Genomic DNA, 116,113 nt, shown 5'->3' with positions numbered 1-116,113 from the left:
GTCCTGACCCAAAAGGAAGTTGCGGGGGAGGTTGCAAGGTTATTTTAGGGGGGTTGGGGTATTGCCACACTCGCTTTTGCACTGCCTTCAGAGCTGGGCAGCTGGAGAGCAGCGGCTGTTGGATGGGCCCCAGCTCTGAAGGCAGCACCCCGCCAGCAGCAGCACAGAAGTAAGGGTGGCAATATCATATCATGCCACCCTTACTTCTGCGCTGCTGCTGGTGGTGGCTCTGCTTTCAGAGCTGGGATCCCGGCCAGCAGCTACCACTCTCCAGTTGCCCAGCTCTGAAGGCGGTGCCGCTGCCAACAGCAGCATAGAAGTAAGGGTAGCAGTACCGCAGCCCATAAGAACGGCCATACTGGGTCAGACCAAAAGTCCATCTAGCCCAGTATCCTGTCTTCCGACAGTGGCCAATGCCAGGTGCCCCAGAGGGAATGAACAGAACAGGTCATCATCAAGTGATCCACCCCTGTCGCCCATTCCCAGCTTCTGGCAAACAGAGGCTAGGGACACCATCCCTGCCCATCCTGGCTAATAGCCATTGATGGACCTATGCTCCATGAACTTATCTAGTTCTACAATAACCTTACAATAACCCTACAATAACCTTGCAGCCTCTTCACAACTCCCTTTTGGGTCAGGACCCCTACAATTATAACACTGTGAAATTTCAGATTTAATAACTAAAATCATGAAATTTATGATTTTTAAAGTCCTATGACCATGAAATTGACTAAAATGGACCATGAATTTGGTAGGGCCTTATCCATTTGCCTTCCTTGGACTTAAGTTGGTTTTTAAATGGATTCCTTTAGATAGGTACAAATGGCAGTGTGGACGTGCTGAGTTTGGTTTAAGGCCTGGTCCATGCACAAGTTTTTCACTGGTTTCATTACGTGTGTGTGTGGGGGGGATGTTATTTTCTAGCAAGAGTTACATTGCAGTTATGCTGGTTTGAAGGTGCCTTACACAAGTATAGCTTATTCCCGGGAGGAAATACACAAACAGATCTGTTGTCTATTACCTGTACAGTGCTCATAATCTTTCAGAGTAGACTGGACATAATGCACAATGTGACCCCTCGCACCCAGAAACCCATCACATAACGATAACACCTAGCTCTTATGTAGTGCTTTTCAAACAAAGTGCTTTACAAAGGAGGTTGGTATCATCATCCCCATTTTACAGATGGGAAAATTGAGGCATAGAGAGGGAAGTGATTTGTCCAAGGTCACCCAGCAGGCCAGTGGAAGAGCCAGGAATTGAACCTAGGTCTCCTGAGTCCTGTGGTATATTCATTAGGCCAGACTGCCTCATGGAGATATATTGTACTTAGGTACCCAACAAGGTGTTAGTAAAAGGCCTCATGAATAAAAATAATCCATTTTTATGCTATTAAAAATATTGTCCAAGAGAATATAAACTGTATGCTTTAGTGCCTACACCTACTAATACAATGGATTGTCAGCTAGTGATTTGTTTCATGTATTGTGTGCTTGGTAATGACATGTAATGAGTTCATATTTCAAAAACTAAACCAGCTCTTGATTAAGAGAACTACTTACAGATGCTCTGACTTTAGCAAAATCTCCAGCCATGTAGACAGGCACTGAATTCTTGGTGTCCCATCCAAACTCTTCCCTCTTGCAACCTGTGACCCTCCCTCCAAGTTCCATGCAAGTAGTAGTTCAAACAGAAGACTGAGTGTTGGGGCTGGAGCCTGTTCCCAGGCTGTACCTGACTCACTATGTGAGAGCTAGAGCAGGCAACTTCTCTGCTCCACGTCTCAGTTCCCCATCTAAGAAATAAGGTTAGTAATATCAAAGAAAGCAGTGTAAAATAAAGAGAAAAAAAGCTCTGTACTGCTTCATCTAACCTTCATGTGGTATATTATATTTATATTGCCTATCAAATTTTCTAATCTAGAAGGTCAAACTATATTGCCATTCTAGTCTGATTTCAATGGAGTCACTCCTGTTAAAGTTAAATGTTCATAAAAGCTTGCAGGATGGGGTTCTTTAGATTCTCAGCTCCTTGGAACAGGGGGCCCATCTGCTTTTCGTAGAATCATAGAATATCCGGGTTGGAAGGGACCTCAGGAGGTCATCTAGTCCAACCACCTGCTCAAAGCAGGACCAATCCCCAACTAAATCATCCCAGCCAGGGCTTTGTCAAGGTGGGCCTTAAAAACCTCTAAGGAAGGAGATTCCATCACCTCCCTAGGTAACCCATTCCAGTGCTTCACCACCCTCCTAGTGAAAAAGTTTTCCTAATATGCAACCTAAACCTCCCCCACTGCAAATTGAGACCATTGCTCCTTGTTCTGTCATCTACCACCACTGAGAACAGTCTAGATCAGTGGTTCCCAAACTGGGGTTCGCAAAATGTTACAGGGGGTTCTCGGGGAAAAAACTCCCTAATGGCAGACAGAGCTGTCCCTAGGGACCCCAGGCAGCACAGGGCCAGCAGCCCGAAGCCCCTGAATGTCCAAGAGCTAAGAAGATCAAAGCAAGCATTTCTATCACACTGAGGAGATTTAAACTTCAGGATTCCTTATAAGAAATGGAAAGTGAGGTGGATATTTTTTGCTGTTTTTAAAATTAAATAGACAGCTAGTATTGTTTTTAAAATTATTATGAAGAACGAGTTTAAGCTTTGTTGTAACGAGCGTTGTTTGCCTGGACTGCTCAAGACCTGAATGCTTGTGTAGGAGGAACTCTTTGTGTAGGAGTTGTCTTCTTAAATACCTTCCTGCTGTTTCACATCTGATACTCCTTGATGAAACATAAGAGCCTTGTCTTATAACAGGCTTATACAAAGTGATACAAGCTACGAAAGTGAGATCTTGGAGGAGTGTTGGCATTTTCATAATGTAATACAAATTCAGTAATGATTAATAATTAATAATAAATAGTGTGTAATAAGCATGTCATAAAAACACATTTTATATTTCCAAGATCACTGCTTTTATAATTTATACTCAGGTAAAGGAGAAAATCCCTGGAAATATTCATTTTTAGGAGGGGGTTCGCAAGACTTGACATTTTATTGAAAGGGGTTCACAAGTTGTTAAAGTTTGGGAACCACTGGTCTAGATCCATCCATTCTCGTAGCGCACTGAGCAGACTGATGCTGCTTGCAAAACAATACAAGTGTCATTGTAGCCGTGTCGGTCCCAGGATATTAGAGAGAACAAGGTGAGCCCAACTTAGTGGGATAAAAGATATTCCCTCGCCTCTCTGAGGCGATAACAACACACTTTCCTCACAGGAGGATCATGAGGCTTTAAGGTGCATTCGGAACAGGGGAGGCTGCAGAGGCGCAGTAGGAGAGCACCGAGGGTGCCAGTCCGCTGAAGCTTGTTTTGGGCAAAGCTGGGCATCGGGCAGATCAGGCGCTGGCAGGGCGTTGCATTGCAGGGCTGCCGCTGGCTGCCTTGGGGAGGCAGTGCTGTCCAGTGGCTAGGGCAGCCGGCTGCTGAGGTTGTGGGGCTGCCTGTGCTGTGGGTAGGGTGACCAGATAGCAAGTATGAAAGATCTGGACAGAGTGTGGGGGGTAATAGGCGCCTTATATAAGAAAAAGCCGCAAATATCAGGACTGTCCCTATAAAATCAGGACATCTGGTCACCCTAGCTGTGGGGCTGGCTGCTGTGGGGCAGGCCAGGCCAGGTTTGCAAAGGGGGGGGCTGGTTTACTCTGGGGCACTTGGGGGAGCTGCTGGTTGCGTTACTCTGGGGGTCACCCACGTGGCTCAGGAGCCCCTCTTTTCCCCGCGGACGGAGGCAGCCTCCGCCCGGAGGCCCGCCCATGCTGTTGCCATGGGAACACCGTGCTGCCTTCTGATTGGCGGCAGCAGAGTTAAGCCCCACCCTTCTCCCCGCCCTTTAGAGAGGTGATTAAATGACCCGGATGTGGGGAAGTACCAGCCGCTGGAAAAAGACGGCTTCTGGTCCTTCACCCAACAGCAACCGCTCTACTGTTGACCAATGAGAACTCGGCTCGCTCGTGACGTTCGAAACACCCGCCCGCCAATCAGCAGGAGGAGCCTGGCCGGGGGCGGGACCTGCCTCGCTTTCAAACGGCGGCAGCCAATAGACTGACGGAGCCGGGGCGAGGCGGGCCAATGGGGCTCGCGGGGAGGCGGCGCGCAGCGGGCGGTAGGAGCGCGAGCGGAGTGTGACGCAGTTTCCCCTCCTGTGAGGCGACGGCGGGCGTCGTGGCGGTGCCGCTTCGTCTCGGCGCGGTCGAGTCGCTCTCTCAGCGGGGCCCGGGTCCTCGGTAAGGCGCGGGCGGGACGGGCTCCGGCGCCGCGGAGTAGGGGAGGGTGTCGAGCGGAGCCTGGCGCCCTTCTCCCGGCTCCGGCTCGGACCAGGCCGCCGCGCCCCTGACTCGCCGGCCGAGCGCGGGCCTCGGGCCTCTTCCTCCTGCCCGGGGCTGGTCTCCCTGGGGGACGCGGGTTCTGAAGGCCTCGCGGGTGCTCTGCCTCTGCCGCGTGGGGCGCTTCTCCCCGCAGGGGCGGCCGAGGCTGCTCCGTCCCCAAGGCGGCGGGGGGGCTGCTGAGCCTCGGAGGGTGGGAGCGACCTGAGGCGGGTCGTGCCTCCCCAGGGGGAGGGGAGAGCTGGGGGTAACGGGTGTGTGTCTCCCCCAGAACGGGGTGGGGGCTTGGAGGGTATATCGCGGGGGGTCCTCAAAGGGTGGCGTTGGCGGGTGTCTCCTGGGGTGATGGTGGTGGCTTTCCTCAGAAGGGGGTGGTGATGCGGTGTGTCGCCAGAGTGTGAGGTGTATAGCTTGGGGGGGGCGGTGGGGTGTCTCGTCGGCCTGGAGGGGAGGTGTATAGCTTGGGGGAGGGCGGTGGGGTGTCTCGTCGGCCTGGAGGGGAGGTGTATAGCTTGGGGGAGGGCGGTGGGGTGTCTCGTCGGCGTGGAGGGGAGGTGTATAGCTTGGGGGGGCGGTGGGGTGTCTCGTCGGCCTGGAGGGGAGGTGTATAGCTTGGGGGGGCGGTGGGGTGTCTCCTCAATGTGGAGGGGAGGTGTATAGCTTGGGGGGGCGGTGGGGTGTCTCGTCAGCGTGGAGGGGAAGTGTATAGCTTGGGGGGCCGGTGGGGTGTCTCGTCAGCGTGGAGGGGAGGTGTATAGCTTGGGGGGGCGGTGGGGTGTCTCGTCAGCGTGGAGGGGAGGTGTATAGCTTGGGGGGGCGGTGGGGTGTCTCGTCAGCGTGGAGGGGAGGTGTATAGCTTGGGGGGCGGTGGGGTGTCTCGTCAGCGTGGAGGGGAGGTGTATAGCTTGGGGGGCGGTGGGGTGTCTCGTCAGCGTGGAGGGGAGGTGTATAGCTTGGGGGGCGGTGGGGTGTCTCGTCAGCGTGGAGGGGAGGTGTATAGCTTGGGGGGGCGGTGGGGTGTCTCGTCAGCGTGGAGGGGAGGTGTATAGCTTGGGGGGGCGGTGGGGTGTCTCGTCAGCGTGGAGGGGAGGTGTATAGCTTGGGGGGCGGTGGGGTGTCTCGTCAGCGTGGAGGGGAGGTGTATAGCTTGGGGGAGGGTGGTGGGGTGTCTCCTCAGAAGGTATCTGAGTTATTGTGCTGTGGTTATTACAAGTTTTGTAGCATGCAACTTGTCTGGTGAAAGCAGCTTGAGTTCCCCAATCCTGGCCGCTGAAATGGTAATGGGATGGTAGCTATAGGGCTCCTCTCTGAACTTGTTGATGTTTTTTTTCAAGTCAATGAGGCTGGTTTAGCGGATACTAAGATCTGTTTGTGGGAGTGTTTGGCTCTGGTGAGGGAACTGGTCTCATATTTCAGATGCTACAATGATTATCGATGTTCTAGAGATGAGTAACCGTAATTACATGTAGCCTTCAGGGGGAGTCCTGGTAATCACTTACGCTTTGATTTGCTTGGTGCTGTACAAGGTACAAAAATTAAAATTTTTAGCGCATAGTAATTTGCAGTGTAAAGCTACAGATGGGATGCAGTGGGAGATATATCCCTTCTCTAACTTTTTCTTCACATTAGCTACTCACTGCTTATGAATGGCACCAGTTTTTAAATTAGAGAGAATGGTTACCTGGATGGGGTGGATTAATCTTGTGCATATAAGAGAGGATTTGGTTAAGTTTGGGCACCAGAGTACTTTTAGAGGTGGATGGGAGACTGTCATCTCCAGCTCATCCAGAAGGGAGCCTGGTTTAAAAATTAAAATAGAGGTTGGTTGTATGTTACACCAGTTGTGGGGGAAAGGAGCTGAGAGAAGTCTAATCTAATCTAAGATAAACTCTAGGGATATCAGTAGTAGAGGAAGTTGCTCAACTGTATGTGAGTTAGGGGCAAGGGAGAATTGGAAAGGCAAGTGTCGAGACCTCAAATGTCAATGGTTTACTGTAGGAAAGAGAAGCTAGGTTATAGAAGTGGATGCAGCGCTATTGATTGTCAATGTCTGGGTGGCAGGAACTATGGTAAAAATATAAATCTCAGGTCAATGGAATGTAAGCATATTTTTATCACTATACATAGAAAATAATATAGTGTGGGTGTACTACTAGCCTTTGGATCTAGACCTCGATGGATAAGTTGGAACGGGCAAAAATCTGTTAACATTGATTGACTTCAACTAAGTTTGGAGAAATTGGTTGACTGTCACTTAGAAACATGGTTGGAAGCCACACAGGGTGGTTTTTTTTGTTTTTTTGTTTTTTAAAGCTGTAAAAGATGATTGGTACATATCGTTCTGGAGCAAAGGAATGGCTGTTACTCACTTAGATCTTGGTTTGAGGGCCTTGTCTATGCAAGGAGAACTTTTTGAAACAGCCCCCCTCCCCCAATATCAATTCAGCTCCGTCAGTGTTTTATTGGTAACACCCTAGTGTAGATTGGCTGCTGCCACACTCAAGTACTTTGGCATCAAGCTACTCAGTAGGTAAGTTTGGGACAGTGCTTAAAACAGTGGCAGAAGCCAGTGGGCTATCTTCTATACTGAGCTGCTGATGCAGGAGTTAGCCATATTAAGAGTTTTCCTAGTGGAGACACGGCCTTGATAACCCTAATTATCATTCTTGTGGCATCATACCAAGCAATACTACTGGCACGCTAAGCTTCAGGAAGAGCTGTTTCAGGGAAGTGACGAAGCTACAAGTCTAAAGGGAAAAGTTAGGAGGTTAAAATTGAATTGTCATTTAGGCTGCTTAGGAGCAATTTAATCGAAGAAGGAATCTCGAACTTCAGAACTAGAAAGTAAAGGTGATACAGAAATTAGTATATACAGGAAGGTATAAAAGTTTGGCCTAAATAAATAAAAATCCTTTGAAATGAAGAAAAATCAACTTTTGAAGTAAATTAAGCTAAACAAGAAAAAAGACACTCTTATTCCGGAATCAGAGGGTCCACACATGGAGTTACTCTGGAATAGCTGTTCTGGTTTAAATAAACACTCTGCCTTATTCTTGAATAACTTTCATTTGTAGACAAGCCCTAAGAAGCCTGCCAAACTCAGTGAATCATTCCTTGTCTACACTAGAGTTTGAACTTTCAGTCTGCACCAGTTTTGGATAACTTTCCCACTACTCTCCTAAAGTGTACTGGTGGCTGTCTGAAATCTAGAATGCATTGCTTCTGGAAACTCTTGGTTAGGTACTCATAAAGCACTGCAGTTGAGACAGTTTAAAATGGCAGTAGTAGGCGTATGTAACAATTGAATTGCTTCTGAACATGAAGTCAGCATGGCTAGAGTGGACACACTGAACTGTTTAAACTGGTACCATTATAGAATCAGAATAATAGAAATGTAGGATTGGAAGTGACCTCGAGAGGTTATGAAGTCCATCTATCTGCTCTGAGGTGGGACCAAGTATGCCTAGACCATCCCTGATAGGTGTTAGTCCAGTCTGTTCCTTAAAAACCTCCAATGATGGGGATTCCACAACCTCCATTAGAAACCTATTCAGCAACTTAATTATTCTTATAGTTAGCTTTTTCTAATATATAACCTAAATCTCCTTTCCTGTACATTAAGCCCATTATTACTTGTCCTTCCTTCAGTGGCATGGAAAATGATTGCTAGTCCTAAAATATGTTAAGGATGGCTGTTATCAGGTCCCCCCTCTTCTTTTCTCAATACCAAACATGCCCAGTTTTTAAGCCTTTCCTCATTGGTCAGGTTTCTCTAAACCTTTTATCATTTTTATTGCTCTCCTCTGCACTCTCTCCAGTTTATCCACACCTTTCTTAAAGTGTGGTGCTTGGAACTGGACACAGTACTCCAGCTGAGGCCTCACCAGTGTTGAATAGAGTTGGACAGTTACTTCCTGTAGTCTGTTTGGTGTGTGTGTGTGCGCTTTGTGTGTGCCATGCTGGCTCTGCACAGATAGCTGTCCCAACAGACCTCGATCGACCTTCCCAAAAAGACCACAGACGTGGTTCTGCAGTGAAGGCACTTGGCCAAGTTTATTGTCAATGAAGCATGGTCCTAGCTCCCTGGATCATTGCCTACATTTGCACTAGCACATGTGTGCCTATGACAGTGTACGTGTCTTAGTGAATGGTAGGACTTTCCAGTCTCCCTTCGGTTGGACAAAGACACACTCTGTGCGACCCCTTTTTTCATACACTGATACAGATAAGTTACGTATTGCCCCTCTGACGTGGTTAGTTACCACCCATTACCTTGTACATGTTGATTTGATCAAAACATCTCTATCCATCACCCTGTCATCCTAACCTTATCTTTAAGAGGGGCCAATGTGTCCCTGTATCATCTTCAGGGAGTGTGTTTACACCATAACTTTGTTTCAAGATGTTCTGGTCCTACTCTTCTGGAATGTGTTTACTTGAACACTTGGTGCCTAAGAGTGCTTGTGTTTTTTTGCAACGCCAGACCTATTGTTGCCAAGTTCATGTATTGGACAGTGAACCTTCAAGCAAGCATCTGCTTTGTGACTGGGCAGGGCCTGACTTGGCCTGACTCTTGTTCACTCTTTTTCTCTCAGCAAGGCTTGACTTTAGTTCAGGCCTCAGGCCTAGCTGCCTTTTTTTTTTTTTGGTATCAGCATCATAGCTGTGTAAGAACAGTTCAGTTCTTTAGTGTAGGTATGGCCTTTCATCACAAGGGTGTAAAGGAGACAAGCAGAGGATAAGGAGACTACAGAGAAGCTAATATTGCTATGTATGTCTTCATCATGCAGGATAATAGGAGGAGTGGGGGAAAACATGTCATCTGCAAAGAGTAACCAGGGGATAGGCAAAGGTGAGACTTTCAGAGTGTGTTTTTGTTTGTTTGTTTGTTTTTAAATGTTGGGGAACAACTTAAGAACTTGGCTGGCAATAAATTGCTGTGACTGGATGTTCCTCATGGGAGAACTTTGAAGAAACTAAAGAAGGAAAAAATTGTTGAGCTGCTAACAGTTTATCATTAAATTATACCATACATTTGGCACTCTATCAACATGCTGACTCTGAATTGTTCTTTAGAAGACACCTGAGATAATAGGCATCTTTGAGGTGTGTCTTCACTTGGAAACAAGGTAGGTGAAGTAATATCTTTTATTGGACCAACTTTTGTTGGAGTGAGAAACAAGCTTTTGAGCTTACACAGAACTCTTCTTCAAGTTAAGCTTTGTGTAAGCTCAAAAGCTTGTTTTTCTCGCTAACAGAAGTTGGTCCAATAAAAGATATATTGCCTCGCTCACCTTGTCTCTCCTGATATCCTGGGACCAACATGGATACAGTAACATTGCATACAGACTAGGAAAGATGATCAGTCTTCTGCACCATTGTACACTTACTTACCAGTGTTGGAAGTCGTAGCACAAACAGGACATAAGCATTTTTTATGACAGTGGTAAAAACACCTGCACCCTGTCTATGCAGCAGCCTCTCCAGTTGGTAGCGCTGGTGCAGAAAAATTATGTAATTTCTTATTGTGGATAAAGACCTTGACTGGTGAATCTGCCATGTCTTTTTTTAATCAAAAGGTTAAGGTTATGCTTAGAATAATCTGCTAAACATTATCTTGGTATTTGGGGTGCATCTGGGATTGGAGTAGCATTACCCAGCATCTCAGTAAATAAAATACTAGGGATGACAAAAAAAAATCAGGCCTGTACCTGTTAGTCTTTAGAGAACCAACTATGGTTGCAATTGTTAGGCTTTCCAAAGGCCCTTTCCATAATTCTTCAAAAGTAGTTAAGGAAATTCTGTAACAATGGGGTGAGTAGTAAATTCAAAAAGGTATCACAAAAGGAAGTCTGTCATGAACGTAATGTCTGTACACTGCTTTTCCATTTCCTGTGTCTTGTTTGAGGTAGTCAACAAATAGAATACTTGGAGTAAGAATAGAGAGAGTGTCAGTTCTCATTATAGAAAGCTTTTTTATTGGTTTGTTTAAGATGCCCACTTCAGTTAAGTTATGTATATCACCACAAAGAAGTGTATTTGAATGTTGCGAGTTCTGGACCTTGCACCTGGGGAAATGGGGTGGAATAGGTGGTGGTCAAAATGTTGGATGAAGTACTGGTGGAAATAGACTGTATGCCAGTATTCAGGTGAAGTTGTCAGAAGAGGTGAAAAAATATAGCTTACTCCTTGGTTATCACGGTGTACAGAACGTAAAAAAAAAGAAAACTTAGCGGACATCTACCAATCCTAAGTAAGAAATTTATGAATGGGGCCAGGCACCACCATTGAAGTCCAAGGACTGCAATGTCCTGGTAAAGTTCTGCCCTCTGCTGTCCTCAGATGCTAGGAAGGTGGGGATGGGGGTACTTCTGGAATTTCTGCCATAGTGCTTGGAGGGCTTTGGTTGATTGTATCAGCTTCTAGCTAGTAAGGGTCTGAAATTTGAACATCCCCTTCTCCTCCCAACTGCTTGAAAGGAGAATGAGGTCCCTCCTCATTCCCAAAGCCTCCTGGAAGCTCTAAGGAGAGTGATCTTTGTTCTTTTCCTTCCATAGCCTCTCTTTTTTTTTTTTTTTTTTTTTTTTTGGGGGGGGGGGGTGTCCTCCTACCTTGTGAATAATTACAGTGCATGCCTCTGTTTCTGATGATTTGCCCAAGAAAGTCTGAAATTGTCATGATTTTACAGTTACTGCTGCCCATAGCGATCTAAATAGCACCAGCAAAACTCCCTATGGTGTCATTAATTCAGCAACTGAGGCACTAGAGATTTTTGTCTTTGGACCAAGGAGAATGATGTATTGGCTATTCTTGTTTCACATGTAGGGGGTTCTTGGTAACCATAATTAGACTAAAACTCTTTTGATGAAAGCTTAAATTCTATAGAAACTGATATCTTAGACTCATGGATGAAGCTACTTGGCTCATTGCAGGTTGCAAGTATAATGGACAGGAGCAGGGTCTATAAAGGTTTTAAGTGGAACTTTATATCGGTCTTGCATGACAATCTGGTAACATTTTAACCCAATCAGCTTCTTCACTGACTTTTCAAAGACTGAAAGTTCCCGTGATGTTGCTCAGGTTATGTGAGCGTTCTCCGATTCCTACCTCTTAATTTAATTCTGATTGTCCTGAAGAATGATTTTCGCATGAAGGTAATGCAGGATTTCATCTTGAGTACCCAAGTCAAAATACATCAACCCAAGTGTTCTGAACTTTAGTGCCACTGACTGTGGATGTAAAGAAGCTGAGAAGTTACATCCCAAAATTGGGTTTCGACGAATCACTGAATTATCTGATTTCTTTCCAGGTTTATGAAAACCTGATACATCTTGAAAATGTTTAACAAATCATTTGGAACTCCGTTTGGAGGCAGCGCTGGTGGCTTTGGGACTACTACAACATTTGGGCAAAGTAAGTAATAGAGCTACCATTGGTTTTTTTAAATGAAGAAAAACTACTGGTAGTGGAAATGGTAGTTGGAAGTAATCTGCAAATTGGAACTGTAAACTGCAGATAAAGAGAAATGAATGGGGGTGGGAATTAGTTGGACATGATAGAATTTTGTATTTTTTAACTGACACATTAAACTGGACTGGATTCAAAAGTTGGTTTTCATGCACTAGCAAACAAATTAAGTGGATGATATAATAGTTCTGTAATTACATGTGTACTCAGCAAAGTGATCACTGGGTAGCTACAGTAGTGATTCTAATGGTGGGGTAAGTCCAATCTTCAAAGGCAGTTCCTTCATGTTGGGGTTGAGGTACATTAGAAAGACAGTGAAGGAGAAGGGCACACTGTTGCTGCCCATGGTGAAGAATCTTTGGAATCTGCTGAGCCTACCAACCAGGATGCAAAATAGTGCTATTATAAGCAGGACATGCTTATCCCTTATGGATTTCTAATGTTCTTGTACTGGCTTAATGGCTGATAAAATGCATTGCAGTGTTTCTAAATTTACATTAATAAGCTATATGTAGTGCTGCCTGTCAGATCTAGCTATTCAGTTAAGGAGTGAAAGTAATGCCAAATGTTAAAGTAAACAATGGAAATCTCTACAGTATGGAACAGGAATCTTTGTATTCCAACATAGATGACTGACACTAACCACTCTTGTAATACTTCATTTTTTCCAGAGTGCTGTAAAAATATTAAATTGCATCATTCAGGTAGAAAACTGAGACTGTGATTTGTTCATAGTCATGGAGTAGGGAAAGCTGGGAGTACAGCAGGAGTTCCTGTGTGTATGTGCCCTTCTCATTATACATGTTGTTGTTGTATAGATGCAGGCTTTGGTACTACCAGTGGAGGAGCATTTGGAACATCAGCCTTTGGGTCAAACAATAACACAGGAAGCCTCTTTGGGAACACACAGACTAAACCAGGTATAGCTGAAGTTGCTCAGTAACCAGAATTCATCACTCTAACTTATTCACACAGTGTTGCTGAAAATAGCTGTTTTAACTTTAATCCTGTTATGTATTCTGGTTTCAGGAGGATTGTTTGGTTCAAGTACATTTAGCCAACCAGCCACCTCCTCCACAAGCACTGGCTTTGGGTTTGGAACATCAACTGGAACTTCCAACAGCTTGTTTGGGACTGCCAGCACTGGTGGAGGTCTCTTTTCATCCCAGAATAATGCCTTTGCTCAGAATAAACCAGCTGGGTTTGGAAGTGAGTAGAAACTACTGCATGTTTTCCAGCTCTGGTTTCTTGCTTTAAGTAAACATTGAAGGACAATGGTGAACAGGGGCTGCTAACAGGGAGTTTCGCAAGGGAGTTCTCCAGGTGAAGGAGGAGCTAATACAGCATCTGTGGGGGACCGTGTGCTCTGGCTGGCAGTTGGAGGCAGGTTTGAAAGCTCGAAGCCTCTGGTAATTGGCTGAGCCTTACTCAGTGGGCGGGGCATTCACTCAGGCCTGGGCTTTATAAAGCCGCGCACAAGCGACCAGGGGCTGCTAACAGGGAGTTTCGCAAGGGAGTTCTCCAGGTGAAGGAGGAGCTAATACAGCATCTGTGGGGTAAGTGACTGTCTGTAGTGTGTGTTTGTTTGTGTTTGGGGGTTACTTGCTGTGTGCTGAGCTTGTGTTTGTTTGTTTGGTTGTTTGAGGGACCGTGTGCTCTGGCTGGCAGTTGGAGGCAGGTTTGAAAGCTCGAAGCCTCTGGTAATTGGCTGAGCCTTACTCAGTGGGCGGGGCATTCACTCAGGCCAGGGCTTTATAAAGCCGCGCACAAGCGACCAGGGAGCTTTGTGAACAGGGGCTGCTAACAGGGAGTTTCGCAAGGGAGTTTAGAAGGGGAGTGGGAAGGGAGTGGGAGTCCCTCGCCAGCCGTAACCCCATCCCCGTGGCCCCCCCCTAAAACCTATAAACCAAACCACATTCCAAAACTTCCTTCTGTAAACCACCCTTTCACTAACTAGGATACAATGCAGGCAGAAGCCCAGCAGCAGAGTGGGGGCTATCCAGTTTATTGCACCGACTGTTGCATGTATGATTACCTGCCCTGTGGGCGGGTGGCGTATGTGTGCAGTCGGTGCAAGGAGCTCCTGGCCCTCAGAGACCATGTACGGACTTTGGAGGCCAGGGTGGCGGAACTGGAGGAGCTGAGAGAGGCAGAGAGGTATGTTGATGAGGCTTTCCGGGACACTGTAGAATTGTCCCACCTCCGCTTAGACAGCACCTGTGCTGTTAAGGAGGAAGAAGGGCCCAGAGAAGTAGAGCAGTCAATGGGAGCAGAGGGAAACTTTCCCGTAGTTGGGACCCTCCTTCCAGATGGTTCTGGGGTTGCCTCTCGCACTGAGGTTGCCTCTCCGGGGGAGGGAACTCCAGTTTCTAGGAAAAGGCAGGTGTTAGTAATGGGAGATTCGATTATTAGAAATGTAGATAGCTGGGTCTGTGATGACCGGGAGAACCGTATGGTGACTTGCCTGCCTGGTGCGAAGGTTGCGGATCTCTCGAGGCATCTAGATAGACTTATGTGTAGTGCTGGGGAGGAGCCGGTGGTCGTGGTACATGTAGGTACCAATGACATAGGGAAGGGTAGGAGAGATGTCCTGGAAGCCAAATTTAGGCTGCTAGGGAAGAGACTGAAATCCAGGACCTCTATGGTGGCATTTTCAGAAATGCTCCCAGTTCCACGCGCAGGGCCAGGTAGGCAGGCAGAGCTTCAGAGTCTCAATGCGTGGATGAGACGATGGTGTAGAGAGGAGGGGTTCACGTTCATTAGGAACTGGGGAAACTTCTGGGATGGGAGGAGCCTATACAGGAGAGATGGGCTCCACCTAAACCAAAGTGGAACCAGACTGCTGGCACTAAACATTAAAAAGGTTGTAGAGCAGTTTTTAAACTAAGAGATGGGGGAAAGCCGACTGCTGCAGAGGAGCGTGTGGATCGGACACAGACTTCCCTTAGGGGAGAGTCTGATGATAGAGAATCTCCAGGTTATAGTCAGGAGCAGAGGACTGAAAAGTATAATGTAAGGGCCGGATCAGATGATAAACAGCCACATAAAAAAGAATCTGGCACATCAGAAAAAGGCAGGCTAATAAACAGGGACAAGTTTTTTAAAGTGCTTGTACACAAATGCCAGAAGTCTAAATAATAAGATGGGTGAACTAGAGTGCCTTGTGATAAAGGAGGATATAGATATAATAGGCATCACAGAAACCTGGTGGACTGAGAGCAATCAATGGGACACAATCATTCCGGGGTACAAAATATATCGGAAGGACAGAACAGGCCGTGCAGGGGGAGGAGTGGCACTATATGTTAAAGAAAGTGTAGATTCAAATGAAGTAAAAATCTTAAGCGAATCCACAGGTTCCATAGAGTCTCTATGGATAGAAATTTCATGCGCTAGTAAAAATATAACATTAGGGATCTATTATCGACCACCTGACCAGGACAGTAATAGTGATGATGAAATGCTAAGGGAAATTAGAGAGGCTATCAAAATTAAGAACCCAATAATAGTGGGGGATTTCAATTATCCCCATATTGACTGGGAACATTTCACTTCAGGACAAAATGCAGAGATAAAATTTCTCGATACTTTAAATGACTGCTTCATGGAGCAGCTGGTACGGGAACCCACAAGGGGAGAGGTGACTCTAGATTTAATCCTGAGTGGAGCGCAGGAGCTGGTCCAAGAGGTAACTATAGCGGGACCGCTTGGAAATAGTGACCATAATACAATAGCATTCAACATCCCTGTGGTGGGAAGAACACCTCAACTGCCCAACACTGTGGCCTTTAATTTCAAAAGGGGGAACTATACAAAAATGAGGGGGTTAGTTAGACAAAAGTTAAAAGGTTCAGTGACTAAAGTGAAATCCCTGCAAGTTGCGTGGGCCCTTTTTAAAGACACCATAATAGAGGCTCAACTTCAATGTATACCCCAAATTAAGAAAAACAGTAAAAGAACTAAAAAAGAGCCACCGTGGCTTAACAACCATGTAAAAGAAGCAGTGAGAGATAAAAAGACTTCCTTTAAAAAGTGGAAGTCAAATCCTAGTGAGGCAAATAGAAAGGAGCACAAACACTGCCAACTTAAGTGCAAGAGTGTAATAAGAAAAGCCAAAGAGGAGTTTGAAGAACGGCTAGCCAAAAACTCCAAAGGTAATAACAAAATGTTTTTTAAGTACATCAGAAGCAGGAAGCCTGCTAAACAACCAGTGGGGCCCCTTGACGATGAAAACACAAAAGGAGCGCTTAAAGATGATAAAGTCATTGCGGAGAAACTAAATGGATTCTTTGCTTCAGTCTTCACGGCTGAGGATGTTAGGGAGATTCCCAAACCTGAGCTGGCTTTTGTAGGTGACAAATCTGAGCAACTGTCACAGATTGAAGTATCACTAGAGGAGGTTTTGGAATTAATTGATAAACTCAACATTAACAAGTCACCGGGACCAGATGGCATTCACCCAAGAGTTCTGAAAGAACTCAAATGTGAAGTTGCGGAACTATTAACTAAGGTTTGTAACCTGTCCTTTAAATCGGCTTCGGTACCCAATGACTGGAAGTTAGCTAATGTAACGCCAATATTTAAAAAGGGCTCTAGGGGTGATCCCGGCAATTACAGACCGGTAAGTCTAACGTCGGTACCGGGCAAATTAGTTGAAACAATAGTAAAGAACAAAATTGTCAGACACATAGAAAAACATAAACTCTTGAGCAATAGTCAACATGGTTTCTGTAAAGGGAAATCGTGTCTTACTAATCTATTAGAGTTCTTTGAAGGGGTCAACAAACATGTGGACAAGGGGGATCCGGTGGACATAGTGTACTTAGATTTCCAGAAAGCCTTTGACAAGGTCCCTCACCAAAGGCTCTTACGTAAATTAAGCTGTCATGGGATAAAAGGGAAGGTCCTTTCATGGATTGAGAACTGGTTAAAGGACAGGGAACAAAGGGTAGGAATTAATGGTAAATTCTCAGAATGGAGAGGGGTAACTAGTGGTGTTCCCCAAGGGTCAGTCCTAGGACCTATCCTATTCAATTTATTCATAAATGATCTGGAGAAAGGGGTAAACAGTGAGGTGGCAAAGTTTGCAGATGATACTAAACTACTCAAGATAGTTAAGACCAAAGCAGATTGTGAAGAACTTCAAAAAGATCTCACAAAACTAAGTGATTGGGCAACAAAATGGCAAATGAAATTTAATGTGGATAAATGTAAAGTAATGCACATTGGAAAAAATAACCCCAACTATACATACAACATGATGGGGGCTAATTTAGCTACAACGAGTCAGGAAAAAGATCTTGGCGTCATCGTGGATAGTTCTCTAAAGATGTCCACGCAGTGTGCAGAGGCGGTCAAAAAAGCAAACAGGATGTTAGGAATCATTAAAAAGGGGATAGAGAATAAGACTGAGAATATATTATTGCCCTTATATAAATCCATGGTTCGCCCACATCTCGAATACTGTGTACAGATGTGGTCTCCTCACCTCAAAAAAGATATTCTAGCACTAGAAAAGGTTCAGAAAAGAGCAACTAAAATGATTAAGGGTTTAGAGAGGGTCCCATATGAGGAAAGATTAAAGAGGCTAGGACTCTTCAGTTTGGAAAAGAGAAGACTAAGGGGGGACATGATAGAGGTATATAAAATCATGAGTGATGTTGAGAAAGTGGATAAGGAAAAGTTATTTACTTATTCCCATAATACAAGAACTAGGGGTCACCAAAAGAAATTAATAGGCAGCAGGTTTAAAACAAATAAAAGGAAGTTCTTCTTCACGCAGCGCACAGTCAACTTGTGGAACTCCTTACCTGAGGAGGTTGTGAAGGCTAGGACTATAACAATGTTTAAAAGGGGACTGGATAAATTCATGGTGGCTAAGTCCATAAATGGCTATTAGCCAGGATGGGTAAGAATGGTGTCCCTAGCCTCTGTTCGTCAGAGGATGGAGATGGATGGCAGGAGAGAGATCACTTGATCATTGCCTGTTAGGTTCACTCCCTCTGGGGCACCTGGCATTGGCCACTGTCGGTAGACAGATACTGGGCTAGATGGACCTTTGGTCTGACCCAGTACGGCCTTTCTTATGTTCTTATGTTCTTATGGTTAAACTAGCATGAAACACATGGTTGAACCAATGGTGCAGATTCATTATGACAACTGTGCCTTCACTACCTTTTCCCTGAAGCTTTGCCAACAATAGCATTTACTGAGATCCACAGTACTCGGAGGTGAACTGCTCTGCTGTTTATATAATCTGGAGCTAGGACTCTGGGACATGGATCTCAAATACATTGGCTGATGTAACTGGACAAGCTGCAAACAGTAATAAGACTCGATCTTCCTATTGGATTCGTTTCATTTTAGTTTTTAATCCCTGCAACAGTGTTCTTTCTAGTACCGGAATAAAATCACTATTCAATCCTCTGGCACTAGCATGTTAGAAACTCCTGTTATGAAACATATAGCAAAAGGCTTCCTTTACAGCACAACACAGCTCCTGCAGTTGCTGCCACAAACTCTTCTGAGCCAGAGGAGTTACTCCTCGCCCCTGCTTCCCCAAGGGACCAAGCTAATTCCTGAACTGCATGAGAGTCACTTCCATTGCCTCTTGAATTAATCTTCTAGCGCATGAGCCGTGCACATAGCGCACAACTTCCCTAGTTGTGGTGCCAGGAGCAGAGTGAAACTGGCTAGGATTGTTACTCTTACGTTCTCCATTGCTTGGCAGTAGAATGTACTGAGCACAGGCTTGATCTTCTGCTATAGAGTACTGCTTCAGGGGAATGTAAATGTAGGGTTCCTGCATTGGTATGAATCCCCAGTAGCAATGTTTTTACTTATTCCACTGATGCTCCTTTAGTGCCTTATGAAAAGCTTTCACAGAATCTCTTGAAAGGTTCTAGAGCAGGGGTGGGCAACCTTTCAGAAGTGGTGTGCCGAGTCTTCTTTATTCATTCTAATTTAAGGTTTCGCGTGCCAGTAATACATTTTAACGTTTTTAGAAGGTCTCTTTCTATAAGTCTATAATATATAACTAAACTGTTGTTGTTTGTAAAGTAAATAAGGTTTTTAAAATGTTTAAGAAGCTTCATTTAAAATTAAATTAAAATGCAGAGCCCCCCGGACTGGTGGCCGGTGGCCAGGACCCGGGCAGTGTGAGTGCCACTGAAAATCAGCTTGCGTGCTGCCTTCGGCACGCATGCCATTGGTTGCCTACCCCTGTTCTAGAGGATCAAGAAGCTTGTAGGTAATACAGGGAGTGTTAAATCAGGAACTTGGGGAGTTTTCCAAGCAGGAGATGGTCATCAGAGAAGCAGGATGAAATCTGTGCCAGACAAGATTAAACTTGAGACCTGTTTTCTTAATATCATGGTAGTAGGTAGTTCTACATTATCTTGGATTAGTTTGTGACAGATACTTGATCCCACCTGTATTCATTGAGTCTAGCTGGTCTTTGCCACTGCAAGAGCATTGTTTGCATTATAACTTAAGGCAGCTGTATCACGGTCTCCCACAAATATGCATTCTGTTTGACAGACAATATAGTCTCTTCCCCAAAGAGGTTAACCTAAGTTAGGATCTAATGTGAAGAAATAGTAGCACAGTAATGGTTGGGGGTGCAATCTAAATAGCTAGACAAGGTCATATGGATATCTTGGTCTGTTTTTACATCCTTAACCACCGTTGATCTATAGGCTATATACATGACTGTCTCATGAAATCTATCCCAAGTTTTGTCCTCAACCAATGAAGTTGTGAGCTATTTCAAAGACATCTAAGCGGTATATGAAAGGAGGAGACAGAAGAAAAGCCTTTAAGCTTAAATGCATGGTTCTGAAACTTAACTCTGTCTCTCAAATCTCAGTACTCTAGTGTGGTTTGAATAAAATAATTGGGTTGTAGTTCTTAAAAAAACACACTTGGAAAATCTCAGATGACTTTCATTTTAGTATGGATTCTTTTTCTTATTTACAGACTTTGGAACAAGTACCAGCAGTGGAGGTCTCTTTGGAACCACTAACACTGCCTCCAACCCTTTTGGGGGTACATCTGGCTCTCTCTTTGGGCCAACTAGCTTTACTGCGGCTCCAACTGGGACTACCATTAAATTTAATGTACGTGCTGTTTATTTTCTTAAGGTCTAACTTCTGCTTACTGTAGGGAACTGTACATTCTGCTATTCTTTACTTTAAAATGTTGGCTTGCTAGGACCTGTGGAATAAAATAACTGATTCATAGGCAGTTGTAGAAGGCATGTGCGCTTCAGTAGAACTATTGCAGTGGAGGCAGCTTGTGCAAGCAGTTGTCCAGAAATAATTCACCAGCTTGCTTTGGTATGGAAAAGTCTTGAATTATTGTATGGGAAACATAGATTAACTTCTCATCTAGACTTGTTAGAGCTGCATAGACCTAGAGCTTGTGTCTGAATTCTTGCCAAACAGACTTTATTACTAGCTGTCATTTAAAATAGAATTTTCAGAGTGCTGATACATGTTAAAATTCTATTGTAATTCTTTTATAATCAAGACTAAATTCTTACTAATAGCAGTGGAGACTAAGCTTTGTTGGTATGTTAGTGGTATGTTGTCCCCTTTGGAGTCAGTGCAGCTCTAGAAAGATTAATTGAAACACCAAGAATCTTTCTAGATTACTCTTTAGGTTGAGGCCCCTTTAAGAGATGTCTGGAATAAATGACCCTGAAGATTCTATGGCAGTTGAGAAGTGAATGATGGTCCGAAAGAGGAGAAACTGCAAAAATGGGGTAATAGTGAAAGGTTTCAACCTCTGTCTGCCCTGGAGGGCAGCTGAGGACGCGGAGCATCCTGCCAAACACCCCTGTGACTGATCTTTGCAAACTTAGAGGGCTGAGAGTGCACCCAACATACTGCAGCAGCCTAATAGAAATGGAGTCTTTTCACTGAAACCATCTCTCAGGAAATGATGAACTTCAAAGGAATGGACAGAATAGTGAAAACAAACTTGAGCCTATGTGATCCTCCCTAGGATAGGGAGAAAGGTTGTTGGGGATAACTCTCAAAGGCTTTAGAGAACTATATCAGAAGTCTGGGGACATGTTGCCTTTAAAAATTACAAACTAAAAAGGCAAATTGCACTGAATTCTGAGAATTATTGGGGGGAATTTACTGTGCTGATTGATGTTGAAGGCCACAGCTACACATAGCACTGTGCTGCACTATTCCAGTGTCTGTACTAAATTTAGGCTTTGTATTTAGGCAGGATGTATCTGGACAGTAGACATTTACACTTATAAAAACATAGGTGGATGTGAAACAAATTGAGTATCTAACTCTTTTCTTGCAGCCACCAACCGGCACAGATACTATGGTAAAATCTGGAGTTAGCACTAACATCAGCACTAAGCACCAGTGTATTACTGCTATGAAGGAGTATGAAAGCAAATCCCTAGAGGTCAGTCAAATCAAAGATTTAAACTTTTTTGCTGCCTCCCTCACTAAGCTTTGGTCTTATGACTTGTATGGTATATGAGCATCCTGACATTAGGTCCATACAGTACATTAAAATATTTAATCTTCGGTACCTGCATCATTTTAATGATGTTGTTCTTTGAAGGCTGTTAACTTTCTAAAGTGATATACCTGTGGCAGGCTGACGTGTCATCCAGTAGAGCAGTTCGCTTTTCATTTGCATCAGCTGGGCTTTTAAATGCTTAACATGGCATCCTCTACAGATCTGAAAATAACTCTTAGACTATCTTGGGATGAAAGGGAGAAACATACTGTAAAGAACAATTCTTCCTCGTAGAGGGAATGAGAGGATGATTAGCATTTAGGGACTGTGGAGCTCTCTAGTAGTAGTCTCTTCGGGGTCTTCACTCTGAAAGCTCTTCACTTGAAAGGCAAATTGTTTGTAAAACTTAAACAAGTCTCCTAGTCAAAAGGCCCTGTTAACTTTACAAGGTGGGTCATTATTTATTTAAAAAAAAACAAACACTTTCACAAGCTTAACATGAACTAGTGGGTGCACTTAAGGAAACCTACCGTTAGAACTGGAATTAACTTAAGCATAGAATATTATCGAAACATGTAACCTCTCTAAAGTGGCAATAAACTTTGAATGTACCCTCTGTATATGTTGGGATTTTTTTTTTTTTTTGAGGGGGCGGCGGGTGTCCAATTTCTGAGCTTAGTGCATCTAAGAGCTACAACGCAATTGCTCAAACTTGGTTTGTCCCACATGTAATGACGGTGTAAAGAAAACTAGTGTGTTTTTTGGTTAGGAACTCCGTTTGGAAGATTACCAGGCAAACAGGAAAGGGCCCTCAAATCCAGCGGTAGCAGCTGCGGGGTTATTTGGATCCTCCACAGCTACATCCAGCGCAGCTACTGGACTGTTTGGCTCCTCCACCACTAATGCAGGTTTTTCATACGGACAGAATAAAACGGCTTTTGGAACCAGTAAGTGTTGACATACCTGCTAGCTTTACTGTCACCATAGACCTTGGTACTTAAGAATTCAAGGCTACTTACCTTTGTCCCACTTTGCTCTTAGGACAATTTACATTAGTAAACTCACTTTATACAACTAGATTATGACTATTATCAAACTTTGGTTGTTAAACACTTGTTATACAAACCTTGCATCAGTTCCTGCACCAATGTAATGTCTTTCGACAAATATTGAGAGGGGATCTGACATTACAAGAAAGCTTACAGTCCTTGTGTGCTATTAACAAAAAAATCATTGATAAATAGAACTCATTCATGATACTGGTAGTGTAATCAATCAAACACATGGGAGTGAAGTCTAGCCCAGTTCTGCCAACTAAATCAGGACAAAACCCCAATAGAAAATGTACTTAATGCTTGCAGGAACTTGCTTCCTTCATTAGAGCAAAATCAGGATAACTTCTGCTTCGTTAGATGAAAAAACCTAGCCTCCTGCTGCCCTCTTGGCACAAGCAGCATGTGTGTACCTCCATTGCAGGGGTCTATTGACCAAAGAAAATAACTGAAAACCAAGTGGAGTGAACAATCTTGTTCAAAAATCAGTGCTAGCCCAAAACTGAAATGTGTTAGTGGGAAGAACAGCTCAAAAATAGATTAGACTGGTAACTAAGTTGCAATACAGAACTTCTGGTAACATTTCCTTACGTTCAGATGTGCAATATTAGGGCAGACTTGTACAGGAACTTGTCACTTTACGTTGTAGTTCTGTTCCTGAAAAATGCGACTTTAAGCGAAGCGATGTTAAGCGAATCCAGTTTCCCCGTAAGAATTAATGTAAATGAGTGGGTTAGGTTCCAGGGAAATTTTTTTCACCAGACAAAACGCGCGCACTATACGTTTTAAACAATTTAATACTGGTACACAGTGATGATTGTGAAGCTTGGTTGAGGTGGAGGAGTCAGAGGGTGGGATATTTCCCAGGGAATGCCTTACTGCTAAATGAACTAGCAATTGACTGAGCCTCAAGGGTTAACTCTCACAACACTCTACAAGGCAGCAGGAAAGGAGGGAGGGCTGACATAGAGACACATCCTGTGTGTGAGAGAAAAAAATGCGCATTTCCTCTTTAAGTAGCTGACCCCAGGCTTAAGTACACTGCCTTGTTAATTAAATCAGCTTGCTGAGACCTGAGATGGCAGCTACTGCGGAGCTTGTGTGTGTGTCCCCTGCTGTATGGAAGATGGAGTAAGCAGGGTGCAGGAGCAGGGGGGAGGGGAAGACACCCTTACATTAGCCCCCTTCTTCCCCGTACAGCAAGCAGGAGTCTCTGGGAGCAGCTCCAAGGCAGAGAGCAAGAGTAGCACATGGGAGTGGGGAGCTGATAGGGGGCTGCTGGTCCACCCTGATTCCAACCACCCACCTAATTGATCAGCAACTTAACCTCGAAACAACGTTAACCGGGATGACTTTAAGTGAGGAGTTCCTGTATAACTATGAAATCAGTTACCATAAACTGAAGACGGAAACTACTGCGCAAACTTTGTTTAAACACCAGTGAATGCCTACCCCATCAAGGAGTAAGATCTTGCCCTTGGGCACATTTTAAGGTTCTTGTGGATTGGGTTAAGTCAGCCATCTTAGGGTATGGTTTTCATACACAGTTCAAAGCCTCCAGTGAGATTGGCCATACATTATTTTCTCTGTGTCCATGATGTCCCATGACTGGTTGGTCCAGAGGAACATAGCAGGAAAGGTCGGGTTGTGAGCACAAGAGACAAACTTTTATATGAGCTGGAGCTAGACTATCGAAATTATTGAAGAGATAACAATGACCGTGAACTTTATCACTTTCCAAACAAATTGCAAAACTCATTTCTTTGGATGTGGCTTGATAAGTTTTTGTTTGTGTGTACTTTCAGCACTTCCTGTCAGTCACACGCAAGCAGAACTAGTCAAGTTGTTTCTCCTAGAGGCTGAAAAACAATAAAAAATTAATATTTGGGAGACGTTTAGACAGTCCTATGTATTGGCAGCTATAGAAGTTGCTAGCTAATAGTAGACTTTGAACTTTGATATTGGGTGTCATCTGTAAGAATTGTTCCTTTTGCTAACCTTTTTTGGTTGCCTTTCCTCCCCCTATGCAATCAGGCTAGTCAGATGTTGGCACCACAATCCAATTGGTACAATACAGGTCCAGCTAACCATGTAAAACGTGTCATTGGTCAGTTAGATCTATGAGAGAATATTTATCACACTTGCAAGCTGTCCCTCGAGAATAAATCCCAGTATTTGTTTAATACTAGCACTGATGATCATAGGCAGGTTTAAAAAAAAAAATCACATCTAACAGGGTACATGAACCATTAATTTTTTAAATTTTGGATACAGTATTCATGACTTTCCACATGACACTGTTACTTGATTTTGAATTACTGGTTTGTGCATTTATCTTACTCGACTCCAGTGCATCAATTTGACTCCGGGCTCTAAGTCTGTAATCTGTACTCTCATTTCCTTGCCAATCATAGGTACAACTGGCTTTGGAACAGGAACAGCAGGGAGCCTTTTTGGTCAGCAGCCTCAGCAGACTACCAGTCTGTTCAGCAAACCATTTGGCCAGGCCACCACAACGCAGAACACTGGCTTTTCTTTTGGGAACACCAGCACTCTTGGACAACCAAATACAAACACAATGGTAAGAGAGTGAGAGCTAGTTGTATTTAAAGCTGTAAATCTTCTGTAATATAGGTTGGTGAAAATATATTCCATTCAGTATCAAAGGGTTTATCATGGCTTCTGATTATTAACTCTGATCTTCAGAGCTACTTATCTTGGCAATAGTCCAACAAAAGTGCTATAACTGTTCTTTGGTGGAGTAGATACTGGTCCTTTTTCAAACAAGATTTATGTTTGCAGGGTTTATTTGGGGCAACCCAAGCCTCGCAGTCTGGAAGCCTTTTTGGAACAGCTGCCAACACAAATGCTGCCACTGGATTTGGAACGGGAACTGGAACTGGGCTCTTTGGACAAGCCAACACAGGATTTGGTGTTGGCGGTTCGGTATGTCTGTACCTTAGTAATGAAATGGACTAAAGTTGTAAAAACTTCATTATTTTTAGAGGCCTGCAGCAGGTTTCTGTGCATTAATGTCCCCCTGCAAAGTAGTATGGTCTGAACCGTCAAGGTATTTCTAGTGACTTCATAAAATCACATTGCTTTTATAATTTCACTATAATCTCGGGGAACTAGAGCCTTAACTGTTATACTAAGGGTATAATATAAAATATATAGAATGAACACCGGTCCCATGGAGGTGCTGAGAATGTTATCGGAGCTGACAGGCAAATGGCTGGTATTGTCTAGACATGCTCAAGATCTGGAGTATAGTGTCAAAAGCACAAAGGTGCCCGAGTAATTGACCTATAAAATAATTGGTAGTGAGTCTTCACTACTGGGGAGATCAATGCTGCTGCAATCAATGCAGCAGGTGTCAATTTAGCGGGTCTTCCCTAGACTCGCTAAATCGATGGCAGAGCACTCTCCAGTCGACTCTGGTACTCCAGCTCCCCGAGAAGAGTAAGGTAAGTTGACCAGAGAGCATCTCCCATCAACGCAGTGCAGTGAAGTCAACCTAAGCTTCGTCAACTCCAGCTAAATTATTCATATAGCTGGAGTACCGTAAATTAGGTTGATTTACCCCGGTAGTGAAGACACGCCCTTAGACAAGACTAAAGTTGTTAGCAGAGCCAAACCACTTCACGTCTGAGTATCTTTGTACTACATATGACACAAGGAATAAAAACCCTATACATGTGTGGAAAAACTATTCTTATAAAATATCCTTAACTTCTAAAATCACTAGTTCACATATGAATTTAATTTTACATACTTTAATATATTGGTAATGAACTTTGCTCTAGCATTTACGTGCTAACACTTGACTTCAGGCCCTTGGGTTGCTAAATGAACCAAACTGTAGCAGGAGTAATAAAGAATCTTGAGTGCCTTAGCTCTACGCTTCTTCAGAGCATTTGTAGGTGCTCATAGTACTGTGATGGGCACATTATTTAAAATAAAAACTAATTCGACAGAATGCCAAATTCTGTTGGTGAGTTGGATATTGAACACATTGATGCTGACTTTTTTGTAATAGACTTGTTAAATTAGTTCAGCAATAGAATTCTTTTAATTCCATCTCACTGTAGCTGTTTCAGTGTTTTCCTGACAGCCAGCTAAACCAATGCCCAAGTTTTATACACACTAGATAATGGGCCACTGCTAATTTTGTATCAGGAGATTTTCCTTGGCAGCCTTAAATCTACCTTGTACATAGGTGCATTACAACTTCATTTCATAGTAAGTGTAACATGGATGTCAGAGTTTTAAAAGCATGTTGCTCTCCTTTCAGACCCTGTTTGGTAAACCTGCTGGATTTGGAACCACCACGACCAGTGCTCCTTCGTTTGGTACAACTACTGGCAGCGGGCTCTTTGGTAACAAACCAACCCTGAATTTAGGAACCAATACAAACACTTCCAATTTTGGTACATATAAGAAAGTGGGATTCAATCTCTTAAAGTTACACTGAATATACCACACACCAGGCTACTGAATCTTATACTAAATGATTGTGAATCTTAAAATTCTCAGGTAAGCTGTGCTTGATGCATATTGCTGAAGGGGAAAGCTTGAGGTCTTGGACATTGACTTGTTCCTCTTTTGCTTGTAAACTGATTTTGCATTCTATTTGTATGGGAATTTCAGGTTCAGTACGCTACTGTCTTCTTGCAGACTTCGTAGACAGTACTCTCTGAACCAGTTAAGAGGTAGATGGTTGAGTTTTAAAAAAATGCACCATTACTTAATAGCAAATACCACGTGGTGCATGTTGATTCAAACAATATAAAATTTATAGGCATGAATGAGAATACAATATACAAATTCTCCAAGAGGTTGTAAGGGTCAGGGTAAAACTTATTTTTTGTTGCAGTATCTAACTACTTCATTTATAGCTGAACTAGTAACTTGTTAAATACTGGGCATTTCATTAATGTTGGCTCCAAAAGTAGGTAAAGTTGAGTGAATAAGAGGGTTATTGTGTAAGATACCAAGTCAGTGATGTTCTCTTTTTAATAAGTCCCATGAAATCTGTTATCTTTTGGTTTTACAGAGCTGAGACCAAAGAAGCTGCATGCTAAAATTGAGAGAAATAGTTGCTTTAGAACTACTGAAATGCTGATTTATGTTGGCATAAAATCAGTGTGTGAAATGTAATCCTCTAAATAAATAAATTAATGGAGATATCCCATCTCCTAGAACTGGAAGGGACCTTGAAAGGTCATCGAGTCCAGCCCCCTGCCTTCACTAGCAGGACCAAGTACTGATTTTGCCCCAGATCCCTAAGTGGCCCCCTCAAGGATTGAACTCACAACCCTGGGTTTAGCAGGCCAATGCTCAAACCACTGAGCTATCCCTCCCCCCATCTCTCCCAAAAGATAGGTTCAGGCCACTGTCAAATGAGCTTTGACTGGACAGTCCAGCAGGCATGGGATGGATTTGTGCTGGTCAGGCTTAAAGGAGGGTTCTTTGTTTTGAGAAAAGGTCAATTTTAAGTCCTGTGTTCCAGCTTTTGTAGAAGAGTAATTGGCTATCATTCTGTTTCTGGGCTGCTGCTAATCTTGGTGTTGAAGCACTTGTGTTTTCTGAAGTGTATACTTTCAGTAGCAAACAATGTTGGCTGTAGCAAGCTTCATTCTTAACTAATCTGTGATACTTGCATTGATGCAGTTTGTAAGAGGATCGTACACCTCTATCCCGATATAACACTGTCCTCGGGAGCCAAAAAATCTTACCGCGTTATAGGTGAAACCGTGTTATATCGAACTTGCTTTGATCCACCAGAGTGCGCAGCCCTGCCCCCCTGGAGCGCTGCTTTGCCACCTTATATCCTAATTCGTGTTCTATTGGGTCGTGTTATATCAGGGTAGAGGTGTAGTTTGGTATTTTATTTCTGATGTTAGTGCTGTTACTCTCTCTGTTGCCCTTGCATGGACTAACCACCGCCTTTTTAATTGGATGGCTTCACAATCTTCAGTTTAACCGCTAATCTGCCTATTGTTAGATTTGGATTGCATTTGACTTAAATTAAAGAAATGGCATTGAACTGTGCACTCCTATGTACTTGAGTTGTGAACTGCTTCCTCAGTAAGAATCAGAGGTGTGTGTGTGTGGTATAAACAGTGTAAAATGGGACTTGTTTTGTCCAGTGGGGTTGAAGAAACTTAAAAACCATCTTGTTCTGCTACCACATCTAGATCCTTTCTGGTTTTCAGTAAAATCTGAAATCTTGATATCTGTAATTGAAACGTATCTTGGAAGGCAATACTGTTCTGTAATAGTGTTTTTTTGTTGTGCTTGAGTGGTGAATATCTATTACATTACTGTTAAAATCCTTTGCCATAGTTATCCTCTTTTGAGGAAATCTTAAGTGGCAAATGCCAAGCCTGCTCACTCTAAATATATTTTCTGAAACAAGACAACATAGATTTCACAGTCTTTCAAGTTTTTTCTCATGTATTCATTTGTGTTCAATATTATATATATAGACAACAGGATCTTTTCACGGAAGTTAATTTGCAGCTGCATATTCCCTACCTGATGATGTATGAACAACTACTGTCAATCTGTGGGGCTGATTATCATCTTAGACTATGGGTGGAAAATAAGCAAATGGAATTGCTTACAAACTTTTATGCAGTTGCTGTTTTTTAGAGGGGTGGGAGGGGGGTGCAGGATGCTGCAGCAAGGGAAATACAAACACCTATGTGCAGAACTCTAAATACTCAAATGGCTGAGTCATCAGTTGGTTTATAAATCCTAGATTTACCTCTCCTCTTCAGGTAGGCAGGATTTTGTGCAGTGTTTGGTTAGTCTTCAACCATCCCATCTTTTGTAGAGAGGAGTACTAATACAGAAAAGTCACCTTGTTGTGGAGCTCTTCCAGATTACCCATTAGCTTTTGGCTATTTGTCCCTATTTACTTACGCTTCAGTAAGAACTCAATTTTTTTTTTTAATGGCTGCTTGAAGGTATCTAATTGTGAAGACATGCTCTCACTTGGAGCACACTTGTCTTCCTACTGTGTCCTAGTTTGATTCTTTGCTCAGTGATGTCTGTCTTGCTGATGTACTGTCAAGGCTGCTTTTTCATTGGTGGTCTGTAATGATAATCCAGCCACTCTTCTCTCAGCCCAAACTTAGACCCTATCTAGATGTCACAGAAATGCTTTTTAAAACTCTAATGTGGCTTTAAAACACCGTTTCACCATCTGAAGGCCTTAAATTCTATTTGAGCTCCAGAAACATCATGTGAAGTTTATTGGGTGTACTAATGTTGGCAAAGTTGTCCTTAGCCAGGTAATGCTTGTTGGCTTAGAATCCTTTGCAGAGGAAGTTGAATGTTAACTTAAAAGTGGTGCACTAATTCTTTTGTACTCCTAGGTTTTGGTGCGAGCACTGCTGGGAATAGTATCTTCGGAAATAAGCCTGCAGCTGGAACTCTCGGCGCTGGACTTGGAACAGGATTTGGAACAGGTTAAAAAAAAAAAAAGCCTCCAGGGGATGGTGTGTAATACTGTGGCATCCATAATTGGGATTTCTTTCTAACTGTAGTAACAGTTCAGGATCTGTAGTGGCAGGTATTAGGAAAACCCAGAGACTGGACTGCCCCAGAGCAGAAAGAATGAAATTGAGTCTGCACTCTTTGAAACGTCTTTTTAGCACTCTGAGAGACATCTCTTCCTCCCCCTCCCCCCTTTCCCAGTTCATACAATACCTTGTGCAATAGAAGATATTAATAGGTATTGAGGGTTCACACAAGAATGTTATGCTGTCTAGTTAGCTACAAGTTTAAGAAATTTCCAGTACATTGTGGCATCTAGTCCTGTAACAACTTTCAACTCTCTGGTTAGTGAGCGTTTATTTATTCTGCTTAAACCCGATCTGTGTTGGAATTGGGCTTTCCTAATGTAAAGTGTTAGAATGGTAGGAGCTTACCAAGGGTTAATAGTTAACTGTGGTTCAGAGACTGTATAGGATTAGATTAATAATGTGATCAGAACAGGAAAGTATTCCCTTGACTTGTAAGAATCCACAGATATACTTACAATGGGTGCGGTAAGACTTCTTTTTGCAGTTCAACAGATGATAGTTGAGGGAATTCTTAAATGTGTGGACTAAACTTAATTTGTCTGCAAGCGCGTAATGGAACCTTCTGTAAACTGCTGCTGTCCTCTGTGTAGCTCTTAGTGCAGGGCAGACTTCACTATTCGGAAACACCCAGCCTAAATTAGGTGGAACACTGGGAACAGGAGCATTTGGAGCACCTGGATTCAATACATCAACAGCCACCCTGGGCTTTGGAGCTCCCCAGCCTGCTGTGGGTAAGAGTGCAATTTACCAAGTTTAGTTACTTGAATCCAAGGTAGTGGAACAGTATCTGTTGCAGATCCTGGGCAAGATAATGGAGTGGCTGATACAGGACTCTATTTAGTAAAAAATTCAAAGAGCATAATATAATTAATGCCAAATCAACATGGGTTTAGGGAAGATAGATCCTGTCAAATTAACTTCCTTTTTTAATGAGATGGCAGGTTTGGTTGATAAAAGTAATAGTGTTTGGAATATACTTACCCTACAAAAGTCTATTTGATTTCATATTGCATGACATTTAAAAAACAAACAAAACCTAGAACAATAGGAAATTAACATGGCAGACATAAGTGGATTAAAAACTGGCCACCTGATAGGTCTCAAAATGTAATTGTAAATGGGGAATCACTGAGTGGGTGTATTTTTAGTGGGGTTCTGCAGCGATTGGTCCTTGGCCCTATGCTGTTTAACTTTTATCAGAGGCCTGGAAAATCATCACTGATAAAGTTTGCAGATGGCCCAGCAAACTGCACGTTCTAATGTGGCTGAATGTGTACATCTAGGAACAAAGAATGTAGGTCATACTTAGGGTGACTCTATCCCAGGAAGCAGTGACTCTGAAAAATTTGGGGGTCATGGTGGATAATCAACTGAACAAGTGAATTTCAAGATGGTTGAACCTTCAGAAAAAGGTCTTGCACCAACATTAATTAGACTTTGAAGGGACACAGCATGCTGGTGTTGAAACTAACAAGTGCAGATAACCATTAAAAGGTTCTGCCAGGCCAAATTAGGCTCCTGGCTGATCTGCACAACTCCCTTCATTTTAGCTTTACACAGGTGAAACGGATTTGAACTTGGTAAATAATTCTGATATACAAGAAGGAATAGAATTCAGCTGGCTTTACAGGGCTGACAGTGGTAAAAAGTACTGTCACTGAAGTCAGCAGATACAACTGTGAATACCCACAGGGAACAGATCTGATAAAGAAGGGGCCACTTCTGGTTCCCTGAGATGAGTCTGAGTGCTAAATACATGGTTAGAAAAGATTAATCTCTCCAACTTTATCTAGCATTGACAGACCCAAATGTTTCAGCTGCCCAACAAGCAGCCCTCCAGCAGCACTTCAACAGCTTGACATACTCACCCTTTGGAGATTCTCCTCTCTTCAGAAACCCTATGTCAGACCCAAAGAAGAAAGAAGAGGTGAGAACTCAAATACTTCAGAACACATTTTTTGGATAAGATTGTGTTTATTGTAACTTCTATATATGGATTAGTTTTAAAAAATGAAGATACGAACATTTAGGGGCCCATTTTCCTAATATCTTAGTCTTTAGCCTGGGGTGTTGAGAAACTAAATGGTATATAACTAAGGCTCCATGTTTGTCACAGATACCATGACTTTCCGTGACCACCATGACTTCTGCAGTAGCCCCATGCGGCTGTCCCAGGAGCTGCCTGAGTAGCTCGGGTAGTCCCCGGGTCAGTCGCACTGGCTGCTGCTGGGGCAATCTCAGGGTCCCCAACCAGAGCAGCAGGAGTTTGGGTGTGGGGGAGCTTGGGGTTGGGGCTGCTGCTTACCTGCGGGGGGGGCTCAGCTCCCGTAGCTCCACATGCTGCTTCTGCTGCAGCCAGGCACCGCCCTCAGAACTGGGGCTTGGGGCAGAGCAGAGGCAGTGTGTGGAGCTCTAGGGAGCTGGGGCCGCCGCTTCCCAGGAGCTGGGTAAGGAGCCTGCCCCAGCACCCATGGTGCTTCCCTGGGTCGTGACCTCCTCCACAGCACTCCCTCTCCCCCCGGGCTGTGCCTCCCTCCCCAGCACCTGCGGTGCTCCACTCCGACCCCCATGGACAGGTCATGGGCCCGTGAATTTTTGTTTACTGCCCGTGACATGTCCATGACTTACTAAACATACCCGTGACTAAAATGTAGCCTTATATATAACACATACATTCTCACTATTTTATCTGCAACAGATAGCCGCTTGGGATACCTAACTGCATATATTGTGGTCATATATTACAGACTTCTGTCTTCAGAGATGCCAAGCATCTGGCATTTCCAATGAGCTCTGTGGGTGTAGTAGATGCTCAGAATTTCTAAAAATCAGGCACTTAGATAATTCACAGTTATAGATTATAAATCCATGTGTGTGATCTCATTGCAATTTTTTCCCAAATGTTATCATGTAAGATTCTGGCACTTACTTTACCAGTGTGGGGAAAACTCACTCTAAAGGAGCAGCAGTATTGCTGACATAGCTTACTAAGTAGGTCTGATTTTATTTCTTAAACAAGTGGTGGTAGTTTAAGCAAGCCACCTGCCAAAAGCACTAATCAGACCTCAAATTGAGCTAGCACTGTTGCTGCCAAATCAGTAGCCAAACAGAGAATACAGGGTGAATGTCTATAGTTAACTTGTCTTACAATGTCACTTCTGAATTCTTGTTTTTTAGTTTGTTCAGGGCAGAGGTTTTTTGTCCTGACAACAATACTGGTCTAACTTCTGTGAAAATAAACAAGAAAACGTTAATCCTGTTTAGACTTAAGTAGTTTGAAAATCTATTTTTTCGGCTACATGAGTTTTTCTTTGTCTCAGAGACTGAAACCAACTAATCCAGCAGCCCAGAAGGCCTTGACTACGCCAACCCATTACAAACTGACCCCGCGACCAGCAACCAGAGTGCGACCGAAAGCTTTGCAGACAGCAGGATCTTCCAAATCTCACCTCTTTGATGGGCTGGATGATGATGAGCCATCTCTATCCAATGGTGCATTCATGCCCAAGTTAGTTTTCTTTTCTCCTTTAGAAATGGCCTGTGTTCAGTAATAAAACATAGGCTTTAGAAAGCTTCCTGTTGTATGAGGTTGGCCTTTCTATTTAATATTAGCCCTGGAAGTCACTTCATCTCTCCTCTGAAGTGGTGTGGTGGTAAGGCGGACTCAGTGTTTTTAAAAAACATCCCCCCTCCCCCAACCCCCCCATCAATTGGAATAACAAACTGACACCTCATACCCCTCTTGCTACCATCTGCTGGCAAAGACCAACAGGACTTGGCAGTAGTTATGGCATTGTCATGACAGAATGCTAGCTAATGTGGCTTAAAGTTGGCTTAAATATTCTCCCACCCCTGGAACTCTTAGGTCAAAAGTATGGCTCTCATGTGCTACAGATCACGGAGAACTGTTGCTTTGGTACATTTTAGGAAGAGCATCAAGAAGCTGGTTTTGAAAAACCTCAACAGCAGCAACTTGTTTTCTCCTGTCAGTCGTGAAGCTGAAGATCTGGAACCTCCATCTGAGTATCCAGAGAATGGAGAGCGGTATGTTTATATGTGACACAGCTGATTATGCCGCTATGAAACGGTATTTAATTAATACTTTCTCCTAAACAAATCTATGAAAAAAGCTCTCTAGAATCTAAATCTCTACAGTGCATAACCCTCTTGCTTAGAAATAAGCTCATAGCTATTTGTGGGATCCACTAAGTTTTCAGTAGCTTAACAGTACTATGAGAGCTGTTTATAGACCTCTTTGCAATGCTGATGTCATGGCAGTAGGTATGTTTTAACTATCCGAATAAGAATATGGACTGATAACAAATAGATTTTTGTATGACTGATTTTTTCCATCTAGTTGAGACTAAAATTCTTAATTGTAAAACAAGCTGTTTATAGAGGGACTTCAGGTTCTAGGAGGTTAACAGAGATGTTTAAGCAACAAAGATAATCAAGTTGTGGAACAGCTTCTGTACTAGAGAGGTCTATAAAATCATGAATGGTGTGGAAAAAGTGAATAAAATGTTGTTGTTTACCCTTTCCCTCAGTACAAAAACCAGTGGTCGCCCATTGGAATTAATAGGCAGCATGTTTAATACAGGAAATACTTTTTCACACTGGAGTATATTGCCACAGGATGATGTGATGGCCAAAAGTATAACTGGATTTAAAAAAAACTAGATAAGTTCACAAAGGATAGGTCTATCAATGGCTATTAGCCAAGATCAGGGATATTACCCCATGCTCTGGGCAACCCAAAACTTCTGACCGCCAGAAGCCGTGAGAGGAAGACGGGTGGATCTCTGTAAATTTATTCTTTTCTGTATGCTCTCTCTGAAGCTCTGGGTCTGGCCATTGTTGGAAGACAGGATGCTGGGCTAGATGGACCACTCCTCTTACACAGTATGACCTTTCTTATGAACAGTACAGGCTTCCTCACCAGTATATCAATTAGAGCTGGGCAGGAAACTGTTTCCCATCCCTGGAAAACTTCCAAGCTTTTGGGGGGAGGGGGGGGGGGAATTCCCATCCAGACCTGCAAATAGACAATCAAAAATGTTTGGTTCAGGTCAGGTCTAAATATCCCATTTCAACAATTTCAAAACACTTTTTTCCAAATCTTTTGAAACAAACTTGTCATAACTGACCCATTTCCACAAATAGTTTCAGGTTCAACAAATTATTCATTAGAAAATGCCAAACATCTTGTTAAATTCCTGATCAGCTCTAGTCTCCGTTCTCACCTGGAGTCACCACCTAGTAAGGATTAGGGAAATACACTAGCCATGTGCCCACTCAATCTATATTGCTGAGGCTGCCAGTTGTGAACTAGGCATCCCCACCCTAAGGTTAGCTTGATCCTTTGGGCAGCAAGACGTAATCAACTCTAAACCCATTTTCCCAAAACAATATAATATATGTTCCAGGCACTAATGTCTAGTGTTACATGTGGAGGTACACTGCCACACAACAGGAAGAATCTGGTGTGCCCTGTTATGAGATGAGAAACAAATGTGTTGTAACACGGACACAAGATTTCTTCAGAAATGAATGTGTTTGAATGGCTTCATTCTTTCTTTAGGTTCAACTTCCTATCCAGATCGGTTGATGAGAACCACAGACCAGAGGGTGAGCGAGAGGAAGAGGACGATCACCATGAAGTGACTAGATTTTACACTAACCCCATTGCCAAGCCCATCCCACAGACCCCAGAGAATGCAGTGCACAAACACCAGAATAATGTGGACGATACCATTGTGGCTCTGAATATGCGGGTTGCCTTGCGGAATGGCCTGGAAGGCAGCAGTGAAGATGCTTCATTTCATGATGAGTCACTGCAGGATGACCGAGAAGAGGAGAATGAGAATGTATATAGTCTGCACCCAGCAGGTCAGATTCGCACTGCTGTGTGGTGCTGCTCTATCTTTAGTCTTACTCCTTCCTGATCCTTCTCTTGCTTGTCATTTGACCCCCATCCTTTGCTTTATTTTTAATGTATACTGCCCTTGAATAATTTCCAGCTTTCTCTCCACCAAATGCCATTCCTCAAAAAAACAAATCTTCCTACCTTCTCCTCTCCCTCTTACCCAAGATGTTCCATGTTTTTATCTTACCTTAGATAAGATACTCAGTGCATGGAATTTCTCACTGTAAAGTAATATAAACTTGACACTGTTAAGAGGTCTGTACTCTGGCTTCTGTTACTTTATTGTTTAGTTACATTGTACTGATTCCCAACTTCTGTTTATGGCCCCTCAGCTGTCCTTCAGTTTTCTTGGCAAATGATTAAGAACATTTCTGAAGTTAGTCTTGTCCTCATCTGTGTGCTCAATTATTTTCTACTGTAGGAATTGTTCTAACAAAAGCTGGCTACTACACCATCCCGTCTATGGAGGATCTAGCCAAACTTACCACTGACAGAGGAGAGTGTATTGTGACTGATTTCACTATAGGTCGTAAAGGTGAGTATAGAATCATTTTGGATATGTGTTCTCCTGCCACCAACTCTTTTTAGAGCTTTAAAGCCTGGGCTTTGTATTTTTTCATAGAATATCAGGGTTGGAAGGGACCTCAGGAGGTCATCTAGTCCAACCCCCTGCTCAAAGCAGGACCAATCCCCAGACAGATTTTTACCCCAGTCCTCTAAATGGCCTCCTCAAGGATTGAACTCACAACCGTGGGTTTAGCAGGCCAATGCTCAAACCACTGAGCTACCCCTCCCCCCTATCATGAATGTAAAATCGCTACTTTGCTTGGGAAATTCATCATCCCTAGGTGACAAAAGCTTTATAAAAATTTTTCAAATTGGCTGCACTCTCAAGCTGCATGAATTAGGCTACACAGTGAAACTAAAATCATAGCTTGTAAAATTCCAACACCTGGTATCTGAAAAGAACAACATTTTCAATAGTTCTTCAGATATTGAGGGTAGCTTAGGTCCAAAACTTGGACTCAGTATTTTCCATAGAACTGTCTAGCTCAGCTTTATTGGCCAAGCTGAGTGCTATTCATTACTTGTTCACTTCTTGAGCTTCAAACTGGATTTTTACAAATCCAGTTATAATACCATGATTATTGGAAAATGGAAAGATTTGAATACTTAAAATCTGACATTGTCCCTGGACGAAATCATAACTTTGTAATTCTCAATGAGTGTTTGGGAAAAGATAGGTGCTGATCACAGATGCAGTATGAGCGGCCAGGTTAGTACTACTATCAAAAACCTTATGACTATATAAAGGAATTGAATGTAAAACTAGTTTGGTTATACAACTACTTGGGGTCAGTCTTGCTGTTGTATATGCACGTAGGATATTGTGTGCAGTTCTAGTACTTTGAATTCAGCAAGGAGACAAATTAAAAATAGAGGATAGGACCACCCAGGAGGAGTGACCAACTTAAGTGGTCTAGAAAAGATACTTAAGGGCCCAAATTTATTACTTTGAGGGAGCAATGACCAACAGACTGTAACTATCATCCTTTTAGAATGGAAAAAGATAATAGTAAAACTGCTCAATTACTTGTTGTCAGTGGAATGGAATAACGAGTTTGAATGGCAATTTAAGGATAGTTCAGGTAAGATGAACAAAATGTGAATACTTATATTGGAGAGTTTGCCACTGCACTTCTCCAGGGTGGTATTACAGCATTTGCTATTGGAGCAGAAGTACAAGTTGTGTTTGGTTTACTTTCCAGGTTATGGATCAATTTACTTTGAAGGAGAGGTAAATCTAACTAACTTAAATCTGGATGAGATTGTGCACATCCGCAGGAAAGAAGTTATTGTCTATCCTGACGATGATCAGAAGCCACCTATTGGTGAAGGTTTAAATAGGTAATTCAAACTTTTCATGTGTTCTCTTTGGGAGGGTGGGAGTAGCCTGGTAAATAGGTTTACCAAAATCTATCACCCTTATTGTCATCCATATGGGTCTCTTTCTATTTTAGCTATCCCAGCAGCCCGCAAATCTAAACCCTTTTTTCAGGCATGCATTCAGGTTATTAATCTTGGACAAAGCCTACTGGTCAGTGACAATAATGTTTCTGAACTAAAGCGTGGTACATGGCTTTTTCAGTGTTTGAGCCAATGCTTGTGGTTTGTTTTGAACTCGATGTAAACTTTTTTTGAATGCCTCGTTTCAAAGCTCAGTGATCTCATGCTCTTCCATGGTCTACATTTTAACAGACGAGCTGAAGTTACATTGGATGGAGTTTGGCCAACGGATAAAACATCTCGCTGCTTGATAAAGAGCCCAGAACGACTAGCAGATATCAATTATGAAGGCAGACTGGAGGCTGTATCTCGGAAACAGGGAGCCCAGTTCAAAGAATACCGTTCAGAGACTGGTTCTTGGGTATTCAAGGTAATGTTCACGGTTACTCATCGCTGACTGCTCATAAACTGTGTGTTACAAAAAGATCTGGGTGGAACAGAAGTCAGAATCCCTGATTAAACCAATAGCTGTCAATGCTGTAATTCCAGTGCCTTTATTCAACAGGTTTTTTTTATACTTGTTTAAGGTTTTAAAGTGCTCTTCCTGATCCATTTAACTCATGAATTGTAGTACTAAAGTTTTTCAAGTAATTTACAGATCATTCTGATTGTAATAGTCACAATGTGCAAACTGTCCAAAATAACTCCCAGGTGATTTGTTAAGAACTGATCTCACATATATGTGGTGTTTTATACAAAGATTGAACTCCCTCAGAGTTCGTGTATGCTTCAGTATGCAGTTACTCATTAGAATATTTAAGGGGAGACTTTCAGACCCAAGGGGCAGCTAAACACCCAGCTCCATATGAAGTCAGTAGTAGTTGTGCACCAACTCCCATCTGTGCCTTTGAAAAATCTTCCCCATGTCTGTATCCCTATTAGCAACACTTTGGCTTTTCTCATTGTACAGGTGGCTCACTTCTCTAAATATGGCTTGCAAGATTCTGATGAGGAAGAGGAGGAGCATCCTTCAAAAGTGGACGCAAAGAAGTTAAAAACTGCCCAAGTGCCACCCCAGGGGCAGCCGGTGCCCCAACAAATGGCTCTAAATGGCAAGCCAATGCCTCCATCTCAGGTAGAAAAAACAGTGACTTGAAGTTATCCATAAAATGAAGTTTGAGGAATAGCTATTTGCCCCAAGACAGAGCCGTTACTATTGCAAATGCCTTGGAGACAGAAGAACGCAAAGCATTTTTAGAACCGAGCTTACTCAAACTGGGGTGGTACTTCTGGTCTCCTACAGGATATTTGCAAGATCTATGTATACTTGGCGTGCTCTCCCTTGTCCTCACATCCTTTGTTTGAAATTAGCGTTTTTGTTGATGGTATCTTGAGTTTTTTTGGTAATCTGATCACTTCTACAAATCTGGGATCTAAACAAGGATATGGCGCATTTGCACTAACTGTGGAAGAAAACATGGTTTTGTTAATATTCTCAAATATGTGCAATATAACTTGCCAGTCATGCTGCCTCCAGCACCTAAAAACAAATTGCTTTGTGCATTAGGTTTTTAGATTGTCTGCATCTTCAAACCTCATTCTGCATGCGAACTTGTATTCTGGTATTTTAAGAATGTACTCTACTTTTATTAAAATAAGATCTAAAGTTTTTACAAGTTTGGCTATACAACTAATTTCTTAAAATGTATTGGAGTGGGGTGGGGTGCGGTGCAATTGTTGCATTCTGAAGTTTTTTGTTCCAATTCATTATTGGGTCATAGTATATGTCAGGGGTCGGCAACCTTTCAGAAGTGGTGTGCCGAGTCTTCATTTATTCACTTTAATTTAAGGTTTGGCATGCCAGTAATACATTTTAACGTTTTTAGAAGGTCTCTTTCTATAAGTCTATAATATATAACTAAACTATTGTATGTAAAGTAAATAAGGTTTTTAAAATGTTTAAGAAGCTTCATTTAAAATTAAACTAAAATGCAGAGTCCCCCAGACCGGTGGCCAGGACCCGGGCAGTGTGAGTGTCACTGAAAATCAGCTCGCGTGCTGCCTTCGGCACGCGTGCCATAGGTTGCCTACCCCTGGTATATGTATATACTTGCCTTCTAGGAAGATGGCATTTTATCCAATTCTTGGCACAAGCCTATGTAGCTACATCCTAAATGTTGAATGGTTATAAGCAATTGTCAGATTTAAATGAAAATGGAACACTTTTTTTTTCCACTTTCCCTATCTAACATTGGAAAAAACACTGCCGACAGTAAACTAAATTACCGTATATACTCGTTCATAAGCCAAATACTTTTGGTAAAAAAGTGACGCATCAAAGAGCGGGGGTTGGCTTATAAACGGGTCTACACCAAAATTTGATTTTAAACTCTATGGAATCTTTGAATTGAATATCTAATACGTTGTTGTTTTGTTTACCTGGAGCATTCGCAGGCACGGAGCCCCATAGCTCCCAGTGTCCACGGTTTGGGAACGGCAAACCGTGGACACTGGGAGCTGAGGGGCTCCGTGCCTGTGAACACTTCAGGTAAACAAAACATCCAGGCCCGCTAGTGGCTTAACCGAACGGGCCAGGAGCCAAAGTTTGCCAACCCCTGAAATATAGGGTCGGCTTATGAAAGGTCATACAGTTTTTGCTATTTTTACTTAACCATCTGGGGGGGGGGGTCGGCTTATAAACAAACGGGCTAATGAACAAGTATATATGGTAGATCTTGGTGTTAATGGAGAAGAAAAGCATTTTATAATGGAGGTGTTCATGGTAATTATACAACCAAGCACTTATGTCAAAAAAATTGTCAATACAAAGTAGGGCTCAAGTTGAATGCAGAATGTAAAGGCCTTGAGCAGGATTCTTGGTGTCCAATCCTGCAATCCAGTCCTTGGTGTCCAACCTATTGCTATTTGTGTTGACGTAGAGGACTCGGTCGTATGCAGGAGAGCAGAATAAAAGGATGCCAATCCGTAGCTCCCGAATTGCATTTTTAAGGGAAAGGCTTTTGTTTCAGGTCATAAGCAATTTCGATATTCCATTCATTAGTGAAGGCAGATCTCCAGGCTTGCAGTTCACTCAGGCATGAACAGTGAGCGTCTACTTGGCATGAAGCCAATATGCATGGTGTGCTTTTCTGTAGGTCATGGAGGAATTGTCAGCATTGGCCAATGGTCAAGCTTTTAGACAAGACATGGTAAATAGTCCTTTTGCCCCTGGTTCTCCTGCTGCGATTTTTGTGGGTAAGGAGAGGCAGTGAACTTGCACAGCCTAGTGAAGAACAGAATGAGCCCCTTAGCAAGAAGTAACTGGCATCACATCGGCTGTGTGTGGGGAAGCCTTTTAAAGTGCACACTTACCTTCTGCTGACAATCCCTCCAATCTAGTCTTATTCCTTTTTTGTGCTGGAGACCCTCAGAAAACTGAATTGGGAATGCTTTTCTGCCTAGGGAAGGTTAATATCAGGTCCCTGGAGAAGTGAACCATTCAGACTCTGCACTCTGTCAAAATGCAGGGTATTTGGCCCATGAGGGAAAGTTCTTTTCGCATCAGCCTCCCTAAGTATAACTAGCACTGATGGCTTTCAGGAGTCAGATGACAAACCAACTCTGCTTGTCATACAGGTAAGGAGGCACCAGAGGTAGGAGACTGGCAGAGATGCAGCAGTGCTGATAATCTGGGCACAGCACCATGTTATAGCTATCAATGGCACATCTTGTGGGACTCCTGTCTTTAGGCAGCCAGGCTAAGCTTTCGTACTCTGCCCCAGTAAAAGGACCCTGAAGCACTGAAGGCTGTGTTTTCACCTTCTGTCTTGGTTCGCTGGTCACTTAAGTGCAGTTTGTTCTGGTAAATCAAACTCCTGAAGCACTTACATTTCTGAAAAAATACTGAACTGGATGTCTGGAAAGGACTAGTCTTATAGGTAGGGGTGTGTGTGTGTGTGTGTGTGTGTGTGTTCGTGTTCCTATTCCCTCCCCTCACCATCCCCAACAAAAACCCTCAAATGGGAAAAACAAGGAAATCTGATTTTGTGAATGTTCACTTAACTATTCTTGTGGGCATCCCATAGAAATAACTTAACTGTTATTGTGGGCTGCCCTTTTCTGTTAGGAGCCAAGATATGGTGTACCTCTTTGTATTTTGTATTGTTGCTGTAGGTTTGGATGTTGTAAGGGGCAAAAAGTTGCCCAGACTTAATACAGAAACATCAGGAGACTATATAGTATGGATTTAAAACTCATCAAATGGTTGATGTGAAGAGCCAGGAAATACGATGCATTTATGGTTAAGGCAAAGGTTTAGATCGTAGATCTAGGTTCTATTCCTAGTGCTGCCCCAGTCTTTGTGGTTATATTTCTGAAATATTTTTTAGAATGAGTTTATATCTGTTCATTGGCCTTGAGTAAAGTTTCTCAGTGTGATGGTCTGATTTTCAGGTTCTGGTTTGCAACAGTTAAGTTGTGTTCTTTCTGGCTTGTGCATCATCGCAACTAAAAGATTCTGCACCTGAAATAAACTTCATCTGATGCAAAAGAAGGATCAGAATCTAACTCTCCCTTCCATTAATGCATTGGTTCAACAATGTGAATGCAGTAAAGGAGTAATATCATGTCAGGTCAACTGCTATGACTTGAAATGCACAGAGTAAAAATATGCAAGTCTTAGTAAACTGGCTAATTCTGATTGCATCTTGTGTGCTTGGTATAGTGGCTCCTTCGCAGGGATGTTGAAGCTTAATTCTTCGTTGTTTGTAAAGTGCTTTAAGGTCCACATATGGAAGGTGCTATGAATGGTACAAGGTAACTTACTTTACTAAAATCCCCAGCTTTTGGATGGGTCAGTGAAACTTGTGCTTTTGATCCTAAACGTACTTAATTTTGCAAATCTTATTAGCACGCTGTAAATACCTGGTCATGATTACTGCTAGGAACTTCTTAATAAAAACAAAGTATGTGGCTGCCTGCTGTTACAACTTCAGTTTTCAGCGTGGTAGCCATGTTAGTCTGTGTCAGCAAAAACAAGGAGTCCTTGTGGCACCTTAGAGACTAACAAATTTATTTGGGCATAAGCTTTCATGGGCTAAAACCCACTTCATCAGATGCATGCAATGGAAAATACAGTAAGCAGTATATATATTATAGCCCATGAAAAGATGGGAGTTACCTTATCAAGTGGGGGGGTCAGTGCTAATGAGGCCAATTCAATCAAGGTGGACATCACCCATTCCCAATAGTTGACAAGAAGGTGAGAGTATCAACAGAGGGAAAATTACTTTTTGTAGTGACCCATCCACTCCCAGGCTTTATTCTGGCCTAATTTGATGGTGTCCAGTTTACAAATTAATTGCAGTTCTGCAGTTTCTCGTTGAAGTCTGTTTTTGAAGTTTTTGTTGTTGAAGAATTGCCACCTTTAAGTCTGTTATCGAGTGTCCAGGGAGATTGAAGTGCTCTCCTAGTGGCTTTTGAATGTTACAATTCTTGATGTGTGATTTGTGTCCATTAATTCTCTTGCGCAGAGACTGTCCGGTTTGGCCAATGTACATGGCAGAGGGGCATTGCTGGCACATGATGGCATGTATCACATTGGTAGATGTGCAGGTGAACGAGCCCCTGATGGTGTCGCTGATGTGGTTAGGTCTTACGATGGTGTCCCTTGAATAGATATGTGGACAGAATTGGCAATGGGGTTTGTTGCAGGGATTGGTTCCTGGGTTAGTGTTTTTGTGTTGTGGTGTGTAGTTGCTGGTGAGTATTTGCTTCAGGTTGGGGGGCTGTCTGTAAATGAGGACTGGCCTGTCTCCCAAGGTCTGTGAGAGTGAGGGATCGTCCTTCTTCAGGGTAGGTTGTAGATCCTTGATGATGCGCTCCAGGATCTACAACCTAGAGTCTAACTTGGAACCCAGAAATGAGCAGTGAATACTTCTCTCACTTGCAGGTGATTGTTGAAGCCATTGAATATTCTTGCTTTCTCTCTTAACTGACCCAGAATCTGCTATCCTCTAACATGGTTTCTATGTCTTTGGTGTCTGCAGAGCCCAGAAGTGGAACAGCTGGGAAGTGTTGTGGAACTGGACAGTGATATGGCTGACATCACCCAGGAACCAGCTCAGGATTCAATACTAGAAGATAGCATTACAGAAGAGCCGGAACTGGTGCCTGCTTCAACGCACATTGCATCTTCACTTGGTATAAACCCCCATGTCTTACAGGTGAGCAACTTGCTCTTCCTATAGTTATCTAAGTGATAGGCCCTGCTCTTGCTTGATCCATCTGCCCAATTTCTGACACATCACTGTGGCTTGTCTTCAGATTTGAGCATATTATTTATATACAACTTTGAACAGTACAATATCTATTTCATCTACCATACCCAGGAATCTCAAAGAGCTTTACTGTATTAATCATTGGTGAAGTGCTTTATGGGAGGAGGTTAAAAAGGTCTGTTCTGATTAAAACAGAAGAATTCAAGTAAGTACTGTGATGGCCTGCGTTGGTGTCCAGCCAGGACAGGCTATCACACCTGCTCCTATGAAAATCTGGATAATGTGACCACTAGTACACAGGACCACTATTTGCTGTCTCAGCTGAAAAATAGTGCTCAAGGTGCTATATATGGGTGACTATTTTAGCATTTTAATGTTGGGTCAAAGGAAAACTAATACAACTCCCCCACTTGCAGTACTCAGTTACTACTTGGTTTTCCATTTTGAGTACTGACAACCTAAACAAGGTCTGAGATAACATTGTATCAGCACCTAAGGTATTGATCAGTATTGGATATTAAATAGGACACCACCATTGTAGTTTAGCAGGTGACTTAAATCACTGGTTCCTCATAATAGATTGCTTTTAGTTCACTTTATAACCATCCCATCAGATAACTCATGATCTAATTTGAAATGTAAGTTTCAGCATGAATGGATCAGTGGTGGTTCATATGTAACTTTTAAAGGTGGCTTGTTTTTTTGGGAGACACTAGTTAGACCTGCTAGCCACTGCTAATTTGTATCAAGGGGTTGTTGTGCTAGCATGCAGTCTTGTTCTATGATCATTTTAGATCATGAAAGCTTCCTTGCTCGCTGATGAAGAGGATGTAGACTTGATCCTGGATCATCACTTTGGCAAACAGCCTACAAAGATGGATACTTCTCAAGAGATCTGCTCTCCCAGGCTTCCAATTTCAGCATTGCAAGGACAGAAAAGACACTCCTCAGGTACTGTAAGGATCCATATGTCTGCACCAGGAGATACCCACAGGTGTTCACTTTAAAATAGTTTGTCTGGGAAAAACCAACATTTAAAACTTGTTTTGGGCAGCTGGTGTCTCTTGTAAATTATCCTAACCTAGATACTGACTCTCTTTCAAGTCTGATCTCTAACAGTGTTCAAACTGGGTCATTATTTAAATACCCATTTGAGAGCATTAGGATGGTATAAAGAGATTGGGTTTAATACTGATTAACTGCCAGTAAGGGTATTTTGCTATTAATTACACATGCAGCTCACTTTGACACGAGCAGGAATTGCGTGCGCATAACTGACAACTATGACCACAAGAGAAAACGTAGCTTGTATATTTAAGAAAGTTGCAATGTTGCCAACATTAGCACTGCATGGTCCACTTAAATGAAGTGTGCTTAACTGGGGTGTCTCCATAAGGAGCCAATTTAAGTCCAGTGGTACTTAATAGCAATGCTTACTGTTTCCTGAGGCACCTTCAGGTGACTAAAGCCATGTCTGTTCTAAATCTGTCTAAGGCCACACACATTTGTCTGGCACAGAGGGGCATCTGTTCTTTCTCGGAGGTACTTAAAGGCCCTTGTTGGTGTAGTGCTTAGTTTGTACCATGGCTTGGACAATTGTGCTATAGCCTAGTATGTGACTGTTCATGACCATAATTGTTGTCCCATTCATGCTACAGTCAGCTGTGTTAAAACCAGGCATGCCTAACTGTATAGTAAATGCTATTGACTACTAGCTGCTCTGAATAGTTTTGGTGGAATTTCAGAACATCTTAAATGACCTGTTAAATGCAGAGACCTTGAGTTTCCTTACGTTCTCCAATCTTCCTTTCAGTTGGAGGGCTGCTGCAATCAAAATTTGCAAGTGTGTCTTTCCTCCAAAGTGCTTCTCTGCAAGATTTTCATGGACCAAGAACTTCCTCTTTAGGCAATCCTCCATCTGCAGCCTCTTGGTCTGGGCTTTCCCCACTACCCTCTGCATTCTCCATGCCCAGCGCAGCCCCAGAGGTGCAGCTGAAAACAGTGGGTGCCTGTAGGCAGCAGGGGCTAATACCTCTGGAAAAATCTGTCACTTATGGAAAAGGAAAACTCCTAATGGATATGGCACTCTTCATGGGACGCTCATTTCGTGTTGGTTGGGGACCCAATTGGACTCTTGTAAATAGTGGAGATAAACTGAGTGGGTCAAGTGAGCCTGAGGATCTTCGCAATGACTCTATGGAATATGGATTCTTGCCAACTCCTGTTGCTCCTAAATCGTGAGTGGTAATCCATAAGACTAGTTCTCCCTTGCAGATATACTGGAGTATATAGAGAGCCATCTGTCCTTGCCTTTAAAGTGAACCTTGTTGAATCTTGTATTGGGTAAAAATTTATGGGCCTGTGATGTATAGGCGGTCAGACTAGATGGTCTAACAGCCCCTTTTGGCCTTAAGCACTATGAAGCTGTGAATAAATATGGGCCCATATCTTCCCCACTGAGTGCTGCTAGTGTGGGTTGACATTTAGTGTTGGGAATACTGGAGCATCTCCCCTTTAAATGAAACTTTCAAAGAGCTTCCTGTCTGCTGCTCCCGCGAGCTGCAGAATGTAGGTCAAGCTTGCAATGGAGTATGCAGGGACATTAGGCTAGTGCTTCCTGATGTGTCCATAACTCTAGAAATGTTTTTATGGTACTTCTATAGTTTGGGTAGTTGTGTTCCAAATAAGGGATGAAATTCTAGGATCAGGTTTCTTCATGTCCCATGATTCAAGCACACTGTCAGTTTCAGGATGTTTGCAGTTCATTCTGTAACCACAGCTTCCACAATTTGGCCCTTATCTGTTCCTGGGATTGAGTACCTATTGAATATATTGACATCCCATTCAGATAGAGAAATGGGTTCTGGATTTATTATCCACCTGATGATCAGGAACAGGAGAGGTGTTTCTACATAAGAATTATTTTACACATCTGTTAGTCTTGTTAAGTATCTATATCTTTCCAATACTACTGTTATCTTCCCCAGACTTTCAGAATCTCCCTTCAAGGTTCATATAGAGAAGCTGACCTTAGAACGAAGGAAGACAGACGGAGACCAGCAGTTATATCTCATCCCTCTGGAGATAAAGCTCAAACACAGTACTGTCCATGTAGATGAACGTTGTCCTCTCTTAGCAGCCAACCCAGGAGTGTCCGCCATCCATGACTATGCTGACTGGGTTAGAGACTTTTGTGGCGACTCAGCTGAAATAGAATGTGAGTATCAAGCTATATACATTGGGGGAGCATAGAATCTAAGTGATAGAGCAGTTTAGTACAAGTTCACTTCAAATAACTTTAGTGCAGCACAATCTGAATAAAATGAACGGAGAATTGGAAATACAAAAACACAGAAAGGAGCAAAACGTTCTCACACTTTCTCCAGGATAGTGTTTAATGTATTGACAGACATTTAAAATAGTCGACTGGTTGTGGCCACCTCCTTTGGTTTTATTGACTTTAAAATGGCTGGATCAGATGCACGCTGGGCTGATGCATTGTGGAGTGCTAATCAGCTGATTTAAATTTAAAAATAAGTAGTCTAATCCTCTATGAATGTAGGACAAATATAGGACTGACACAGCCCCCTCTTGTTCCAAATTCCTAGTACGTATGTCTCTCTTTTGTGACCACTTAATTTTTTGTTCTCCAGCTGTTGTGAAGTACTGGTGTTTGACATGGATGTTGTGTGAGGCAATCTGGGGCCACCTGAAGGAGTTAGAAGCCAGCTTGGAGGAGCCCAGTGAGTACATTGTAACCCTGGAGCGTAGGAAAGCCTTCTCCCGCTGGTTATCGCAGACTGCAGCAGCACGAATCGAAGAGGAAGTCTCACTGTCCCAGCACGAGAACCACATAGAGGCTATGTTTAGCTACCTTACTGGGAAGAGGATCAGTGAGGCTTGTAGGGTGGCACAGCAATCAGGTAAGAAGCTTACAACTCACAGCTGACTTTGGGATATACAGAGACTGCTGCATTTTTTCCTCATTGTTATCAAGATCAATGTTCGATTCAGCCTTACTGCAGAAATTGCATGGTTATTGAGGAGAGTGTACAAGGGGGCAAATCAGATGTTTCTACTGCAAATATTTTTGGGGGGACAGGAGAAGAAACCTTGGTCTCACTCAGGATGGAATCTGGTACAGGACATTTTACACTTCAAACTCTAATGCCTAGGCTGAGGCTTTAGTGATTTCCTACTGAGAGGAACTGACTACTCAGTGTATTGATTTTTACTAGCTTAAGACAGAGAGGAATAGCTTAGCCACTTTCTGCTGATTTATCTGGGGAACCTTACAGCTGTTACTTGTATCTCATATTTCAGTGTTATAATGTAAATCTGCTGTGTTCAGAGCTTGCTTTCTAGCCCAGTAAATCTGCCTTGAACGTTGCTGTAGCAAAGCAACTGTAATTGGGCCAGTTCTTAGTTCTGTGTTGTGACAGTGTGTAGGTAGGAAGAGCACATGCTCTGGAAGCCATTTACTTCCACCATTCTCTAATTAATGGCTGTAATCTGTGTGACGTGTACACCAGAAACTTACTCTTTCCTTGATCAGTGCAAATAGCAATGACCGCTAATATAACTGATTACGGTGTTTGTGTTTTTACAAGCTATAATTTAAACTTCTAGGGCTGGGTATTGGTTTTTGAAGCATACTTGTTTGGCTCAAATGACTACTTCAGCTTTTAACAATACTGAACTTTTTCTTGCCTTCCTGGTTCTTTCTTGCGCTTATGGCTGATTCTGAAGGAAACCTAATTAGTCCAACTTTAACTTTAATTTCCATACTTTTGACTTTAGAGTACGTTACCTCCATTTTTTTTAAATCCCCTTGTTCACTTGTTTCCTACCATCCCACTGTGCTCAGCAGTTATTGCATAAGGAACTAGAAAACAGCCTCATTTTCCAAGCCAACCAAACTGCATGTTGTAGGATTGTGGTCTGTGATGTCCCAGAAAACTCTGCTGACATGCTGTTTTATTTCCTTCAGGAGATCACAGGCTTGCCCTTCTCCTCTCCCAGTTGGTAGGCAGCCAGCAGGTTCGGGAGCTCCTCACAATGCAATTAGTGGACTGGCATGGATTGCAGGCAGACTGCTTCATCCAGGAGGAGAGATTGCGCATCTTTGCTCTGTTGGCTGGGAAGCCCGTAAGTCTTGCTGACAGTCTGTCCCATCTGTATAATTGAAAGTTAGCTACTGCTAGATAGGAAAAATAAACGAGTATGTCTTGTAGACCAGGGGTTCTCACCTTTTTCTTTGAGGCCCAGCATGCTATTAAAAACTCTATAGCCTGCCTGTGCCACAACTGTTTTTCAGCATATCCAGTAGATTAAAAGCCAGGGCCGGTGTTAGGGTGTAGCAAGCAGGGCAATTGCCAGGGGACCCCATGCCGCAGGAGGCCCCGCAGACCGAAGTTGCTCAGGCTTTCGCTTCATACCCATGCAGCAGGGTTTCTGTTTCACCTTCAGCCTCGCGTAGCAGCCCTCGGGCTTTGGCTTTCTGCCCTCGGCCCCAGAGATTCCTAACGCTGGCCCTGCTCTCCGGTATATTTTGGCAGATCCCCTGAAACCTGCTTGAGGCCCCACGGGGGCCTTGGACCCTTGGTTGAAAACTGCTGTTGTGGACTAGCTTTTGCTAAGTGAGGAGCACATGTCCTAGAGTCACTGTTAAAAGGAGTATTATACTGACTTCCCAACACATGCAGTCCAATGGCATGTGTCCAGTCTCTAACTATTAAATACAAAGGGATTCATTTGGTCTCTTCCTAATGCATCCTTTCAGTGGTAAATGTTGCTCATGTAATCTAGTCAGAGGCTACAAAACTAAGCATTGCTCATTCTCAGTGTAACATTTACTGCAAACCTGCTTTAACCCTTGCAATCTGTTGTTCAGGTGTGGCAGTTATCTGAGAGAAAAAGCATTAATGTGTGCTCACAGCTGGACTGGAAGCGTTCTATTGCTATCCACCTCTGGTATCTGCTTCCGCCAACGGCTTCTATTTCGAAGGCACTTAACATGTACGAGGCAGCATTCCAGGTATGTCATTACATGCCTTTAAAAAGGGAAACATGTCTCTTCCTTGCATTCCTGTCCAGGCATTGCAGCAAAGTAGGTGTTCTGTGTGCTCTTAAGAACATGGCTTATTGTTTAAAGGACAGCTTCTGTTTCTCATGGGGCTTGATTCAGGATTAATCAGCAAATTGTGGTGGTTCAATCCTATCTTGACCAGAAATGGGTTAGCAGTTACAGCTAATTCCAAGAAAACTGAAAGTCCCATTTCATCACTCTTTTTACACAAAGGCTGCTTCTTTGAACAAATATCTAAACCCAACTTCAGATGGCAATTTGTGAACAGTTGGTGCAAGCCTTTCAAACCCATGACAAACCTCTTGTTGTGTTTTGAATATTCATACTTAATTATATGCCGTGCATGTAGCAATGTTTGGAGTCTGTCCAACCCTTTCCATTATAGGACCCTGTTTTCAGGCCCTGCTCATTACTTTGTTAAACTTTAAACTTCAGGCACAAATTTTGTGGTGGGTGTCTGCCTCAGGCTGAAATTTTTGGAAAATGTAAGCAAAATCAGTTCAGCTGTTTCTCAGGATGAGGTTTGGGAAAAATACATTGATTTACTAAGCTCTTACTACTTCCATTGTAAGCACCTCCATGCTTTGGAGCAGGGACTTGAAATTTGGATAAAGGGTCACCCTGGTGTAAGGAATATGTCTTGTAACATCCTTGTGAAAATTTGGCCAGGTTATGAGCCTCTGAAAATCGCCCTTCTCATGCAGAGTTTGAGTTTGGCAGGTAGATTCTCTGATTCCATCTGTACTGAGCATACTCCGTGGGCTGAACAGGCTTTTCCCAGCAGTTGGGCTGCAGTGGCACCGCACAGGGACTGAGAGCGGGGAGACTATCCAGTGTGCTCAATGCTCCACCTGCTGGTTCCTTGGCAGCAAGAAGGAAACTATCTGACTGAAATGTAGATGGGTGCAGAGACATCCGGAGGGCTGGCAAGTGGGAGACTAGGATGAGGAACCAGTTAGTAGGCGGTGGATGAGTGGTCCCAGGGGGTGGACTAGGCCAAGCACAAGCTGGAGGGGCTGAGGAAGATGGTTCTGTAATCACTAGAGTATTCTCCCTGAGAACGTGAAGTAGAACCCTGGATTTCTGAATCTCTGCATTCCTCTACTGTCAGCAAATAGCTGTGAAACCCAGGGGCAAAATGTGTTTCAGTTCTAGTGCCTGGCTCTCAGAGAGTGACAGCCTGGCAGCTACTAAAGAGGCAGAAGTCTCTGTTGTTGATCTACAGGTTCTAACCCTTGTAATGAACCATGTATGATGTTCCCTTTATGAAATTTCGTCTCTTAATTTGGCTTTTTAAAAAAACCTAGGAAATTACACACACACAAAAGGTACATTAAAAGAAAGTCTGCAAAGTCAAGCGCTCAAAAGTTAAGAAATGGTCATGCAATTTTAATTTAATTCTTGTCCATATGCATTATGATTAAGGCTGCAAGTTTGTCACGGAAGTCACAGATTCCATGACTTTCTGGGACCTCCGTGAGTTCCGCAGCGGCCGTTACGGATGGCCCAAGGGTTGCCTGAGCAGCTTGGGCAGCCCCAAGGCCAGCCACTGCTGGGGCACTTGGGCCACCGCCCTCTTCCTTTCCCCTTCTCCCCTGCAGCAGCAGGAGTTTGGGTGCCTGTGAGAGGGGGCTCAGGGTTGGGGGTTGAGGTGCAGGAGGGAGTTAGGGCTCTGGGCTGTGCTTACCTTGGGGCGGGGGGGGGCTCCCCAGCAGTGGCGACATGTCCCTCCCATAGTTCCTAGCTCAGTGCGTTGCCTCTGCCCACAGGCATCGCCTCCGCAGCTCCTATTGGCCACACGCCCTCCCCCAGCACCAGTGGGGGTCCCGGTCTTCTCGCCCCCAAGCACTTGTAGGGCACCCCCCCTCCCAGGTTTAGTTGGGTATATTTAGTACAAGTCATGAACAGGTCACCAGCCGTGAATTTTTGTTTACTGCCCGTGACCTGTCCATGACTTCTACTAAAATACCCGTGACTAAAACGTAGTCTTAATTATGATAGTATGTGATCATGTAATTAGACTCTTTTCAGTGCACAGGATGATGGATGGTGCTCTGGGGATGAATCAGGATTGTGTAGTGAAGGAAACTGTAGAATCCCTGCTTCTTTTGTTGTATAATGAATAGATAGAGGATTGTGGGAAGAAAGGATGGTTTGCTTTTAAGTGATTTGAGCACATATACATTCCACTGTAAGTGTATGTGCCCAGTGCATTCGAGTCAGACTTTTGCCTGCTGTCTTGCCAGAGAGATCTTTGACCCTGGCACGTTTGGATCTGGGACCAGCTCCAGCAGCTACAAACTTACCTCTGGGCTGCAATAACTCTGCCATATTGGACCTCTTGGACTGCTCTGAGGCCCTGTGGACATGTAGCAACCACACAATCCAGGAGGAAATCCCCTTCAATTCCTGTAACCACTTTGAAGCTCCTGCAGAACCACTGTCACCCCCTGTTTGGAGTCCACAGATCAAGAGGAGCCAGTGGAGGAACCCCTGGATATTCCTCCTCACAACTCCTACTCTTCTCTAGACAGGGCTATCACACCAGAGTCAACGTCCCTTCCAACTGAAGACTTGAAGGTCTTTCAAAATCTCATGAGGAGAGTGGCTGCTTCTCTTGGAGCACAGGCAGAATTTGTGCAAGATAATCCACACAAACAGGCTTCTGCCCCGGGAAGGGTCATCCTTCCTATCAATGACTCCCTCCTGGAACCTCCAGCTTCAGTTCCACTCACTGTTAAACGAGTGGATAGGTATCCAGTTCCCCAGCAAGAATATGATTATTTTTTCCACTCGTCTTACCCCACATTCTTTAGTTGTTACTGCAGCAAATGAACGCTGTGAGGCAGTTGTGACGGGTTGGATCACAGCAACCCCCTTGGGAGCTGCCACCTGATGTGCAAAGACTACCCCTGCTTCTGTTTTCCCTGCCAGCGCAGGACTTCAGCACCCTGTCTGACTGAGCCAGACACTCCTGTCTGGCTCCAACACCGACACAGGGTCTGAATCACTTGTCCCAAAGCTGCAAGTTTACCTGAAAACAGCTCCCAGAAGTGTGCTTGTCTTTAGCACTCAGATGCCCAACTCCCAATGGGGTCTAAACCCAGATAAGTCCGTTTTACCCTGCATAAAGCTTATGCAGAGTAAACTCATAAATTGTTCGCCCTCTATAACACTGATAGAGAGATACGCACAGTTGTCTGCTCCCCCAGGTATTAATACATACTCTGAGTAAATTACTAAATAAAAAGTGATTTTATTAAATACAGACAGTAGGATTTAAGTGGTTCCAAGTAGTAACAGACAGAACAAAGTAAGTCACCAAGCAAAATAAAATAAAATGCGCAAATCTATGTCTAATCAAACTAAATACAGATGATTTCCTCACCAGTTCCAGAGCACTCCCTTTTACAGGCTGATCTTCTTTTAGCCTGGGTCCAGCAATCACTCACACCCCCTGTAGTTACTGTCCTTTGTTTCAGTCTCCTTCAAGTATCCTGGGGGGGTGGGGAGGCGGAGAGGCTCCTTCTTTAGCCAGCTGAAGACAAAATGGAGGGGTCTCCCACAGGTTTAAATAGACTCTCTCTTGTGGGTGGAGACCCCCCTCCTCCCTCCTATGCAAAGTCCAGCTCCAAGATGGAGTTTTGGAGTCACCTGGGCAAGTCACATGCCCCTGCATGACTCAGTCTTTACAGGCCGACGCCATTGTCCACATGGTATCTTGCATGTCTCCAGGAAGACTTCTCATGTGGATTGGAGCATTCCAAGATGCATTGTTCCCCAAGTGTTTCCTGATCAGGTACTTAACCTGGTGAATTCCTTCCTACAGAAGCTGACCAAATGCCTCACAAAGCTTACTTAGAAATCAAGCAAGCATACAGCCCATATTCTTAACCTCTAGTAGAAAATGATATATATGTACAAATAGGATGAATAGATATAGTAGACCATAACCTTTACGGAGATATGTTACATGGCACAGGCAGCACAAAACATTTCAGTTATATCATACATACATTTATAAACGCCCCTCCATAAAGCCTTATGGGGTACGCTGTCACAGCAGTTGCTCCTGAAACTACCCCAGAAGACACAATTTAGAAGATTGGATTTGTACAGGAGGAAGGCCTGTGCCACCATGAGCTTTCAAATGAGTATCAGAGGGGTAGCCGTGTTAGTCTGAATCTGTAAAAAGCAACAGAGGGTCCTGTGGCACCTTTAAGACTAACAGAAGTATTGGGAGCATAAGCTTTCGTGGGTAAGAACCTCACTTCTTCAGATGCAAGATGTCTTGCATCTTGTGACAGCGTACCCCACAGTGTCTTGCATCTGAAGAAGTGAGGTTCTTACCCACGAAAGCTTATGCTCCCAATACTTCTGTTAGTCTTAAAGGTGCCACAGGACCCTCACTTGAAAAAAGCAACAGAGTGTTAAGCTATCAAGCTTTATTGGCCAAGTTTTTTTAATCAGTCTGCAATTGCTAAATTGTCAGACCAATTACCACCAGATTATAAAGAGCCGTTAGTACCCATAGTCATCACAGGTCAACTCACTACTCAGACATTTCTTCAAGCAGCCGTTGATGTGTCTGATCTGACTTCGTATTCAGTGGTTACATGAGGTGGTGATCTTGGTTGCAGGCCTCTGGCATCCCTAAAGAACTACAAAATATGATAAAAGACTTGATGTTTGAGGGTATTAAACTCTCTTCTCAGAAGATTGATGATGTCACGTGCATATTAAAAGATTCCTGTTCCACTCTTCACTCACTGGGAGTATATATCCCGGTGATGAAGATGCAATAGCTTAGACTGCAAGCACAGTCTAAGCCTTACTATCACTGGAGACTTCAAGATATGTCTATACTGAGATCTAAGCTGCCTAGACACCACCCATCAGCTTCATCCCCTGCAGGACCTTTTCACCAGACCGCAGCTTCAAAACAGTCATTTTGACATCACAGTCAAGGACAGCATATTAACTAGAAACCATCTCCAAACTTTCAACCCCCCCCCTCCCCCCCATTGGAGACTGCATGTCTTTTTACAGTGCATGGATGGAAATCTTTTCAGACATTTGGTTTTCAACACTGTGGGGGTGGGAGAATGTTATCCAGTTCGCTTCCCTCCCCTTTCCCAACCCACTTTCCCCAGCCCTTTTCAGGCACCCATCTCGCAGGTCTTCGTTAATGCAAGTAGTACAGTCTCAGGTGATATTATTCCCACTACTTCCTGATCCCCTGAAAGAAAGGAGGCCTTTGTCTTGGCCTAGATCTAAGAAAGCTGAATGCTTTCCTCAAGAAAATAAAGTTCAGGATGGTTACTCTGGCATCTACTATCTCTTCTTTGGGATGGGAGATGGATACACTGTCTTTGACTTGCAGGATGCATAGTGTCACATGGGAATTCATCTGGGCCACAGAAGTATCTTCATTTCATGGTCATCAATATGCTCTTACAGTACATGGTTCTACCCTTTGGCCTATTCTCTGCCCTGATGGTGTTTACCACATATATGGCAGTGGTAGTAGTTTACCTGCACTGTTTAGGCATCCAGATATTTCCTTACCTGGATGACTGGCTGGACCTGGGAAGATCAAGATTTCACATCCAAAACTGAGTCCAGGCCATCAGACATCTCTTTTCTTGTCTTGGGTCTAAAATTAGAGAGACAAAAAGACATTACAGCCAACACACAGAATAAATTTCATGGGGTGGATCTAGACTCTACAGCTATGGCATGTCTCCTTGTGGACAGATTCCAGTCCATAGTCTGTGTCCAAAACCCTTCAGTCCATCCCAAGGACAGGGTGCATTTGTGTCTGGATTAGTTATGGCACATGATCTCATGCACGGAAGTGACTCCGCATGACAGACATCAGGTGTCTTCAGATCTCACTTCACACAGTATATTGTCGAAATAGGCATTCTTTGGGTGTGCTGAAATGTTAAGTGTTAATGGCATTTCACCTCCCAGGGGTGAGGAATACTTTTTGTATATTTCCTCAGCAGGAACTTCATAGGCCATCATGAGTCATCTGTACATGTGGACGTTCTAAATCGGATTTTCATCAGCGGGGTTACCTGCTAAAAAACCTCTTTGTGACCAACCTGAACAACAAATGCAAGAACTTCTGCTCCAGAGCAAGTTGCAGTCCAGGTTGCTCTGACAGATGCCTTCCTTCTCCTTTGGACCGGTCATCTAATGTACATTTCCACCTGTCATTCTAATTCCAAGGCTGATCAGGAAACTAAGACCACCAAACAACTGTAATCCTTATAACATCAGCCTGGCCAAGACAGTACTGGTGCAGCAACCTACATCATCTGTCAGTTCAGCCTTCCGTCACTATAACTCTGGTCAAGGACCTCTCTCAGAACCTACACTGCACCCCTGCCTACACTCAGCTCACCATGTGGATGATCTCTGGTTGACCAATGAAGAGTTTCCTTGCAGGTTGTCCAAGCCATTTTGGTGTGCGGCAGGAAGGACACAACCAGGGCCACTTATGCAGCAAAATGGAAGTGGTTCTCAGCCTAGACGGAGTCTTACAAGCTGTCACCAAACAGTGCAGAAATTAGGTGTATTAGGCTACTTGCCACATTTAAAATCTTCCATTCTCTCAATCAGTTCTATAAGGGGACATTTAGCCTCCATCTCGCAATAAATCTGCCAGTTGATGGATATTCTGTCTCTTCCTATCCCTTGCTGTCTAGATTCTTAAAAGGCCTTATTCATATATATCCTCCTGTATCTGACCCAATACCCCCATGGGACCTGAATCTAGGGTTTTTTTTTTTGTTTTTTTTTTCCTTTCCCCCCTTGTTTAGTGGGTTCCCCCTTTTAACCTCTAACAGCTTTTTTATCTTTGCCGTAGATGAAAACTGTTTCTGATAGCAATTGCCACAGCAAGGGTGTTGATGCTTCAGGCACTGTTACCTGGCACCCCTTTCATGATTTTTAATAAAGACAAAGTTTATCTTAGGCCACAGCCTAGGTTTATGCCAAAGTAGTATCTGCATTTTACCTCACTGTTCATCTTCTAGTATTTTTTCCAAAACATCTCTCACTCAAAGCAGAAGAGACTTCATAGTTGAGACATCAAGAGGGCTCTGTCCTTTTACCTGAATTGTACAAAGCCCTTTAGATTGTCTCCTTGACTTTGTGGCCTTTGCTGAAGGGATTAAAGGGCAGCTGGTTATAGCTCAGCATATATCTCACTGGATTTCTGACTGTATTAAGATCTGCTGCAATTTAGCAAAGGTTTCTCTTTCTGTGAGAATAACAGGGCATTCCACTAGAGCTCATTCCACTGTCAGCCTTCCTAAATAACATATTGATAATGGATATTTACAAAGCAGCTATGTGCTCATCAGTACATACTTTTCTAGACACTCTGCCATCAGTAAAGGTTTCCAGGTGATGCCAGTTTTGGCAAGTCAGTCTCTTCAGATAATCCCAAGTCTGACCACCTGCAAGGATACTGATGGTGTGTCACAGTGGAATGTCTATATGCACAATCACTCAGAGAAAAAACTTACTTGTACAGTAACTGTTCAAGATGCGCATGTACATGACACTCCCATCTTCTTTGGATATTATTTAGCAGTGCAAAGGGTTGTAGAGGTTTGTCATGCCCCTTTTATGCTTTCAGCTCTGAGCATGAGGAAAGTGGGGTGCATGCACCACCTAGTGGTACTGTTGGCAAAAGTCTCTGACTTGAGTGCATGGGGCGTGCATGCACCTACAGTGGAATGTATGTGCACAATACATCTCAAACAGTTTCTGTACAGGTAAGTAACCGTTCGGAGTTTTTGTGATTTAGGCAGTCAAATACTGCCCTGGAGAACTGTCTTCTGTCCCTTCTGCCACACGGTTCATATTTGATGCCAGGCAAGCCACTTAAACCAGACTTTTCACCGATAGCCACTATGTGTGTTCCTCAGTTTGTTTAATAATGCGTCTGCCTTGTTTCCCCATCTATAAAATGGGGATAATACATCTCACCTCAAAGGGATGTTGTGAAGATAAACTCATCAATGTTTGTGAAGCTACAATAAATGCCATAGAAAAACCCTTGAGGAAATCAGCTCTCTGTTCAGAGAATGGGTTTCAGTAGCGTTCAGCTAATAAGGCCTAGAGCAACACATTGAACGAGGAAGATAAAACAAAATATTGGATTCTACTGAATGAGCATCATCCAGCTTGTGTACTGACTGAGGCAGTGGTCCTGTGAGAAAGTGTGATCGGGTAATTTCTGAATCCTAATGCGTATGCACAAGGGGGCCAAATGAAGATTGCGGTGCAGCCTTAATTCTGGCACTTCCTAACTTTGGTGTGCTTGACTCCGTAGCCTTTTAAAAAATTTCTTGTGTGTGCAACTTCCTAGCTTTTTAAAACAGCAAACTGAAAAAACATTCTATTACAATGTAAAAGAGCCAGGTGACACTGCAAGGGTATTTTAAATAGGTGGAATATAGCTCCCAGAGGTGGCTACTAAAGGCAAGCTAATGGCCTCTACACTGACAGTCTCACATGTGGGTGTACTTTGCTGAAGCAGAAAGCATATCCGATTCATAATTCACAGGAGTTGTGAGGTTCTGAATGTGTGCTGTGTATGTAGCAGTGCTGTTCTATTTGGTTTGCTGTCACTAAGTGTAGTCTGTGGTACAATACTCTACAGAACACCCCGGAGTGTGAGAAATATGCCTGCTGTCCCCTGCCTCCCTACCTAGAGGATTCTGGCTGTGTACTTGAGGAAGATGACAGTACAAAGAGACCCCTGAGAGATGTCTGCTTTCACTTGTTAAAGCTCTACAGCGACAGGTAAATGGGAATTCGAACACCTAAAGAGCCATTTATTGGATCCATCACTCTTGCTGTTCTGCAAATATAGAATTAATTAGTCATAGATGTCTCCTCTCATATGATCTGTCCCTAAATCCAAGATGTTGGAGGAAACACCACTGGGAGTGAATACTTCCCCACAGGTCTCTGGGGTTTGGCTACTCTCCTTTGCACCAAATTCCCTGCCTCCTGCAATGCAAACAGAAGTAGTTCAGTACTCCCACCGTACCCAGTTAAGATCCTAACATATATAGCTTTTTGGGGAAAAGCAGCAAGCAAAATTCTCCCAGACCCAAATTTCCAGGACTTTGTTCCCCAAATAAGACAACCGCCAAGTTACTGGTATTTGCAGAAAGAGTGGTACAGCCCATTTGTGTCTGGGAGAGAAGTTGGTCCTGAAAAGAAATGAGGCATCAATTTAGCATCTCTCTGAATGTTAGTAAGACAGGCCACATAAAAGCTTTCTTTTGACAGTTTTGGAAAGGACATTTTGTTTGATCAGAAACTAGCAGCCCAGTATAGAAGTCTTGTCTGTAACTATACTTCTTCTCCTGTAACTTCAGCTTGTGTTCTGAATGAGGGTGAAGTATTCTTATCTTCTGATGTGCAGTTGCCTTTTTTTAAGCTGCTGATAAAATAACACAGCAGGTGCATATTCCTCAGAGGAAACATGGCACTCTGGGTGCAAACTCAAAGAAGCTTGATAGAATATTAACTATTGAACTTGTGTTCAAATAGGACACTAACTTGCTTCCAGAGGCATTCAGTAAAGAAAACAAGGAATTGTCAGGAACTAAGTATCACCAGTACTTGGATTTGTTATGTGGGCCCAATGAACGACTTGTCCGCTTCTTGTTACTTATGTTCTAAATCCATCTCTCTGCAGATGCTATGATCTCAATCAGCTGCTTGACCCCAGAAGTATTACTTCCGACCCCTTGGACTACCGTCTTAGTTGGCACCTGTGGGAAGTACTTAGAGCCTTGAATTACACTCATCTATCAGAGCAGTGTCAAGGAGTGCTGAATGCCAGCTATGCTGCCCAGCTTGAGAGTGAAGGACTCTGGGAATGGGCCATTTTTGTACTGCTGCATACATCCAATACACAGTAAGTACAAGGCAGACTTCTCTTGCTGTGTGCTTTGGAAGGAGTATTTGTAGTTGTATACAGCATGGAGCACTTATCTATGGACTCTACCTCAAGAGAAGCCACTAATCAAAATGAAACTGCACAGTGATTGATTGTAGTGCATCAGTTTTAAAATATGTGAGGATTGCAAAGTGCCACAAAATTTCCTAGTCTAGGATGTCATCACTGCTAGTAAGTGCTTAGCAGCATGGCATTTACAATTCCATATGATGCCCTTACAATTACAACTGTGGTGCCCACAAGTTAACAAAATAACTTGTTCACTCACCTAGATTGCCCAGTGCAGCCTGTCTTTTTTTTTTTTTTTTCCTTTTAGACTGTAAGTTCTTTGCAGCAGGATTACTTTGTTTTATATAAAAATAACAGGAGTACTTGTGGCACCTTAGAGACTAACTAATAAATTTGTTAGTCTCTAAGGTGCCACAAGTACTCCTGTTATTTTTGCGGATACAGACTAACACGGCTGCTACTCTGAAACCTTTGTTTTATATAGTGCTGAGAACATTGTTAGAGCTAAATAGTGATTGCTCCTCTCCGGGTTGAAACCTGGTCTTCTGGTGGGCATGGACTATAAAAATGGACTACAGCACTGCTTTGTAGAATGCTAATACTCTTAGATCTGACTTACTTGAAAGGATAAGGAGTTAGGAATACACAGATGTCATTAAAATGACATTTTTTGGGGGGGTGTAGTTTTTGTTCATGAATAAACTAGGTATTGCCAATAGTTTCCTCATTTGAGGAGTGAAAAGAGTTGGATTAAATTTTGGCTGGTTACCAGAACTTGTGATTTCAGAACAGAGTTGTACAAAATATAATTGAGTGGGGTGTTTAAAGGGACAGTCAAATGGAAAATCACATGTCTGAAATGTGTAATTTTGCTAGAAAAAGGACAAGGTGGTAATATCTTTTATTGGACCAACTTCTGTTGGCGAAAGACAAGCTTTCGATCTTAGCTCTTCAGGTCTGAGTAAGTTGTGTAACATCTAACATTATTGTAATTCATGAGTTAGCCAAAAATTGTTTTCGGTTTATTAGTGTACAGTTAGTTTTGACCATGGTGAAAAACCCCCCTACAAACATCAGCAAGAGAAGGCGCACTTTAAAAGTAAAATAAAATTGAAAAGGAGTTTTAAAAATATTTCAAGGGTGTTCTTTCAAGTTTTTATTCTTTGCATACTGACCACTTAAAAATATAATTTGCATTTCAAGGAAATATTTGAGTCCTAAAATGTAGGTAGTCAAAGTGACAAAATACTTACTCATTAGTTTACCCTGTGTCCAAATTGTCTAACTTCAGTGACTGTTACATAACTACTCTTAATACTGCAGAGCAGTGATACTCAGACCTCAGTGGTTCAGGAGCCAAATTAGAGATCAGCCTTACCCAAAAGAGCCACCGTCGTGTGAATTCCTGGTTTCATTTTACTATTTTATATTCTCTCAGCAAAATGATTGAACAAATATTCCACAATTGGTTAATAACATAGTAAAAAGATCCTGATTGGTTGTTAGTTAAATCACATAGTATTTTAATATCATTTGCTGCGAAGAGCCACAGGAGACGCATTAAAGAGCCACTCGTGGCTCCTGAGCCACAGTCTGAGTATCACTGTTGTAGAGCCAATCCAGTTATGGCCAAGCGAGCTGAGCCGCGGGGTCTTCATCTGTCAGACCTGTTGACTTAGTTCTCATTGAAGAATCTCTTTATCACTAGAGAGAGGAATTAGATCACAGCTTGACACTCTTCAATGGGGTCTCCTCCCACTTTTTTTAATGTTGGAATCTAGGCTTGTTGGCATTTTAGGGTCACACACTTATGGTGTCACCTTGATCCTTTATCACTTTTGCTTGTAGGTGTTAGGAGTACTGAACTCTCAAAACTGTCTGGCAATATCTAACTAACTTGTGTGTCAATAACCATAAATGGATTAATCTGTCTAAAACAGTGACCCCCAAACTTTATTACCTCATGCCCCCCCTCATCCCTGTCAGTGTTCCTTCCCTCCCCACCCTCCCAGGGGCCAGGAGTTGGGCTGCAGCTCTGGGAGAGGGGCATGTGGACAGAGGTAAGGGAGCTGAGGCTGGAGCCCCAGGGGCCGGGGCTGTGTGGCGTTCCCTCCCCAGCCCCAAATGTTCCTCTGCAACCACCTTGGAGCCACACCCCACAGTTTGGGGACCCCCGGTCTAAAAAATGCCTTTAAAATAGCTGCTTTCTGCCAGAACTCTATTCCAGGTAACTCCACCCACTCACTTATCACTTCTTGACTTTGTTTAGACCACAGAATAGGATCATTCCTCTCAAAAGGCTTCAGTGCTAAGAACTGATATGCAAGGGAATATTATGTATGGCTAACGTGGATTGCTTCTTATGAATTTGGGAGTCATTACTTGCATCATAGCTATAGACATCTTAATACTAATTACAGATATTACAAGTGACTGCTCACAAAATATGCCCGTTCCTAGAGCTCTGATTTTTGAGGGTGAAACATGAAATGACCTGTTTGAATAGCTAGTTGCTGTCTGTTCCCATTAGCACACGTGAGAAAGCAGTGCGTGAATTCTTAAACCGCCACTGCGTGCTGTCGGAAACGCCAGAATCCTGGACAAAGGAGACTTTCCTGACACAAAAGCTCTGCATTCCACCAGAATGGATTCATGAAGCTAAGGCAGTTCGGGCAAGGATGGAGGGAGATAAGCATAAAGAGGCCCTCTACTTGTTCAAAGCTGGACACTGGAACCAGTGTCACAAACTGGTCATCAAGCACTTAGCCTCAGGTGAGATTATTTGTCCCCTAGCTTTGTCATGCGGGCTTCTGCACACTGAAAGATGTTGACAAATGTCATTGAATGTTCTGCAAGATGAGGGTCTGGGACAGCTCATTCCTGGTAAAAGGGCTTCTAACTAGCAGCAGTATGCCTGGGCAGGGGCTGTCAGTAACATTAAGTGGGTCTGTTAGCTGTATTAAAGTAAATCTGATGCTTGATACCCTGATATGGAAGTCCTCCATATAAAACACAGCATGGGGTGATGCATATTTAACCTAATGTGCCCCAGTCCCGACTTGCAGGGATCACTTCTGGGGTGAAGATAGTGGTCCTCATTCCCATTGGGCTCCTGGCCCCTCTGGTCACTCCTTTTTCTAGGAATTGAGCTGGTAAAACAAATTCACGTCTTCGAGTGATTGCACATGTCCATTCCACTTCAGGTGTGTGCATGCTCAGTGCACCAGAGTCCGAGATGTTTCTAATTTGTGGTACCCATCGGAGCGACACATGCCTTCAGCACACTTGTGCAACTGCCTTAAGGTGTAAAGGGGTGAGCTTCCCTGGATCCACCTTTGGCTTCTTCTTACTGCCTGTGGTCGGTAGCTGGACCATGTCGCCTTGTTTATCTATGCTTTCCCCTATCGGTGGTTTCCTGTGTATTTCTGTATAGTTAACTAGTGGTGTGCTCTGGTTTAGAGCTATTTGTTCTTATACATAGTCTAGATTTTCTTTCTTGTCTTAGTTTTCTGGCATCGAGTCCCTCTTAGCACCGGTGTTGACACTCGATACTGGGGCATGCCTCGTTTCCCAGGCTTTAAGTCTTGTGTGGGTTGGGTGAGCCTCACGTCAAGTGTCTGAAATGTCTGGGTGATGGCCGTGTTTGAGACTGCTGCCAGACCTGTGTCGACTTCAAGCTGTGTACAGAAAAGGACAGGGAGGTGAGACTGCGCCACCTGCTTATTGGAAGCTGGCTTATTGTCCACCTTCTGAGCCTTCCTGCTCTGGGTGCAAAATAGTGTACTTCCATCTCAGCTAGGAGTACCTCTCTGGATGTTGCTCCCCCCTTGGTCCCCGAGAAGATTGTTGGAGGGAAGGCACAGATCCCCTTCTCTGGCACTGAGGTAAAAACACAAGAAATCCGGGGAGCACTATTCTTCTAAGTTGGGTAAATCAGATCTTGGCACCAGGAAACTTGATCTCTTGTCACTTACCAGCAGAGCAGTGGAATAGGCGGGTAGGTGACTCTCCCTGGTACTGGCCTCTGCCTCACCCCTGAAAAAGTTGTTGACTCCAGCACTGGTTTCCAGGCCATTGATGTGGACTCTTACTGCAGTGCCAACATTCTCAGGGAAGCAACTGTCATACCCAGGTCTCAGGGTAATGTGGCAGCAAGAGACTTGCTTATGCTTCTGGTAGGGGATTCTCCAGGCATGCAAAAAGTAGGCCTACTGGTACTAGTCCCTCTCCACTCTCCAGCACACTTGCTGCCATATTATTTCCAGGTAGGGGCAGAAGTTTGCAGTACTATTGATGATCAAGTCCTCCGAGCATTGCAACTCTTTCTTGTCCTGTCCAGTCCAGGGGTAAGCCTAGTATATTATGTCTCATGGAAGGGTAAGCTGCTGTTTGCCTGTCCTATTCATCTGCTCCTGAAAATACTGCACAAGCTCCAGCAGGACCAAGCTCGCATAATTCTTATGGTACCAGCCTAGCCTCGTCAGCATTGGTTCTCCAGTCTGCTAAATGTCTGTCGGGAGTCCAGTACCACTACCTCAGGAACCTGGCATAATATCCCAGAACCATGGTCGGATGTTAGATCCCAACGCATGCACCCTTCATTTTACAGCATGGATGCTCTGTGGTTAACTCCAAGAGTCTGAATGTTCTGTGGACATGGAAAACCGTCTTCTAAACATCCGGAAACTGTCTATTGGATATGCTTACCTGATGAAGCAGAAGGATTTCTCCAGTTAGTCTCAGCAGATGGGTATTTTGCCAATCCTGGCTAACCAGCATATCCTGGATTATTTGCTTCACCTGAAGCATTAAGGCCTCTGTTCCCTTAGAGTTCACCTGGCAACTATCCCCACATTCCACCCACCAATAGATGGCAGATCAGAAATTTCTAACCCGATGATCATCAGATGCTTAAATGGTGTGGACAGGCTGAAGCCCCACATAAAGGATCCCATCCGTCCATGGGACTTGAATTTGGTACTAGCTGTACTTGTGGAGCTACCTTTTGAGCCGGTGGTGACCACTTCTTTCTTACATCCGTTTACAAAGGTAGCATTCTTGGTGGGCATTTTCTCCATGGGGAGGATGGTGAATTTCTGTGCCCTGGTTGCTGACCCTCCATGTGTCCTTTTTTATAAGGACAAAAGTATACTTGCATCCTCATCCCAAGTTCCTCACTAAGGGTTTTTTTTTTTTTCATCCCAAGTTTCACTTTAGTGAAGCCATATACTTACGAGAATGTGGCTTAGGAAAAAAGGATGGTAAGAATGAAGAGAGGCTTCATAGTTTGGATGTCAGAAGGGCATTGGTGTTTTTACTTGGACAGAACTAGGTCTATTAGAAGGTCTACCCAGCTGTTTATTTCAGTTGTGCGCATAAGTAAAGGCTTCCCAGTTTCTTTGCAACTGATTTCATTGTGGATTTCATCCTGCATATGTCTGTGCTATGACAGTGCCAAAGTATCCCACCAGGAAGGGTGGTAGCTCACTCCAAAGAGCCCAAGCAGCTCCCTCTGCTTTTTTGGCTCCGGTATCTATATGACATTGGTAATTCTGCAACATGGTCGTTGTCGTATACTTTTACAAGACACTGCTATATCCCAGCAATCCAGGAATGATGCGAAATTTGGGTGAGTAGTTCAATTGTTCAGGTAGACACTGAAACCCTTTTCCAGTCTCAACAGTTTATCACCTGAAATGGAATGGACATCTACAATCCCTTGGGGAAAAAAAACTGTTACTAACTTCTTCTGTAACCATTCTTCAAGATGTCCACATGTCCATTCCATGACCCATCCACCCTCTCCTCTAAGCATGCTAAAGGCACATGAGCTGCACCAAGCGGTACCGTCAAGGGAAAAACATCTCTGGCTCTGGTGCACTAGGCGTGCACACACCTGAAGTAGAATGGACCTGTGCAGCACATCTCAAAGAACAACAGCTATAGAAGAGGTAGCAAGGTTCTCTCTCTCTCTCTTCCCACCACCACCACACACACACACACACAGGCCACAAATTCAGTAAAAATTTCTGATCGTTACTGTTCCTGGCCAGATTTGAACCTGGAAACTAGGAGTAAGATTGAATTTACCATTACTAGTCCTCAAGCTACTCCCCCTTTGACTTTCTAATATTGTTTAGCTGTTAGCCTTGATAGACACTTATCAGCCCTCAATCTTCCTATATTCATCCAAGAATCCATCAGCTATACTGAAAGGTACCAGTTTAGAGCCAAGAGGTTTCTTATCCAGTTGTCTTCTTCAGATGCTATTATTAATGAAAACTACAACTACCTAAAAGGATTCCTAGAAGATTTGTCCCCTCCAGAGCGAAGTACACTCATCCAGGACTGGGACACAGCGGGGCTGGTTTATTTGGACTACATCCGGGTCATCGAGATGCTCGACAGGATTCAGCAGGTAACTGTGTAAAAATTCTGGTTCTTTCAGTGTTCATATGAACAATTTTTTATTTTTAAAATAGCTGCATGTTCATTGTTTAGTAAACCCTTATATACTCCCTCACAGACATGGGCATGTCAGTTTTCTCTTGCATATATTTGGACACTTAGAAATATACTAGGGGTTTCACAGAATAAGTGGTCTCTGCCCTGAAGAAGTCTTAATTCAACATGACAGAATCAGGTGAGGGGAAGGAAAGGGAGAAAGGGTAATGACGACAAAACCATGTGTTTACCAATGGGGCACCCGCACATCTCGATGGTGCTGCTGCTTTACCTTTTCCTCCCTCTTTTTTTTTTTTTTTTTTTTTTTGCAAGCTAGACAACAGAAGTTAGTTTTCATCTGTTCCTTATAAACATGCTGCAAAACTAAAACTACTTTGTGTTGATGGGTTCTTTGGCTTGGATTGCCACAGTCAAGAACTTCAGACTTTATATTCTCTGCTAAAATATTTGTTCTAACTCTTATTGGCATGGTAGCCTGGTATAGGAGGCCCCAAAGAGCCTACAAATTGTTCTTTTTAATTGAAGCCATTCTGTTGTGTAATTGACTGACTGTCTTGGGTTTGCTTTCAGCTGGATTGTTCTGCATATGAGTTGGAGAGGTTACATACCAAAGTGACGTCGCTATGCAACAGGATAGAACAGATACAGTGCCACAATGCCAAGGACCGATTGGCTCAGTCTGGTAAGGCTGTTTGTACAGTCATAGGTGTGTGTGGCAATGCACACAGGGAGATAGTCAAGCTTCTCAAGGCAGGGATCTTACAACTAGGGTTGTAAAAGGTTAACCAGTAAGCATAGTCTTATTGGTTAACCGCCTTAACGGTTAACCTCCGTGCCGGCTGGAGGGGTGGCGCCTGTCTGGAGCAGCCCCGGCCTCAGCCGCTTAAATAGTTAACCGTTTAAAGGACGTATTTTTAATTGTTTAAATAGTTAACTTTTTAAATGGTATTTGCATCTCAACTTACAACCTAACCTGACTAATACTGGCCATCACACCATAATGCCAGCATTTATGGCTGTATTTTGCTTTGGCTTGCATTTCCTGCTGTAGGGCTGGAGCAGGTGATAAATGTTGCTGTCGTGCCTGCTTTACATGTATCTGGCATTTTATTTTACTCTCAGTTTACTGTTCATCTGTGGCTAATTTGATAGGTGTGCTGTCCCAATGGCCTGTCAGTATTAAGTCCCTGTAGGGCTCTAGAGACTCAAAAACAACCTGCATATAAAGCTACTAATACTGGTACAAAATAAATTGATGATTCTCAGTAACACTGAATGGAACCACTCAGCTGCCAGATTGTGGTAAATGACTGACCACCTTCTGTGTCTTTAGTCATAGCCACAAAGGCGCTGCAGTACCCTGCATGCTACTTGCCACTTCTCTCCTCCTGCCTTTGGAGATTTGTCTTTGCACCCATTTAACTGGGGCCATCAGCAACTAGCTGTCAATGGTAGGTTTCTTCAGCCTTGGGATTCTACCCACTTGCAGTCTAATTCAAGCAGCCACCTAGAGACGTAAAAGGTAGTCACAGAATTTAAGGCTAGAAGGGGACAACCAGATCATCTAGTCTGACCTGGCCACCAACCCCACCCAGCACCTGTACACTAAACTCAACTGAAATGAGACCAAAGTATTACAGCCCCCAGGAGAACAGACTATTATGGGCCACAGGGAGAGAATAAGAGGGACCTAGGTGCACCAGTGAGTGATTCCTGGAATATTCTAATTGTAGAGCCACTTAAGTTGAATGCCACCACTCTGTCCAAAGGTATTAGCTCTCCAGAAGTGCCCTGAGCACCCAAGAATAGGTTAGGGCTACATCTTCACTGAAGAAGGGTATTTACTCTGGGATAACTAATGCATGTTGGCTCTCCCACTGTGAAAACATAAAGCAGACAGGGCACTTTAGTTTTACGATGAGATCAAGTAGTAGAGGTCCCCTACAGCCTGGGGTATGGGGCTGACCTTGCCTAGCTAACTTGCGGTAAACGCTACCAGTGCCTTGTTTCTCCACTCCAGTTTTTACAGCGAGGTAATTTATCCAGCAATAGTTATCTTGCTGTAAAAAGTTGGAAAAAACCCCAAACACTAGGTACACTGGTGAGAGCAGGCAGTATTGAAGAGATCAGTGATCAGAGCAGTGGAATGCTAAAGGAAGTATTTGATTGGACACAGAAGCTGCCTGACTCCAGATTTGGCCTTTGCACTGCTGTTTAAATTAACTCCTGATGGAGAGGAGGTTTTCAAATACTCAGCTTGTTAGACCTCTGCTACCTTCAGTCTTCAGGATTCTGTGTGGAAGGTGGCTAAATTCTCACTGATTTCTCTGCTCACTTGCAGATATGGCCAAACGTGTTGCTAACCTGCTGCGGGTGGTCCTGAGCCTACAGCATTCTCCTGAACCTGCTTCTGACTCCACGCCCGACGTGCAGCGAGTCCCACTTCGCCTGCTTGCTCCCCACATTGGCCGGCTTCCCATGCCAGAGGACTATGCCTTGGAGGAGCTGCGCAGTCTCACACAGTCGTATCTACGAGAACTGACTGTGGTGACTCAGTGAGGCCTGCTTGCTTCTACAGACGGACTCTTTTTTTATCATTTGTTGACCTTTACCCTTGTTTTTGGGGTAAACCTCCCCATGGCAGCAGTCTCTGTAGCCACATAGAGCTTTTCCGTAGAGGCGCAAAGTGGCTCCATGTGTGGGCTAATGCAGGAATTTTTGTAACCTGGGGGAGCAGAGTAAGACTTGGACCTCTTTGGTGAGCATCCTCAACTACATGACAGCTTTTCTAGAGCTAATAAAGCACTTCTTGCAGAACCCATCTGCAAGCCAGAGTGTACCTGTGGAGGAAAAGTGATAGTTTGTACGTTTGGTCTCTTGGCAGATATTTCCTAATCTCATTAGCTGCAGCACAGAGGACAGTGAAGCACGCTTCAGGACAATGATTTGGAGTGGACAGACTCAATCTAGCGGTGCTGTACCAGTTAAGCAGATGAACTGTTGGTGTCTGAACCAACTGGATGGCTTTTTAAACTGAGCTTTGTTTAATGGGTTTGTTCTGTGGGTGGGGGAGAGTAGAGGATTGTAACTTCTCTAAAGCCAGGGTATAGAGAGTGGGGTTCTCCCTCTGTTTTAGTAGGGAGGATGAAAACCTGCAAATGTGTAAACCCCCTTGTTTTAAAAGGCAAGAAAGGAAGCTTCTCTGAGTCAGGCCAGAGGGAGCTGACACAGGAGTGCATGTGCCTTATGGTCTGTTCTGGCCTCTGAAGGAAACAGGCCCAATGTGAGTTTATCCGTGTGTAGTTTATTGCAAGCCTTCAATAAAACAAAGGAACTTTGTCTTGAAATGCTGGGTTTCATGAATCCAGGCCAGGTGCTTCTAACTGAAAGCAAACTCTGCGCTAGAATTAGAACTCTCTCAAGGAGGTTGGCTCACCTGAAAAGCAAATAGCCTGGTTATTGAAGGCTTTGGCATTTTAAATTGGCTCAAGTGTTTTTTTTTTTTTTTTTTTTTTTAAAGCAGCTGCATGTGAGGTGGCTCCCTGTGTAGATTCAGGCACACAGCATTTACTGCACACTCTCACACATTGCATCAGGCCTGTTGTGCACTAAAGGAAGCAGCTGCTCAAATCAGTCCATGTGACCAATTGTTTTTAGCCCAGAACATGCTGTTTTGTTTGTGTTTGCTGTGTAGCTGGATTACATCATTGAACAGAAATGTCATCAAGCATAAGAACATCCTGCAAGTGAACAGCTGGTAACATCCAATTTACTATAGTTTGTACAGTCTTCACTTTTACTGTGTTTAGAAACTGATTATTTTTGGAAAAATAAAGCTTGTCTATTGGTCTACTCTGTAATACTGCTGTCTGCCCACAGCCAGCCAATCATTGATAACGCTGGCAGACAATGAGGTTTAACCTGTTAGGTGCTTCTACAGATTGGCTCATCAAGGGTCTTTATGCATGTGGATTATGTAAAGGTTTTTATTAAAATTATAAATAAATGATCTAGATTATTTTCCTGTCTGTTTTTCTGAAAATACTTTCTAAAAAAATAAATAAAATGTTTATAGCATTCCAAAGTTTTCTTTGCTTTTTAAAAATGGATTGATTTCCAGGCCGTTTCCAGCAAGCGATCTGAAATCAGTGCCTCCAGTTAAACACGTGTGACTTTCCCTACAAGTCCGGTGAGGAAAGTTTCCCAACTCCAGTGGGGTCATGGGAAGTATTTAGCGGTAGCAATCCTAAAGGCAGACTGGTGGAGCCAAACTGACCTCCTTTTTGGTGTGATTCAGAGCATTTACGAAGTACTGGTGTGTAGGTAATTAAAGAATTTCTTCTCTTCATGGCGTTAGGTTCCTTGTTTAATTTTGTTCTCAATTTTGTGCAGCGTGCTTATTTTTCCTTTTTTGTTATTAGTTTATCACCCTCCTGACTACTCTCATCTCTAATTTCTCTGTAATATACTTTCTATGTCGCTCATTTTCCTCTGGACTTTTTCTTTCTTCCATATCCTCTAGAAAATGACACAGTAGTCAAAGTATGGAATGCTGTTGACTTATAGACATTGTATTTTCCATTTGGCATTTCAGTTCCTCATGTGCTTCATCTTGGTATGCAAATTTAGACCAGATCTCACTTTGTATATTAATGAGTATGCACTTGGGAGAACCAGTTGTCCCTCACAAGCCACAAACAATCAGTGGAGAGGTCTCAGTTTTCAAAATACCTGCTCACTGAGCTAAATTTTAATAAAAATTTTGGTTATTTACCTACTCTCATCTCTTTTGGTCTTGACTCCTATATTAATTTCATGAATGTGAGGTCTGGTTTTTTTATATTCAGCACCAGCACTCCCATGGAGGTGGGGGAGAACAGGGTGTGAGTGGTGCATCATTTAGTATTTGAATTGTCCCTAGCCTGCTTGCCAGAAGCTGGGAATGGATGACAGGATGGATCACTTGATTGCCTGTTCTGTTCATTCCCTCTGGGGCAACTGGCATTGGCCACTGTCGGAAGACAGGATACTGGGCTAGATGTACCTTTGGTCTGACGTAGTATAGCCTTTCCTATGTTCTTGTATTACGTTCTAAGTATAGCACGTTACTGCAGACAAAGGGCTTGTCACATGGGGAGTTTAAACTGGACTAAGTTGAGAATGTGGTTTGAAAATGTGTACACACAACGCAATTCATTGTAGTGCACTGACTGCATTTATTGCGAATTGTGGAGTCCTTTTCAAAGAGAGCTAACTTTGCTGTGAATCTGGTTATTCCAGTGTATTTGTATGCATGCAATGCTATCATGAACTACTTTGGCATTGTTCTACGCGCTTCAAGCAGCCACTTGGAGACATGCCAAGATCTCTCTTTTTGTCGCTAGCTTGGGAGACGCATTGATGCAGGAAGTTCTGGGGGCCAGCCACCGGAATAAGGGCCTTATTGTGGACATGGCTAGTTGAACGTTTGCGAGGGGCTTATGACTGAGATGCCACACAGTGCTGGATAAAGAGCAAACAGCTCAGGAGCACCTACGTGAAAACGCTGGATAACAGGAAAAAATCCAGCAGGGGACATGTAACCAGTCCATTTTTGAGGAGCTGCACAGGATTTTACATGACCACCTATCCCAGGCAGCTTGTGGGGCCTCCCCTGAGGATGGGCAGCAAAACTCATGGAAGGATGAGCACCAGGAGGCCAATAGAGCTCCCTGGAAAGCCAGGATCTCTTCTGACTTTGGACCCTGACGCCAGGTAGGTAGTAAGCGAGCCTGTTTCTTACCCTGCAGCAAGCCAGAATGGGACTGAGGAGGATGATTCTATGGAGGGAACTGCAACATGTAAGTGTCTTCAGAATTTTAAAAATTTAATATTAGTTTTTTAATTGTGCTACGCTGCCGTGCTTGCTTCTGTTTCAGCTGCCCCATGGCCACATCCACTATAGGAGGATGTGACCTAGAAACCTTTCCGAGTCTGAGGTCCCCACCTCCTTCCCTTCTTTGGCCCATGCTGTCCTCTTGACGCAACCCTCCCCAATCCACCTTTTCAAAATGGCATCTACTCTGACCAAGCAACATGTCCATCTGTCATAACTATAAAGGGAAGGGTGACAGCTCTCCTGTGTACAGTGCTATGGAATCCCTCCTAGCCAGAGACTCCAAATCCTTTTACCTGTAAAGGGTTAAGAAGCTCGGGTAACCTGGCTGACACCTGACCCCAAGGACCAATAAGGGGACAAGATACTTTCAAATCTTGGGGGGGGGGGGGGGGGGGAAGGCTTTTGTGTGTGTCCTTTGTTTAAGGGGTTGTTCGCTCTTGGGACTGAGAGGGACCAGACATCAATCCAGGTTCTCCCCATCTTTCTAAACAAGTCTCTCTTATTTTAAAATTGTAAGTAAAAGCCAGGCAAGGCGTCTTAGATTTACTTTGTTTTCTCAACTTGTAAATGTACCTTTTACTAGAGTGCTTATCTTTGTTTGCTACACTCTGAACCTAAGACAGAGGGGAGTCCTCTAAGCTCTTTAAGTTTGATTACCCTGTAAAGTTATTTTCCATACTGATTTTACAGAGATGATTTTTACCTTTTTCTTTAATTAAAAGCCTTCTTTTTAAGAACCTGATTGATCTCTCCTTGTTTTAAGATCCAAAAGGGGTTTGGATCTGTATTCACCAGGAGTTGGTGAAAGGAAGGAGGGGGGAAGGGTCAATTTCTCCTTATTTAAGATCCAAGGAGTTTGGATCTGTATTCACCAGGGAATTGGTGAAGGTCTCTCAAGGCTACCCAGGAAAGGGAATTAGCTTTGGGATGGTGGCAGCGGACCAGAACTAAGCTGGTAGTTAAGCTTAGAAGTCTTCATGCAGGCCCCTACATTTGTACCCTAAAGTTCAAAGTAGGGATACAGCCTTGACACCATCTCATGCCAAAGCCCTGACTACCAACCGTTCTCAGGCCCACATCATGAAAGGCACAAGCCCATGTACCTATTTTCCTTTTCCCCTCTAGCTGTCCTACCCAGTGAACTCTTCTTCTCCCCCCCCAAACTCCCATTTGCTACCTCAAAATAGTAGACAGCCTTATGGTGCTGCCCACAGCCCCTACCACTTCTCCCCTCCCCCCCCCCCACTGTCCCGCCCCCCTCCCCAGTCCATGGCAGATTCAAATAAGGAAAGCGTTCTTGTGTGAAGTGCAAAAGTTGGTTTACAGGAAAAGAAGTTTGGTGTTCTCACTTTACAGGCAGTAGACATGGACACTGAATGCCCGTAAAGCTATGAAGAGTACAACTCCCACTGGGGTATAAATGCCCTGTAACACACATTTAGACTGGTCACAGTGCGTGCTTCACGGAATCATTGCAAAATCCTGTCCATTTTTCTCTACACGTTTAGCATATTTGCTGGGGAGATAAGGTTAAAATCTAAGGCTGAGGAAAACGGCTGTTTTTGTTTGGCGAGTATGAGGACTGGCTGCATGGTCATCTCCCCCCACCGGGGATTGCTCTTGACTCCCACTCCTGCAGCATTTCTGGAGCGACCCTGTTGGTGAATAACTTTGGAGTGTATCTTGCTGGGCTGCCCTTTGCCTTTTTTTAAAATAAGATCATTCTCTGCCTTGTAGTCACCCACCTCAGTGTAATGTCATTCAGAATCAGGACAGCCTTAAGGGGATGTAGAAGGGATTACTCGCTCTGTCTTGCCCTCCCTGATTTATCCCTGTAAGCCCTCTGACACGACAATGCCCTCCAAGGCACAGCAAAACTGCAAAGCCAGACCAGGTTGATAATTCCCCTCCCCAGACTGAGAACATATTTCATACACACCTCATTCCTCCAAGGCACAACTGCAAAAGCGAACAATGCACGCACCATTTAACCAGCTCTCAGGTTCCCCCTAGACTGAGAAGTATCTCAGGGAAATAGAGCCAGAAATGCATCTTAAAAAATTGCTGGCCCAGCCTCGCTATAACCTGAACACTTGTCATTGTTTTAATATCCCTCAGCTACAGAACCTGCACTGGCTTAGACCTTCCTCAATAGCTGAGTGGCTAGGAAAACGAAGGGGGAGAAAATCGGAAAGCTCCTGATGAATTGTTCACAAACATCATTAGAGTCCCAAACCACCACCCCTGAAAATGCAGAGAGGTGGAGACAGTGGTTGAGGACAGCGGGGATCGGACAGGGAGCTTTCCAGTGAGGGGAGGGATAGCTCAGAGGTTTGAGCATTGGCCTGCTAAACCCAGGGTTGTGAGTTCAATCCTTGAGGGGGCCACTTAGGGATCTGGGGCAAAATCAGTACTTGGTCCTGCTAGTGAAGGCAGGGGGCTGAACTCAATGACCTTTCGAGGTCCCTTCCAGTTCTAGGAGATGGGATATCTCCATTAATAAAAAAAAAATTTTTTTGTTGAAGTGACCATGCTTTCCCTGGCAACCGCCACAGAGAGCGTGGAAAAGGGGAAAGGCAGAGCCCAAGTGCCACATTGCAGTGTGTTACTAATGAGGGCAGTGGGCAATGCGGTACTGCAAACCAACACCCAGCCGTGTACTGCAGCCCCTGGACAGTACAGCCTACTCGGAACAACCAGGGCTGGATTAATCTTTTGTGGACCCTGGACTGTGGCTCCCCCTCCCCCTGCTCCACCTGCATGCCGCACCGAGGCCCTGCCCCCTCAGCCTCTTCCCCGAGGCTCCACTTGCAAGGGGGGAGGGGCAGAGAGGAGTGGGCAGGGCCTCTGGGGGGGGGGAGCAAGAGGCCAGATGGGGGCAGGGCCTCAGGGCAGAGCGCAGGCCGAGAAGGCGGGTGGGGCTATGGTCCACGTGCTGGGGCCCCTTCTGAGTGTGGGCACGGTGTCATAGGTGCCATTGTAAACAGCTGGAACAACAGCAGATGCTCCCTATCCTACCCCTGCAACAGTGCTCCCAGGGGCTATTCCCTTTCCAGACCCCTGCTCAGGGTCCTGAGGACAGTGGTGCCTGTGTCCCTAACCCTTTTGAGCCCTTTATCACCCCTAGTAACTTCAAGCCTTGGCACTCAACACTAGAAGTCCCACAAACTAGAAGAATCATAGAAATATAGGGCTGGAAGGGACCTCGAGAGGTCATAGTCCAGCCCCCTGCACTGAGGCAGGGCCAAGTAAACCTAGACCAGCCCTGGCAGGTGTTTGTCCAGCCTGGTCTTAAAAACCTCCAGTGACAGGGATTCCACAATCTCCATTGGAAGCCTGTTCCCGTGTTTAACTATCCTCCTAGGTAATATTTAGGAGAAGAAACTAACCAAATCTCCCTTGCTGCAGATTGAGCCTGTTACTACTTGTCCTACCTTCAGTGAACATGGAGAACAATTGATCACCTTACACTTTATAACAGCCCTTAACATATTTCAGGATTATTAGGTCCCCTCTCATCTTTTCTCAAGACTAAACATGTCCAATTTTTTAACATTTTCCTCATTGATAAATGTGTAGAAAACCCGACCGTTGTTGCTTTTCTCTGGACTCTCTCCAATTTGTCCACATCTTTCCTAAAGCGAGGCACCCAAACTGGACACAGTACAGCAGCTGAGGCCTCACCAATGCTGAGTAGAGCAGGACAATTGCTTCCTGCGTCTGTCTTACAACACTCTGTTAATGCACCCATAATATTAGCCTTTTTTGCTACTTCAGGTTGTTGACTCGTATTCATTTTGTGATCCACCATAACCTCCCGATCCTCTTCAGCAGTCCAGCTGCTTAGCCAGTTATTCCCCATTTGATTTTTCCTTCCTAAGTGTAGTAGTTTTCACTTGTCCTTACTAAATTTCATCTTGTTCATTTCAGACCAATTCTCCAATTTGTCAAGATTTGTTCTGAATTCTAATCCTGTCCTTCAAAGCGCTGCAACCCCACCCAGCTTGGTGTCATCCTCCTATTCTATAAACAGATTCTCCGCTCCATTATCGAAGTCATTAATGAAAATATTGAGTAGTACCAGACCCAGGACTGAACCCTGCAGAATTCCAGGGGCAGAACAGAGATCTATACTGACCTGTGACTTTAAGCCCCAATACCCCCTTGTTATGCCCTGTACTGCACTGTTACACTTTGCTCTTTCCATGAAAGGGTTCTTTGCGGATAAATAACTTTTTTTTAAATGTATTGTTTTATTATTCAAAGTTGTTGCCTTTTCACTTAAGTTGAAGGTTCATTTGTTCATTACATAATAGTTTAATAATAAAACCTTACATTTCATTTGGGAGGAGGCAATGGTTCATTTTGCACAGAAAATAATTAAGTTTTCACTAATGAGGGCAGAATGTTGTGCCCTTCAAAATGGAGTCCTTTGTAATGCCAGACAAAACCAGACGTGGTTTTGTCTCAGTACCGGACAGGAGACAAATCTTAGGAGAAAACAGGACTGTCCCACTTAAAACTGGACAGATGGCCGGCCTACTTGCTGCTGGAGAAGCTGCTGCTGCTACACCCGCCCGATTATGCGGCAGGCGAAGTCGCAAGGCAAATCTTATCCAGATTTGGGGCTGAAATCCACCCCAGCAGCTTCTGTGTATTTGAAGTTGTCAGCATAGCGGCATGGAGCATTGTTGGGTCCATGCTGGCCAACAACAGTTCAGAAATGGCACTAGCCCACCCAGCCAGGAAGTATGAGGTGGAGACAAATGAATCATGGGATTTTTCTTTTAAAAGAAATTGGAACTAGCCTGGTTTCTGCTAAGCATCCCACAATGCACGGCAAGGAAATCCCAGAATGTACACTGCTCGGCAACAAAGCAAAGGCGCATGGGATGCCCTCCAAGAATGCCTTGCCTTCAGTTCTCAGCACACTGTTGCCATGTGTACACTATGTGCATTGACAGAGGGCGCACTGTCCCGTGTGTACCCTATTGCTGCAGCTTGCATACTGTGCGTTACCTGATGCACAGCAAAAAGCTCTGGATTAACCCTTCTACCCCACCTCTGTGTAGACAAACCCTAAGGCTATAATGCTGCTGTCCACCTTGTCCTGGAAGCTGCTCAAAGACGGGGCTAGATTATGGCAATCTGGGGCCTAGGCAGATGACACAAGGCTCCCTAAACCTCCCCGTGACTTAAGCCTGCATGTCACTGTGTTCCTGCCACTCCAAGGCAGAGGGCAACGTCGGGGGTCTTTTGTGCCTCCCAGAGAGGCAGGGATAGCAGCCAGAGTCCCCATCCAGTACTTATCCCAGCCACAAAGGTCTGCTTGGAGGGGCTTGAACGTGCTGCATATCTGCTACAAATATCTGCTGGGGGGGATGTTGGCAGGGAGCCCCATGTGCAGTGGGTCTTGGAGTTAACACCCTATTTAGATGCATGTGTCAATTTGTGCACCTCTCAGAACTATGGTTTTAGGCTCTTTGCAGATGGCCTGAGTGTAACCGATGCAGTGACATGTTTCCAGGCTTTGTTGGTGGCTCTTCAGTGACCCATGAGACTCTAGCTTACTGTTTTGCTCCAGACGCTCGGAAGGATGTACAGAGTAGCTGTCAGCAGGGCATGGATGCCCTCTAGGTCTGCTCCCTTTCTAGAGAGGAAGGATGGTCTGGTGTTTAACCCTGGTCTCAACTCCCAAGCTCGCCCCTTCATTTCTCATCTTTGCTGCAGCTGTGTAACCTTGGGTAAATCATTTAGTCTTGTTGTGCCTCAATCCCTATTTCGCTTGGGGGCTGTGAGCCAAATTCTGTCTCTGCATTCAAGCTACCTAGTCACTCCATGACCGTGACTTCCCGGTTCTGCTGGAACTATGGAACCATCGGACGCTAGCAGACGCGAGTGCAAGGTCAGAACGTTCTCAGCCGCTGGATCCGGACGAGAGCAAGTGATCAATCTGAGAAGAGTGTGAACCTAGTTCGAAACCAAAACTCCTTCCAACTGGAGGGAGGTTGGAGGTGAGGAAGATGGCTGTTGTGTTTCCTTAATACCTGTAGGGCAGGTGATGGGTGCAGAAAATCAAGGTCACTAACTCTTGCCAGAACCAACAATCTCAGTAGTGACCAAGCTTGCATGGGCCACGGAAGATGAACTACAGTGTCCCAAAGGGGTGCCTCCATCTGCTGACAGGGCAGTCCGGGGAAGTTCTGCACAGCTCGTACCCCTCCTTGTCTTATTTATGTGACTAGCTAGGACTCTGGTCTCAGGGCATCTATTAGAAGCAATAATTACTTGAAAGGGAAGGTCCTTTTGTGAGTTTCTTTCCTTTGGAAAGAGGAAACCTTGAGGCACTGTGCTTATATCCCATTCACTCCCCTGGAGAGGAGAGCTCTGTTTATGTAACGGATAATTAAATGTGACACCTGTAACTGTTCCAAAGGCAACAAGAAAGTTAGGTCACTTAGTGACTTATCCTCTTTTTTTTCATTATCTTAATTGACTTCATGCAAATCCACCTGCTGCTCTGGCTCCTGTGTAGTGGCGCAAAGGGGAAAAGTTGCAGGGACTTCAGGCTCGGGGATGAATAATTCACCACCTGTAAATAAAACCGTATCCTGCCTTAAAACTGATCAGCACTAGTGCTCATCTGCTGCTGCCTGGGATTATTAGCATATGAATGAAGCCAAGGAGATGTCAAGGGAGCTGCTCGGGGTGCTTTGAAATGGCCCCCTGGGCGAGACAGGGAGCTGCACCTGGTTACGGGAGGAGAATCAATTTGAGCTGGAGCATCAGGAGCCCACTCACAACTTTGTGAAGAGCCTCTTCCAACAGCTCTAACTTCCTAGGCCTGCAAAGTACAGGGGCTCTCTGCTGCACCTGGGGAGAAGGTGGAAGTGCCTAGTGTCGCATAGTATCCCTTTGACAGTTCGCTAAGCCTCCACCCTCTGCATTTTAGCCCACCATTAGGGATTGCTGCTTCTGCTGTCCACCAGCAGCGGAGAGAAGAAATTCACTCCAACTTGCTCCTTCCCCTTAGCTTCCCCAGTCTGTTTCTCTTGGACTGCTAGCTTTTAGACGCAGACACTGACATGTACAGGGCAGAACCCCATTTTGGCACCGAGATTACATACATTGGCTACTGCAAATGTGGTGCAGAGAGGAGAAGTCACCTTGTGGTGGAGACAGTGGCATGGGATTCTGGAGATGTGGCTTCAATTCCTGGCTCTGCCACACACGCTCTGTATCTCTGCAGGCAAGTCACTTCATCTCTCTGGGCCTCAGGTGACAGGGCAATGCTACTTGTCCATTGCTCTATTCCATCCAAGTCTAAGCTATTTGGGGCTGGGGGGGTGTTTACAGCACCTAGCACAATGGGGCTCCGATATTGGACCACCCCAGAAGAGACTCTGGTCAGATAATAGCCCCTGATCCCGTGCCATTTTTTAAATCCAGAGGTCTTTCTGACTTGCACCCAAGAGTTTTAAAAGAGCTGGCTGAGGAGCTTGCTGGCCCACTTGATTTTCAATAAGTCTTGGAGCACTGGGGAAGTTCCAGAAGACTGGAAGAATGCTAAGGTTGGGTCAGTTTTTAAAAAGGGTGAATGGAATGACTTGGGTAATTATACGCCTGTCGGCCTGACATCGATCCCGGGCAAGATAATGGAGCAGCTAATATGGGACTTGATTGCTCAAGAATTAGAGGATAATGTAGTTAATGCAAATCAAAATGGGTTTATGATAAATAGATCCTGTCAACCTAACCTGATACCTTTTTTTGATGTGATTACAAGTTTGATTCAAGTATTAGTGTTGAAGTCATATACTTGGTCTTCTGTAAGGCCTTTCACTTGGTACCGCACAACATTTCTGATTTAAAAAAAACTAGATGGATACAAAATGAGCATGGCACATGTTAAATGGATTAAAAGCTGACTGACTGACTAAGTCTCAATGTAATTGTAAACAGGAAATCATCCCTGAACAGGTCTGTTTCTAGTGGAATCCTGCAGGGATCAATTCTTGGCCCTAAGCCATTAACATCTTTATCAATGAGCTGGAAGAAGGCATAAAATCATCACTGATAAAGTTTGCAGATGATGCAAAAATTGAGGGAGTGGTGAATAATGAAGAGAACAGGCTGCTGATTCAGAGCAATCTATATCAATTGGTAAGCTTAGGTGCAAGCAAACAATATGCATTTTAATATGGTAAATGTCTACATCTGGGAACAAAGCATGCAGGCCATTTACATAATGGGGGACTCTATCCGGGGAAGCAGCGACTGAAAAAAGATGTGGGGCTGGTTGTGGTTAATCACCTAAACGTGAGCGCCCAGTGTGAGGCTGGGGCCAAAAGAGCTAATGTGATCCTGGGATGCATCACCAGGGGAATCTCAAGTAGGAGCAGAGAGGTTATTTTCCCTCTGTATTTGACACTGGTGAGACCACTGCTGGAATCCTGTGTACAGTTCTGGTGCCCACAACTGGACAATTGACAAATTGGAGAGGGTTCAGAGAAGAGCCATGAGAATGATTAAAGGATTTGAAAACGTGCCTTTATAGAGATTGACTTAAGGAGCTCAATCTATTTATCTTAACAAAGAGAAGGTTAAAGGGTGACTTAATTGTTGTCAGATGCTACTGGTGTGGTGCTCTGCTTTCTCCTATGTTGATATTACTCGGCTGCGTCTGTCTGTTCCCGCTGTGTGCTGCCCCAGCTCTGCGCCGATAGCTGACACAGCAAACCCGACGAGAACCCCCAATAACCACAGAGTCTAGTAAGATGCAAAGTCACGTCGACTAGGTTTATTGCGACCTTGGACACAATTGCAGTTCCCCGTAGATTACTTAGTCTACCGGGCATACTATGAGAAAGTGCCTCTTGGCAAGGATCCGGCTCAGTGGCGGGACTTTCCACTGTCCCCGTGGCTGGACAAAGATATCCACTTAGGGATGCATTCTTATACACAGATACAAACAAGTTACACATCACTCCTGACGTATTGAGGTGGGGGAGGGATAGCTCAGTGGTTTGAGTATTGGTCTGCTAAACCCCAGGTTGTGAGTTCAATCCTGCAGGGGGCCATTTAGGGATCTGGGGCAAAAATTTGTCTGGGGATTGGTCCTGCTTTGAGCAGGGGATTGGACTAGATGACCTCCTGAGGTCCCTTCCAACCCTGAGATTCTATAATTCTATGATAACCCCTCTATGTAGCAAGGTGCCGCCTCTCACCTTGTACAGATTGGTTCGATCAAAACAACTCTATCCATCATTTTACCCTTTTGCCCCTGTCATTGGGATGGGTCGGCCTGTTCCATGTTATCTGTGGAATGTTCCAGTATAGTGTGTTCTGTACTTTAACTTTGCTAGGTGAATATATATTTATGCAACATCAGCCCTTTTCCTGCCAGCTTCTGTGAGCAGGGCCTGCCTCTGGCTCACAGCTTAACTTTGCTTTATGTTAGCAAAGTCTTGACCATTACTTTAGTTCAGGCCTTAAGCCTCATACCGGGCCTCTAATACCAAGGTTTATATCTCGGGGCCTCCTCTTACTACTTACTTACTTATACACAGTGTATAAGTACCTGCATGGGGAACAAATATTTAATAGGCTCTTCAATCTAGCAGAGAGAGGTCTAATACGATCCAATGGCTGGAAGCTGAAGCTAGAGAAATTCAGGTTGGAAATAAGGTGTGAATTTTTAAGTGAGTAATTAGCCAGTAGAACAATTTTCCCAAGGTTCTTGGTGGATTCTCCATCACTGACAATTTTCGCATCAAGATTGGATGTTTTTTCTGAAACCTCGGCTCTAGGAATTATTCTGTGGCAGGTCTCTGACCTGTGCTATACAGGTGGTCAGGTAGGATGATCACAGGGTCTTCTGGCTTTGGAATCTAGCACTCTCTCACTGCTATGACCATTTATCTCCATTGGGAAATCCAGCATTTATTCCCCAGGGTTTTTGAGACGCCAGCTGTATTAGCAGCTTATCCACCATCTGAACTGTGATGCTAGGTGGTGGGGTTGTGCCAGGCATTGAAGTCAGCTTCACAGTCTCTCCTTTTAAAGTAGTTCAACCATCTTGTAAAACTCGGGGGGCGGCTGGTTGTTTCTCTTGTTACATTTGTTGTGTTAAAGACTCTTCAAAAAGGTGGTGGTAAGAAACGGATAAATAAGATAAATGTCCCACGAACAGCAGAGGGCAAACGTATCATGCCTGCAGGTCTGGGAATGCCAGGAGACATGCCTGGCTCTGAAAGGTGAGATGTAATTGTTTCTGATAAAGTGCCTTCTGGCTTTGAAGGATCTCAAGGCACATTGCTGGTACCAGTGAAATGCCTGCTTGTGGTTAACTATGATACTTATTATATTATGGTAGCACCTAGAGGCCACAGCTGGGAGCAGGCTCTGTTGGACAAGGCACAATATAGGGGTATGGAACACCTGCCATATGCGACGAGATTAATAAGACTGGGACTTTTCAGGTTGGAAAAGAGACGACTAAGGGCGGGATATGATAGAGGTCTATAAAATCATGACTGGTGTGGAGAAAGTAAATAAGGAAGTGTTATTTACTCCTTCTCAGAACACAAGAACTAGGAGTCACCCAATGAAATTAATAGGCAGCAGGTTTAAAACATAATGAAGTATTTCTTCACACAACGCACAGTCAACCTGTGGAACTGTTTGCCAGAGGATGTTGTGAAGGCCAAGACTCTAACAGGGTTAAAAAAAAGAACTAGATAAATTTATGGAGGATAGGTCCATCGATGACTATTGGCCAGGATGGGCAGGGATGGTGTCCCTGGCCTCTGGTTGTTTGCCAGAAGCTGGGAATGGGCAACAGGGGATGGATCACTTGATGATTACCTGTTCTGTTCATTCCTTCTGGGGCACCTGGCATTGGCCACTGTTGGAAGACAGGACACTGGGCTAGCTGGACTTTTTCTCTGACCTAGTATGGCGGTTCTTATGTTCTTAAGCACATAATAAGAGACAGTCCATCTCTCAAAGAGAAGACCGGAAAGGGAGGTGTTATCCCTACTTCACACACAGGCTCGGAGATTGCGACTTGCCCAATGCTGTGCAGAGTCTGTGGTAGAGTTGGGATTAGAACCAAGAACTTCTGAAGGCTTCGCTGCTGTCTTAGCCGCCAGCCTCGCTTCCTCTTTAACCGCCCATGATGATGCTCTGCAGCAGTGGGGGAGCGTGAGAGCTGACTGTTCAGATATTGATCTTGGTGAGGGTGTTAAGAGTTTATTTCCTTGCTAAATAAAACTCTGCTGCTATTAGTTCTCTTCAGCATGGGCTGTTTGCAAAATCAGGCAAAGGTGTTATAGCGCCACCCACTGTTCTAAGCTGAAGATTTCCTGTCTTTCTTTTTCACTGATTATAGCACAAAACATAAGAACGACCATACTGGGTCAGATCAGTGGTCCATCCTGCCTCCTGCCAGTGCCAAATGCTTCAGAGGGAATGGCAATCATCGAGTGATCAATCCCCGGCGTCCAGTCCCAGCTTCTGGCAGTTGAAAGTTTAGGGACACCCAATTTATGGACCTATTCTCCATTAATTTATATCATTCTTTTTTGAACCTAGTTATAGTTTTGGCCTTCACAACATCCCCTGCCAATGAGTTCCACAGGTTGACTGTGCGTTGTGTGAAGAAATACTTCATTATGTTTTAAACATGCTATCTATTAATTTTGTCAGGTAACCCTCACATGGTATGTCAGTGGTTCTCAACCAGGGTACGCATACCCCTGGGTGTATGCAGGGGTCTTCCAGGGGATACATCAACGCATCTAGATATTTGCCTAGTTTTACAACAGGCTACATAAAAAGCACTAGTGAAGTCAGTACAAACTAAAATTTCCTACAATGATTCGTTTATGCTGTTCTACAGACGATACACTGAAATGTAAGTACAGGTTGAACCCCTCTAATCCAGCACTCCCTGATCTGGCAACATCTGTGGTCCGGCAGAGGCGCCGACTCTGCGGGTGCTCTAGGGCTGGAGCATGCACGGGGAAAAATTAGTGGGTGCGGAGCATCCACTGGTGTTTAGCTCCCCTCTCCCCTCGCTCGAGTTCACCTGTCTTCATACTTAGACATGTTCATTCTGACAACTTTCAGCTGCTTCACTTCCGCTGTTATAGTTAACTGGAACTCTTTCGTGTGTGTTCTTCACCTGGATTTTACCAGCTTCTTTCCTATCCTCTCTATTAGGCTAGAGTTCCCTCTTTATAAATTCATCCCTAAGGGATGTGTCTGTCCAAACCTTGTGCTCCTCTGCACATCTTGGTTTCCCTAAATCTCCATCAAGAGGCAATGAGCTTCCTCCTGCGTTGACGTCACCCATTAGGTGAACTAACCACAGCTCTTTGTACAAACCCCCCACCAGGCGATGAGAATACCTCAGTGATTCTTGAAGAGGAGAGAGGATGGCATTACAGCCAGACCCCCCCCCCCCGAGCTTGCAGCCGGCTGCCAGCACATGCAAGGATTCTGCATTCACGGCTCGAGCAGCCGAGCTGCTCCCTTGTTCCCGTTTGGGATACAATTTGGCAGATCGGGTTTTCCCTGCAGTGTCCCGAATGAAGCCAGTGTCTGACATGTCACCCTGAGCCCTGCACCTGTGTGCTCCAGTGTTCCAAGGGTTCTTCTCCAAGGCACGCTTTGGATAGCAGCGGGAACGCAAGGATGGATCTGAATTCCTGCCTCCTCTCTCTGGGCTTCCTGGGGATCTTTGTGTCGCCAGGTGAGAATCCGGAAGCTTGCTTGTTTGTTCGTAAACGCTCCGAGAAGAACACCCTCATTTTAGGCAATCCAGCTTTTGCTGCCCAGCGGTTGGCTCTGTCCTGCTTGCAAGCATTTAATAGTAGCAGCTGGGAAGCTGGCACAGTGCAGCTGCTCGGTGGCCGGGAGGCTAGTCTGAGGCATCTGCTCCGTAAGTAAATAATGTCCATGCAACTTGCAACCTGTTTCGGAACTGTATCTTGGGGTGTCTCCCTATCCTAACGACAGCTAGCTTACGCTCCTCTGAGCAAACCACGCGCTGCACGTTCCCGGAGGAGGTTGGTTTTATTCAATGTACCATCTCAGTGTAGTATTTGGTGAGTTTTACGTTCTTGGTTTTGCCAGGAACTGCAGCCCCTCAAATGGGCTTGAGTCGGGGTAAACTGCCCTACGCCAGCTCCCTTCCCATGCTGCTGGGCAGGATAAGAACATGGACCGTGAGGGAGGTGATGGGGTTTGCAGCCTTTCGCCTCCAGGCGGCCCAGGACTTGGGAGACCCTGGCTTAATTCCCTGGTCTGCCACAGACTTCCTTGTGTGACCATGGCGAGTCACTTGGCCTTGCTCTCTGCCTCAGTTTCCCATCTGTAAAAGGGAATCCTAGAACTTCCCTGCCTCACAGGGGGGTCGGGCTCTCAGACCAATGTGTCGAGAACAGTTAAGAGATGACAGGGCAGGCGGGGCTGAGCCATGATTTCGTTAGATAAATGATCTAATTAAATGCATGCCCTAATGCATTGGTCCCATGCACAATGCGGTCAGGCCTGGCAGTACTGGGCTATGTATTCATGCTGTGTTCGGTTGGCTGTTCTGGGCTCTGTATTCTGTTGAATGGATGCCTTAGGACTCTTACCTCTGCAAGCCCGCCATTGCAATCAGCTAAATTGCAATTCAATCAGCTGTGTGAAAAGCACCTGCATTTTGGAAAGGTGCCTCGTTCGTAACTGGAACGGGTGCGTCTTGATCTGTAAGCGAACCTTGCGAGATGTCAATAGTCGCGCCTGCCAGCGAAATGGGATCCTGGTCATTAAACTTTCAAACACAAGCAAGGCCAGAGCCCCGCACAGCATCCTCCATGCAGGAGCTGAAGCCAAGAGGCAGAAGGATGAGGCACCGAATTGTGCCTGACCTCAGAATTGGGGTGAGACCCTCCCACCTTGCCCTGGGCACTGTCATTCAGCTTCCCTCCCATTGACTTAGCTGGGATCGGGCTCCTTTGCGTGCAGTGTCACCCCCACTAAGATCTCTTCTTGGCCAGCCATATGCTGAAGGGGGAGGGGTTGCTCCCTTCTTTAAAATCCCCCCATGCCACTGACGATGGGGTTCGCGCAATGCTTCTGCCAGTGTCCCTCTGCCTCTGCCTGCCAGAGGAGACTCACCCCCTTGTGGGAGGGGCACGGGACACGCACAGTCTGAAGAGCAAATCTTGTTGCCTTGGGAATGTGCCGGTTTGCGGTTGTCACTAACTGTGTCCCGGGGAGGCGCCTGCTCGTAGTGGATTGCTGGCCGCCGTGCTGTCCTCTCAGTGGGTTTGCCTTGCAGGAGCCTTGACTGAGATCAGGGCCGCATTGTGCTCGGTGCTGCACGTGCACAGACTTAGACACGGCCCCTGCCTGGCAGTGCTTCCAATCAAAGGGGTGGGGGAGAGGGAGTGTGGCTATTCCCATGGTGTAGGTGGGGAGCGCGGAGATCCAAAGACTTACCCAAGGTCTCACGCTCAGTCTGTGGCAGAACTGGGAACTCAACTCAGATCTCCTGAGCACTGGGCCAGAGGGTTCACCCCCACAACCTCCTGTATGTGGCACTTCACGTAAGATGTTTCTGAAATGTGTAGAAATATGGTATCCTTTTAAATAGAGGGTGAGCCTTCTCAATGTGGTGCTCACTGTGCTCTATAGCTTAGAGGCCACCAGAAACCAGGCAGAGCAGTGCTCTGTGGGTAATGAGGCCAGACCGGGGCGCTAGAACAGGGGGGCCATGGTCTCCTATCTTTGAGCGATGGGGATGGGGGGGCCGAGAGGAACAAGCAGGGGCTGGGGTCCTGGGGGGGGGGGGAAGAGCTGGTGAGATGGTGGGGCCTTAGGGAGGAGAGGAGCAAGCAGGGGGCGGGGCCTTGGGGAGAAGGGGCCAGGGTTCAGGCACCGGTGGGGGGGCCCCTGACTTTTAGGGACCTTCTGCTATTTCTGGGCCAGGTGTGTGTGTGTGTGTGTGTGTGGGGGCATTAGCAAACATGGTTACTGGGGACCCGGCTGTGTGGTTTCTTCATATTTTTGCATAAACCGAAAAAGACCCAACAGTGTCTTTGTTAAACGAGGCTGCATCTCTGCTGGGTTGAGAGACCGTTTCTTCTCAAAATGGAAAGCAAAGGAATAGCCCGTCCCAGCCTCATCTCTGCAGTAAATGTGTCCTCGGGACATGGGATTAATCCCAATGGAAAGGGGACGATGCGTGTGGGAAGCCACGCTGACGTCTCAGCCGCCCAGCACCGTCTGCATCGCCCCACTCTGCCGCGGTAGGGTCCAGTGCTCTTGACAGGAATAAAGAGCTCATGTCATGCAGCAGTGGAGTAGAGCTGCAAATTGTTAGTCATGTTTATGACGGTTGTGCCTAGGGACCAGCCGAGAATGGGGCCCCAGTGTGCTAGGCTCTGTACGGAGTAGGAGCCAGGCCCTGCCCCAGAGAACTAAGAATCTAAATAAACCAGTCAGATGGAGGGTTGGGAGGGGGTAGACCCATAAGCAGAGGGAACAATGCGATGGCAGCAAACAGCATTTAGTTTCCTCACTTTTCTAGGTGGGCTTAGTTGGGGATGGGAGGGAACTAAATGGAAGGAGAAGGGGCAGGGGAGAAGTGGGTACATGTTCTTCAGTTGTTAGACTGATGCTTAGTGCGCAGAAGCAATGTTTTGCATGGGGGGCATTTAATGCTTGCTGGGTCTTGGGATTTAATCTTTGGAGTCTATTTAACCAATGGGACAAATACAGAGCTTGAGAATGGTGCCGGGAGGGAGGGATAGCTCAGTGGTTTGAGCATTGGCCTGCTAAACCCGGGGTTGTGAGTTCAATCCTTGAGGGGGCCATTTAGGGAATGGGGGTAAAAATCTGTCTGGGATTGGTCCTGCTTTGAGCAGGGGGTGGGACTAGATGACCTCCTGAGGTCCCTTCCAGCCCTGATATTCTATGAATAATGAGAAGTCCAAAATTAATGCCCAAGCTGAAGGCAGCTTGGAAATGTGCATTCATCTGCTCCGTCTGAGAGGCGCAGCTAGGACTGCACCAAAAACCGTCTGATCAACCCCCGAAATAGCTGCCAATCTGTATGTCCAGGTGGCCACTGCCAAGGACTGTAGGGAGACTGGTTTTCTGTTCTAAAATCCACGTAGAAAACGAAGGCTACAGTGCTCTCGGGATTGTTTCTGGAATCACTGGGTTTACTTGTGTAACCCTTCTGCCAGGCCAAGTTGATAGCAGCAAGGGCCGGGTTCAGTACATAGGGGTCCCTTCCCAACAGCGTGACACAGAACCAGCTCGAGCCCCCACCCAGTGACCTGGGAAAATCCTACACACACCCCTGGGCGCCTCGAAGAGGCAATACTTCCCCCTCTCGCAAGCACAGAGCCTCGGTGTAGCAGAAAATGTTTAATAACATGAGGTAAACGACATAGCATTAAATTGGGAAAACACCACAACTAGAGTTCATAGACCAAACCATGAGCGAAGACCCACCCCAGCAAATTGGGCCGTGTCCTTTCCCGTTGGTTCTTGAAACCAGCAACCCAAGAATCACCAAAGTCCCAAAAGTCCAACAACCCCAAAGTCTCTTGGGTCCAGCAACCCAAGAATCACCAAAGTCCCAAAAGTCCAATAGCCCCTCCAAAGTCTCTGTCCCTGGTCAGTGCAGCCCCAGAGTTCGGGGGGGTGGGGTGCGCAGGGTGTTAAGGGGCACCTTACGTGATCCGAGACCAACCGGCCACCTCTCCGTGGGGTTCCGCCGCAGCCTTCACCAGGAGCCGCTCCACTCCACCTGCTGTCCCGTGAGCCGCTCCTGCCGTCCCACGAACTGCTCTGCTCTGCCAGCTGCTCCGCTCACCGACCTGTGAGCCCCTCGGCTCCGCTCCACTTCAACCGTCCCTTGGGCCGCTCCAACCGTCCCCGCAAGGCTCCGCTCTGCCAGCTGCTCTGCTCACCGACCTGTGAGCCGCTCAGCTCTGCTCCAACCGTCCCCGCGAGGCTCCACTCGGCTAGCTGCTCCTCCAGCCGTCCCCGCGAACTGCTCCGCCAGCCGCTTAGCAATAGAGCTTCAGGCTCCCCCACTAGTTAACACAGCCTCAGTGATCTCAGCTCTTAGTAACTTTAGCTCTTTTGTGATTTCAGCTCTTAGTGATTTCAGCTCATAGTAGGGGAGCCCCAGTGCTGGTGCACTAGTGACCCAAAGTAAACTCAGCTCAGCAGCCTGTAACTAGACTCCTAAGGGAATCAAAGTTAGCTCTGACATTCAACAGTGGAGAGAGGAGAAGATGCAATTGGTGTTTCAGACCCACAAAAGGGACCCACACCACCAGGTACCAATACCTGCCCCCAACCTCTCTCAATTCACTGGGTTTTGTAACCCATGCCCCTTGACAAGCAAATGCTACTTAGGTAATGGTGAAGGACTCACTCAGTCCTTCTGTCATACAACAGTTCCACTGGCCTTGATTCACAGAATCAGGGTAACAAAACTTTATTCTTCCTGCCCCAATAACAGAGAAACTGGGGATCCCACACCAGCCAAAGTAACCACTTTCGGTTGCTGTGGGCTCATGCTAGGCGTGTGGGTGTGCCTATGCAAACAAGATCCGCCCCTGGAGTTCTTTTCCACACTCGCCATAATTCCCCACCAGATGTCAGGGTAGAGCTCATCCTGACTCTGCTTACACTTGGAAGGTAATGTATTGGGTGCATGTCTGTTTCAAAGTGGCAGCCGTACTGCCATTCAGAGTCAGCTGGGTGCCCTGTTGGGCTGCTAGCGATGGGAAAGGGAGGCCTCTGTATCTCTTACCTAGGGGGCTAGTGAGCTTTGCCTGCCTTTGCAGAGGGCATTGGGATCTACAGGTGAGAAGCGCTGTACAGAAGCTTATCAGAGGGGATAAGCAACCGAGCTCCCGGGACCAGCCGTGGGCCTTCGGCAGCGGAGCCGGCCTTGCCCTGGAATGAAAGTTGGGATTAGGTCTAAGCAGAACGGTCCAAGAGCCCTACCTGGCCTCAGCCCTGCAAGCTGGTTAGAGCAGCTGGTCAGCACGCGGCGCTGGCTCTGGTCTCCCCCACGTGTCCGGTGGGAGGCGCAGGGCAGCAGCAAGGTTCTGCGGGCCGTGGCTGCCTGAAAGCCGGGAAGGTGCCCGCAGAGCGGGTGGTTGGGCCAGCGATCCCCTCTCACTCCCGGCATGCAGGGCTGGGGCCCTGCTTGCTGGGAGGCTGCACTTCTCCCTCGTTACCGGAGCAGCTCTTTGTCACCTCTGTGCTGTAGGAATCAGAGCCCTAGGGAGCTGGGCTCGCTTCTCCTGAGCCTGGCCTGCTTCTGCTCCAGGCTGCCTTGCTGGGTCCGAATGCCATGGGCCATTCGTGGTCACTGGCCCCGGCATTCCCAGGTCACTGCTGTGAACCTGGTGTGTCCCTCTTCTGTTGAAACGGCCTCGCCTGCCCAGGAGAGGGGATCTAGTTCTTCTGTTGGGGGAGCATGATTTTCCCCCCTCCCCCCCGGTCAGGGATCCAAATGGCTGCCTCCCCCAAGGCCCTAGCAGCTCTGAGTCAGCGAAGTGGAGAAGGGGGTTGCCACATGGGCTTGAGGCTGGGTAAACTGCCCTGCTCCACCTCCCAGTGAGGGAGGTGATGGGGTTTGCAGCCTTTCGCCTCCAGGCGGCCCAGGACTTGGGAGAGCCGGGCTCCATTCCCTGCTCTGACACAGACTTCCTGTGTGACCCTGGGTGAGTCACTTGGCCTTGCTCTGTGCCTCAGTTTCCCATCTGTAAAAGGGGAATCCTAGAACTTCCCTGTCTCACAGGGGTGTTGGGGCTCTCAGATCAATGTGTTGAGGACAGGATAGGCAGAGCTGAGCCATGATTTCATTAGATAAATGATCCTGTTCCCATGCACAACACATTAGGGCCCGGCAGTTCCTTTGGGTTGGCTGGTCTGGGCTCTGTATTCACACTGGCAGGTGTGCCCCCAGTCCAGGGCTGTGAATACCTGGGTTCACCGGTGTTTCATAATGCGGCTCCTGGACTTTAACCAAGCAAGGCCAGGAGCCTGAGAACAACAGACAGTGTGGAAGGGTCACATGATGCAACAGCAGAAACTCTTTCCCCTGGGGGTCGCTCCGACCTCCTGCCTCCCAACTGGTGCCATTCGATTGTGGGGTGTGCCTGCGAGCTGCGGTTCTTCGAGCTGAACCTCCTATTTTCTGCCCTGCTTTCAGATATTCCTGTTTCACTTCTCTGTCCTCGCTGCTGCTGGCAACTCCTACCAACTTACCAGGATTGGTGTCGGTCTTTAGCATACAGCTCATTAAATAAAATCAAACGTAGAGCCAGTCCTGGTGCCAGACCTCCCCACAACATGGTACATTGCCATGTAGCATCTAGGGTCCCTTAGCCCGTTTTTGGTGCGCCTGACGGCGTTCTTGTCTGTTTAAAAAATACATGGAAACGAATTTGGCTTTTGAAAGTACTTTGTGTCGAGCGCTTTGCTGTAACTCAGGTACATTGAGCTGGGGTAGGTACCTGCAGCTCCAAGGACTTCAACCACGCTATGCCAGCCGAGGAATATTGCTCATGATCTCTACCATGCTCCTTAAATCCAGTCATTTTCTCTGAAGCATTTATGTGTCTGGCAAGATTAATCCTCAGTGTTTTTTTTTTTTTTTGCTCCCGGGCCTGTTCTCTTCTGGCCAGTTAGTGATTTCTCCTCTTGGTAAGATTTCCATTATTTTACTAGGGATAGAGGCGAAGGTGCCAACTTCCCCATTTCCTTGGGGATGGTCGACCCCTGCTCCGCCCCAGGGCCCACCCCCACTCCACTCCCCACCCCGCCTCTTCCTGCCCCTGCTCCTCCCCCTTCTCCCCCAGTGCCTCCTGCTTGCTGCTGAACAGCTGATCGCAGCAGGCAGGGAGGGAGGGGGAGGAGCTGATCGGCGGGGCTGCCAGTGGGTGCTAAGCACCCAGAATTTTTTTCTGTGGGTGCTCCAGCCCCGGCGCACCCATGGAGTTAGCGCCTATGGATAGAAGCTAGATCGACACGATGGTCATTGACCAGATCACTCCGTTCTGCTTTCTGCGGTGTTGGTACACCCTTTCTCTCCTCTAGTCTCAGGGATTGTGATGTTGTGGGCTGCAATCCAGACCAGTGAGAGGCCGTGTCACCGCCTGCCCTGTGACCCTGAGTACCTTAGCGTGCTCTGCTGCTGTAACGCCCCATCTGGCCGCTCTCTGCCAGGAGACAAGCACGCACTGTGTGATGAACAGTCCTGATTCAGCAACTCGGACTGCAGCAGCCTTCTTGTCCACCCAGCCACACTCTGGTCTCCACCAGCCTTGGTTACTACTAGCCGTGTGGCCCCAACACCCTCCCAGGCCTGATTCTCCCCTAGACCGTCTGCCCTGAAATGTCCAGCCTTCTCCTGGATCCTTCAAAAAGACAAAAGCCCGGTGGCTCATTGCTTTGACTGGAGTTAATAATCACTACACTTGCTAGTGACTAAGACTTACCTCGAAGCCAGACTGTAGTTTTGTTAAGAAGCTACCACAGCTTCCAGTGAGGTGGCTGGGCCACTCCTTGGTCAGGATCTTCAATGAAGTCCAAAGTGCTCAGTTCCTTTGTCATCTTAGGTGAAAGATCCCTCGGGGTTCTGTGCCCCTCTTGTGTAGTCCCATGAACTTCTGAAATGTTCCCGTCTCAAAGTTCCTTGCCCTTGCCGTGAGGAACGGTGCCAGGGCATCTGATGGAGAAGATTCCAGGGCAGTTTCTTCCCTGCTGGTGCTTTCTACAATGCAAACTCATCTGTCCCTGCAGCCTCTGTTATGCCAACGACTGGCCTCGCTTGTGATTGCCAATGGTCTGTGATTGCACCTGGAGGGAGCCATCAGCTTTTCCTTTGTCTGGAAAACCCTGTTTCCCCTCTCCCCAGACTTGTCTAGTTCAAATACATCATAGTCCCTTATTTCCTTCACAGTTGTACAGTCCTCTGGGTGTTCACCGTACGTAGACCACGCCGGACTAGTAATGACCAGTGCGATGTTGGTTTTCCAATGACCCCTTACACGACGCCTGTTGTATACAGATGGCTATAAGCGAGTTGGGGGGCACTGAACTGGTCAGGCCAGCTGAAACTCACGACCGGTTACCCGCGATCCCCTTGCCTCACGCCCAGCAATGCTCTTAGGCTCACAGTGATCACTGCTCTGCCCCACAGATATACCCTCGTTGGCAGTAGCTCTGCGTGTTCTCAGCTGTGCAGTTAGCTCAGGGGTTTGCGTGGGTTCTACGCAGCCCCGCTGCCCTTTGCTTCCCCTTTCCCCTCCAGCTTTGCCGTGTCTTTTTTTTTTTTTTTTTTTATCTATTGATTTAGGCTGCTCGGGGGCTCAGGGAAAATTTGCCTACAAGCTGCTCCATGACTTGTTTGCCAACTACTCCAACGCTCTGCGACCGGTGGAGGACACGGACCGGGCGCTGAACGTGACCCTGCAGATCACCCTGTCCCAGATCATCGACATGGTACGTCTGGGAAATGCAGGTCATTCCTTACCCACGCGAGACATATCTCCCGCTAGGAGACGGAGCCCTCGCTCTGAGGGTTGCAGGACAAACAATCCAGATGGGGGCTGAGAAGGTTCTTCCGAATAGTCACTGGGTGTTTTGTAGCTAGCCTCCAAGTGCATCCCTTGGCCCAGGATCTAGCTGTTGGTTCTGCTCCAACACAGGGATGCAAAGACCCTCACCACTAGCCCAGCAACAGTGTCCTAACCCCAAAGTGAGGGCTAACAGGAATTAGTAACGTGGCTGCAATGGCATCAGGGTCCCATCCAGCCCAAAGAGGAACTGACCTGTGATCCCCTGATGTTGTAGGTTTTTCGAACATAGTCTGACTCCAAGCCCCAATCCTGCACAGTCTCATGGATTTCCCTGGCATTCTCACGCGTCACCATTGGCAAGGCCAGGGTCCGAGTCCCTTGTGAGGGTGGCTTCATGCTGTTAAGCGTATGGCAAATGCACTGCCCTATACACTGGGTGTTAGTGTCAAACCTTCTGCTGTTACTCAGCTTCCATCTTTTTCCTCCCTCCCCAGAGGTGGCTGCATTTCACACACACCTCTCCCCATCTCTCCTTGTTCCAGGACGAGAGGAACCAGGTCCTGACTGCCTATCTGTGGATCCGGCAGGTGTGGGTGGACGCCTACCTGACCTGGGATAAGGACGATTACGATGGGATTGACACCATCCGCATACCTAGTAGTTACGTATGGAGACCTGACATAGTCCTGTATAACAAGTAGGTCAGCATGGTATTGAACTGCACCGCTTCTGGAGACGGCTCCTGCGGCCTGGCGGGGGGATAGAACCAGGGACCCTCCAGCTCCATAAGCACAGGCCCCTGCCCCCTGAGCCAGCGGTGGCTCTCTGTTAGCTGGAGGGGAGGTTACTGAAGTGCCTTTTTACAGGCTGCAGCCCCTAGAGGGCGACAGGCTCACAGGTTCTATCCGGAAGAGGGGCTCCCGTGCGCAGGTTAACAGGCTGCAGAGCGTAGGCATCCTGGGGCCGTGCGGAGACCGTGTAATTGCACCCCTTGTTACGGGCACCCCCGTGGCACGGTGAGCATAACAGCCTTTGCCTTGGGCCGTGGCCCCCTCAAAGGTTGCGCAGATGTAGCGGGCAAAGACCTTCCTGGCACGTTCTGCTGCTCGCTGGCCTCATCTGCTTTGCTCTCATCCTGCACCTTCCCCAGTGCGGTGCTGGGAGCAGCCAGGCAAGAGGGATCGGCTCGCTGAGGCCCGGCAGTGCCTGGGTATGGCTGAGCGGCCGCGCACACAGGCAGGTAAAGCCCTCGCCTGCTGATCAGAGCAGCTGAGCGCAGTGCATGGCGTCCCAGGCTGAGCTTTAGCCCCGGAGTGGGAGGACAGGAGGGAAGCTGTCAGAAGGCAGGCGTGTGGCTGTTTAAAGACTGGGCACCGCTGACTGGGAAGCCCAGAACTGGACCTGGCTTTTTCTTGTATCTGTTTGCAGAGTCCAGGTGATGTTTATTGGGGGGAGGGGCTCCTCAGAGCAAAAGTTTCATGACTCATTTGTTTAAAAACAAAATCAAGGCCCGCAGGCCCCTGCTCCTGAGTGACCCTCTAACACCAAGCCAGCGAGTGACCAAGCGACCCTATGAAAACACACTTGTGTTGGCCACTGAGTGCTCACGAGGGACCCTACCAGACCAACCCAGCGAGCTACGTTTCGTATTCGTGAGCAGCCCTACAGGAACAAGCCCAGCAGAGCGGGGGAGGGGTTAGGTTAGCCAGGGCCGTGCAGTCTTGTCTCATGTATGTAAGGACTCCTTCTCCGCCCCCCCCCGATCTATGTTCCCTGTCCCTCCAGCGCCGACGACCAGTTCACGGGATCCATGGAGACCAACGTGGTGATCCGCTACGACGGGCAGGTGATGTGGGACTCCCCTGCCATCACCAAGAGCTCCTGCAAGGTGGACGTCTCCTATTTCCCCTTCGACGGGCAGCAGTGCCGACTGACCTTCGGCTCGTGGACCTACAACGGCAACCAGATCGACCTCCTGAACGGGCTGGACACGGGCGACCTGACGGACTTCGTGGACAACGTGGAGTGGGAGGTGCTGGGCATGCCAGCCAAGAGGAACGTCATCATCTACGGCTGCTGCTCGGAGCCCTACCCTGATATCACCTACACGCTGCTCCTCAAGCGACGCGCCTCCTTCTACATCTTCAACCTGCTCCTGCCCTGTATCATGATCTCCTTCCTGGCCCCGCTGGGCTTCTACCTCCCAGCCGACTCCGGGGAGAAGGTCTCCTTGGGGGTGACGGTCCTTCTGGCGCTCACCGTCTTCCAGCTGCTGGTGGCAGAGAGCATGCCGCCCTCCGAGAACGTGCCGCTGATCGGTGAGTATCTGCCTCTGCCTGCAGCTGGATGGGCAACCGTGGAAGCCCTCTGTCCACTCTGCAGGTGCAGCATGCGACGCAGAACAGGTACACTTTAAACCAAGTCACCATTCATGTGCTTCAGCCCCAAGATGCAAGGATCAGCTCTAGGGCCATTCCGGTCCTCAGCCTCTTCGCTATAACTGTCTGCAAGCGGCACGCTGAAGCCATGGTGGAATCCCAGCTTCCGTTCTAACTCCCCTTTCTTGCCTTACCTAGGGACCTGGGGCACTCTCCTTCACTTGCCGTCTTAAAGATCAGACTAGACGTCTCTCTAGCAGATGGGCTGTAGCTCAATCAAGTTACGGGCTAGATACAGAAATTGAGTGAGGTCTCTGGCCTGTGTTCAGCAGATCAGATTGGATCATCTCAATGGTCCCTTCTGGCCTTGGAGTCTATGAATCTAACCAAACATGTACCTTTCCAGAGTAACTTTTCCATGCTTGGTCTCACCCCCAAAGATACATTTTTTGTTTTGAACGTGTGAGCCAAATCTGTTCAGGGTTGTTTTTTTCAGGGTTTTATTTGAGCAAGTGGAGAGGGGGTGGTCCCCTTTTCACCCCTGTGTTTCATTTAGAAATCTTGTGCTCAGAATGCCTACATTAAAACCAAATGAAATTAGAAGCTTCAAACTTAGCTAGTTTGATAGATCTCATTGAGATCAAAGACTCAACCCAAGTTTGAGGCTCATATGTTTGAGCCTACTTGAAAGTGGACAATTTTTAAAATCTAAAATAGCATTTTTCAAGATGGTCTGATGTTTTGGGCGCTGCTATTTATTTTTTGCACAAAGCTTTTGTTAAGGTTATTGCAGTTCAGGCTGAAATTACCCTTTTGAAATGCTTGTGACCTTACAAATTCTGCAGTGACTTTTCTATCTGATTTTTTTTTGTTTTGTTTTTTTTAAATCTTGATCTCCAAAATGTTTGATATGGGTTTAAGGTTCTAAACTCTTGCTGCTGGCATGTGCATCCTGAATTGGGATGACCTAGACAACTGCAGATTTAAGGAGAGGTTGGTGTTTGAGACAGATAGGCAGCCCCCGTTAAGTTGGGCTGCAGGGCTGGTGCTACCATTAAGGCGAACTAGGCGGTTGCCTAGGGCGCCAAGATTTGGGGCTGCCAAAAAGTGGTGCCCCCAATTTTTTTTACAGCGTTCCTCTCCGAGCGCGCGGTCGCCGCTCCACTTCTCCCGCCTCCCAGGCTTGCAGCGCCAATCAGCTGTTTGGCACCGCAAGCCTGGGAGGAGAATTAGAGTGGGGGCGGCGTGCTGGGGAGGAGGCGGAGCACAGGTGAGCTGGGGTGGGGAGGTGCCGCACGGCTCCCCGGGAGGGGGAGCTGCCGTGGGGCGGGGGGTGCCTAAGGGCAGGGGGGAGCTGCTGCGGGGCGGAGCAGAGGTGAGCTGGGGTGGGGAGGTGCCACACGGCTCCCCGGGAGGGGGAGCTGCCGTGGGGCGGGGGTGCCTAAGGGCAGGGGGGAGCTGCTACGGGGCGGGGCCTCAGGGCGGAGGGGGGGGCGGGGAGCTGCCGCAGGGCTGGGGGGGGAGTGCAAGGTGGAAGTTTCGCCTGGGGCGCGAAACTTCCTTTCACCGGCCCTGTTGGGCTGGCTTCAGTAGGGGTTGGTTTAGGTGGGCTGCATATGGGAGATCGTGGCTAAAGCTTGGCTGTATTCTGTAGATTTCAGGAACACCTTTTAAAAAAAAAAAAAAAATCAAGCCAAGTCTGAAGGCTGCAGGCCAGATCCTGAGGTGCAGCGTGGTTGCTTTGCACCACACTGGACACCAGAGTCTGGATCTAAAGCTGATGTTCCCAGCTGCTGAAGGACCATCCCTGTGCAAGGGGTTCTCCGATGGCCTAGAGGGTCCTACACCAGCCTCTTGTCTGCTGCTGGTGGAAGGGACTCCTCTGGAGGACAGAGGCCGTTCCTGGGACTATAACAACCTGCTTCTTCTTCATAGCTAGAGAAGTTGTTCTTTAGCTTATGTGGTAGGGGCTTGTGTTTTGGTGTTGAAGGTCCCCACGTCCCATTCCCCTAGGTGAGCAGCAGTGGCTGGGCCTGCAGCCACGAGTCCCCCACTTCCTGGGTCAGTCACCGCGGGTCCCTTCTTCTTGTCTTCTAGGGAAGTATTACATCGCCACCATGACCATGATCACGGCCTCCACCGCGCTGACCATATTCATCATGAACATTCACCACTGCGGCCCAGGAGCCAAGCCCGTGCCCAAGTGGGCCAAGAAGTTCATCCTGCAGTACATGGCCCGGCTATTCTTTGTCTACGAGGTGGGGGAGAGCTGCAAAAGTCCCAAACGACAACTGGGCCACCTGCCCACGGTCCAGGTGGTGAGCGGCAGGGCCACCAAGGAGGAGCAGAAAGCCCAGACAACGGAGGAGGACTCGGACGCGACGTACCGGGAGAAGTCTCCGCAGCAGGAGTTGCTGCCGCAGAAATTCAGCAGTCCCTCTGGCCAGCAGGACTGGAAAGAGACCGGGACACATACGAACCTAGAGTGCGGCCGGGAGGGGCAGCAGCACCAAGTCTGTGTGAAGAGCCCGTGCCTTTGCCACCACAACAGCCTGATGAGGAACGTCGAGTACATTGCCAACTGCTTCCGGGACCAAAAGGCGGCTCAGAAACGGAGCGGTGAGTGGAAGAAAGTGGCCAAGGTCATGGATCGCATCTTCATGTGGATCTTCTTTATTATGGTCTTCTTCATGAGCCTGCTCATCATGGCCAAAGCCATCTGAAGAGCCCTCGGCACGCAACGCCCGCTAGTTAGCTAGAACCTTTCCTCTCGCCCTGTTGGAGCTGCGGGTGCACACGGGTGGGTGGCCTGGGACGGTCCATCCTGGCGCTGCTGTGGAAACTGTTGCACGTGAGGTCTCACTAATAGCATGTTCTCCTAGTTCCGTAGAGATCTATTCTTTGGCAATCCTAGAACCCGTCTTCCCCCATGAGGGCGGCACATGTTACTGCTGCAGCCACGTAGCTGGTTTGAAACTATCACCACCCCGTGGAGCGCCAGGGAGCTAAAGGGGAGGGGTGGCTAAGGAGGGGAGGGAGGGTCGGGAGTCAGGACTCTTGGGCTTGTTCCTTGGTTCTGGGAGAAGAGTTTTGGGGTAGTGGTTAGAGCAGGGGAGGAAACTGAGAGCTGGGACTTTTGGGTTCTGTTCCCAGTTCTGGGCAGAGACTGGGGCCTAGTGGATTGGAGTGGGGGAGGGGCTGGGAACCAGGACTCCTGGGTTCTATCCCAGCTCTGGGAGGGTTTGGTAGGCTGTAGCCTGCACCGCAATGCAGTGTGTATCCTTCTAACATGTTCAGTCACCTCTGCAAGAGCTCGGTGGGGGAGCGGGGCCTGGAATAAAGAGACCAAAATAAAATCTCTGGAACGTCTCCTGTGCATCGTTCTTGGGCTAGAAAGTCCAGCAGGGACCGTATGTCGTGGTACCCAAGCAGTACCTGTGCACTCGAAGGCTTTGCCGTGGGGGCCCTGACACCGTCACGTATGCAGCCAGCCTGTCCAGCTCGGTGGAGAGAGCTAACGCCACTGGCAATGCAGCAAAGGATCCGGGTTGTGGCTGCTTCCAACCCATCGACTCAGGGTGGAGACTGACTTTCAGCTCAGCTTATTCCACCTTCCGTCCCTTCTTTGAGCCCATGCCAGCCAGCGCTCTAACACAGACACAGGCCTCTTCTCTGGGGCGAATGTTCCATGTAAACCCCCGTCAGCTTAATTATCTATTTCCCTGTTGCAAATGTGGCCGCTGATTCTGTGGCTGGACGGCCTATCCCCATTGCAATTCTCCAACCCGGGGTGCCTTTTACACTGCTCCGCTGGGAAAGCCACCACTCCTGGTCTGCTCACACCCAGCCTCCAGCATGCAAGTTACACTGTATGAGTGCTCTGCCCAGCCTCTCATGAATTACACCAGCAAACTCCCAGACGTTCCCCAGAAATGTGCGTCTTCTACTGCCCAGCACCGCCTGGACAATCCCAGCTCAGCTAAAGGCCATCATTTTATTAATGGAAAATGCTATGCACAAATCCTGTTATCGCAAAGGGAGTTCCCCAAACACTCTAATCCAAACACACTGGTCTAGATAAAACAATAAAACAAACGTATTAACGACAGGATGAGAGATTTTAAGTGATTGCAGGTAATGAGGCATAAAAGTCAGAATTGGTTACAAAGAAATAACTTCTTAGGGTACGTCTATACTTACCCGCTGGTTCGGCGGCAAGCAATCGATCTTCTGGGATCGATTTATCGCGTCTTGTCTAGACGCGATAAATCGATCCCGGAAGTGCTCGCCGTCCACGCCGGTAATCCTGCTCCGCGAGAGGAGTAGGCGGAGTCGACGGGGGAGCCTGCCTGCCGCGTGTGGACCCGCGGTAAGTACCTTTAAGTTCAAACTAAGATACTTCGACTTCAGCTACGTTATTCAAGTAGCTGAAGTTGCGTATCTTAGTTCGAACTGGGGGCTTAGTGTGGACCAGCCCTTAGTTGCTTTTGATCTTTTCAGTGAATTCACAGCTAAGTCTCTCTCACCACTTCTTCCCACAGTCTTGCTGGCTGAGTCTTTCAATCAGGGTCTCTCCACAGACCCATGTTGCTCCTTTGTTCTTCAGGTGTTGTTGATGCCATGGGCAGAGGGAAAGGGAGAGAAGTTGGGATATCTGCGCGCTTTCTCTTATAGTCCTTTCTCTTGCACAAGAATCACCTACAGCTGAGGTTGGGGAGACAGTCTGTGTGGACAGGAACCTCAAGCTGTTTCTTTGGCCAAATACAGACTTTTGCTCACACCCTCTCTCCTGCTGAAGAGTGGCCACGTAATCAGGCGATGGTCCATTTGATCTCGTTGATGCCTGCCTGAGGCATTGGCCAGCCTTTTGCCTCTGGGGCACTGGTTCGTGACTGATCCCCAGAACGTGTTGGGTCATGCCTCAGTAATAGCCGACAGTGGAATCTTCTAACTTTTACATACAACCTCGGTTGCCACACAATAACAATGAGCCAGTCATGAGTTTTCAGATAATACCTCACCAGACCTACTTTGCCCAAGGTTTATCGAAGGGGGGAATATAGGGGTACAGACGGTCACAATAGCATTGATGAGTCTGTAACTCCCCAAAGCAACGCACACCATGAGTTACGCTGGGATCTCGGCCTCCTTCGTAACAATCTTCCCTGTTTGTTCTCCTCCCCCCGGCCCGAGCTGGGCCAGGCACCAAGAGCCATGGGGTTCTGGGGAGCAGGGTGGGAGGGGACCCCCGGGGCAGGAGGGGATTTCTGTAATTCCTTGGAGGCTTAATCGGCTTAGCCTTTCCCCCTCAATTAATTAATAGAACTCATGCGACCAAATGGAAAATATCATTTTGCCTTCTTTATTAACTGCCGAGAGCCCACGGTGCTGCCCAGGAGTCAGAAGGAGCCCCTGGCTCTGGTCCCGGGGCATTGGCCCTTCCAGCTAATATCCCGTTAATGACCTTAGCTCCTTCCAGCCAAGGGGCTATCTACGTTCTCATATGCTCCCCGCACTGCGGTACGCCAGGCCCAGCACCTCCTAACTTCCATTGGAATCCATGGGAGCCTAAAGACCTTTAACGATCTCAACGCGCTTTGCAGAAGCAAATGGATTAATCTTCACAATTCCACTCGGCGGTTGGTGGTGGTGTCCCCATGTTACGGTGGGGGAAACTGAGGCACGATAAGGTGAAACAACAGTTGGAGGTTTAGGGACTCCTGGACTATGGGGCTGTATTCCCAGGGTCACTCAGTGAGCCAGGCATAGAAGCTGGGTGTCTCGATTCCTGTCCTGGGCTGTAACCACTAGACAAATTCCCTCTGACAATCTGAGCGATAGGAACTAAGTGTGCATCCCTCCTGTGACCAGTTCAGCCAGCCAGCCCTGCTTCAGTCAGGGAGTGCTAAGGCCTTTCTTCTGCATCTGCATGTGTTACCAGACGGAAGACCGTTGGGCCACGTGTCCCTCTTCATCCGCCGCTCGTGGGCTATGCGTGGGGGTTTCCGTGGCTCTTGGAGAATCAGCTGATGAGCACTGCAGGAACGGGGGTGGCTTGGCTCGCTGGACTGAGAGACCAGCGGCTAGGGCATATTTCCCAGTCCTGATCCGCTCACGATTGCCCTCTCCACTTAAGTGCCTTGCACAGGCATCTCCTTCTCATATTCCACCCCTCTGGAAACCTTGAGTGACATTCCCAGCGCATCCTAGCCCCGGGGCGCCTGGCTTGGATGCTTTGCTTTGTAGCTTGCGCGCCAGGTTTGCACCTGAATAATTTAGCAGCAGGACTGTCTGGCTTCCTCTTATTTGTACCCCTGCGGTGTTCTGCTTTGCTGCCTGGCTGTACGGTGATCCCAGCAGCCGGGAGGACGGCCTAAGCACCTCGTGCACGAGGAGATGTTCCCAGGGGGGTTATAATAGCAGAGAGCCGCAGGCATGCACCTCCCCCACCATTACCTAGCACCTGCATAGCATGGGTAGGTCAGGAGAGCTGAGAACCCCCGACTCACGACAGCCAGGGCACAAGTGGGCCCGATTCGCCATGGCCTTGCACCACCTCTGGCCACCTTACCCCTGTGTAGTGTGGGCCAGATCCTGTGCCTCTTGTGAGGCCTGGCGCAGAAGGTGGAGCCCAGGAGGAAAGGATGGGGGCCTGTCCCAGGCCCAGTGCAGGTCAGAGCAGACCTGGGAGCTGTTCTACCGTAGGGAAGCCTCCCGTGGCTGTCCGTGGGCTGTGCAGAGTCGTCTAGATGCTTTCTCTGCCCCAGGCAGGGCGATAGCAGGGGCGGCAGGCTTAGCCCAGTGAGGGAGCGCAAAGGGGAGCCCAAGCCGAGTTCTCCCCTCACACCGCTCAGCGGTAACGCTCCACACCCACTTGGCTGAGCCTTTGGGGTCAGGCTTTCCGGAGCAGGGGCAACAGTGGTGTCCAGAGCTAGGGTTGGGCCTTGTCCACACGGCCGCCGTGTTACTTTAACATGCCTGCACAGCTAAAGCAGCAACGCCCCCACCCCAGGTATAAAAGGCTGCCCAGGGTGTGTCAGGCCCTAGTGAGTGCCCTGTGCTGGCCACCCACTGGGAAGGCTGTGAAGGAACCCAACCTCAGTGCTCTGGAGCCCCCGGGGGGGTGTTGAGTTTTCCAAGTCTCAGCAGACTGCAGCATTGGTTCCACCCTTGGCCTCTCAGGCACATTTCCTGGGCACTGACCCTGTCTGTTACCCTTCTCCGAAGTGGGCTCCTCAGCCCACCTGCCCCAGGACCAGCACTGATACCCCAAGATGCCCCAGTTACTTAACTCCACCCAAGAACTCCACCCCAAAGGTGGGAAGCTTCTGGTTTACTGTTGTCTCTCAGGGGCACACAGCAGTTGTGGAGCAGTACATGTGTACACACACTTCGCACAGTGTAACACCTTTATGCTCTTTTATACTTAATCATGTAACGCACAGGAGCGTAGAGACCATACACAGCAATAAACATCCAACCCCCGAGTATCCCTCCCTCTCCATCTCCCCCTTTCCTTGGGAGTCCTTGGGGATCCATTTAGCCTCAGGCAGGAGGGAGGTCCCCTTCTCATGCAGACTGTTGCATTCTAACTGCTCTTCCAGCTCCTTTCTCCCCCCTCCCCCCCAGGTGCTCCTTATCCAGCTTCTGTAACCTTGCTCTCGCCTGCCCCACACTTCCTCTTCCTGGCTGGCCCCCATTCCTGTGGGTTTCATCATTTTAAACCCCTCCTGGTCAGCTGGTCTCTATTGTTCTCCTCTAAGGCGTTCCCCCCCCCACTCCCTACCGCAGTCACCTAAAAGCTGGTTTTCTAAGGATGCAGCTCACCCCGTGTTGCAGATGTTCCTACCTGAATGGGATTAAGTCCTAAGCACCTTCTTCTTGTATCTGCCTAGTGCATATGTGCTATGGGACCTGTCAGCAATGATCCACATGAACATTGGCCCTCATGACACAGCAAATTTTCACAAGACACCTTCACACCCAGGGCCGGTGCAAGGAAATGTTGCGCCCTAGGCGAAAGTTCCACCTTGCACCCCCCCCAGTCCTGCTGCAGCTCCCCGCCCCCCCCCCCTGCCCTGAGGCGCCCCCCCCCGCGGCAGCTCCCCCCTGGGAGCCGTGCGGCAGCTCCCCACCCCAGCTCACCTCTGCTCCGCCTCCTCCCTGAGCATGCCGCCCCCGCTCTAATTCTCCTCTCCTCCCAGGCTTGCGGCACCAAACAGCTGATTGGCGCCGCAAGCCTGGGAGGCGGGAGCAGCGATGGCGCGCTCGGGGAGGGGGCGTAGGAACGCTGTAAAAAAAAAAAAAAAATTGGGGGCACCGCTTTTTGGCGCCCCCAAATCTTGGCGCCCTAGGCAACCACCTAGTTTGCCTAAATGGTAGCACCGGCCCTATTCACGCCAACAACCAGAATTCATATGTTGTACAGTTACAGCCCAGGCATAAGCCCTTTTAGACACTAGGGCTTTGGCTCAGCTCTGTCAGCAAAAAAAATCCCCACCCTAATTGACATAGCTGTGTTGGTAAAACTTGGGCCTTAATCTGATGTATTTGAGTCTTCCTGCTCCAGTCACCTCTAGTCCTGCTAGATCCATCTATGGCTATTAGCCAGGATGGGCAGGGATGGTGTCCCTAGTTTGTTTGCCAGAAGCTGGGAATGGGCGACAGGGATGGATCACTTGATGATGACCTGTTCTGTTCATTCCCTCTGGGGCACCTGGCACTGGCCACGGTTGGAAGACAGGGCACTGGGCTAGATGGACCATTGATCTGACCCAGTATGGCCGTTCTTATGTTCAGTGCCACAGAGATATAGACATTAGAGAGAGACAGGCTGTTAGCTTCCATCCATTCCATGCCCCCTAGAGGATTGCTCTGCATATTCTCAAGGGCATGTCCAGTCTGATTTTAAATGTCCCCAGGAAAAGGGCTTTCACTCTTTCCCCAGGAGACTCTTCCACCGTCTCAGACATGGATGCAAGTTTCTCCTATTGAGCATAAATCTCACCTCTCCCTGCATTGCCCCCCCATGCCTTGCAATTTATCTTTATTATTTCCATTGGAATAGTGCCTAGGGGCCCCAATCCATGACCAGGGCCCCATTGTGCTGGCCAGTGTGAGGAGGGGAAATGCCAAAACCATCTTGCTTTTGACAGGATGCAACAGATGGTTGAAATAGGTGGAGACCAGGGAGGACGAGGCAACTGTGAAAGGAGCAGGCGTTGCGTGGAAGTTCTAACATCACAGCTTGCCATCCGCCTAGCGCTGCTTGATTGGCAGGGCATTCTGATGGAGGCTAGCTGGAGGGGATCTGCAGGAGGACAAAGTGACGGCCTTATGGATTTATCTGGAGCGCTTGTTCTGTGCGTGGGACCCGACTGTGTATGTTTGGTTTCTATTGGCTCTGTGTCTCTGTGCCTCGTGCACAGTCTAGATCTCCGACTGCCCCCTTGCTTATCAGCTAGGCTTTCACCGATGGGAGCAGCCCTGGAAATTTGATGGCTGAGGGGAAGGAGGTGGGGATGCAGTGGCCCGGAGAGCTGAAAGCGAGCGTATTCTTGCAAAGGTGAATTTAATGCTGATGGAAGGTGCTGGATTGACAGAGCCCCGAAGACTGTTGCCCGCTGTATCTGCAGATCAGCTGCAGACAGGTAGGTCTCTTCCTCCTGCATGTGCCCAGCCCTTAGCAATAAGCATTGACTCCAGGGCCTGGTCTGGCTAGACGGAAGCGTCCCACCATCGGAGCTCTAGTGTAGACAAGGCGCAGTGGCCATCACCCTTTTAACCGGGTCTAGACATGCTCTGGGGCAGATGATTTGGTCTATCTATGAGCTTCACTGGTGGGAGCATCTAGGAGAGATTTGGAGCTGCTTGGTAGTACCTGATGAATACTGTACGTTGACCTGGTGATTGGGGCCTTGCTGTATGAATATATATTGGTTTAGTTTACGAGGAAGCTGTCAGGAAAAACAAGCAGGAAGGGAATGAAGGGCTCAGGATCAGCCGTTTCTCAGCTAACACTGGAGGGCGGGTCAGAGATGAGGCCAGGACGGGAATGCAGAAAAGCTGAAGAATGCCGCAATAATCAAAAGGAAAACACTCTCTGGAGAGGGTGGAGACATTCAGGGGAGCCAGACTGAGACCCAGGCCCTGCTGGGGTATCTGAAGATAGGCTGGCCTTGGTTACCCTCTGGGGCTGGGAATTCATTAGAGTGTCACCTGGGGCTTGGTCTAAGAGGGGGAGAATTGTGCTACCCCACCCTGAGACAGGGAAAGGCCTGCGGGGTGCACTCAGGGAGACCTGCGACGGGGCAGAGGTGTGGCTGGCCCGGCGGTTGTGACTGGGTCAGCGGGGAATTCGGAAGGAAAGAGGCCAGTGCTACACCTGTGCTACCCCTTTGCCTCCAGTGGGCCCCAGACAAACCGAGGGCAGAGTTGGGCCCTCACAGTTCTGCTGCCAATGCCAATCCACGCCCATGTGTTCTCCCACCGCCAGGCTAACGGCAGCACGGGTGCTGTAACGGCAATGGGGGAGTCCCCATTTGGGAGTTAATTACCCCTGTGCCACAGTGCAGGGTGTCAGCTGCCCGTGGTGTCCTGGCGTTCCTGGGCTGTGGGTGAGGCTGCTGTAGATAAAATGCCTTGTCCTGAGCCTGGCTGGCTCAAGGGGTTGGTAATGAGCTGTGGTGCCTTAAATCTCTAGGTCACTGTGTCACGGCCAGGGTGTGGGCAATCCGAACTACTGGGTGGACCTAGAGCCACGGGCTCAGCACCAGAGACCAGAAGCAGGGTGAAGGAGCAGGCTCGGTCATAGCCGCCAGCTGGGGATCCGCCTGGTTGCACAGACAACTTCCTTTCTAGGGTCCCCTTGTGACATTCTATACCTTGGGGGAGCGTGCTGTAACCCCCCTAGTCCTCATTTTCCTATAATCGTGATCTCCCATCTAAAGCATGCCTTGTGAGGTATCCGGGGAAAGGTTATGAACTGCTGAAAGTCATTTCTCTATCCACGTGTATTGTTAATGCATATGAAGTTATGAGAATTGTGTAGTATGGTGGTCACTAAAACATGCTGTAAGTTGGGGAATCAGCCAGATATTCGCTCCCCGGAGGCAATAGCAAGGAAAATAACCAATGCCCAGGTGGGGTGTCAAACAACCCATCAACAGCCATTGTCCAGCAATGGAGCTACAATGCAATGACTCACCTGCATGAGGCCACACCAGGGGAATTGCTCAACCTTGCAGGGAGACACTCAGCAATGCCCCCAGACATGCCTGGACGTGTGTTCTCCGAGCACATGGACTGAGGGTATAAAACAGACAGACTGGACACATACTGGGCCTGTCTCCTGCCCCCACCTTCGCTGCAAGCAACCAAGATACTGAGAAGAAGACAAGACTCCAACACAGGAGATTGGCCCAGGTTTAAGGAACAAACCTGTATATTAAGGACTGAAATATCCAGTGGGTGAGAAAAACTGTTTAATCTAGATGTTGCCCAGTCTAATAGGGTTGAGAGTTTAGACAGCGTGCTTATATTTTCTTTTCTTTTGGTAACTAACTCCAACTTGTTGTGCTTTGACTTATAATCACTTAAAATCTATCTTTTGTAGTTAATAAATCTTTGTTTTTTTTTCTACCTGAAGCAGTGCGTTTGGTTTGAAATGTGTCAGGGACTCCCCTTGGGATAACAAGCCTGGTGCATATCAATTTTTTTGTTAAATTGAGGAACTCATATAAGCTTGCAGTGTTCAGCGGGCATAACTGGACACTGCAAGACGGAGGTTCCTAGGGTTGTGTCTGGGACCGGAGATATTGGCTAGTGTCTTTCGGTTGCGCAATCCAAGGAGCAGCTTACATGCCGGAGGCTGTGTGAGAACAGCCCGGGAGTGGGGGTTCTCACAGCACAGCAGGGTAAGGCTGGCTCACAGAGTCAAGGATTGGAGTGACCTAGCAGATCACCGGTCCGGATAACACCAGGGGAACGTCACACCCCTCCAGGCTTAAGTAGTGCACCTGGACCAATCCGGGAGCCCGGGAGCACTGCCAATGAGGCCCATTGTGGGTAGCACATCCTGTGGTGCTTGGGCCCATAAGGCTCACAGTCAGTCAATTGCTGCTTGATCAGAGCAGGTAGCATGGATGAGGCAGTCACCCAGGGACCAGCAGCCCTGTAGATCTTTGTACGCAGCGTGATTGAACACTACAGGCGGCTGTTCCGGGGTCAATGAGTCCGGTGGTCTGTCCAGCTAGAGGTCTACATTGCAGTCACCAATGGCTGCCTCAGGGGAGAGGCCCAGGAGGGAATAGGCTGGAAAAAGAAGCCCCCAGTTAGCAGAAGGAAGTTTGGCTTTTCTGAGCCCGCGTGCCGAGGACTGTCTGCATTAGATTTCTCTTTCGCAGCAAGTGCTAGTCAAACTCTGTGAGCAGCAGGGCACAGAGCTAAGTGACTCTCTTGTGAATTTCTACCCTGTATGAGGAAAATAATGGTGAGATAAATCTAAAGATGGGACTGAACCAAAAACCCAGCTCTAACCAGCCCCAAACTCTGGGAAAGTTCTGATCCACATAGACTCATAGACGTGTAGGACTGGAAGGAGACTAGGTCATCCATCCCTGACAGGTGTTTGTCTAACCTGCTGTTCAAAACCACCAGTGACAGCAATTCCACAACCTCCCTAGGCAATTTATTCCAGGGCTTATCTACCCTGACGGTTGGGAAGTTTTTCCTAATGTCCAACCTTGCTGCAATTTACCATCATTACTTGTTGCCCTGTCATCAGTGTATAAGGAGAACAATTTATCATGCTCTTCTTTATAACAACCTTTTATGTACTTGAAGACGGTTATTGTGTCCCCCCTCAGACGTCTTGTCTTGATTGAAAAAACTGGGTTTCTTTAATCTTTCCTCATAGGACACATTTTCTAGAACTTTTATCATTTTTGTTGCTCTACTCTGCACTTTCCCCAGTTTGTCCACATCTGTCCTGAAATGTGGCGAATTACTTACAACACTCCTGCTAATACCAGAATGACGTTCGCTCTTTTTGCAAGTTAAATTGTTGACTCGTATTTAGTTTGTGATCCACTGTCACCCCCAGATCCTTTTCTGCAGTACTCCTTCCTAGACAGACGAGATGCAGGAGGGAACATCTTTTATAATAATATAATATAATAAGATATCTCCATTATATTATATTTCCTAGAACTGGAAGGGACCTTGAAAGGTCATCGAGTCCAGCCCCCTTCCTTCACTAGCAGGACCAAGTACTGATTTTTGCCCCAGATCCCTAAGTGGTCCCCTCAAGGATTGAACTCACAACCCTGGGTTAGCAGGCCAATGCTCAAACCACTGAGCTTTCCCTCCCCCAAATCTTTTATTGGACCAACTTCTGTTGGTGCGAGAGAGAGAGAGACGCTTTCGAGTTTAACAGAGCTCTTCAGGTCTGAGAAAGGTACTAAGAATGTCACAGCTAACTACAGGATCAAACAGATAGTTTAGCATAAGTAGTTAGAACATATGCTAACTAAGGGACCATTCATGGTGAGGTAGCCCATTAACAACCCTGTAGTCATAGGGCAAAAAGGGGCGGAGTCTACCAAAGTGGTGAATTTAAGCTTCCAGGCTTGTCTTTTGAAGGCGTTGTGCAGGTTTCCTTTGAGGACGAGGACTGAGAGGTCAGATACAGAGGGATCGCTTTATGGAGTTCATTCCAGAGTGTAGTGATTGTCTGGTTTCACCCACATAGCTGCATTTATTGCACTGGATGAGGTACACCTCATGTTGTGATAGGCATGTGTAGGATCCATGGATCTAGAAAGGTGCATTGTGTGTGTGGTGGGGGGTGGTGATCACTGTAGGAATGGAGATATGTTTGCTGGTTTTGCATCTGTTGTTCTGGCAGGGTCTGGTGCTGCTTTCAGTTGGTGTGTTCTGGTCTATAGGGATCTTGCGTCTGATGATGAGCATGGAGAGGTTGGTGCGTTGTTTGAAGGTGAGAAGAGGGGCTTCAGGAAAGAGTCTTTAAGGATGGGGTCCCCGTTGAGTATGGGTTGTAATTGTTTGACGATACCCCATATGAGTTCCAGGGTGGAGTGGTAGGTGACCAGTTGGAGGGGAGTTTATTTCTGTATTGAAGCAGGTTAAACTCCCTCATAGATTTCCACCACAACTTCAACGGTCACCACCTGTCCATTAAACTCTGTCTGGGACATTCCCACACCAGCATCAACTTCCTGGACACCACAATCCGCTTCAGCCATGGAACCCTGCAGAGAAGTATAGACAAGAAACCCACCACTCACCACGCTTACCTCCACAGATCCACCCCGAAACCACCAAGAAATCTGTTATCTACAGCCAGGCACTCAGCTACCACAGAATATGCTCCGAGGAGACAGTCCGGGATACACACCTTAACCCACTCAAAACTGTCTTCACCAAACGAGGACACTCCACCAGAGAAGTAGAACAGGGCCACTCAAATACCCCAAGAGAACCTGCTTCAATACAGAAATAAAACCCCCTCCCACCACATCCGCCTGGTTTCACTAATATCCTGGGACCTACACAACTACGCCAATGCTCCTTCCTGGACAGGCATGTCCCAGTTTGTGTTTGTGCAATTGACTATTCCTGTCTGAGCGCAGCACTTTGCATTTAAAGTTTGCGGCTTGGGCCTGACTCTAAAACAACTGAAAACTGAGGGAGAGGGGGTGGGGATCCTCCCAGATGCTGGGTGGTAATTGTTCCCATGCTGTCTTCCTGGGCTGCTCTTGCCCTTTCATTGCTTCTCCTGACCGCTCATCCCCCACCCCCCAGCGTGTTTGGCTTTTATCAGCTTGGCCCGCGCAATCAATTATTCAGAGCCACCGGGGAAGGGAATTAGCAGCCGGCTGGAGACTGCCATGCTGGGTGCGACGGGGGTGGGAGAAGCAGGGAAAAGGTCAGGGAGGAGAGCGCTGACTCTGGGAAGTTAGAGAGCGCAGAGATGGGGTTGTTACCCTGCGATAGTTGTGCTGCTCCAGGGTTATGCGCAGCTTGAGTACATGCCTCCCACGCCCTTGGCGAATCCCCGGCTGAAGAGCAAGGGAGCTGCTGCAGCCAGAGCAGTTTAGTGGCCCATCTAGTCCAGTATCCTGAAGCCAGGGGTAATTTCTGGTCCACTACTAGAGCCCTGAAGCATGAAGACTGAGTCCCAGGCATTTGCTTCCAGCCAGGCTCATAGCCCCTTCCCCAACCAGGGGATCCCACTCCCAACCACCCGCTGCCAGTCTGAGCCTTTCCTGCAGGGGGCAGGCTTTGTGGCGTACACCGCGCAGGCAGCTGTCAGATCTGCAGAGTAACGTGTGATGGGTCCTGGGGCCAATGGGAAGGGGAGTGAACCAAGAGCTTGACCCTCAGCCCACGGGGGCTGGAGGGGGACACCAAGGTGTGATAACCGCAGAGGGGCCTGCAGCTGGGAGGGGGCAGGGGGAGAGTGAGAGGTGGCTTGTGCAGTTAGCTGGCGACCCGCCTGCGTGAAGCTCGTCCAACGTCAGTCAGCGGTCCAGAAGGAGGAATCTCTTGCAGCCAATTTGTGTCTGGACTGCCTGCCGGAGGGCGTGTGCCAGGCACAAGGGGTTGTGTGTTGAGTGAGGTGGGGAGTCCGAATCCCAGACACAGAGGAATGATTTCCATCTCAAGCAGCTGTGCAGAGAAAACCAAACCTCGCCCGCCCATGGGGAACCGCACTCACCCGACAGTCGCGGAGCAAGCATGAAGGGAGAGAGGTCACTGAGGGTGCGCCGAGACTCGTAGACTGCAAGGCCAGAAGGGATCACCGTGATCATCTGGTCTGACCTGCACATCTCAGGCCACAGAACCTCACCTGCCCACTCCTGTAATAGACCCGCAAACTCTGGCCGAGCCACTGACGTCCTCAGCTCGTGGTTTAGAGTTACAGAGAATTCACCATTTACACTAGTTTAAACCTGTAAGTGACCCGTGCCCCATGCTGCAGAAGAAGGTGAAAAATCCCCAGGGTCTCTGCCCATCTGACCCGGGGAAAATACCCGACCCCAAATATGGGGATCAGTTGGACCCTGAGCATGTGGGCAAGACCCACAAGCCAGACACCTGGGAAAGAATTCTCTGTAGTAACTCAGAGAACTCCCCGTCTAGTGTCCCGTCTCCAGCCATTGGGGATTTCTGCTGCTACATGCCATTGTACACAGCCCCATCACATCGTCCCCTCCATACATTTATCAAGCTCAGGCTTGAAGCCAGTTAAGTTTTTTGCCCCCACTGCTCCCCTTGGACGGCTGTTCCAGAACTTCACTTCTCTGATGATTAGAAATAGCCTGTTCCGGGTTCTCTATCACTGCCCTGGGAGGCAGGCTGTTCATGTAGCAGCCTTGGCCACTTCCCAAATGAAGTCCGAGGTGGCCGTGTTCAGGAGGCGATGGGCCTGCAGCCCCAGCTTGGTGGCCGAGGTCAAGGCGGTTGGACTTCCCGGACCAGCTGGTGTATAGGCAGGATGACGTCCTCAAGCACTCCATTGTGGTCCTGCAGGTGGAGCTGGGTCACCGAGGCCTCTCCCCCAGCTTCAGGGCCAGCTGGCGGATTGTACGCGAATGGGGGAGCCAGGGCCTCTCACCTTCTACAGCCAGTGTCCCCGAGCAGGAGGCCCTTCAAATCACACCTGCGCACCCTCCGCTGGGACCAGGAGATCCTCTGGAGCCTAGGCAGGGGCAGCGGCTTCCAGTGCAAAGCACAGCCAGGTACGGAGGGTGGGGAAAGGGGTTTCCCTTAGCTGGTGGTTGGGCTTCCGGCTGGGTTTGGCTGCAGAGGAGTTGGAGTCCTTCACAGGACAAATGGCGATTGATGCCTCGGCTGCTGCTGACTGCACCAGGCAGCTAACACCCCTGGAGCTGCTGAGTCCAAGCACAGCACGTGGGCCTATGCTTACACCGGAGCCGTCCCATGGGTTTCAGTGCAACTCTTCATACTCTTACCCTTACCGGTAAGAACATAAGAACGGCCCTACTGGGTCAGACCAAGGGTCCATCCAGCCCAGTATCCTGTCTTCCAACAGTGGCCAATGCCAGGTGCCCCAGAGGGAATGAACAGAACAGGAAATCATCTAGTGATCCATCCCCTGTCGCCCATTGCCAGCTTCTGGCAAACAGAGGCTAGGGACACCATCCCTGCCCATCCTGGCTAATAGCCATTGATGGACCTATCCTCCATGAACTTCTCTAGTTCTTTTTCGAACCCTGTTATGGTCTTGGCCTTCACAACATCCTCTGGCAAGGAGTTCCACAGGTTGACTGTGCGTTGTGTGAAGAAATACTTCCTTTTGTTTGTTTTAAACCTGCTGCCTATTAATTTCATTTGGTGACCCCTAGTTCTTGTGTTATGAGAAATAGTAAACAACACTTCCTTAAGCTGTTGTGTGAAGGCTTTGCTGCACCGGGACCTGTTATGGACCCATTCAGGTGCTGCAGTGTGTTCTGCTGAGGCAATGGGAAGCGGGGGAACCAGTAAGGGAAGGGTCAAAGCAGGGTGGGTACTGGATTATATGCTTGTTTGGTCTAGTGACCCCTGGAGGTGCCCCGCAGCATGACATTTCTGTGACTAGTCTATTCTTTATATTGCTGCAGTGCCCAGCTGGTGCATGTTGCCTGTTCCCTGGAATCAGGCCAAGCGATAACCACAAACAAAGGTCGAACTGAAGTATTACTGAGGGTTGATTTATTGCTCACACACACCTTCCATTTGCAGGCTCAGCAAAGTGCGGAGGGTGGGACGTGTGGCCCAACTCAGCGACAGCAGATGGACCGCAGCTGTATCTGAGTGGTATCCGCGAGAACAGAAACGGCCACGCGGTCGGCCTTCAAAGAGGTGGGATGATTTCCTAACAAGGAGATATGGACAAGCATGGCCAGAGCGAGAGAAGATTAGAAGACGTGTTGTGATCGGCTCAGTTTCAACTGATGAAGGACCAACAGTCGATGCCGTCTACGCGTTCCGTTCATGCCGCAGGTGCGGATGTTGCTTTCGATCGTAGGGGACTGAGACTGGCCAGGTTCCAGCTGCCCAGAGATCGAACCGCTAGGCGACGAGAGTTCCTGAAGTCCCTTCGGGTCTGCGGGAGGGCTCTACTGCTTCTGGTTCAGCCCTGAGTTCTTGCTGTCGTAGGTTACGTCCCTCTCTGGCCGCGACTGCCGTAGGTTTATATACAGTCCCATATACACCTCGATTATCCTTACACGGTAATATTTCGGTTCAAGCCTTGCGATTGGTTTCTTCCACTCACACTAGCTCACTCACTCCTTACATATTGATTACATATTCATAAGCATGAATACAATTGGTGATACAGCTTTAAGCAAGCCCCTCACCTCAGCGAGGACTTCCGCTGCTGTTTGTGGTTCAGACTGAAACTGTGCAAACCTCATTTTCAGACTGAGGTAGCTGTTTAGACTGCTCTTGAAAGGGCAAATGCAGGGGGGCACCAGACTCCCTTATCAGTTTTTCCTTTTGTCCTTCCTCACATGTCGGGCCAGTTGCACCGCTGCCCCAAAACTGGCCCCTTCCATCATAAAGATCTCGCAGTGCTTGGCTTCACCTGCTCCGCACCCGGCCCGGGCTCCAGTGGGCGAGATCTCTGCCCTTCTGTGCACAAATTCAAGCGAATATTTGCTTCCCCCGCCCTGCCAGGCTTGGCGTTTGCGTCAGAACCCTGGCCACATCCTGAGCCTGGGTCAGCCCCGGGGGGAGCCCAAGGTGTTGGGGGATGATCTCAGTGCCCTGGTGGCCTGGATTTCGCTAACACCAAGGGGGTGGAGGGGAGGAGCCCCAAGAACGGTCCCCATTAACCTGAGGGACTGAATCACTGATGGGGCAGGGGAAGTGAATTGTTACTCAGTGTCCTTGCACTGTTCTCACTTAGCCAGAGCTATCAGCGTAGCTCCGTTGCCGTCGTCAGATCTACACCAGCTGAGGATCTGGCCCGTGTATGCAATGAAGTAAACTTTGGGTCCAGTCCTGCTTCCGTTCCTATCAAAGGCAAACTCCTGTCAGCTTCCCTGGAGCAGGATTAGGGTCTCCGACACACCAGAGCCAATGAACCCTCCTGGATTTGGGCGCTGACCTGATATTTGCCCTCTGCAGATGCTGAGCCTTTGCTGACCTTTGCTTTCACCTCCAGCGGGGAGAGCTTCGGGATTGTGAAGTCATTTTGAGCCTCACCGTGACAGGTCCCTGGAGAAGATGAGACAGAGGCTGATCCCCTCCCCCCGGTAAAGTCATCATCCTGACACGCCCATGGCTGTCTGTCTGGTCGCTGATCTATCCCATACCACTACTCACCGGGGCAGGATACCTGCGTAGTGACACCCACTGTGCAGGTAGCTCAATGCCCCCTGATCTTTAGGGTTTAGGATGCCGCGATTGTAGATAGGAGCTGAGAGAGGATGGAGCAGGCACAGAGATGCCGAGGA

The 116,113-nt window shown here is 46.6% G+C and overlaps 2 protein-coding genes across 2 annotated transcripts; both read left to right on the top strand.

Annotated features, from left to right (window-relative positions):
* Window positions 1-4,177: 4,177 nt before the first annotated feature.
* Window positions 4,178-70,837, top strand: NUP98 (nucleoporin 98 and 96 precursor). The gene is made up of 33 exons (XM_065423453.1): window positions 4,178-4,278; window positions 11,687-11,790; window positions 12,663-12,764; window positions 12,874-13,053; window positions 19,822-19,961; window positions 21,169-21,276; window positions 22,106-22,283; window positions 24,803-24,969; window positions 25,191-25,334; window positions 26,683-26,767; window positions 29,774-29,866; window positions 30,574-30,714; window positions 31,777-31,910; window positions 33,304-33,491; window positions 33,911-34,027; window positions 35,565-35,872; window positions 36,331-36,444; window positions 37,679-37,817; window positions 38,169-38,346; window positions 38,887-39,051; window positions 43,964-44,140; window positions 44,989-45,145; window positions 46,008-46,431; window positions 47,182-47,411; window positions 47,848-48,117; window positions 49,185-49,342; window positions 50,088-50,231; window positions 58,966-59,108; window positions 60,016-60,237; window positions 62,819-63,060; window positions 66,552-66,706; window positions 67,324-67,435; window positions 69,095-70,837. The coding sequence occupies exons 2-33, from the start codon at window positions 11,715-11,717 to the stop codon at window positions 69,310-69,312; spliced, it is 5,409 nt and encodes a 1,802-aa protein (XP_065279525.1). The 5' UTR covers window positions 4,178-4,278; window positions 11,687-11,714; the 3' UTR covers window positions 69,313-70,837.
* Window positions 70,838-85,330: 14,493 nt separating this feature from the next.
* Window positions 85,331-99,349, top strand: CHRNA10 (cholinergic receptor nicotinic alpha 10 subunit). The gene is made up of 5 exons (XM_065422681.1): window positions 85,331-85,388; window positions 94,026-94,171; window positions 94,791-94,945; window positions 96,034-96,566; window positions 98,724-99,349. Exons 1-5 carry the CDS (start codon window positions 85,331-85,333, stop codon window positions 99,347-99,349), a joined length of 1,518 nt encoding a protein of 505 aa, XP_065278753.1.
* Window positions 99,350-116,113: the final 16,764 nt, after the last annotated feature.

Source organism: Emys orbicularis, chromosome 1 (genome assembly GCF_028017835.1).
Source record: "Emys orbicularis isolate rEmyOrb1 chromosome 1, rEmyOrb1.hap1, whole genome shotgun sequence".
NCBI lineage: Eukaryota > Metazoa > Chordata > Testudines > Emydidae > Emys > Emys orbicularis.
The sequence above is the reverse complement of the archived record's forward strand: the minus strand, read 5'-3'. Positions and strand labels throughout refer to the sequence as shown.

Excerpts from the sequence above, each read along its gene's own strand:
- NUP98 (XM_065423453.1), top strand. The coding sequence starts at position 11,715 with ATGTTTAACAAATCATTTGGAACTCCGTTTGGAGGCAGCGCTGGTGGC. Across the intron at positions 39,052-43,963 it reads AGCCAATGCCTCCATCTCAG|AGCCCAGAAGTGGAACAGCT; the intron begins GTAGAAAAAACA and ends TGGTGTCTGCAG. Across the intron at positions 48,118-49,184 it reads TAGGGTGGCACAGCAATCAG|GAGATCACAGGCTTGCCCTT; the intron begins GTAAGAAGCTTA and ends TATTTCCTTCAG.
- CHRNA10 (XM_065422681.1), top strand. The coding sequence starts at position 85,331 with ATGGATCTGAATTCCTGCCTCCTCTCTCTGGGCTTCCTGGGGATCTTT. Across the intron at positions 85,389-94,025 it reads GGGGATCTTTGTGTCGCCAG|GCTGCTCGGGGGCTCAGGGA; the intron begins GTGAGAATCCGG and ends CTATTGATTTAG. Across the intron at positions 96,567-98,723 it reads CGAGAACGTGCCGCTGATCG|GGAAGTATTACATCGCCACC; the intron begins GTGAGTATCTGC and ends CTTGTCTTCTAG.